Here is a 142,239-nt window from a genome sequence, read left to right on the forward strand (position 1 = left end):
CACTACAAACAAACCCAGAATCCAGAATGTACTACGGGCAAAAAATGTTTGGAATGGACTTTACGGAGAGTGAAATCTGCACACATTGCACCCCAAACACTCCAGACAACTCCATACATGACATATGGTTCTCCACCCATTTAGCATTTTTGCCAACCAGTCACTATTCAATTATCCCTCCTGCTGGACCACAGCATCCTGCAATCCACATCACCTCGCCATGTTTGCTTGTAGATGCAGAAATGAATCCAGGAGACACAGCAGATTATTTCTTACATCCAAAACAACTAGTGGGAGAAATTGAGGATATGATTATTATTATAGGTAATAATTGACTATATGTCAATTAAAACCTCAATTGCCACTGAATTTGATTCAGTCTGGGAATCTACTTAAATAAGTGACCAACTAATTTTTTACTGCAATGACAAGAACATCAACAACACCATTACAGCCAAAAATAAAATAAAATAAAATAAAATAATTAATTATAATTAATTATTATAATTAAAATAATAATAAAATTAACTAACTAACTAACTAATAATAATAATAATAATCAAAATAAGTCAAATTATTATTATTATTATTATTATTATTATTATTATTATTATTACTGTTGTTGTTGTTGATGTTCAGAGGACATGAGCTATCCTGAAGATCATCATCCAACATGTACTAGTTCTCCAAGAACTCCAGTCATTATTGTATTCGTGTCACACATTCAGCAGATCTCTATTTCCTGGTCTTTGTACTCACAGAGTTTCTCAGTGACTTTGCTAGGGGTGATGTTCTCAGGTCCAAATGATATGATGATGTCAGATCTCTTGGCTTTGATGTTCTCTTGTTGGTGTTTGTTCTTGATGTTGCTGCTACTGCAGACGTTTCAGTGCATGAACCCCACAGGCTGGGTGTGCCTAGTAGTAGTATGATCATCATCATCATCATCATCATCATCATCATTATGCTTATTGTCATCTTTGTCTTTTTCTTCTTAGTTCTTAGTAGTAGAATGCTATTATTATTATTATTATTATTATTATTATTATTATTATTATTATTAGTAGTAGTAGTAGTAGTAGTAGTAGTAGTAATGGTGGTGGTAATATCATCATCATCGTCATCATCATCATCATCATTATCATATTTCTTCTTCTTCTTTGAAGTAGATTGTTATTATTATTATTATTATTAGTAGTAGTAGTAGCAGTAGTAGTAGTAGTAATAGTGGTGGTAATATCATCATCATCATCATCATCATATTTCTTCTTCTTCTTCTTTGAAGTAGATTGTTATTATTATTATTATTAGTAGTAGTAGTAGTAGTAGTAGTAGTAGTAGTAATGGTGGTGGTAATATCATCATCATCATCATCATCATATTTCTTCTTCTTCTTCTTTGAAGTAGATTGTTATTATTATTATTATTATTATTATTATTAGTAGTAGTAGTAGTAGTAGTAGTAGTAATAGTGGTGGTAATATCATTATCATCATCATCATCATATTTCTTCTTCTTCTTCTTTGAAGTAGATTGTTATTATTATTATTATTATTATTTGTTTTTTTTATTAATTATTATTATTATTATTTTTTTTCTTGTCATATGAAGCTACACTCCTTCTGTTTGTTTTCTTCCTGTTGGTTTTCTATTGGTCTTTATTTTATTATTAATATCTGTAAGGCCGCATCACTTTGTGAAGTAAATTAGTAGTGAAGTGAAATTGCAGTTAAATTCCCATTAAAAAAATGAATGGCATCATTTATGTATCTTACCCAATTTGTAAACAAAGACCTTAGCAGGGGGAATTAAAGACCACATGTAGAGAGAAAAGCATCTTCATCCAGAGCTTCTTAAATCTGAAGGAAACTGGAGGTTATTGCTCTGCTCCTGCCTGCATGCTCCTGCACTGTAGTGGGCTGCTCATTGCTGTACTGTAGGTGTGTGTTGAACCCGAAGGTTTATGCGGCTCTGGGGAGACTTTTATCAGAGGAACACAACATCAGCTGCAGCACCAGAGGCAAACGACCTCAACAGTGAAACACAGTTGCTGGCATATGGGGAAGAGTTCCACAGTAATTATTTCCAGGTCCATGCTAATAAATGCTTATGCTTTATGGTATTATGCACATTATTTTAGGCATAGTACATCTTCAAAACAGAGTGTGCCTGTGTCTGAACTGCCATCTGGTTTTTAATCAGGAAAATGACTTGTGATCAGGGCGTGAAACCATCCTGACACATGATGTCTACTGGTGGATTACTTAGAATCTACCACGTCAGATCGTCCCAAATTGGGAAATTAGCTTCCGGTGATATTTACATGCAGAAAAGTCATATTTATTTTATGTATAAATATAAAAAAAAACCTTTAGTGGAACCGTAAATGTTGAGGATGAAATTATCATCGTTTTCAGTCTGACAGGATGAAACAGGGAGCATCATTTGCCCCTGATACCTGATGACTACTCAGCAGTGTTGTATTGGGTGTAGAGTGAGCTGCAAAATAAACACCTCCATGCAATATTCGGTATAAAGATCAAAACATGTCTACCCTCCAGCTCTTATTGGAAAAAGCATGGAAGTCGAGCTGTAGCCACCGGCCCTTGGCTGTTATAAATGGTCATCCTTTGACATCAGGCTGACATATGGGTATTGTTTCACGCTCTACCTTCTCCTTGCAGACCCCCCTGGCCTTTGCTTTCAATCAGAGAGATCACTGAATAAGGCTCCATTGTGGCCAAATGATATGTCGCTCAAGTGGGATGAGTTCTTTTACTGCTTCTGATTGAGTCCACACCGCAATCCGACGCTGTCTCCTGTCTTTGTATAGCTCAAAGGTGGCAAAAGAAAACAGCAAACAGGGTTGAAAAGACACTGACCTTTATCTCGCAGCCAGGGCTGTAACCAGAGTCTGGGTTTTAGTGAAGTCCACATTGCAGAGATGATCATAAACCAGGCACTAATATTTTTTAATTCTTTCATAAATTGCTTTGACCCAAGACTGTTTTATTTTATTGAGTTAAATATTTTGATCTACAGGTATCTCTCTCTCTCTCTGTCTAGCTCTCTTACTCTCTCTTTCTGTATCTCTCTTTTTCTCTCTATCTCTCTATCTGTCTGTCTGTCTGCCTCTCTCTCTCTCTGTCTGTCTGCCTCTCTCTCTCTCTCTCTCTTTCTTTGCGCATGTTAATCCTCCTTTTCTCTCTTTGTTCCTTAACAAGTTTTAAAAACGTTTGACCTTTGCAATGAACTAATGTTACTGAGAACCAATATTGCATAAGAAAAATCTATTAAAGTTCAACATATCTATGTTTACCAGCAAACTCCACCCACACGCCCATCTCCCCCACAAATATATGAAAATATTATTTGCTGTAGTTACACTAAATGACCGAAGATATATGGACACCGGACATTCACACCCATATGTGCTTCTTGAACATCTCATTCCACATTTATTCATCTTTTACTTTTATAAGACTTCTAGGAAGTCTTTCCACAAGAAGGAAACCATAACTCAAAAGTTAAGGGTGGAGGAGAGCTGAAGGTAAGTGAATGTTTTTTGCAAATGCAAGTTAACCATCTTCAAAACTGTATAATAAGGTCTGCTGAGTTCAGTAGTTGCCCCATGGACCAGTTCAGCTTTGATCATTTTCAATAAAGTCTACTTTTGGCATCAAACCCCCGGGGGATTCTTCAGTAGACAAATTTTCCACAACAAGGTCAGACACTGATGATATAAGAATGAGGAGGTCTGGGGTTCAGTCGGTGTTCCAGTTTCTCCCAAAGGTGTTCAGTGGAGTAGAGTCAGAGTCAGGGCTCAGTGCAGGACACTCCAGTTCTTCCACTCCAACCTTAACACACCATGTCTTCATGGAGCTCTGTGATTTGTGTACAGGGGCATTGTCATGCTGGAACAGGGTTTGGCATCTTACTTCCAGTGAAGGGATATTGTAATGTTACAGCACATAAAGACATTTTAGACAACTGTGTGCTTCTAAGTTTGGGCAAGAACCACATACGGGCGTGATGGTCAGGGGTGCACATACTTTTGGCCATTCAGTATCATTACCATTACCATGTGCAATATTATATCATGTGGAATATGGTCCTAGTTTCCTATCAGCTTTTTGTACTTTTGTATACATTTTGTATATCTAGAATATTTTATTTCTATTTCATTTATATTTATTTCTCTTGTGTAATCTGATGTCTCCTTGAATTTCCTTGGGATTAATAAAGTTCCATTTTATCTTATTAAAGTTTGCTTGAAATTGTAGCTCTTGAATTTTATTGAATAAACAGTATAACAGAGGGAAATGCAGGGACAGACATGCAGAGTGATAGAGGGACATAAACCCAGTAGTGACAAACTGATGAAGAGACGAACAGCAAGAAAGATTTTAACAAACTATTAAGACTGAAGCATCCACATGATGCAGGCTTTGTTCAGAAAGTAAACAGCAAAACACTGGCCTGCTGACTGGCTGATGTACAACTTTTCAGTTATTGGCTATTGATGTTTTAAATAGTAACAAGGCTGTCTATGGCAACTAATTACCACTGACAGAAAAACGATGCAGTGCACTATTAAGACACGGGCATTATACGGAGTGTATAACAGAGTCCTTTAGATGCCCTTTTCACCTGAGAACCTTCCCAATGAAGACTTTTATCAGTGCGGTCACTCTACTAACCTCAGGTAAAAGAAAGCAATAAACAAATCCATTACTTACTGCATAGCTGATCGATACTTCTTGTCTCACTCTTCCCTGACTGACACCGGCACTGACACTGATAATGACACTGATTCTGACTTTCAGCTTTGCATAAGTGGTGATAAATACTGTGATAAAACCCAAGCTGGGTAATTTGAGCTGACATGTGGCACTCTGCTCCCATTCGCCATGGTATCGATCTCATAGATACAATTTTTGCAATTTCTAGGGTTCTTGTCTATAAATATTTATGCACAAATGTAATTAGTCATGAAATCTATAAAAAGCAGTTCAGCAGCATCTCTGGACACAGATTCAGTTTTGTGTGTTTACTGTAAGCCGAAGCATCGACATGTTCCCATTGTATCCCCTGGGTGTCTTCCACCACATATTGGTAGCTTTGTCTTCAACTCATGTGGGTATAACACCTCGGAAATGTATACAGCTACCACACAACTGTACAAAAATAACATTTGGTGAAGTTATACTATATGATCAAAAGGACATGGACACCTGACCATCCCAGGCTTATGTACATGTTGAATATCCCATTCCAGATTTCCCGCTCTCCATTCTGTTCTGTGAAGGTTTTCCACTAGATGTTGGAGCGTGTCTGTGGAGATTAGTGATCATTCAGCTCCAAGAGCATTAGTGAGATCAGACACTGATGCTGTAAGAGTGAGGAGGTCTGAGGTTCTGTCGGTGTTCCAGTTCATCCCAAAGGTGTTCAGTGGTGATGGGGACACTCCAGGTCTTTCACTCCAAGCTTAACACACCATGTCTTCATGGAGGTCTGTGCTTTGGGCTCAGGTGCATTGTCATGCTGGAACAGGGTTCGAGTCTCTTAGTTCCAGTGAAGGGAAATTGTTATACTACAGCACACAGAGACATTCTAAACAATCGTGTGCTTCCAGAACTGACGTGTTGTCTGTACACCTTGAAATGTTTTAGAAAGAAGTGTGAAGTTGTGAATGCTGGTGATGATCAAAAGATGTCATCCTTGAGAACAAGCTTGAGGTCAACCTCAGTCATGTGTCAGTCTGGTATTTCATTTGATATACACCCTAAAAAAAACCCTTCAAGTCAGATCAGAACCTCCAACGTCATGCATTTTTTCTCTAACAAGCTAAATATTTTGTGCATTTTCCACTACATATCTTTATGTTTTAATTGGTGAAAAGCATGGTTTGACCCTGTACCTCTGACAGAATCCTCTTGATAGATTCTGTTACATATCCAGCCCACTTAATTTTTTTCCCCCTGTACTGTGAGTCATCGTCTGCAGTATTATTTTCCAGAGTGAGACACAGACTGTTTTTGTGTTGAATGCCAGAGCCAGGCATGGCCAAATTTCATACAGCTGGATGATGATGGTTTGTAATAAAACCCATGACAAATAAACCTCATTACAATGTTATACCTATAACGCAACCTGCTTCCTATGTAAATGAGAATACCTTCTCGGTACATATTTTCTGGTGAGATACCCTCCGCCCCTCCCTTTCATGTTAATCAGCAGCATTGTCTCATGATGCAAATGTTAGTTGAAGGCCAGAGCATGTCTGTAGCAGCACACCAGAGGTGACTGTGTCAAAGCATGGGGCTACATTACTGTGCAAATGAAATGCAGAGAAATTAAAGATACAATCATGTTCACGGGCGAGACAAAAGCGCTGCCTCAACATGGCGTGACATTAGACAGCCATGCCTGGCAGTGGAGTTTGTCCCATACAATTAAAACGAGTGCATCTCCAAGTGGTAGTGTGCTTCCGAGGCTTTCTCTCAAAGGCCAGATCGTTCTGAGAGATGACATAAAACCCGGCCTGATACACATCTAATTAGCAAATGGCTGCAGTTTTGCTTGTTCAACGCCTGTCTCTAGGAATCTTGACATACACTGCTGGGAGAATCACATGAACATCACACTTGATTATGTCAATAGCTTTAAAGTTTGCAAACTAAATGCCACATATCCGAGTGGCAGAGGCTAGATATCAGAGGCTAGAGCATCAAAAGTTTCTCAGTATTCTGTTGCCTCGTTATGTTATTAGACTTCAGGGCTTGATAATTAACTTCTCCCTGATCTAACTTCGCTGTAAAACACTTGGAGGTCAAATAGCAGGAGCACTTGCATCATCTATAGACCAGAGGATGTTGCTTGCCTGTGCTGTTACTGGTGCCAGGATTATTTTGTAGGAATTGGTTTGGGATCTGTCTACAGTAATGCTTATAAAGTGGACATGAAAAAGTCTACACTGCTAAAATGGTAGGTTTTTGTGAATGAAATCAAGATAAATCATGTTGTTGTTTTTTTAATGTGATCCAGCAACGAGCACAATCGAGTGGAAAACAAATAGTAACCTTTCAAGGCCAAATAAAAGAAAAAACATTGAATTGATTCAGATTAACATCCCAAAGGATCAGCTGCTTCTGTGCAAGTATTTATCTATTTAATTATTTCTCATTTATGTATTTATTTTATTTATTTTTACATATTCTTGATATTTTAAGAACTAATTCCTGGTCTACCAAGAGCTTACGAGGCATGTATGGGTTCTCATTGTTGAGGTCAAGTATCAGTCAGGACAGGGGTATAAAAGAAATAAGAAAAAAAAACATGTTTCATGAAACACCATTAAGACCATCATCCCAAGTGGACTTAATGGAGCACCAGAGTGACTGCACCAACAAACTTGGCAGAAGGACAAGACAACAATTATCAGCTTGGCTGCCAAGAGACCTACAGCAACAGTAAAGGAGCTGCAGGAATATGTGCTGGCCACTCCCTGAATGTCACAACAATCTCTTATATTCTTCACATGTCTGGGCTGTGGGTTAAGGTTTCTATGCAGCAGTGCTTTCTAATTGAAAAAACAAGTTCACCAAAATCACCACAAACCATGAGGCAAATATGTTCTGGTCTCTGATCAATCCAAGTTAAAACTTTTTGAAAATACCTCTAAAAGGTATGTTTGGCGCAAAAACAAGATTGTTTATCGCCCAAAGAGCACCATACCCACAGTGAAGCATGGTGGCGGCGGCATCATCTCTTCAGCTGAACTGAGGCTCTAGACAGAATAACGGGAATGATAGATGGCTCCAAATCCCAATCTATATTGGCAGAAAGACAGCTGAAGAAAGTTGAAGAAAACTTCCAGCATGATAACAACCCAAAGCAGGAAGAACTACCAGAAACAACTAGAGAAGGAAACGCCCACTCAGAGTCCAAATTTACATCCTATAGAAAAACATGAAGTGCGCTGTGTACAAAAGATCCTCTCACAAATTAATATAATTTTTATAAAGAAGAGTGGAATAAATTTTGCAAATCAAGATGTGCCAATGTGGTAGAAACCCAAAGCACTGAGTGCTGCATTACAAGGAAAAGATACTTTAACAAATTATTAGTTAAGTCTTTAGTTTTTTACTTTAATTTTGTTGGTTGTTAAATCAAAGGAAAGGTGATCTGACATGATTTACCTTGGTTTCCTTTTAACAAAAATCTACAATTTGAACAGGGTTGTGTAAACTGTATTACTTTAATAATGTGAACCACATTTAGAATTATGATGACCTGAATGGTAGCTTATTAATGCTAAATTACAACAAATGCCTATTCCATATTCTGCTTGATCTGATATGCTGCTGGGATTCTGGTACTAATCATTTTTTATAACAGCAGAAAAACATTCATTAATGTATTTCTTGGATAACTTTAAAAAACCTCTATATTTTATCCTAAATAATAACTTTATATTTGATTTTGTGTAGGTTCTCCTTGTGCTACAACAACAGCTCTGAACCATTAAGGCATGGATTCCTCAAGACCTCTGAAGGTGTGCTTAGGTATCTGGGACCAAGGCATTAGCAGAAGATCCTTTAAGTCCTTGAAGTGCCTTCAGGGATCAGACTTGTTTATCCAGCACATCCCACAGATGCTTCATGGAATTGAGATCTTGGGAATTTGGAGGCCAAGTCAAAACCTTGAACTTGTTATCATGTTCCTGTCCACTGTGTTCTTACTCCTTTCTCTCAAATGTAGCATCCATATTTCCATCAATTTGTGCTTCAGGAGGTCTGGGGGATCGGATCAGATGGGCTAGCCGTGTCTCCTCATGCACATTTGGGTGTCCATGACCCTGTCGCCAGTTCATGATTGTTCTTCATTGGAGCTCTTTTGGTAGGTTCTAATCACTGTATACCTGGAACACACCACAAGACCTGCTGTTTTGGAGATGCTCTCACACAGTGAGAAATCTAGAAATCACAATTTGTACTCTCAGATCCTCACACTTTCCCATTTTCTTGCTTATATTATATTATATTACATTAAAATCCAAACTGTGATTGACTATTGTCTGTATAACTTGTCTAATTACATTGCTTATTGCCTCACGCTAGAAACACTCTACACTCTTGATTCTGGGATGAGATTACTGTGTGTAAATTAAATCTGTTCTTTAATCCAATTCTTGCCAAATATAGAAGAAAAAACAAAACAGCAGCCTTGAACTATGCACACCATGTCCAGGTTCTTCCGCCCAACAGCTCTCCTCTGCTTGTATTCTTATTCCATTTCCTGTTCTGGCTGAAACCCTCTTAGTGTATCAGCCCATTTTGTTCAAGTGACGGAGCGCTACATGACAGAGGCACTCAGGTCTGACTGCATGCTAAAAGAATCATAAAAGGGAACACAGAAGCCAACACATGTATCTGCAGTGTATTTATTTTTAACCAGACTATTCTTGTATACTGACATCACATGAATTTAGTTACAGTATCTCAGAATGGACTACACTACTGAGAACAAAACAAAACGAAACACTACCTTACACTACAGAGTCAATATACCTACTGTATGAATATACAGAATATACAGTATGGAATAGTATATAAACTTAAGATTCACAGTATACATTATATATTATATGGAATAGTATATAAATATAACCTTTACATTAAGATCTTTACACTTAAATTTCTGGCAGATGCCATTATCCAGAGCAACTTATATCTTTCTTCATTTTATACAAATGAGAGTTAAGGGCCTTGCTCAGGAGCCCAGCAGTAGCAGCTCTGGGGAAGCTGGGATTGAAACTCACAACAGCCTCCTCATTAGACCATTGCCTTAACCCCTAAGCAACCACATCCCACATTGTAAAGCTTTATATACTGTTCCATATATTATCTGTTTATATATATTGTATATTATTTGGGTGCTATTAAATATACAGTGTATATATTACACTACATACATTTTTTAACTTGAACCAGAAAAAAAGCTTGTTGAATTTCCATAATTAAAATGCATACATCAGTTCCATGTGATTGATTTTATTCAGGGCTTTGAAAATCCACACTTAAATCATGTTGGATGTACAAAAACTCATTGTCTTAATGTTACTCAAATCAAACACCTGAGCTGAGAATCAAACCCACTGTGCTGTTCTACATCGCGGATTTTAAGCACCAAAATGTAGTTAGTATAAATACTCATCAGCACCAACCTCTTTGTGTAATTGGTTTACGTGAATACTACGTTAAACGCCCATTCTACTTCATTCAATCTGGTAATTAAGAAACTTGTTTAGAATAATGATGAAATCACGGCTTTTATGTAAATGATACAATATTACATATATTTTTTAAAAATCTCACTGACGACATTTTTCTTTTTGTGTATATTTAGATTTATTTACATACAGTATATATGTATATATATATATTAGGGCTGTCAGTTTAACGCGTTAACTTAATTAATTAGTAATGAAAAAATTACATCATTAAAATACTTTAACGCAGTTAACGCACCCTGTCCCGCCCCGCCCCGCGCCAGACCTGTACATTATCTTAGCACTGTAAGCTGTAGTGATGATGCAAAACCACGACAAAGATCTACCCTCTGAAGGGACAACGTAAATTTAAAACTCATCCAGATGGACCCACTGATCAAACCAAAGTCGTCTGCATTGTCTGCAGTAAAGAAATTTGCATACCATCGAAGCAGTTCTAGCCTGAAATACCACATGAACTCAAAGCATGTTTTAGCGAGCTCTACAGTTAGCACAACCCCGGCTGCTACAATCAACACGCTCCACCAAACCACACTGCCTGAGGCTAGTCGCAACAAAATTAGCAAGTCTATATCGGAAAAACTTGCAAATACGATAGCTAAATGGATTTCTGTGGACTGTAGGCCTGTTAATGTAGTGGAAGACAAGGTTAATGGATGCATTTCGAATAGTCAAGAACTACAGTACTTTCGAAAATAAATCAGCTGTTTGACACTGAAAAAAATCAAAAGAGGAAAGATTAGCTCAAGATAAATATGTTGTAGTCTAAGTGATAGGCTGTTGTTCATTAATAAATAATATAAAAAGTATTTGTTGTAATGTCTATTTAATGCTCATCTAACACAGTAATGACTTTAAATGATCATTTTTGGGGGTAATTTCTCAGCCAATGTTCATGTTTGATTAAATGCGATTAATTAGATTAATTAAGGAGTGTTTAAGGAGTCCTTTATGGTTTAGGAGTGTGTTTATGGGAATTTTTGACCATTCTTCCAGAAGCGCATTTGTGAGGTCACACACTGATGTTGGACGAGAAGGCCTGGCTCTCAGTCTCCGCTCTAATTCATCCCAAAGGTGTTCTATCGGGTTGAGGTCAGGACTCTGTGCAGGCCAGTCAAGTTCATCCACACCAGACTCTGTCATCCATGTCTTTATGGACCTTGCTTTGTGCACTGGTGCACAGTCATGTTGGAAGAGGAAGGGGCCAGCTCCAAACTGTTCCCACAAAGTTGGGAGCATGGAATTGTCCAAAATGTCTTGGTATGCTGAAGCATTCAGAGTTCCTTTCACTGGAACTAAGGGGCCAAGCCCAGCTCCTGAAAAACAACCCCACACCATAATCCCCCCTCCACCAAACTTTACACTTGGCACAATGCAGTCAGACAAGTACCGTTCTCCTGGCAACCGCCAAACCCAGACTCGTCCATCAGATTGCCAGATGGAGAAGCGCGATTCGTCACTCCAGAGAACGCGTCTCCACTGCTCTAGAGTCCAGTGGCGGCGTGCTTTACACCACTGCATCCGACGCTTTGCATTGCACTTGGTGATATATGGCTTGGATGCAGCTGCTCGGCCATGGAAACCCATTCCATGAAGCTCTCTGCACACTGTTCTTGAGCTAATCTGAAGGCCACATGAAGTTTGGAGGTCTGTAGCGATTGACTCTGCAGAAAGTTGGTGACCTCTTCGCACTATGCGCCTCAGCATCCGCTGACCCCGCTCCGTCAGTTTACGTGGCCTACCACTTCGTGGCTGAGTTGCTGTCGTTCCCAAACACTTCCACGTTCTTATAATACAGCTGACAGTTGACTGTGGAATATTTAGGAGCGAGGAAATTTCACGACTGGATTTGTTGCACAGGTGGCATCCTATCACAGTTCCACGCTGGAATTCACTGAGCTCCTGAGAGCGACCCATTCTTTCACAAATGTTTGTAAAACAGTCTGCATGCCTAGGTGCTTGATTTTATACACCTGTGGCCATGGAAGTGATTGGAACACCTGATTCTGATTATTTGGATGGGTGAGCGAATACTTTTGGCAATATAGTGTATATATATATATATATATATTTACTTATCTAGCACATTTATCTTATTTAACACATCTTTTATGAAGCTATCTTTTCACACATATTCTCGTTCTCATATAGAACTCCTTTTTATTTATTTACTGCATATATTGTAGATGGACTGTTGAGAAGGGAACAAACTTGTTTTCGTGGCTTTATAATGGATTATTTCAAATGACCACAACCAGACTGACAGGGAGAAAATTACGCCTCTTATTCATGCATATACAGGGACAAATAAGTCCTGCTCCATCTTGTTTGCAAGTGATAATGGAATTGTACTGATTTCCATGAGATTTGGGATTTTGAGGTTTCCTTTATGCCCTGAGAAAATGTGTGGTATGTGTGTGATGCCGTGTTTTTTTTATAGAATCATGTAGTGCACACACATGCGCGACGAAAGACATGTAATCTGGTGCATTGCTGAAATGAGATGCTTCTAATAGCTTATTAAAACATTACTGTGAACGAATTACACACAGATGAATGGTTCACTTGTGTCACAGTGAACTGCAGAAATACTCGGAAGGATATGATGTAAAACATCCAATAAATGAAACCGATCCCATAACCAAACCTTTATAGATGCATTATAACTGAGTGTGACAATAAATATCTTGTACTTTTTTTAGTACAGGTTCCAGTATTATGTCAATTTCAACAACTTTAACATCACCATTTTAGTGGAGAAGCTGCAGTGCGGTCTACTTCCCTTTTAGCAGCACCAGTTATCGAAATGTGCTCTCTGAGCAGAAATTGATGGGTCGCCTGACTGAACCAATCACGATAATTTCTGCTCTGAGAGACATTTCAATAAGTAAAACTCCTGTGCGCCTGCCAGTGTATTGTGCTGCTGGAGAAAATGGAGTCAAATCAGAAATAACTATAATCATGAAAAAGATCTGCTTTGCCAATTGATGTCACACTTTGTGAAGGGTAACTGGATTTTTTTATTTATTTTTTTGTCCATTTCAATGAACGCTGAAAAGTATTATTTTCCCAGTCTGTCCTGGAAGTGGGGATCCCAGCCAATCCTTCAGGTTATTTTATTATTTTAATTACGTATATTTAAATATATTTAATTACATATATATTTTAATAGAGGTGTGTATAGTAATTATCTTCGGAAAAATTGTACAAATTTATCGAAATGTGCTTAAACAAGGCATACTGGGGTTTTTTTTCCACCTGCATTTTCTTACAGGAGATTTTCCAGTCACATAGAGGCCATTTCATTGAGAAAGTATTAACAGTCATTTAAAGTACAGCCATCCTTGAATTTATCAAATAACCCTGTCAAAATCTTCCATTGTGGAATATAAATGGTTGGATTTCCGCTGTGGTATAAACCCTGGTGATCAAAACACCACAGCATTTATATTATGTATTCAAAGTTACTTAAGAAAAATAGTGGCCTTTGAATCATTACATCTTATAGTTTAATGCAAATATCCAGTATTACCAGTATTATACACAGTTTAATTAATTATTAATTAACAGTTATTTATCATATGTGATTGAAAACATCGGTATTTATGTGTAGATAGAGTAAATAAATGCAAAAATACACATATGTTCACAGACATTTATATAAATACAGACATGTATACATAGACACAATTATCTGATTTGTTTTTAGCAGTACTGTTAGAAAATGTTAAGGAGATTATACTTGGAAAACTGCCAGTGTGTTTCAGCTGTGTGGGTTATAGCTGATTTACGGCTCATATGGTCAACGTCTCATATGAAAGTCGACACTCAGGGCTTTTAAGAATTTACTTTTAAGTAAATGTTGATATCAAACCCATTTCTGCTCTCTGAGATGCCCCAGTTGCGTGTTCATGCTTGTTTATTTAAAATCCTCATTCACAAAAATTCTGTGTAAGGTTAAAACACACGTCTCACACACAATTTATATCAGACTCACAGCCATAAAGTCATTCATTTGTTTCTACTGATTCAAGTCGAGTTCCATTCCATCAGTGTAAACAAACACCGATGCACTGGTAAAAAGGGTTGAAAGCACTTTAGTGCTTAGGCTACCAGGAACTGATCACTGAAATTAAATGTTACATTAGAGACTCCATACTTATCCACTGCAATGAAGAAACCGAGTGGCGTCGGAGATTTACGGTGATTTCATTGTTTGCGAGTGTTTGTGTGTGATTACACTCTTCAATGCCTTTGAAAAGATGGAGTTCAGGCAGAAAAGTGGCCGTGACACAAGCATGTAATCATGCCAGCCTTTGTGCTGCTAAGGACGATGATACAGAGAGAGCTGAAGCATGACGGAGGAGATCTTTACAGACTATTAAGCACACGTAATCGCCTGGTGGTTAAACTATGCCAAAGACGTTGCATCTCTATAAAATGTACATATGTTCTATCAAAAGCATGATGAATCTGAAAGTCCCTGGGCTCTCACCTCATCCATAATGATGCCCTCTTTATCCCAAGTAGTGTCAATGATGAATATACCACAGTATATAAAGCAAAAATAAAATTAGCAGCAAGTTGTCAAACACTGTTGCATGTAGCACCTTCAGCTGGGAGATTTTGCCAATTTACACAGAAGACTAAAGAGACCACAGATCAACATAATGTGCAGGTTTCATGATGACAGCACAATTACGGGTATATATACGAATCCATCTTTAGAAATCATGCACTTACTAGATTAGGAAAAAGATGCAGAATATCAAATGTACCAAATCAGGAGGGAAAAAAAAGGAAAAATTGGCACAGTATTAGAGTTTCGTGATAAATTATAGCGTCTGTGTGTGTGTGTGTGGGTGTGTGGGTGTGTGTCTTCCCTGGCATCCCATTCCTAAATTGTGCACAGTGTTTCTCAGAATATGTTTCAGAATAATCTAGAGACCCTGAACAGGATAAAGAGGTAGAACTTATTAGTAAAGATAAATGAATGAAAAATTAGTGCAAAGATAAAGCAGTATTCCAGATTTCTTTATTACAGTTTGCATTGTGTGAATCCATACAACAGGTTTCAGATAATGATTACAGTCCCAGTCGCTGACTCTTACCCTTACATGCTATGGTATAATCTGACACTAGATTTTAATTCACAATTGTTTCCTTATTATGCTAATTAACACAACATCTAGTTATCATTTTTGACTTGCACCATGGGAGTATTGAATTTGTATTTGATGGGCTGATTAAAAGATTAATCTCTGATTGAGATTAAAAGAAAAGAACACGTCTCTGTTTATTCATCTTTAGACCTTCTGTATTTGTTGGTGGTTAAAACACCAGCAGTGCCAAGCTGCCACTGTTGGGCCCCTGAGCAAGACCCTTAACCCTCTCTTCTCCAGGGAACTGTATCTTGACTGATCATGCACTCTGACCTCACTTCCTAAACAAGGATATGTGAAGAAAAGCTGTTCACTGTAATGTGTATGTAAAGACTTATTCTACTTGCTTTGTGAACTAGTAAAATGTTCATTAGCACAAAATCTAAGAAATTCAATGGTCTAAATTGGGTTTTGTTTTAAAATTAGCACTCACAAAACTGTTTTTTTTTTCCTTGTAGGCCTCACAGTTCATGGGTTATAGGTTAAATTCGATCTGAAACATTTAGCTTGCATGAAAAACAGGACACAACTATTGATTAAGTTTCATGTCTGTACACAAAAGTCCTAATGAAAACAAGATGCAACGGGAAAATACACTAGACCCAGACCTCTAATGTGTACCAAAGAAGATTAAGGACAAAAAGAACTCGTTGTTATTTTCTCAGCTAATTTAAAGCCAAGAGCTAAACATTGCATTGACATCCAAGTGATATTCGATTGTAGATAAGCACCAGAGTTCTTTCTTTCAGCCATGACTGAACAGATTTTTCCTTCCTATAATGCATGAATTCCTTTATATGGTGGACGTCACACTGGCTTACAATTCTGAGCTCAGCTGCAACTTCCTTTGGTGCTTTTATAAAACGTTAAAAGATTTGTCTTGTCCAAAGACGTCCATCCATTAGTAAGCTTTTTGCTTATTTTTAGCTCTGTATATAAAGACTGGCAAGAATGTCCCCTTTTCTCTGAGTCATACCTGACCCCAGGTAAACTCTGTCACAGAATATAGATTATTTTTGTCTGTTCATCAAAGCTGTTTGTTTGGATCAAGCGCATCATGACACAATAATAACTGTTGCCACTAAATAAGTAGAGACTCTTACTAATAAGAATCGTTTCTATCCAAGGATGCTGTACATAGACACATTAAACACACACAGTGTACAAAAATACAAAAGCAGCATGCAAATGAACGCGTACTGTATATTTCAACGTTCATCACTAATAAGTCCTGACTATTTTGAACGGTCTTTGAGCATGACATACAACCAAAAGACATTTGTATTACCTACAGACCGTGTGACGGTTTATTGTGGATTTAATTGTGTGTATAATCACTGGAGCTAGAGGCGAGACAAGTCAGACCTACAACTAGCAGAGGAAACAAATTGCTGTCTGTCTGTGGCATAAGATATGAACCAAATGAGTATAATGACTGTAAATACTCATTTTTTGAGTAGTATTTAGTGCCACACTGTCTAATAGGCTGCATTAAGTTCCAGCAGAATGAATAAGGGGTCAGGAAAATCTGGGTGAAGTTTTGGTATTAAGGATGATTTTATCACATTACAATAACAGTCCATGAATAATCCTGTACTAATACCCGAATTAAACATAATCCTTTCTCAAATATAAACTAATCATGTGTTAAAGCATGTACTAATCACAAACTAATGAACCTTAACTATGACAGGAGTCTGATGCATTCATGTGTGAATGAATAACAAGTATTTTAAGTACATTTTGTTTGTTAGTTAATGTATTAATTTAAATGTAGGAGTAAACTACATCAAACATACTTTATCTACTTTATATCCTTATAGAGCTCTGGTTTTTAATGTTAATAGATAATAGCCTCTGTTTAATGAAGAAATGTTACTGTATTAACTTCACCCTTTGTGTAAAGCAGCAGTGCATCTTTCTATGTTCGATAAGGAGGATCAATGTAAATCAGGAAATTATTCCAGTACCATCCAATCATTTTTGTGTGCGCAGCTGTGTATGATAAATTACTGCCTAGAAACAATTGAATGATGCATGTTTCATTTATATTCTTTCTTAGTACATCAACTATCAAGCATACTTAAGGAGGTCTTTATTTATTCACGCACGAACTCACCAGACTCACGTCACGAAGTTCTCTTCATTAGTTCCTGATTATATATACCTTAACTCATCACTAGTTCATATATTAAGTAAATATTATATTTATATACTGTTACGGTCAAGAAATTTCTGTAAACTTTCTTTCCCAAGTCACTGGAGATAATGTGTTCTATTATCTGGGTGGCTAGGGCACACTCAAATCATTTGCTAAGTAAGTTTAAGATATAGAAAAGAAATATAAAAAAATATTAAATATCAAATATTTCTTTTATGTTTTAGGTCATTACGGTGAAGCCCAGACTAAAGAAGGAGGCAAGGACTGAGGTAATGGGTTGTAGCTCTGAAGTTTGGTATGCTAGTTTGCTATTCACATATTAACATTTCTAATAATTGTTTTCTTTCCAAGGTCTGCATAAGCAGCAAACTTGAATGAATAGAGAAGAGAGCTACTTTCTGATGCTCAGCCATTGATGAACAGGTTATAGTGGGTATGTTTTGTTTTGCTTCAAGTTACCTCTGTTGACTTGGATTTGAATTAGTATTTGATGGGCGGAGAATAAATACCTAAATCTCTGTCATTTGGCTGTAGACAACAAAAACAAGCCATGGTCTATTTGCAAAGCAGAGAGGGTAAATAAAATAAAAAAATCAGTGAAGACTCGCCCCCTTCTGAACTAATGTGTCTGGCTCTGAGACTAGTCTCTGGTCCGATGATCTGCCTTCCGCTAAATCTTTGACATAAAAGTATGTAGACAAACCTCAGCAGAGTATCTGCTCTAGAGGCAACGCTGGGTCATGTTTACAAAACTGGAATCACTGAGATATAGACAGCTTGTTATCATATGTTTATCTGAGTTCGTGTTCAGAATGCAGTCTGGCAGATGATGACCCTTTCACTGAACAAACCCTTAAAAGTTCTTTTAACAAAACAGTTCAGATGCCTAAGAACCCATCAGTTTCCAAAGAACCCCTAAGGAACCTTTTTTTTTTCCCTGATAGCATTCAAGCGTACTTTCTTTGGCATTTTAAGCGGAGATAAATGTCTGTTGATGGGATGTGGCAGCATTCTGAAAAAACAGTTAGAGGAAAGCTGTTCGCAGATCTTAACAATTTATCGACAACAGAGAAAAGAGCCCTAGGGTCTCCCTGACATCACTAATCACAGTGGTTTTGCCCTTTATATGTGGTGTAGGACATCTTGGCCCTCTTACAAGGAGTAGGGCATAATCTCTCTAGGCGGGTGCATGCCGTGTCAGACCGGTTTTCTCACTGAAATGCTCTTGCAGATGGCTGGCAGCTTTCATACGGTGCAGCTTAAACCAAAGGACACAGCCAGAGAACGTCAAGTCATGTGGTCTATGAGGAATGAGTTGATTTACGGTAAAATGTTATGACAGTGGCAAAGTTGCTCCTTTGGAGAACATTATATCTTCAGACATCCTCAGAAACTGATCAAGCATGGAGAACATATACACTCAGTGGACACATTCATGAGTACTATACTAACACTATGTACAGACTCCTTTTGCTCTCAGAAGAGCCTTAATTCAAATGAAGTCAAAATGCTTTTATTGTCATTTCAACCATAGCTGACAAAGTACACAGTGCAATGAAGCAACGTTTCTCCAGGAGCCTGGTGCTACATAAAAACAACACAGAGCTACATAAAACAACACAGAACTAAGGATTTAAAATAAATTGTCCTAGCCACATAAAGTGCATCGTGTGCAACCTAGTGCAAACAGCGCAAGACAAAAGACAGTGCAAACAGACAAAACAAAACAGTACAGGACAGATACACAAAATAGCGCAGACCAGTATACATTCTGTATATTATACAGTACATACGGTGCAAAAATAAGTGGATTGTACAAAAATAAACAAAGAGGGTTCTTGTAAGCTTGTAATTCTTTGTAACATGGATTCTTCAAGATGTTGGAAATGGTCCTGTGAAATGCTGGTTCATGAGGATATGATTGCATCACACCACTTTTATGTTTCAAATCTCCTGTTCTACCACATCGCAAAGATCTGGTGACTGGTGAAGTCCACTGAAGAACATTGAGATGACCTCTGCTTTGTCACATGCTGCATTATCATGCTGAAGTGGTCATTAGAAGATGGTAAATTGTGGTCATGAAGGGATGCACATAATGAACAGCAATACTTAAATATCAAAGTCTGTGGCATTCAAGCCAATGATTTGTATCAATGTTCCCAAGGAAAACATTCCTCACATCATTACACCACCTCCACCAGCATGAACTGTTGACACAAGGCAGGTTGGTCCATGGATTCATGACTTTGGTGCCAAATTCTGACCCTCTACCATTTTTGAGCATCAGTAGAAACCCAGATTTATCAGACCAGGCTGTGTTCCAGTCTTCACCTGTCAGTATTTCTGAGTCTGTGCCCACTGTAGCCTCAGCTTTCTGTTCTTAGCTAACATAAATGGAACCTGATGTGATTTTCTGCTGTTATAGCTCATCCATTTCAAGGTTTATGCATTCTGAGATGCTTTTCTACTCACCACCAGTTGTTATTTCCACATAATTGTTGCTCACTGGATGTTTTTTCTTTATTGCACCATCCGGAAGATCAGTGAACATTACCCCACGCTGCTGGCTCACATCTGCATGATTTTATGATTTTATACTCTGCAGTGCTGCCATGGGATTTGGTGATTAGATAATTGCATGAATGAGTAGGTTTCCTTTTTTAAAGAAAAATTCAGAAATTCAGAAATACCGGAATAAAAAACAGGAGAGCAAATCGTTCTCGCTAATGAGTCTGAGTTAGCATTGTTCTTGTTTACATTTCACTCATGCACATCTTGCTTTGGAAATTCTTAAATATCATCACTTTCTTAACTCTATCAAGGAACGCTGCGAGTGAGTCTGCGAGTCTAAGCATTTACTGACTGTAGTATTATTAAGTGAGTTCATGTTTCCATGCATGAAGATTGAGTAAGAAATGCGGAGAGATGCACTCGTGTGACGAAGCGTGTTCGCAGCACACGAGTCCCTCAGGCAATGGCACCAACATCTGTTATGCTAAATATATCATTTGATCTCACAGCAGGTACATTCTCAACAACATCTTCCTTTTGTGTCGCACCAGCGACTCTTTTCTGCAAATCGGCTATGGGATGTTGAGCACTCAAAAAAGGTGATCAAATCAGAATATCAGTACTGTGACAAAAGCAGGAAAGGAAAGTCGATTTGCAGAAAAGACGACAGCGGACCAGGGACATAGTGAAGTAACACGCTGTGGAAAAATAGGGAAAATATCTTGAATGTTGTCGACTGTATCTGGTATTTCTTTTTACACGATAACACCAAACAAAATCTATGATTAGAATATATATTTCAAACTTCTTTAAGCAGATCATTTTTCTAATTTTAAGCATTTATTCCAAACAAAACGATCTGTTTTGTAGGATAGAAATGTCTAGAAATATGTATATATTTAATATTTGGTATAGTATTATTATAATACGAAATACTAGATCCGTTCTATCACATTTGAGATCATTTAATTTAATAAGATATGAGGTCATTTATTATAATTCAAAGGTTAAAAATATTACCGTAAGAAATGACATTATTATTTCATTTGTCACATATACAACATTACATAGTACTACATGCACTGTCTGTGTCTGTGTCACAAAAATAGAACAAAAATAGTTAAAAAATATAGATATATAGATTAAAAATAGACTGAAATAGATTTTTTTATACATCCCTCTATCTTTTATCTAATTTTTTTTGTCTATTATAATTATTATTAAAATTTTTATTTTTTTTATTTCTTTTCTATTTGATTATATATATTTATATATTTTTTTATAAAACAGTCATAAAAACATTTCACTGCATGTTGTACTGTGTATGATTGTATATGTGACCAATAAAATTGAAATCTAATAGAATTTGTGAACAGAACTAAAATAACCTTAATCTTAAAATCGTATTTCAAACTCATGACTAATCCTTCTCCGTCTCCTCTCTGAACATGTCCAAACATTTCTGTACTAAAAATAGCTGAAGGCGAATAAACTCTGAATATTCCACCCTGATAGTGCTTCAGCTTCGGCAGTGTATACAGTGTAGAATTTTGCACGTGGATAAAGACTCGAGCTTGCCACGCTTCCTCGTCTCAGTCTGGCCGTAAGAGACGTAAAAAACGTTCCTGCCAGGAACAAAGAACATCACCACCACCTGCTAAGGAATCCCTGTGGAGACTGGATATATGTTTTAAGATGTGAAAATCCCAGCTGGGGATAAGCTCCTGCACGACTTGGTGTGTGACTACTGAAGTGCTTGTTCTGCTTCGTATCTCTTTAGACGGATGTGGTTCAAGACCAGAGAAATGCCAGTTTCAGCGGTAATGATGTGCCTCGGTGCTATCTAGCCACCATGGCAGAGGAAAAGAAAAAAAAAGTTTGATAGAAGTTTGACTCCTTTTCTGGAGATCAGATAGTTTAGGGAAGAGGAGACAAAGATCAGAGAGTGAGAGCGAGAGAGAGAGAGAGAGAGAGAGAGAGCTGGTAGCTAGAAGTTGACCAAGCTCCACTTCATCTGCTCTGTAATCTGACAGGCCAGATGTGATAGGAGAAAGCCTGTCATGAAACACCTTCCATCCCTTCAAGTCAGCGTCAGTCATTTTTTCGCTACAGTTCCTCATTAATGGGGCGGATGTCAAAAAAAAATCTTGTTCCTTTTTGCAAGGCTGCTAATAAGACGCCGTCTCGATAGCCGTTCCTGAGAAAACGCTCTATTTTCACTTACAGTGCAGATATGTGATTTGTATAAGATCCTGGCTTCCCAGTAGAACCTTTTGCATTATGCTGGAATAATTTATGATAGGAGGTGTGCTTTACGCCTGGCTATAATTCATAAGACAATGCGACTTTGCGCCCTTATTAAGGAAAAGTGTTAAATTAATTCATTCATTCATTCTAATTCATTCAGGCTTTTAGCACCAAACAAATCTGCAGAGAGGGAATTCACAGAGGAGAGTTTTAATTTCAACACATACATAATGGCACTGACCTATTAGCATGCTGACAGTTTCCAAATGAGTGCAAACAATTATTTTTAAAACCCAGCACCCAACAGGCCCCCATGAATCAATTTGTTCTTTAATGAAGCTTGGTTAGCGTGTCAGGCTAATCTGCTTAGGAGGAGGTTAATGGACACATCCAATCTTGATTAAACTCCCGCCTCAGTCAGCATAACACCGTGTGTTAATTAACCACCCCGAAAACAAAAGTACATCACTTTTCTGGGATTTCAAACACTGTGTGCATGGGTGAAGGGAAAGGGGATGGTGCAGGTAGCTTGGCTGGAGAGCTGTCATTATGCTGCCAGCGGTCACACAGCCACCTCCATAGGTGTAGACGAGAGAAGCCGACGATCTCAGCAAATTGAGAGCATAAGCCAGCTGCTCAGCGTGAGCCTCGGTTCTGAAACTAAACCTGTCATTTCAGTCTCCACTGAACTGCCAAAGTTACTCGGCTGCGCAGTTCTGCAATTTAAAGCGCTGAGCGTTCAAGGTCCGCAGAACGCAATTTTGGTGTCATCAAGCCAGCACGAATCAATCCAGCCCAAGTCCAGTGCAAAGCCTTCTGCCCAAAACAATTATTGCACAGTAAATCTGGGATTTAAATTAAGACACTTCATCATTCAGAAGGATTAACAGTACTTTAAACATTCACCTCCTGCAGCAGGATAAAATAAAAATACCCAGTCTGAAACAGGACAAAATCCAAAAGTAGCTGCTTCGAGTGTCCTCCTTTGGCTCTATTTCGAGCGGAGCTAATTGGCAGGAAAGGAAACACGCAGATGAGCTTTTAGATACCTGGGATTTTTTTTTTTTTGTTCGCTCCCGAACGAACACTTTTCAATCTGTTGTTTGGGCTCTGCATCGTGAGCTAGGAATCACTTTGACGCTGATGTGTGGGCGGTTTGTGCCTCTGTTTGCTCTCATCAAGCTTGTGCCGTCTCATATACTGTTCTGGAGCTGTTCTGTTTCATGGCTGAGGATGGAGAATGAGAAGCAGGGGATGGTGGAGTTGGTGGGTGGATGATTTTGGGGGAAAATAAAGTGAAAGGGAAGGAGGGGGGTAGGTTGATGGGGGTGGGATGCTGGCAGGTTGTATATAGACAGCTGCAAACTAGCGGGCATCCTGATGGGAAGGGGCTTAAAATCATCCCAGCACAGAGGAGATACCACTGAGCTGGAGCTGGAGTGGAACTTAAAACTGTCCTCCTCCTCCACCTCCTCCTCCTTCTTCTTCTGCTCTCTCTCTCTCTCTCTCTCTCTCTCTGTCGCTCTCATTCTTTCTCCCTACCTACCTGCAGGCATTACAGAATAACATACATAATAACATAAAAGTGTACATTAACGTTCAAGATCAAAGCTAGCATGCAGTTGAGATACATTTATTGCTCCTGTGCTTTGTTACTTGGATCACATCATATACCCAAACCACCCACCCACACACACACACACACACACACACACACACAACCACCCACCCACACACTCATACACACAGTGCCTGCAGTTTGGGGTACCTTACTCTCCCTCATGTTTCTTTGCTGAACAAAGTGAATATCTCATGAACAACTAAAGATATTATGCTACCCAGAGCACAATAACATGATGTTAATGCAGGGCATCGAACCTGCTCAAATGTTTCCCTTCGGTGCTCTTTAGCTGCAGCTTGCCAACTCCTCTGTGTCTCTTCCTGAGCTAAAACACAGGTGAGAAGAATGTTTACTGTATAAATGAAGGCAGGATGTCTGTCAGATGGTTTAGCAGATCTTCTTGCCAGTCAGCCTGGCAAAATGAATGCTTTATACTATCGTAGCATGATTCACATGCATTCTGTCTTCACAATTGTGTGATCAGAATTCCCCCTGCCTCCTCCCTTCTTTCATACACGTCTTTCCTCCTTTTTTGAAGCCCCTGATTCGCCATTGTCCCGTGCACAATAGCACCGAGCGCTGACCAGACAGCGGGAGCGATCACAAGCACACCATCGGTCTCTCTATACGGCGTTAGAGTGAAAGGAGACAGCCGGCAGATCGTTGACAAGGCTGACAGAAGGCTCAAAAGCAGCAGTGCAAGCAGCCAGCATCACGCACTCAATCAAGACCGAACCTTTCCTTGTTCTTGGGGCGGCTCCCGTTTCCTCGGCGTACGGTTACGACTTTAAAAATGAATGCGCTGTGGGGTTGAAGCACAAGAGAAAGAGCCATGTGAGCATTTTCGGTACCTTCTCAATTCTTGATGCTTGATGGAGAGAGAAACAAGCGAACAACAGACGCAAACTCGGCCCTTGTGCACTTAGCGAGGTTAAATTATGCATGTTCAACTTCTGCTGTGAAAATAACTACCTTGCTTCTGCCCCGAGTAAGTGTATCAGTCTGAGGTCAAGTAACATGTTCTTACAAGTGCACATCTGGAAGAATTTGCTCTTTGCATCTTGTGTAGAAATGTAGAAACGACGAACACTCAGAGATCTGTATCTGTATTTCTGCCCATTTTTAAAATCTAGTAAATGTACAAATATCAGAGTTTAATTTTATTTCTATAACACTTTGAATAATGGACAGGGTCACAAAGCAGCTTTGCAGGAATGAAAAAAATAAATAAATAAAAATGACAAAGTTATAAATTTAATTAGCAAGTCAGAGGTGACTCCCTGAGACGATACCAGGAAGAAATCTTGAGAGGAACCAAACCCAATATGGAACCCCATACTCAACTAGGTAACACTGGAGCTTGTGATTATAAATCACTTCCTTTATCTAACTATATATAGTCAAGTGCAGTTGTGTAACCAGGAGCTTATAATTAAGAACATCTGTGTAATTTCTGAAATCATTATAGTGTTAATTTAAATTTCTTTATGCTGAAGCCATCAAATGGTTACTTCCAGTTATGGCATTTGGCAAACCCCCTTATCCAGAGTAACTCACAATTTATCTCAATTGAGGATTAAGGACCTTGCTCAAGGGCCCAGCTGTGGCGGCTTGATGGACCTGGGATTCAAACTCACAGCCTTCCTCTCAGTAGTCTAGCACCTTCACCACCAAGCTACCACACCCCAGATTCACTGAGACCTGAGAGTAAAACCGACCCCAGCAACAGCAGAAGACTATTGAGCACTACTGAGAAGGAAATTTGACCAAACGGCGCTGAAAATGGACACAAACCAGCTTCTGGACTTCTGACTGATGTAGGATAATAAAACACAATTCTGGACTAAAAGTGTTGTTTCCCAACTGTGGGCTGTTTATACATAGTATAACTCACATTTTGCTTTGAAAACTGAAGAAATAAAAATCAGAACAAAATAACCATTACAAAATAATCTTTCACTGCTAACTGCCAACTGTGAAGCTATGAGTTAATTTTACAGTCAGAAATGTTTTTCAATCTATTGAAATCCAAAAGCTTAAAATAAATGTTTACACCAAACTCTCGAGCAACATCGTAGTCAGGATCTTTGCACAGAACTCAGTCGGTTAATGGTGCTGCTTTTGTCTGATTTATTCCTAATTAATCCATCACAAAAGCTCACGCTTCTCTATTTATTTTGCCAGGTGCAAGGCAGCACGTCCTGGGAGAGTCCATTTTAGGTCTGGCCTACAGACGAGTGAAAGGGGCACCTGCTGTTGAAAGCCTGCATGTCATGGCTTTTCACTCAGGTTCATTGTGGATGGGGATAAAGGGGCTTCGTTCAGTAGCCAGGGCTAAGCTTGGGGCACATCGTCCCTGCTGGAGTTCTTTTGTAGATATTTTTAGTAGCAGTGGTGTGTTTATCCAGACAGCCAGGACAGAGTATGTGTGCTCCAGCACCTGCACCCATGAGTGGCAGTTGTCTTTCATTCCTGCTGAGCTGGAACTCTTACAGCTAGCTCTCTGAAGTAAAGACGCTAAAATCTACCACTCAGGTACTGAGGGGTTTTTTTTGACACAGTGATGCAAAACACACAAAAAAGCCATTCTTAAAATATCAGAAGAATAAGAGTCTAAACGCATTTCAATATCGACGCCACAGAAAGCTGCATATTGTAGTGTTGAATTTCACTTCAGCATGGAGATGGATGCGGATCAGCCTCTGAGCGGAAACACAGTCTCCGCCCACTCCAGACAGTGTCCCTGCATATTCAAATCTATGCAAATGAAACGCCTACGTAATGAACTGCTGCCTCTCAGATGGTGAACCCAGTCCGGCGTTGCTCACAACCAAACATGTGTTTATGTAAATTATTGAATCACTCAAACCTCAAAAGACCACTTTGGAAAGTTTGCTTCGCCCGTGTTTTGTGAAAAATGTGCTCATTTAGAGTGCAAACGCTTTGTCTGTTCTGTCGTTTGCTTGAGGCAGATTTGTTACTCAAGCTTTTGCTTTGCATCTGCATTTCTGACAGGCCAGTGCAGTGGCTCTGACTGCCAACTCTCTGCACAAGCCTGATAGTAAAAGCCTTAACTCTTTCAATTACTTTCAATTTCTTTTTTTAAGGTCACTAAATTTTTTGCCTATGTAATGAAATCGTGCAATGCGTAAATGTCTTCAGAGAATTATTTATACTCACCCTTAACACTTACTGCTGTTATGCTTGTTGCCCTAATGCTGACCTATTTCCATACATCCAAAGGGATGCTTATGAAATATTTATGACAATCCATAAATATATATATATATATATATATATATGTATGTATGTATATGTATGTATTAATAGAGAGAGAGAGAGACTCTCAGGAAATATTTACTGCTTTCTTCTATAACATACAGTACAATCCCAGCCATACACACCCAAAGCCATTTTCACACCCAGGCACAAGCAGAATATTCTGTTATTTACAACATGAAACCATTTCAAAGAAATTTCTATTCCTAGAATATAATTTGGATGTCGGGGCTTAGCAACAATCCTCTAAACATGGATTTCTATAATCCAATTCTGGTCAAAATACCATGGAAAAAGTAATAAATAATAATTAAATTAATAATAAAGTAATAAAATAATAATAATAATAATAATAATAATAATAATAATAATAATGATAGATAGATATTTCAGCTATATTTAGTTTATTATATACAGAGTCATAGAATTACAAGAAGGAGCAACACTAATCGCTAACACAGAATTCAGTAAATAAACCCAAACATTATTGAAGTTAAACAAGTGCCTGTTTTACCCAATAAACACTGAGGTAGTGCCATTTCACGCTCCTGAATTGCCCTGTTCATGTGTCAGCCAACAGCCGTGTACATGATTGAGTGTCCTCCTGATATGGATTCATCACAAAAGCAAGCGGGCAGCAGAGCAGTGCCGAGATGTAAATAAAAGACTGTAAATGAGGCAAAAAGAATCCCCCTGAACAATAATAACAGAAATATTCTACGTCTCTGATACCTTGACATGCTGCATGCTACTTAATTTATGTCTGAGTGTCACTGTTAAATAACCCCATTTGCCAGTATAAGAAAACTATCTCACAGTGTTCTGCAACAGAGTCAGTGAAAAATAGAAAATCAATGAAGTAGCCATTTTAATTTACCAAATGGTGGCGTTTTTGAAGCACTCTCATATTTCAGACTTGGCCATGACCAGGATAAGGACGCATGGCTTAATTGAACAACATCCTCCTAAATATCCTGAGAGCATCCTGTGATAAATGTATGAACTTAGTGAAGAATCAATCCAAAAAAAGAAATAAACAATGCACACCACCAACAAAAAATCAGCCACAGTTTAAATCAGTGTGTGGATGATTGCCATTTATTACACTCATGGCAAGTTTTTAACCCGGCTACTTCACATCAGCCTGCCAACTATAATTAGGAAATTTGCTGCACTTAGGCCCAGTGCGCCCTGAGTATGCCTCCTGCCATACATCATCAAGAAGAAAGTGCTGCCTGTGGCTAATGCTCCAGAACCCCTGTCCTGTTCTCTGGGCCAGTGCCCACTCTGTGCCCACACACTCTACTGTGGGCTGGGTGGTAGGGTGGCACTGTGGCATGGTGGCACAGACTCCATCGCATGTATCCTCCTTGTCAGAAATGGCTGCTGCACCTCGCCGCTGGCTCTCAGCCGCAGCCGGCATTACAGGGGGAACGACAGCGACCATAAATCAGGCCCAGGAGAAGAGAAGTGTATTGTGTATGAGGACAGCACAGGGATGACTGCCAAAGCAACCCCAACCCCCTATAAAAGTATACCAACCTGTAACTGTGATGGAGTACAGGTGGAAGATGCTTGAAGCGTGCAGTTGTGCAAACAGAAAGCGATGCTCAGAGCACTCTCAGGATACTCTCAATGCTGATGTATCTAGTTCATTTCGTGCTTCTTTTCACACCAGTGTGTTATCATAGAGTATTTAGCGCATGCAGTATGAGCAGAGTTTTTTTTTTTTTTAAATATACAAATACAGTGAGGTCCAAAAATCTGAAGCCACAACTGATTTTGTCGTTCATTTAATCTAGAAAATAAACAGAATGTTTAAAGAAAATGAATATTTAATATATTTACGCACTATTTCCAGGTTCCTCTTTAAATGTAAGCAAATGTAAATGCTTTGTACAAAGATCACATTGTCCTCATGTCTAATCTCTTCTGTTAAAGCATGTGTTCGGACAACACTCTGATGGATTTGATTAAAAAAATGGATGATCAGGTTTCGTAAACTTGTGGAGTCCATGCAGCTCCAATCACAATGACATTAAAGCACAAAAAAGGGGATAACCCAAATACTAAGAAACTGGAATTTGTGGCCATGAATCTTAGATTCTACCTTTTAATTAAGTTATTGTCTTTTATATAATCTATAATGAAAATTCACTAGTCAAAAAAAAAGAGAAGGAACTTTACTGTTTACAAATCACTGACCTAACCTCAAGTCATGGAAAACAAACAAACTAAACAATATGATTGCAATAAACAATATTAATAAAAACAGAATATATCACCAAATTTCATTTTCAAAGCACTTGAATATAAACCTACAGTAGGCACCCAAATGCAAACAGGATATATGGGAATCTTTAAGAAGCCTCATATCACATGTTTAATATATATAGTTATTGTTTCTGTGTTTGTCAGGGGAATAACCTGAGATATCTCAGGACTTAAACCGGAATCCTTTTCTTGTTACAGAAGACCACACCACTCCAAGAGTAAGATGCCGCTTGTGATATGTGAGGTAGAGTGCTAAGCCACTCTGAGTGCACTCCTGTGCTATAATCTTGTTTACACCTAGAGTCTTGTTCATAATAAGGTTAGATTGCAAGTTTCATCGCTTTCATTTTCTGCTTCTAGACATTTCAATGGCCTGTGTGAGGGAAAACCTTCATAACACCTAATGTGTTTAGGGTTCCCCCCCCTCTCTCTTCGGGATGGACAGAGAGATCTAACCACGCAGCGAACGAGGGATTTTCAATTACCCTCTGATGAATCCGCAGCATTTATAGCCCCGCGGCCACGCGCAATCTTCTTATGAGCTTTACTTCGGCCCCAAGTGGACCTGTGGCTCAGTGAAAGAGTACTCCGAAGTCAATAAGAAAGCGCTGGGAATGGTTAACCCGTGCTATATTGTGGCACACAGAAACGCGCGCGGTGACGGACAAACCCTGCCTCGCGCTCGCCTCGCCTCATCTCAGGAATACATAAAGGTGCGCAGTGAGAGCGCGCGACACCAGCGACTCAAGCCTGCAAACCCTCGCGCGGTCTTTTAACGGAGCTCAGACAGACACACATACACACATACACACACACACACACACACACAGAGAGAGAGAGAGAGAGAGAGAGAGAGAGAGAGAGAGAGTTGCATAGACTGTGGAGCCCGCCGCCTCCACATCGGGGTTCATGGTGACCTAGCGAGCTTCTCAGAGACTTAACGGGTTCTCCGCTCACCACCGCTCCGGTAAGTCGCCTATTTGCAAGCACAGATGTTCCCGAACACGGCGCCTCGATCGGCACGCGCAACAACGAAAGCATTCGTGATGCTAGAGCTTAATGACCTGTTCATCCCGTGCATCATCGTATTGGCAACAAATAACAAGTCTCGCCTCTCCAGGACATGATTGTTTTTTTTTTGGGAGAACGAGGTTGGGAGGTGATAACCAAAATGCTGAAAAAACTTGTGGTGACTATAGTACAATTGTAATATAATTGTGGTGTTCAAATGAAAAACAACTTAGCAACAATTTTCATGCACTTGTGCGTAATTTGGTTTTTGGATTTTGGCTGCGAACGCGCATCGGTGGGGATGTGGGGTTATGGGGATGGGGTCGTCACGGTATTGCATTGAGGTGTGTTACTTTTTTTGGGGGGGGGGGCGCGAGAGAGAGAGAGAGAGAGAGAGAGAGAGAGAGAGAGAGAGAAAACGTTTCAGTACGTCGGTCAGCAGACTGTTAACCGCTAGAGTTCGCCTTCAACCATTAAAAGCCGGCGCAGTGCGACTGATCCTTTCCTTCGCCTGTCTCTGGGATTTCGGTGAGCTGAGCTGCGTGAGTATGCTGTGTGTCTCCTTTGTAGGCATGGTAATGCAATGCTGATCAGATAGCTTAAAGAGCGGAATCGGGCTGTGTGCTATACTGTACTGTGATCCGTAAGTTTGTGACTCCACTTCTGTCCTTATGTTATGCACTTCTGTGTGATCGCACTGCCATGATCGCGGCTGTGCTCTGTATGCTGCTCATCTATCTCTGATCTGCAGACGTCTGATGGATTTAGACAGATAAGATGGAAACAGACAGAACATTTTAGCTCTACACTCAAGCCAGCCAGGTTCGTCGGAAGAGAGAGAGACAGAGAGAGAGAGAGAGAGAGAGAGAGAGAGAGAGAGAGAGAAATGTATAACTAAACCGGAGCTGGGAGTTTAAAATGAAGCCTCTCCATCAATTTTAGACTGTCACAACCGAAAATGACTAGCTCACATATCAACCAGTATAGTGTTACCCTATTAACTCATTCAAATGTGAGCTCCGCTTCACTGTATAGATATTATATCACGCATAAATCGGGTCCTGTGCGCGTGGAGACTTTAACATCATATGCAATGAAATCAAGGGTATGTTGTATTACCGAAATCCTAGTCTGACATCTGAGAATATGAAAAGCATTTGATATGTGTGTTGCTGAAAAAGAACAAAAACAAAAAAAACTTTACCTCAGTGTCCATGGCTGAGGTTCGGACTGAAGAGCTTACAGTAGTTGAGAGAGATAGTGCTTAGGGGAGACTGGGGATTGAGTTGTTGTTCGCAGGATTTTCTCTTGTTCTCTCGCTAAGTGTGAAAACGAAAAGAGCTGTACACACCAGCTGCTAAAAAGGTGCCTGTGTGTCTCCTTAGATTTAGCAATTTATTAAGGCATGGTGTTACCCATGCAGTTCTTAGCGCTGTAATGATATGTTAAGAGTGCCCCTGAATGTTAATCAGCAGCACATATTAAGATCCAAGAGACTGCAATCCTAGCCACGGTGTCACTCACGGCTTGTCAGTCTTCCCATACAGGCTATTTTGCTGACAGGCCTTTATTTTTTTCTCCGCTGCTAAATGCCATCTTATGTGCTCACTGCCTCTCCTACTCTATTGATATTCATTTTGCGTGGTGGCTCATCTGTGCAAATCCACAGAGACAGAAATACAAGGAAACTATACCCAGATATAACCTGCTTTCACCTGTTCATCCAGTGAAAAATAAAGCATGCATTTGAATTAACTACAAGGCAAAGTGTGAGAATGCTGCTCGATGATTTTCCGGAGGGTTTCGCACTCTAATTTTAATAGCTAGGAAATGAACAATAATATTTAACTTGTACATTCATAAGTTGTTGTTTTTTTTCTTAAAAAAAATAACATAACAGCTATGTGCTTTTACTTTTGGCAACGGATCCAAACGATGCTCAAGCTCAGGTGCATCTGCTTGCGCTCTCGTGTTGGCATTCAGACAGGGGCTTCTGGCCAAACAGTGCTTTACACGTTAAAAGGAGAGACGATTGGTTTGTAAATCTCACAGCATTTGTTATGTGCATTTTAGTGTCCTCGTCTTTTTTCTGTCCATCTCTAATCGTGATTATGCAGGTTTTATGATTTACCAAGCTAGTTTGAATGCACTCTGCCTGAACCGGGCTCTTTGTTGCGGTGACATGGAAAGAGAGAGAGAGAGAGAGCTCTAGACTTTCAAGATGAGTGAGACGGTATGAGGTAGACGGTATCAGGAGAGCGCTGTATATTAAAATATTGTCATATCATTATTAATGTGTAGTAAGAGTAACACTAAATGTATAGTGAAGTAAATAACTACAACCAGCGGCTAGTTTTCCAGGGTGTGACTCCCTCTGAAAATTTTACAAAACAAATAATTTACTATGAGGCTACTATGATGATAAGAAGGTGCTACCTTGACATATACTACATAAAAAATATAAAAAAATGAGTGTATTACAGTGCAGTGGGGGTAACAGCCACTCGTCCCTGCACACTGTATATACACAAGCCGGTGAATTAAAAAAAAAAACATCTATTGACCAGTCTTATAGTCCAAGACTTAGGCAAGCCTCCACTGATTCGAGATTCATTACATTTCTATCTTAAAATCTATTCAGTCTTTTAATTTATTAATAAAATTTGACACTATTTCTTCTTATAGCACACATTTTCAAACTTCATATTCTTAGCTAGGTTCATATTCCTTTTACCCTCCTAATTCAAGCACAATGACAGTTATTGCCCCTTAATAAATAAAGCCCCTTAATAGCTCCTTTAATACTAATGGTTTCACAACTCTCCAACTGATCAATAAATTATCAGGGTTACTTCAGTACCACAGTTTTAATTAGCAGTAATTATTGATTAGCAGGATTATAATTCACACCCGGAAAAAGAAATTTCCCAATTATTTTGGTTTAATATTTTCATACAGCATCTTTGGGGGTGTATGCAATATTGAAAATGTTTAAAAAATGTTAGAAATTAGCGTGCGATTGTCCATGTGTTTTTATTTTAGATTGCTCAAGACTACAGTAGTCGAGAGATAAGATTTCTGATTGTGTCAGATTCATTTTTTATAGCCAAAAAATATTAACGATTTAAACACTGTGCCCACTGAACAGATTTATAGATTTAATAGACGGGCATAAACTGGCAAAAAAAGATGCAGCTTAACCGTTTTCTACACACCTTCATCTTCAGTAAGCGCTTTATTCTGGTGTGGGTTGTGGTGGATCTGAAATCAAACCCCGAAACACTGGGCACAAAGGAGGAATTCAGCCCAGATGAAACACCAGTCCATCACAGTGCACCATAGACACACACATTCACACACGCTTTAACACCATGGAGCAATTTAGTGTAACCAATATGACTATATGCATGAGTTTGGACAGTGGGTGATGGTGATACCTGAGGGAAACCCACATGAACTGGGGGAGAAGATGGAAAACTTAGAACAGACAGAACCCCAAGCTCCAGGACCCTGGTGCTAAGAGGCAGCAATGTTACTGCTCTAACACTACGCAGCTCTGCTGGAGAACATTAAGGGAAAAATAACATCACATTTTATTTAATGGGGTATTTTGGGGTGTGTGGCACATTGGAAAAACATTCATTGTTTTTTTTTTTTGTCACTGGTGAAGCAGAGGTAGACATTTCATTTGCACAGTGTCTTTAAAACTCCTTACAACAACATGTGTTGCACTTTTCTTTGCTTAAGCTGAATTTTCCTCTTACAAACTGGTCGAACTTTCTTTTAAAAAAACCCCTCCGTTTCACTAAGATAAGAGTTATCTTCATTAGAGGTACAATTATCTATTTCATGTAAGCACATAATTGCTGCAACTAAAATCCAAATACTGTGAAAAGTAGAATAAGACTTCTTTAAACGCTTCAAAAAAAAAAAAATCAGATAAATGGCATCAACGTGGCAACAGTCAGTACATCAGAACTGAACGTCGTTCATGAACTTTAACGCTTTTATCAAACAGCAACTCCAGTTGGATATGTGCGCTTCATCATGATCTTATCATGGCACGTCGCTTATATGGGGAGCTTTTAAGTTTCTAGTTCATTTTCAGAGCGTAAGAGCTTTGTGGATCTGCAGAACCATCATTTACCATCGTGTAGTCATCACTTACAGCACCTGCTGATATAGCACTTATACCAAGAAATGCTCATTACACAGTAACAAAAACATTGTTTTGTCTGAAATTACAGTAAACACCTGAGACCTGTACTTAATAACCAAAACTAGCACAGTCGGATCGTTACACATTGTTCTGCTCTGAACGCCACTGATGACTGCAAAGAGCCGAACAATTCCTTTTCTTTTTTTTCCAGTTACAGAGCAACAGGTTCAATCTGATACTCCATTAAATAAAATTTAATGGAGTTTAATCACTATTGCGGCACACATTTTTACAAAAGTACTTTAAAATCTGGGCAGAGGGCAGGCTCCTGAAAGAATTATTATTTTTTTTCATCCAAAAATAGAATCAAAGCATTCAATTCTGGTGATTTTACTAGTATTTATTTATTTATTTATTTCTTTCAACAAACATTAATGCGAGTACATGCTGCTGATCATTTCATTAGCTCAATTTTACATTTGGTAAAGATCTTTTTTTTAGGTATAAATACTGCTTACTGTTTGGTTGATAACAGTGAAAACTCCATATTTGTACACATTGTTATGCAATTAGATAAATAAAAGTCGTATTTAGTAGCAAAAGAATCTAAAATAATTCACTTCAGCTGGGGTTACAGTGAGCTTTCATGTTTTAAATAATTCAGATGATGTAAATTATAAAATTTAATGAATAGGAAAGCTTAATTTTTTTTTTTTTTAGAGAGATATCTACTGTCATCTACCTCATCAGATAATGATTTATCAGGAAAGGTTTTCTGGGGCACAAAGCATCTAGAGACGCCTCTGTTTGTGACATTTGCTTGGCCACAGCAACAGTAAAATGACACCAAGGTGCCGAATATAGTCTATCATTTGCTTGCAGTGTGGTAAAGTAGGCTATACATATTCCATTATAGTGTATAACATTTCATAAAAGAAGATATAAATTGAACTGAAAAAATGCTGGTACATTGGATTTAATTTTGGTTTGTGTTCCTGAAATTTCGCCCAAATTTTAATTTCAGCGTAAAGAGCTTCTTTCTAATCTTTCTAATTTTCACTCAAAGTCATGTAATACTTTCAGATGTCTAACTGATCATCCCAAATATTGTTATGAGAAAAAGATCAGTGATTTTGGAGTAACTTAACAGGAAGAGATGCGTCAGTGTTTAGTTGGCGAAGGCTGACTAAGCCTGGAAAGCGTGGAAAGTGTCCGAATTCTCTGACATTTAAATGTCTATTTATTTGTAAATGTATTATGCATTTCCAGAAGCTTTTATCCAAAGGGACTTAATGTAGCAGAATAGAGCCCAAGCATGGAGCAATTAAAGGAGCTGACAGCATAGTGCAAGTGCCACAAGACACAGTTTCCACCAATTGACATTTGGTGGTTCAGTAGATAATTAACCTTGGTGGACGTTTTATCCAAGCTTTTCACAAAAGGGCCAAAACAGAACACAAAGATTGTGACTACTAATATATTTTAAAATTCTCTCTGGCTTTTCTCAGTGACCGTACGTCCTGTGATAGTAGAAGAAATATATTTCTGCTTCTAGAAACCGTTTAATTCACTTGGAATTTACATGCGCGATCGCTTAATTGAATTAACATGCTTGTCATGTAGGACTATTTATTTATCGGTTTAGTCAGTAATTGATTATATTATGTATATTGTATTTGGTGTCATATATCTGTGCACACTAATCAATCATAAACTGTCCAACGTGCGTCTGCATTGTTCACATGGTTTATATGTAGTCAGTATTTCACAGTTATGACAGTGCATGACAGAAATGAACCGCACTGAGTACGTCTTTCAGTTGAGAGATCAGAGATGGTCAGCCTCTGATTTATAGATAATAGGACACATTATACAAAAATGAAAGATGAATAAAGACATGTCATATTGAATTATATGGTAGATAGAATTAATAAAAGGGTCTTTCTATAGTGCTGAAAAAACCAGCCTTAAAGCAGCTGTTGAAGTGGCATACAGGATTTGATTGCCTTTCTCTGTAGAAAGCATGCTATGCCATGATACACGTTTCTTATTCGCAATTTAACACGCCGTCTTTCAGGTTCAGAATTATAGAAAACATGCCAGAACGCTGACGTGAATTGAGTTGTCGACCGCTGAAACGTGTTGCCTTAATCACAGCGTCACAGCGTTGCTTCTATAGTCGCATCAAATTAAAACAGCTCAAACACAACCTTCAAAAACAGATTCCCAAGACTTGTCTTTGATGCTCCCAGAGTATAGTACTGTTCAGGAGAAGTGCCAGTCCTGAGAATGTACGCCTACCTCCAGAGATGGAGGGCACAATCATTATTCATTCTACACTGAGTGCCGAGCCTCGGGACAGCTTGCAAATGGGTAGATGAGCCATTGACAGTCACAGAAAGCACTTGGAGAAAAAGAATAAAATAAGGCTGTCGTGCTTTCAGAGAGCCATCGTTCTGCATTTAGAAATGCACTAGCACTTCTAGATAATGTGGAAATTATAAAGCCTTTACCACTGAGTGATATTTTATTTCAATTTAGCAAAGTAAAGATTGTACAAATTCTGAGATCTTATCTCTTCACAAGCATACCAATGGCATTAGAAAGGTTGAATAATCTGCTCAGGTGAGTGATTTAAGTGGATGGCTTGAGATTTGGAGCTATTGTCTACGCCGACCTAGCAACTGGTGCAGCAGTGTTTACTTTGGAGATTTCAGCACCAAACCCCTGATGAGTGTCAGTGAAGGTTAAAGTGGATTTCAAGCAACTGTCCAAGCCTTTCATTGAATGGTCACTACAGTTCATGCAGTCATTCTTACTAGATAAATGCTTTTTCCTGCTCAGTGTCAGGATGGATCTAAAGCATGTCCTTGGAACAACGGCCATGAGGTTGGAACACATCCTGGATGGGACGCAGGTCACCATGATTAAATCATTCAAAATGACATGGACTAAGCGTGGAAACAATGAAGACGTGTCTCTGAAATTTGTTAATGGATTAATCTGTCCTTTGCAAGACCGAACATTTTAATCAGCTTCCAGTTCGTTATTATTGTTCTGGGGTTCAACAAGTCATGTAGGCCATTCAGCTGGAGAAAGGACAAAAACTTTCCATAAATAAATGATATACTGATGACGTTGTGTATGTGAAACACCTGCTATCCTTCACATAAATTAATTAGCGGTTCTGATGACTTGGCGTTGTACCTGCAGGACTCAGGTCTTGTTTGATGAATACACTTTTCTCATATCTAAGCTGGCGACACATAATAGGTCCGACATTGCTGAATTCAGAGCCTCTTATATTGATTGGGCTTTTGTGTGAGCATATGGCACACGCAAGTTCACTCCCTAAATATGTATTCAGAGCTCAGAGTCTTTAAGCATTAGAATATTAGCTCCCTGTATGGATTACTAAACTACTTTATCCATCATCTAGGAAAGAGATGATATAAAATAACATTACATAATAATACAAAATTTCATAATTAAGAAATTATACTTACTCATAATGTTGTAATACTCAAAGTGGTATTCACTGGTAGCGTCTTACTGTAACTATACCTTTTGTTTTTTTGTGTTTGTTTGTTTGTTTTTAATATTATTCATATTATTCATAATGGAAAATATAGTAGATACAGGATATATGATGATAAAACATCACTTATAACAAGTTGCTGTTGGCAACATACTGGTATCAGTGAGACAGCAGTATACATTTGGAACATTTACTTATTAATTAATTAACTAAAGCAACTAGTCATTGATTTAAACTGCACTTGATGTTATATATATTTAAGGTATAGAACATGACAGAACATGCAGCTATAAGAAAATAATCAATGACATCTATAACATCTTATCCTGAAGTGTACAGAATATTCCTCTTGTTCCTCTGAATTAAGTTGTGAATGTCATACTTTTTTGTTGTTTATAGTTATGTATGTTGTTGTATATGTATGTTGATCTTCATAACTCTGTGGTGGTACATGATGAAGCCCAAATCTCCTTAAGTCACATATTTCTCATTATTTCTCAACTCCTTATGGAAAGCCTCATCACAGCAGGGTAGAGCTTTTAGCCCAATTGTAGGCTGTAATGACCCATCACCCAGTGGACCAAGCTCTGCTTGAAGCATCTCATGTCTTGAGAGATGAATAACTGACACTATGACCAAATAGCAATTATGAGAGTACCATAAGGCTTGCACTGGACCTGGTACTGCTTTAAAATTTTAAGATACATAACCTTGGGCAAGAACCATGGGTTGGGAAATAGTGTCACCCTGGAACCATTTGGTCATTGGAGAATGCATTGTGATTGACAGTACAAAGGGCTGTCAAGATAAGAATGATGAGCTTGTGACAAGAGCCTGTGCTTCTCTCACTGAAATTGGATGAAACAAGGATGAATCCCTACCTGTGGTAATTGGGGTTTATTTGAAGGATAAAAGTCACTCGCTTTAATTCCGGCAGCCCCTAGGGAGTGCAGTCGTTGTGGCTCTGGTTAACAGTCCAAGTCCTGGAACTGCCCGTAGCGGCCTACCTCACAGGTAAGTGCGATAACATCTCCCACACATGGGACAACAGGGTGGCTAGTATTCCCAGCAAATGTAATTTTGCTGTATTGAATGGTATTGTCTGCTTCAGCACAAGGGATCTTTCCCAGTTTTTTGCAAGTCAGGGCACTGTAATTCACACAAAGAGGGTGGAAATGCCTCAGATAGCCTGCTCCCCAGTGGAAGACTGTCAGAACAATTGTCCAAGTATGGTATTACCCTTATGCCTCTGGTCATCACAGTTGACAGAAATGTTTGTATGTATTCCCTGAACACCCTCAGTTCTAGAGAGATGCCGGAGGGTAAGACAATGGATTGGAATGCTTGCCATTGATTGGAAGGCAAGCCACCACAGAAATCTGTGATCCTAAGTGAAGAGGGCATGAAAGATGCACAACACAGGCTTACTGATGACCCAGTCTGTAGCTGGTGTTTTGTCATCAGAATATAAAAAAAATCGCTTAAAGCTTTAAGCTTAAACCATAAAGCTTCCCTTTGGCAGCCCTTGTTCTTCATGACTAGCTCCAGCTTTCTTGTTGGTTAACTCATAGAGAGGTTAGGGTTAATTTTAAGAGCATGACTTTTGTCCACTTAGGACCCATACCAGCTCAAGGGTGCCTTTGTGGATACCTTACCAATGAGCCAGTTTTGTAGCAACTTCAGAGTGCCACCTGGTCTATCCATTTGTCTGTTCTGGCATTTGATTCTGAAATCTTTAGCTGCAAGCCTAAAGAGTGGCTGTGGTACATAAGGAAGATTTTGCAGAGTTGATTACATGTCTCCAGCAGCCCAGACTGTGTCAACCAAGCCTGGTGTCATTTATAAACCAAATTGGTGGAGATCCATCCTGCATCCTGTTCTATGTGACTCATTGCCAAGATGTTACAGAGGGACCAGCAGCTACAGAGCCACTGCTGCAGTGCAAAAAGCAAAATTGTAGACTGCTTGTATGCACCATGTACGAGTTCATTTTGTAGGATGTCACCTGGATATCACCATTGGGCATTAGGTGCCAGAACCTACAGTAATCTTTTGTCCAGTGAAGACACCAGTGATACAGTGCAAGTGGCTAAGTTGCAAGCTTTGGCACAGTCCAGTAGAGAGTTTCAGAACCTGCTTCCAATGTCCTCCATATAGTTCTTATGTTGAGGCGCGGTGAAATTCCATTTGGTCAGTGGTCACATTATTGGTTTTTATTCCCAGCTACCAAAGAGCTTAGGCATTGGCTGCACAAGTGCTGATTCTTTAGCAATCACTTAAAGCCAAAGCTATGCATACTATATAGTGGAAACCAGCAAATTCTGTGGTTAACTATGTGTCATGCTGGGAAAACTCACCACTCTAGTAGAAAGGAGTCAAGCTGCTAGTCCTCAGATGCCTGGGGATGTGAAAGCTGAGTAACTCACCAAGGGAGCAAACATTGCTCAGCAGAGAGAAAAAATGGATGAGAAGAGGGAGGGGGAATCAGCTCCTGCTATACTGAACACTGCAGTTCTCACTGTACATGGCTTTATCTATTTAAACCAAGCCACTGATGATGGAAGGACATCCATACGTATACACAAACCATTGCATGCTTTGGGGGGTTTCCTCCAGATACTTCAGCTTCCTCCTGTCCAAAGACATGTGTTGTAGGCTGACTGACATCTCTAAATTGTCTGTAGTGTGTGTGTGTGTGTTTGGCACACCATCCAGGGTGTCCCCTGCCTCCAGCCCTGAGTATATTCCCTGGTATAGGCTCCAGGCTCCGCAACCCTGTGTAGGATAAGTGCTACAGATAATGGATGGATGGATGGATGAAGGTTCTACAGACAGTGATGCCTCTAACTTGGATTCATTTAACTTCTTAATAGATAAAATAGTCCATATTAATAAGCTACTAATGCTTTGTTGAATTTGTACACAGCATTTTGCGTATTGCCACGGTTATATTAGATCTAATAAAATAGATTAGATAAATTATGTCATCAGATTTGATCTTATTATATCTGATGGCATTGATGTCTTTGTTGCACACACACACACACACACATGCATGCACGTGCACACACACACACACACACACCGGCACATGCTGCTCAGTGAAACATGCATGTCACAGCCACTATAATTAGTCCCAGAGGGACATACAGAACCTTAGGAGCGAGGACCAAAAGGGCCCTAGAGTTACTGCAATCTAAATTAATTTCATGAATTTATTCATATTAATATAGCCAAGACTGAATTCATTTAGAAACTTTATTCGACATATTCAGATTTTCTTTTGTTACCAGTTTGGCTGTTAACCTGTGCATTAAGATTTTCAGGTATGATTTAAGATGGAGCTGACTGACCATGGATCAGAATTGTTCCGGAAACCTCTGCTTTAAGATGCATGGGAACTGATCCTGTAGATTACGATGCATTGTGTTGGGTGTGAGAAGAAGACAAAGAACATATCAGTAGTGTGCTGATAGGTATGATCAAAAAGCAAAACATAACAATGGGAAACTTGTCTCTACTGAATTCTGTGTGTTATGCTTTTATTTATTTTTTTTCATGACAAGTAACAATATGTTCTTCTAACCCAGGTCCTTTACACCTGTGCCTTTGCAGAAACTAAATTCTGCTTTGCAAAAGGCTCATGTTTTTCTTATCTTCCACCTTTTTCTTGCTATCACTAGGAGAGAGTGTATGTTTTTTAAACCAATGAATATTTGTTTGGACTGTGCTGGCCACTGGAGCTGAAGTGCTGAGAGGCTATGTGAGAAGAAACGTGCCGAACTGAAGTGTGAGGACAGGTGCTGCTTGATGGAAGCAGCCAAACAGCCATCTGCTCTAGAATACTTCTAGCCCCTGGAAAGAAGCTGTCTCGTACTTGCAGAACTGATTAATGTCTCTGTCTGCTCACTAAAAGACATATCTGACAGATGTGAGTTACTTAGATTCTGAAAACCTGACACAAATCAAACTGTTTTACCAAATGAAATGAAGCCGGAATTAAAGAAGGAAAAAATGTTTGTTGTGCTTTATGGTGCATAAAGCAAAACGATAGAAAAAAAGTGTATATTGTCTGTAGGTGTGGCACACGTGAAGTGTAAGCTTCAGAAAGTTAGAAAAAAGTACAGTATTTTATTGGGAGGTTAATTTAGTGCGTCGATGAATGACCCATCACTGTGGTACACCCTTTCTGTTTCCCTCTGTGTCTTCCCAGTGAGTCTGTGGACATTTCTGGGTGAATGCTCACTCCTGGATATCTTGACAGATTTATCTTGTTCACAGGTGCAGGTATAAATGTATAATGTGTTTCTCAGACAGGGCCACAATGTAAGGATCGGGTGGGTTCAGTGGCCCTTTCCGTCAACTACCCTGACATGGGTCAAGGGTGTCTCCTGAAACTGGGACATTTAATAGTAGATGTCAGATCATCCATGACTCTTAGAGACAGGCAGCACATGTCCTGGACATTAATTTTGCCAGAGCCACACAGATCAGAGTAGAAAGTGAGATGGTTAGGTTTCTGTCTGTGGGAGGACAGTGAGTCAAACATTAATGATAGAAAAATGACTGCTTTCATAAAGCAGCGCTGTGCTCTACAGTTGTACACAATTTTCTCTCTAATGGGGAATTGCAACTGAACCACAAAGAATCTGTTAAAATGGCAGACCCCAGTTGTTCCTCATATGCCATATCACTGTTACCTGCATCATGAGGGTTAACTACACCATCTGCTGAGACAACAGCGGTCCTGAGTTTCCAGGTTTTGATGAATAACACTTAATCCAGAAAATATAGATAAACTCTACAAACAGACCTTTGAAAAACATCTCAGATTAATGTATACACTAAAATTAAAAGTGGTTCTTCAAGCAGTGATTTGAAATTGTAAAGGTACCGGGCCTTCTATAGGCAATATGTTTGTTCTGCTCTGCTAATGTGCAATATTGATCGCTGTTTCCAGGGTACCATTAAGAACCCCAAGCATCTCTTAAAGTTCAGTGGGTAATTAAGTAAAATGTCTTTTAAATTCTATTGACTGAGGATTGCACCAGCTGCCAAGATAGGTTTAATGCATCTCAAGATTTTAAAGGCCTCTAAGCATTTCTGTCACGATGGGGCGTAAATTTTTCTTTGTGGCAGGCAGAGGCATTGCACTTACGTAAGCAAACACATCAGGCCATAATTAAAGGTCGGGAATTGTTTTAAATAATTTAGCCCATGACTATTTAAGTTATTCTATAATGACAAAGCATTAGAAGTACCCATACTGTGAATCAGAGTGCAGAGAATAGTATTGTTACCATAGAAACTGCCTCCAAATATTGAGAAAATACATTATTACTTTTTTTGAGACAATGTTCATTGTAAAAGGCGCTATACAAAATAAATTGAATTGAATTGAATTGAATTATACTAGCATCTATTTATTGAAAATGTGCCAATAAAGTCCTGTCTGAAACTACTGGAACGTTCATTTGTTTGTCGTCATTGGTGTTTGAGATCAAAAGATGAAGGAGACATGAGTTAGGATTTAGGATTTCAGCTGTTATTTCCTGTTATTTCTGGTATCTGATGTGTTCAACAACATAAACTACAGGACCTTCTGGATCAGACAAAACTTTAGATGAGCAAAAGTATAGGAACAGATATGTCTATAACTGTATCAAACATACAACCCACTTCCCATGTCAGGCTTGTAGCACAGATATTTTCAGTTGTTTGTCTCAGAGGGTTTCTTCCCCCAGTCTCCTCTTCAGCAGGTGAAATGCTGCTAAATTGTGTTAAGGTCTGGTGATTGACTTGGGTCAATGTGTGTGTTTTGGGTCATTGTCTTGCTGCATGATGAAGTTCCACACAATAAGATTGGATGGATTTCTCAGTGAATTGGCAGACAGGATGTTTCTGTAGAATTCTAAATTCATTGTGCTGCTAGCATCATGAGGTACATCATCAATGAACCATGCTAGCCCAAGCCATGACACTATCACCACCATGCTTCACAGATGAACTCGAATGTTTTGGATCATGAGCAGATCCTGTCATTCTCCACACTTTCCATCACTTTTGTAAAGAGAATTTTTCTTGGTTCCAGGACTTTTCTGGGTCATCTCTGTATTCCTTTGTGAATCCCAGTCTGGTCTTCTTACGGCTGATGAGTAGTTCGCATCTTCAGGTATAGCCTCTATACTTCTGATCTAAAAAATACTTCTTCAAACAGTGGATTGTGAGACTTTCACTCCTTCCCCGTGGAGGTTGATAGTGCCTGTTGTTTTGGGGTTTTGCTTCTCAGCTCTCACAATGATTCTGTCATCTGCTGTTGTTGTTTTCTGCAGCTGACCTGTTTGCTGTTGGTTGCTCAGTACACCAGTGGTTTCTTTCTTTTTCAGGATAAACTGTTGTATTGGCTATACCCAATATTTGTGGAATGTCTTTGATTGATTTTCCTTCCTTTCTCAGCTTTATTCCCATAGACAGCTCTCTCTGGACTTTATGTTGGCTTATCCTTTTCAACAACAATTTCACAGGGGTCTTCACAGGGGAAACCCAAAGGCTTGGGTGGTCTGATATTTAATACATCTACATATAAATAGCAGAAAATAAAATCTGAAATTCCAAACTCTTCACTAAATAACCTTTGATCTCAAACCCAAATGTCTCCCATCTCCAGCAAAAACAACTGGATTGGTTTTGCTGTTTCAATAGTTTTGGAGTATTCACATGGTTTGTTGGCTAAGTTGTTTACTAGCAATAAGAGTAGAAAGCATCTTCATGTTTTATACAGCATTTTTTCCAATAATTCAGGTATTTTTTCCTTATATGTGACAGACAGCTACTTTAAACGGTAGTCATTAACAGTCGTTAAGGCCATTAAATCCGTATTACTTTCCCATTTGTAGGAAAGGCAATGAAACATCATGACCATTAGCAGTAGCAGTAGCTAGCAGATATAGGCCCTATACATGCATAATGTAGACTGTTCACATAATTATTAATATAAACAAAGCCCATATGGGATTTGGGGAAATATTTTGATGGCAAAAAAAGGAAAATTGGAATGATTAAAGAGACAACAGTGACTGGTGTTCATTTTAAATGATTATGTGACTTCATTTTGACACTGCTTACATGTTGATTGAGCACTGGTGAATTTTTCAGTAGTTGTTGATTGAAAAAGAATAGAGAAGTAGTGAAGAAAAGGAAATATATTTTTTTACTTTGTACCAAAAGTTATCTGAAGATGTACCATTTTATTTTTAGGACTGTCAAGTCTGGATTATTGGATAAACTTGATCATCCACTCATCTGTATCTTCTGTGAGATCGATTCACATTTTTTTTAGTGAGAAAGACTCTTAACCTATTTAGTGCATTTACTTGGTCTCTCTCTCGCCTTCTACTTTCTTTCTTTCCCATAAACTGTTGGTGTGTTGAACAAGATCCACCTTGCCCTATGCACTGTGACAGAATTGTCTATTCTGCATCCATAGTAACATATGATTTCTTTGTTCATTCATTTTGGCCTTGGGATGATTGTATGAAGACTGGAAAGGAATCTTCTCTTGCACCTGGGCTTTATCCGTTCAATCTTTCTTGTCATTATCTGTCTTCAGTCAGTTAATAAACGATTTTTCGCTTCTTTGAACAATGGCAACCTTGTACAGTGGTCTCGTGCCCTTCTTATACTGTTTACACTGTACAGCCACTCCCACACATATGTGCTTGTTGAACATCCCTTTCCAGATTTAGTCCTTGTTATAATAAGCTCCACTATTCTGGGAAGGCTTTCCACTAGATGTTGGAGCGTGGCTGTGGGGATTTGTGTTCATTCAGCTACAAGAGCATTAGTGAGATCAGACACTGATGTTGGATAAGGAGGTCTGGCACACAGTCAGCATTCCAATTCATCCCAAAGGTGTTCAGTGGGGTTAAGGTCAGGCCTCTGAATTCTTCCGCTCCATCCGACTTGATAACCCTTGCTTTGTGCACAGGGGCATTGTCATGCTAGCACAGGTTTGGGCATCTTAAATCGAGTGAAGGCAAAATTCTACAGCATGCAAAAACATTCTAGAGAATTCCATGGTTCTAATTTGTGGCAGCACAAACATTTGGCCGTATAATGTATACTGTATAAGAGAAACTGCAATTCAGGTGACTGAGAATGCTTGTGTATGACTTGATCAGACTCCCATCAAGAACAAACATCAGTGATTACAAACAACACGAAAGAGAAAGAAATCTTAAAGCAGAGTTACAGCACATAAACTGCAAATGTGAGAGCTTGACGCAAAAATCATATGTCTATACTGTCTATAGAGATCTGCAAAAAAGATGAGATCATTCTTTAGTATTTCTTCAAGATGTACAAATTTATGGCAGAAAATCATATTTTTTATACAACGAAGCAGTTGAGGGTTAAGGGCCTTGTTCTAGTGCCCAGAAGTAGCAGCTTGACAGTGCTGGGATTTGAACTCACGACCTTCTGATCAGAAGTTAACTTCTCCACTGAGCTTCCACTGCCTACACACACGTGTGTGTTGAGCCAGCAGAATGGTACAGGCCTGAATGCTTGACCTCTGTAGTACATGGGTCTGATGCCTCTGTTTTGATGTGGGTGGCATTAATATGGTGTCAACAACAGCTCCAATGCACCTTGGTGTAGTTTCTACAAGTGTCCAGAACTATACAGTATTGATGGAACACTATATATATATATCAATGATATGTCCTGCATGGTCAGCGTGATATAGCAGTCTGTCTAGTCTTCCTAGTCATTTCCAGCAAACAGGTCTCTCTGATCATGATTGATTGCGGTGTAATGAAGGCGGACGTGACGTCGAGACTTGCGTGGCAGCAGCTTCAGAGAGCACTGCAGACTGAATTAAATAAATTTACCTCACTACATTTGTGTGCCCTTAGTAATAAAGCTCATCTCACTCAGTCCCCAGTTCGGTGATAGCTTTTCTCTGAGTACCGCATCACAATGCAGACTGCATCCCAGCTTCCCTTTGCCTGCTTTACTTGTTTACTCTTCTCACTCTCAAAAACAGGTGCCTTGTGGATCTTAATGCATTGCAGCTGTGATTGTACACACGTTTTTTCCCGAAATAAAAGAATCCTTCCTTTACATAGACTGCCATTGTGGGGAAATGGAGCGTGGAAATAGTTCTTAGTGAATGCCGCTGGATGGAGAGTGATATTCAGGGGCATTTTAATGAATAGGCAGGGTTGGCAGATGGTGGGAACAGAGGTGCTTCACCAGCCTCCACCTGTTGTCTCAATGTTCACAGACCCTTTGCTGCTAGATATACCAGGCTGGCTTTCAGCCCCAATCAGAGCAGCCAGCTGATCGCCAAGTGAGAGACAGAGGCATGAGGAGGAGAGCCAACGAGGGAGCAGGAGAGAGAATTTTTTGAAATTGTGAGCACTGTAAGGTGTTATCCTGCAGACAAATATGGATGTCCTTGTAAACAGTGTGTCAATTACACCATCTCAAGTTAATGCTGGATGACAGACTAATGTTTATTAGAGACTCATGGGTGAATATTTGTGCCTGGCTCCAGTCTCCAGTCTCCTGGGAGATGCACAGTGTTTGATGAGACTCTTCTCAACTCACTGGCTTTACTGTACTCAGCTGAGGCCACTGCAGAATTTAACTTGTCATTCGGTGGACTTGAACATGGGTGGAAAGGTCCACTCTAATGATGTGGGTTTTTATGAGATTGTAGACTGAAGTGAAGCTGACAGCCTGTTCCTTGCTGACTTCATGCCATTAATTTGCTGAGAGAAGTGCTCAAGAGAAGTGCTTTACATTCAGTTTGTCATTTAAAATAAATCAAAAGGCTTCAGCTAGCTGTCACTCTCTCGCTTTCTCCACAGAAGACTTGACATGTTAATCTTGTGTTTTTCTTAACGTTTCCAAATCTGCAGGCTTATTATCCAGTAACTACATGGACACGATATATAATAATTTACCGCCAATATAATGTTGAAAGCATGACTGGATCTTAGAAGTAGAATAAACGCTTGGAACCTTATATCTATTCAAACCATTTGAGTAGCAAGAGAACATCCGCTTGATAAATTGTAATTGATATCCAAAAGATTTTTAACTATGGACAGACACCATTCCATCTGACATCCAGAAAAAAAATTCCATGAGTGTATCCTAATGTGATTTGTCTAACATACCATCGCCGAAAGATAGTGGACTCCTGAAACCTGAGATGTTGGAGCGTGGCTGGGGGTTTTGTGTTCATTCAGCTACAAGAGCATTAGTGAGATGTTGTAAGAGTTAGGAGGTCTGGGGTTCAGTCAGTATTTGAGTTCATCCTAAAGGTGTCCAGTGGGGTTGAGTTAGAGTCAGGGCTCAGTGCAGCACACTCCAGTTCTTCTACTCCATCTCAAACCATGTCTTCATGGAGCTCTGTGCTTTGTGTACAAGGGCATTGTCATGCTGGAACATGGTTTAAGTTCTAGTGGAGGGAAATTTTAACTCTACTGCAGACAAAGACAATTGTGTGCTTCCTGCATTTTCCAGCAAGAGTTTGGGGAAGAACCAAAAATGGGTGTGGTATTCAGGTGTCCATATACTTTTGGCTGTATAATGTATATATAACACCAGGGAGAGAGTGTGCACTCACAACTGGCATGGTCCGTTTCATCATCAGAGTACTCTCATACTTAAATATGTAGGAGAATCTGTTCTAAGACATTCCCCAGAGAACTCGAGCCCTGATTCATCATTGAGGTCCCTTCTCTTCCTTTCTCTCTATCCTTGTGTCTCTCCTTCGTTTGTGAGACGCCCACTGGTCTTGCCCATCTCGTTTCTCATCATGGGTCATGCCACCTGTGTTTACAGGAAACCGACGGACACAAATTAGAAGCCATGTAATGTGGCACATGAAAATTTGATGACACCTCTTGCTGTGTGATGCACTCAAGTGCTCTCTTTCTCCCTCCCATCAGACTGTCATAATTTCAGCGAGTAATCATAAATTCATCTGAAGGAGATATTCTTTTTTACCATTATTCGGATGCCTGCTTTATTTCAAACTGTAATATTCTTACAGAAAATTGCTAAGTAAATTTATTCCTCTTGGCTTAGATGGAAATTCAATCATTTAGATGGAAAGGCCTATAAAACTTTGACCTATCAATCACTGCCTATTATAATTTTTTTTACAAAGCACATGTAGTCACCCAGGCCATTCTGGCATTTGGAAATGATCAGTGACTATAATTTAGGGTCTGTATACAATCTACAGACATTTTTTTTACCTGATACCACTTATAGTTCTGAATGAATCTGACAGCTTGTCCATTAACTCTTTGTACCAGAGGGCAAAAAAAAGGAATTTTCTCCTGTTTTGTTGTGTCCATGTGGAGCATTGAATGTCTTTGTCATGTCCCACTCCACAGTGCTGCTTAATATGAAGCTCATATGAAAGTAGACGCTCAGAGATTTAAGAATTTTTTCGTTTTTTGTAAGTATTTCTGTTTTTACCTTGCCTACTAGCGGCAATATATTCACAGAAAAGTTCCAAAAAACAAAAATGGTTAGCTTTTTCACACAGACTTTCAAAGTAAATGTTGATAAACCTATTTCAAACCTATTTCAGCTCTCTGAGATGCCCCGTGTGCTTGTTTTAAAGAAAAAGTGTCTAAAATCCGAAGGTTTTTATCTTGTCCTGACTCATTTTATATCAGATAAAATTACTTCATTTGTCCATACTAATTTAAAATCTCTGTTAAGAGATGAGATATGAGTGTGACAGTAATGCACTGCACTGACAGGTCACCTAGTGTACAGCTGAATAGTGTTTCTGTCAAATTAATGCTTGTCTCGATCACAGTAATAAACAAGCAAGTCTGGTATTTAATCAGATTTATTAGACATTTTATCAATTCTTTTAATTATATACACCAACTGGTTGATTCCCATGTAACAGCCACCACTCCACTGTGGCTAAATTCAGCCCGACTCCATAAGTCACGAACTGGGTTGGATTTTTGTTTATTTTTTTGTTTTCGTGATACCGTAATTGCCTCTACAATAAGCTGGCGTCTTGATAGGCGGTAAGGAAGAGTATTTTAAGCCCAAAATACCAGTGTGCTGGTGGATTTTGAATGTCACAATCCTTGTTGTGTCAGTCCACCCACATCAGTACAGCCACTTTCATTTCTGGCTACAAAAATAGCAAGCGGCAAAAAGAGGAAAAAAAAAAAAAATTGGGATATGATTAAATGATAGAAATGAAATGTTGTGCATGCGTGAGAATAGAGGCTGGTGATTCGTGGCTGTGGTTTGATATTTTCATGTCCTGTTGTTACCGTACACTTGATGTTTTCATGTTTTAGCACATCATTTCTGTTTTTTTTTCCTAATTATCACAGTGAAAACTACATGGATTGGATGGATCGGATTTACACTCGGAAGAAAAACAAACAAAAAACCAAGTGAAATATCTTGAACATATTCTAATTCATCTATTACAAGATGACACTAAACCATCATTCCTAAAGTTATTTCTAGACACTTTTACTCAATTTAAGCTTTGAAATGTCTTTTTTTTTTTTATTGGCAGATAAATTTTGCTTTTTATTAATAAATACTTAAAATGAGCATCTGGCAATAGCATAAGAAATTGATTTATTTGATGATTTTTCGCAGCGAAGGACTGAGACTAAAAACGTTTTGCGCTGTTTGTGAGCTTTATTCTTATTCTGTGTTACAAACACGGCTTCACAATTGATCTACATGTGCAATTCCCTCAGTGTACATGGGTAAACACTGTAGGTAGGTGTTTACTTATTCACTAATAGCAGCAGGGAGGTGCTGCTTTATTTACGGTACTAATTTCTGTGTTTAGGTGTTTACTTATTGATTTTACTAATAGCTGTTTGGTAGGTGTTTAATTATTTACTTTACATTAAGTCTTATACATCAATTTCAGTAAATTTTCAGCTTGATTTTTGTGCTAAAGCAACAGGTTTAGTGCAGGGATGTCAGGTAGCGGCAGAATCATCACTGTGCTGTTTGTAGGTGTTGTTGTTTTGGTGTGTGTGTGTGTGTGTGTGTGTGCAGAGGACATGTTGGCAGCATGTCTGGCTTTGGTGAGGAGTTCTGCCTGTCCTCCCTCAGGCTGAAGCACTCTTGAATTAACTGGGATGAATCTGCCTCGCAGTTCATTTTCTGCAGTTCCCTGCTCCCTCAGAGCACCGCTTTCTCTCTCTAGTTGATTGATTATAGGTAATGTTAACCTCAGCCCACTGTGTTGAAAGCGTACGTGCTTTGCTATGTAGCCGGTCTAGTTCCTTTTATTTAGCTCATGTGGGCCAGAGAAACATCCGTGTATTTCTGCATCATCTGAAAGCAATCTGTTTGGACCCAGTCCTTCCACAGAGCTGAGATATAAAAGATATGTGATATGATGTGATGTCCATGCCCCATATTTTCTGTGGAAATAAGCCTACATAAACAATTGCGACCTTTCAGTGGGAGACAAATTTGTTTGTTTTTTTGTTTGTTCTGGCTAACTGCATTGTCTGATTCCTGCATTTTGTGTCTAAAATCTCAATCATGTATTGAACACTCTCGTTGAATAATATGAAATGTGTTTACAGCCTTAAACATAACAAATCTGCATTATTACATTTCTATAACAATATCTAATATTTTTATATTTGGCGAGACATGGATATGAGAAAGCCCCATATAATTCCCTTGCAAAATTTTATAATGTTAATTAAAGTTTATGTGACAGATGGTGCTTTAATTTAACTATAGCTATTGTAATTTACATTATATAAATAATTCTCTTTAGCAATATATACCAACCTGTAGACACATCCATTAACGAATCTACCGGAATTGATGCCATACATTAGGAATACAAGTGAATGATCAGGAAAACAGCCCTTACCTCAATTAAGTATGTTTACATACGAACCAGTAATCCGTAATCAGACTGACAGCTCAATCAAAAGATCGAAAAAGGCTTAATGTAAATACACTTCAGTCGATCTGAACTGAGCTCAATCTGAATAAACTTTGTAAACGCTTGAATCCAGATTTTGCTCAGTTCAGTGGTATGTATGTTTATTACATTTTTTCTGAATAAACATAATGTCCATATAAACATATATTTGAATTGGATTGCAATGTTTAAGGCAAAATATCTACATATTCTAACCTTTAAATTGAATGACTATAACCTGGAAAGTTGTCCTCTTCCCAGACTCTGGACTGTCCAGTGCTGGAGAACTCGTGTAGTTGTTGCCACTAGAACATCCAAACCAAACTTGTCTTTGCTTTCATTCAACTGAGAAAGCCCAGGGTTTGTTGTCTGCCATTGATGTTCTGCTTTGTGTTTCACGCCAAGTGACCAAAACAGTCAGGCGACAGTAGAATTATATAAGAGAGTGTCTCAGTGGAGGCTGAAAACAAGCCAGCAGCAGACGGACGGAGCCGAGCGTCTCATGTATTTCCTGGAATGCTCCACGCTGTGATCTACCACCCGCTTTCCCACTACTGATGACCATTATTGTACTAATAACTTAAAGTGTCTGATCTAATTAAGTCATAGGCTCCTGGTTTTTGCTACTCTGAGCCAAAAATCATTTGTTTTAAGGCAGGAAGTAATGATTATTCAAACCTAATTATTCTCATCGGTTACTCTGGTAATACTTCTCCCTGAAATGATGAGCTTATGCATTTGGGCGTTGCCATGGATTTTTTTTTTTCCTACTGTACGGGTAGATTGATTTGAGAGTAAATAAGAGGCATTTTAAAATGCAGTCCTGCTCATCACTTCATATTATTAGTAATCTCAGCATTGGCTCTTATGGGTCATTATCTGTTACATAATACCTGTTGTTATTGCAAGCTCTGAGTGCCTTTGATTAAATTGCTGCAGGAGCAGTTGAATGGAATGTCTGTGTGTTGTGTGTGTTGTGTGTGTGTGTGTGTGTTCTGCTTGCTCATGCCGGAACTCTGGGCTGTAGGTGGTAAGCTCTCCCTTGCTCTTGTCTGAATTACCTGTCCACACTGATTAGTAGAAGGCAGTGTGGATAGGATCTCGCATTTTCCTGCCTTTATAATTAAGATAAGCTCCCATCAGGCTCCCACCCTCTTCACCCTCGTTGTGTGTCTGTGATGGGAGAGGAAGAGGCTTGCTAACTACCGCCACCTCTGCATTCCTGAATACTTTATCTACATCAAACCCAGTAGACTGTTTTTTTTTCCATTACACCTTCTTCTTACCCTTTGGCCTCTCCTGTCCTGCTACCAGCTGTGTCCTGAACTGCTCTGGCAGGGGGAAAAAAAGAAAAAGAAAAGCTTTCCTAATTCAGTAAGGAAAATGGTCTGAAGAGGGAAAGAAAAAGGTCAGATGGAATTGAAAATGGTCAATTAGCATTTAAGTGTAATAATTGAATTTGCCACTAAGCCAAAAACATAATCCAGTTTTACAGTCCCTAGGCCAGAGAGAGAGAGAGAGAGAGAGAGAGAGAGAGAGAGAGAGAGAGAGAGAGAGAGAACATATTAAATACATTATTAATGTGTGCTGACACATTCCAGTTCCATTATACAGGTTTTTCCATAGCTTCCTTAATCGGGGTAATCCCTATTCACTAGCCACTAGCTGAGTGACACATCTACATTGTGAGAGAAAGCAGAAAGCATCAGATGAGCCAGATTCATCTGACTCCTGTCTGACCTGCATTTAAAGCTCGTTCTGTGCAGGTTCCAGGAAACACCGGGCCATTGTAATTCACAAGCGAGTAGAAGATGAACAGACAGAAGGGCTACTGTCCTTCACCTCCCTCGCTACCTAATCAGTGCAGCAGCTCGCGCCTGCCTGAAGTGACTTGTTCCCAGGGGCTCGATCAGACACCCTTTATTGGACCACCTTCAAGAGTGTGGCATAGTAAACCTCCATCAAGTGATTTTTTCCCCTACTTTTCTTAATCCTCAAGTAATCCTGCTGTCTGCACCTTGCCTCAGATAGACGAACACCGCTGAGCCCTGCTCTGTTTCCCACACCCCATTACAATGCCCCATGATGCACTTTTGTGCTCTGTTAGCTCCGGGAGAGCCAGTCAACAAGTCTTAGTACTTTAATTCTGGATGACAAACCAAACCAGAGGAATCCATGGGGTCAGAGAAACAACAGAGCCCTAATTGGATTTATTTGGAGACAATCCTCTTTTTTACGGTTATTAATGCGGCATGGTTTGGAGGAAAGCAAATGCTCTATATTTACATTGTGATATTTTAGGATTGAAGACGTAAGTAATATGTTTCTGGATTTCAAAAGGACTGTGACGCATGCATGAAGACTCAGGTGACACGTTCCTTTATTCTTATTAGACACACACACACACACACACACAAACAAACACTAGGGATGTACTGCAGTATATGTATCTGTTTAGTGCTCCAAATCCTGGACTGCTAAAACAAAAGGATTTTCTTAAAAATGATCTTAGGCACGGTGGAAAATACTAGCACTGGTAACATGTTTGGGTCTTTTCCTGCTTGCTCAGTTATCATTTTTTCGTGTCTGTCTGCAATATTTTCTAACAAATTTCTATACTTCTTATAGCCAGGCAGCTAGCTAACAATTAAAAATTGTTGTTATGTTAAAGTATGTGCCGTGTCCCTGGAGGTCTAGTGTTTAGGCTTCATCGCTCTCGCCTCCACAGGCCAGGGTTTGATTCCTGGCTTGGGAACTGACCCTAGTCACTGGTTTCACAAGACTCCCAGTGCTGGTCCCAATCCTGGAGAGATTGTGGAGGGTTGCATCAGGAGGAGCATCTGGCATAAAACCTGTGCCAAATCAAATCTGTGTACCAGTGATCTGCTGTGGAAACACCTAACAGGAGCAGCTGAAAGAAGATGATGTTAGGGAATGTGCTGTTTCTTTGTCTCAGAAGCTTCAAATCTAACTGCATACTTGTACCAATCTATTTGTATCTGTTTAAAACTTCCCAGTAATGAATTCTAATTGGCTTTCATCCCAAATACACACAAACACACTCCTTAAAAACACATTTTTTCACATGCATCATACAACATACAGGCATCTAGTTCAAGGAAACATTTCTTTTCCTGTTTGCCTGCCTCTAATCCACGCAATCTATTTTTTTTTTTGTTCGAGTCTGATGTAAGTATTTGCGGTTTAGACAGGAAAAGAGGATCAGTGATAGTCTGAGCACCAGACTACAGAGCTCTGCAGATGTCATTACTAGATCGCAGAAGTTGAGATAATTGCCCAGAGGGTATTATTGATTTGCTAGGTTGTCCATGCTTGACATTTGTTTAGCTAGACCTGAGGGCTGATCAGATAAGGCTGATGTCCATGTCAGGTCTTGATTTGTATGATATTATGAGGTGTAAAGGCACGTTACACAGTTTTAACTCGAAATGTCAGAGCTAGGACAGCTTTCCTGGAGGGCAATCAGACCGCAAAGCATTTTAATGGTAAACAGAAGTGAACGGCCAGTAAATTAGTCGAGCTCCTGCTTTAGTCCTTTTAAATTAGATATTGATTTGAGCATTTAAAATACATCAGTGAAAGGGTTTTTTTTTTATATGTTTCAAATGATTACCTTAGGGTATGTCCTGGTGATATGTGAAGTTGGATAAATTTACAAGGGAATATAAGATACTTTATATATCCAGGTACATATTCAGTTGTCACCAGTTTATACAACAAAACAACACAAAGAGGCTGAACTGAATATATGGGGTTCAGTAAACTATTAGAGTTTCAGCTCATGGTGGTAGGATTCAGAAATATTGAACCAGCTTCACAAATAAGTCCATAATTCAGGTTTCAGTTCAGGAGCAAGAACCTCGACTCCGATCTCAGAACCTAGCACAGGATTCCTCTCACAAGCGAAACAGCTGTCAATCATAATTCGGTTTACGCGTCGTCTCTGGTTGCTTTATTTTAATCCTTCTCTTTGGGCACTGTGGGAATGTGCGTCTGTAATGCCGATTGGCGCTGTGACATATGAGGCTAATTTGCAGTCTTGAATCTCAGCTGCTTAATGGATTTGAGGGGGAAGGCTGTGCCTCGAGCTTCCTGCAGTAAGACCGAATGTAAAGCCTATTCCAGCATAAACGTGTTATTTTGCATGTTATCCTGTATTGAGTTTTCTGTAGCACAGTACTGGATTTGTCAACAGCAGCATTTTGGCACGATTCCCAATTCTGTAGTGTTTTTACATACTAATGTCCAGGCAGTGGATATTTTTCATACTCTGAATGAGAATGAATGTCTTGGTTACACAATTGCACTTTTTGACCATATAGTACACCGTTATAGAAAGGAAATGATTTATAATAGCACTTTCCCATGCCACCCAGCTGAGGATGAGGATCCCTTTTGAGTCTAGATATTAAATTTCTAAATCCTAAACACTTAAATCACAAATTGGATCATGATGAATAAAATATTCAAGTTGAAAATCTTTACTTATATACATTGTGTAATTCATTGAGAGATTAATGTGACAATGGTCAATGGAAACCAAAATGATCAATCACCTGAAGGCTGGATTTAAAATCACACAGAAAGTCAAAGTAAAACATTTAAATTACAGGCTGCTCCAACTTGCTTGCATGAATTTCATCACAGAAACTCATATGTTTTATGTAGGACCCCCATGTGCCTGTGTACACTCACAATATCTTGACATGTTCCTGATGAGATGATGAATAGTGTCCTGTGGATCTCCTCCCAGACCTGGATCAGGGCATTATTGAACTCCTGGACAGTCTGTGGTGCCAGCTTCAGACGCTCAGATACATAACGTCCCAGAGGTTCAAATTAGACTCAGGTCTGAAGATCGTGAGGGTCAGTCAATGGCATCAATGTCTTTGTCATCCAGAAACTGCCTACACACTCTGACTGCATGATGCCGGGCATTATCATGCACCAGGAGCAACCCAGGGCCCACAGCACCAGCGTAAGGTCTGACAATGGCTCTGAGGATTTCATCCTGGTACTGAACAGCAATAAGGGCAAGGATGGTACACACATGGAGGTCTGTGCGAACCTCCAAGGATATTCCTCCACAGACCATGACATTGAGGATGGATGACGTTGCCAGCAGCATAATGTTCCCTATGGCATCTCCAGACTCTTTCACATTTGTCACAGGTGCTCACTGTGAACCTGCTCTCATCCATGAAGAGGATAAGGCACCAGATGCAGCTCCACAAGGTGGACCGTCAAATTCTGGTCTTCTGTGGCAAATGCCAATCAAGCCGCATGGTACTGGGCTGTGAGCACAGGTCCCATTAGAGAATGTTCTGACAGTTTGGTCAGAAACATGCACACTAGCAGCCCGCTGAAGGTCATTTTGTATCTCTCTGGCAGTGCTGCTCTTGTTCCTCCTCACATAAAGTATCAGATATCGGTCCTCCTGCTGGGTTGATGCCCTTCTGTGGCACTATCCAGCTCTCCTCATGTAATCTCCTGGGAGCTCCTCACAGATCTCCAGATCTCCTTGCAATGGCACGTGTGGAGGAGCTGGACTACCTTCACAACCTGATTGGCTTGCAGTTGCTGCCTCATGCTGTAAGAAGTGAGAAGAACCACAACAATCCACAAAAGTAGAGACAAATCACTCAGGAAGGATGAGGACAGAGCAATTGTCTGAGGCACCTCCTGGGTATTTGTCTCCAGTGCGACTGTTGTCACTTTCTTTTGCACCAAAGCAGGTGAAACTCACTTCTGTTTCCTAAATGTAACTGACTTGGTGTGATACTGTGATGATTAAGAGTTCCTTTAATTTTTTGAGCAGTATATTTCTATAAAACTGCTTGGTGATATAATGTCCAATATTAAAAGTGAATACAATTAAAATGCAATTGAATTTAATTATTTGGAACAGACCATAATTAGGAATAAAGCGGGTATAGACAATGGATGGATGGATGGATGGATATTTGGAACAGACACATCATACAGCCCTACTGTACATGTTGATAAAAGCCTGGAAGTGGAAAAAAGTTTGCCCTCTTATATCCATCTGCAAACTGCTACTATCAACATAAATCGTTCCGAAGATGCTCTCCCAATTGCTATAAACCTGGCAAGCCTTCCTTTTCATACTAATGCGTCACCTCTGTACGTGAGTAGGAGTAAATGTTCTCAGGAATGTTCACAACAGATGTATCAATGGTCCAATTTAGATTTTTGCCAGAAGGTCTCTTCAAGCCTTTCTTAAGCCTAAAATGAATGGCGTCCCGTCATCCTGAGATATTTCAAATATGTTAGAGACAGTGTGCCTTTTTGCTTGGGATGGTTGTAGGATGATAAAAAGAAAAAAGCAATTAATAACAATGACTTTTGGTAGCAGCTGTCCAACATCTGTCTTCCCAGATGTTGCTGTAGTTGGTGACTGAAGGCCTTTGTGCACAGGCGGTGCAATTTGTGGATAGAAAAATTTCTAGCATGGAAGTTCTAACAGGCGCTACCTTGGGACAGCTTACACAAGTCCTGAAAATAGACTCTATATATACACCGTGTATTTTTAGAATCAGGTGTATAATCATCTGTGTGCAAATCAAAAATCGTTCAATTCAGCTAAATAAGCGACTTATTACATGGTTCAAAGTAGTGAAACACGAGGCAAGCTGTAAAATTTGTTACAGTGAAAGCCACCAAAGTGAAAGCCATACATCTCATAATACAAGTTGTTGTCCTTCAGCTGTTCGAGGTCGCTCCAGTGGATCATTTGTTCCGCATATGTGATTTGGCACAGGTTTTACACTGGATACAATTCCTGATGCAACCCTCCCATTTTTATAGTTTTGAGTTAACTCCTCAGTGTCTAGGTTGGTTTCCTCATGGGAATCAAACCCTGGCTGCGGGAGGTGAGGGGGCGGGATCCTGCCTCTGGACTGCCAAGGAATAATATCTGATGATATGAATAAGAAAGAGAAAAAACATTGTGTCAGAATCTAAATAAAAGTTAGATTGTATTGTAATAATACCATCTACTGGCTAGCTAGTCTATTATGAATGACCACAAATAATATAAATATATATAATAATATAAAGTCCAGACACAGACTCACAGTCGAGACAGTCTCTTATTCTGCTCTTATTTAGCCATCCAGAAAAAAATAAAATGCATAATGTGCACACACACACACACACACACACAAATATGTATGTATATATGGTCATGTCCATAAGTATTTGGACATACAATTTTTATTTTGGCTCTGTACACCTGAAATGAAGCTATAAAGTCTAGACTTTCAGCTTTAAATCAAGGGGTTTAACAAAAATGTTGCATAAACCGTTCAAGAACTACTGCCATTTTCTGCACAGTCCCTCACTGGACAAAGTAAAGTACATTAATTAGAAAAACTAACAATTATTAATTCACTGATACTGTATTAGGATATAGGGATATAATATAAGGATTGTTTTTAATACATGGAAGCAAAAATCAGCGACTGTCCTGTCAGTTTTTCAGCATGTGACTGAATCTGAGCAGGAAGTGTAGCTCTATACTGTATGTTTCAGAATTCATCCCCTACTTCTATCAGCAGTCTATCATTATTAAACCCCAGTGACCCAGTTCCACTGGCAGTCATACATGCCCATGCCATAACACTGCCTCCACCGTGTCTGACAGATGATGTCATCCCTTCCTTTCCTCCTCCATACTCTTCTCTTCCCATCATTCTGCTACGAGGTAATCAGCTTCTTGCTCCAAAACTGGTCAGAAGACATTTTTTTTAAGATGTTTGCTAGCAAAGTCAAACCTGACCTTTCTGTTCCTGTGTGTTGCCAGGGGTAACCCTTTGTATTTACATTCATGATGGTGTGTCTTGATTGTTGACTTTGACAATAACATGCCATCCTCCTCGAGTGTATTCTTGACTTGGCTAGATGATGTGAAGGGGCTTTTTTTTGTTGTTCACCAAGGAAAGAAATCCACTTCAGGTGTCTTCTTTGGTCTTCCAAGCCTTTTGGTGTTGCTGAGCTCGTGAGTGCATTCCGTTTTTTTTTGTTTTTTTTAAGAATTATTGATTTGGCTGCTCCTAAAGCTTCTGCGATCTCTCTGATCAATACAGATTTCCCATGAACAGCTGCAAACTAAATGCAAATTCAACACTTGGAATCAACTCCAGAATTTGTCATGAAATAACAAGGAAACAGGCCACACCTGGGCATTCAAGTGTGTATCAGCCAAATATTTTTGATCCTGTGAAAATGGAAGAATTATAGTAAATGGCTTTAATGTAATATATATATATATATATATATATATATATATATATATATATATATATATATTTTTTTTTTTTTTTTTTTTTTTTTTAAAAACTCCTTAAATTTAGGCTGAAATTCTACATTTTATTGACAAATCAGGAGTGAAGTGGCAGAGAAATTAGGGGAAAAAAAAAAAAAAAACTGCATCACTGTCCAATTACTTATGAACCCGAATCTATTTCTTTATCTGAACACATTGTATGCTTTATACATTTTTTTTTCCAGAAGGCTAAGAGCAGAATAAGAGACTGTGAGTGTCTGGAAGCGTGAGTCCCACGGCCATCCATCTCACAAAAGACAAGCACAAGACAATGTTATAGAAAAACAGAGCAGTGGGAAAATGTTCTCTACCTTGGTAGAAGTACGATGTTAGCATTGTTAGCGTTACAGTCTCTCAGCTCTGTGAGCAGGGTGAATGTAAAAGTTCAATTCACACACAGGTAAATACAGTCTCTGTCGTGACTTTCAAAGGGTTTTTTTTATTGTTTTTTATAAATAATGCAATTGTTGCAAAGGCAAACATTATGGGCTACTGAAGAGCAACGAAAAATACCTTTTAAGTCCTGTTCCATATTACTTTGTTCAATTATTCATACTCTGAAGAGAAGCTTTCGTGCCTGTTGTGGTAACTGTTAGGCTTTCGTGGTTGGCATGGCTGGCATGGAGTACATCCACTTTCTGGAAAAATAGCATGAAAAGAAAAAAAGAAGAAGAAGGAAAATTACAGAACACAGAAACCGAGGTTAACCGAGCATGTGTTCCATAACAGTCTGTAGAGGAACAGCAGGATTTGTGTCACGCGGCTTCGTGCCACTGTCCTGCATCACACCCTAAGAGTGTGATATAGAAGGCACAAAGTGAGATGATTTGTGTATGTATACGACGTGTGAAGTGAGAAGGAGAGAGAGAGATGTGTAGAAATTGTGTGAGAAGATGTGAAGAAACACTTCGTCTCAAGTGAGTAATAGGAGAAAGGAGATAAGAATGGCTAATGAGATGTAAATAAAGAAATGCCTTTATGATAAATGGGAGGTTTGCAAGAGTATAACGCATATGTCTTTAAACAACAACAACAAAACTTGCTTTTAAGTGGAATACTGTCACTGAGAAATGCCTCTGATGTTCACAGTGTGCAGTGGGCTCGGCTTATTGGCACCACTACATTACACGACAAGTGTGCAGATTTACAGAGATATTCCATTTTTCATTTCAGATTTCAAGTGCTCTCTCTGGTTCATGACCGTTCATTCGAGCAGGGTCATTCTTGTGCATTAGACAAGTGAAATGATTCACCAGGATAACACCAGCGCAGAGTGACTAGGCATTACATGAAGCTTATTTAGCGAATAGATCTGGGTTACTTCTTTTCAGGCACATACAGTCGTTTACTCTATAACCACCGCCGGTCTGAAAGATCGCCACTGCATGTGCCACGGGTTCTTCAATCTCTTGTAGGCCATTGATTGGCTTTTCATCCGGCTAAGGCAGTGGAGCACTAGTCCTGATTGACGCGGTAGGGGACTCTGTCTGGGCGCCGCCTCTGCCGACACTGTGGCCGCCTGGCTAATGAGGAGGCCCGGTGCACGAGCACGCAAACAATCGAACGAGAGGAGACAGCCGGGGCCTGGGCCCCTGAGAACCGCGCTTGTCAACACCAAAACAAAGAACTGAGCAATTTGTAGGATGACATGTGATGCTGCTTTCTTGCATCTGTGAAACAGGGGTAGATTCGCATCGATGTCTGTAGCTGCACCTTGTTCCTACACTCCAAAGGGAATGCATGAATTTTTTTATTTATTTTCCAAAAATGAACAGAGCTTTCACTATTCCTGTCAGTTTAAATGTGCCTCTACAGGGCTCCAATTTTCCACTTAGGAAAATTGAACTGATTTGTCTTAATGATGTCAGGTTATTAGTGAAATGCATTACCTCCAAAGACATACTTTCATATCATTCCAGCATGGTTTGATATGTATTTAGCAAGGCATAGACTTAATTGACGGCTGCTAATTGCTCATCGTCTGTTTGAATAGCTGAAAAATATTCATCGTGGTTTAATCCATTTCGAGTGATTTGAAAGAGAGGAAGTAGCTTAATGGACTGACCTCTGTAGGCAATTAAGATCTATCAAGGCAGAATGCACTGGAATGTATGGTAAGGAATCTGCGAGCGATGATGGTTGTAATGTCTCACGTGCCCGATTATACGACGCTTTTAAAATCTGTAATGGACAAAACTATTAAATGAGGATTTCCCTTTCTGATATGAATTGTGGTTGCTGTAAGGACACTCCAGTCAATGTCAATCAGTGACCTCACCAGACATCTAAAGTGGAGCAGCAGCATGAATACAAAGCTTTTCTCTTGATAATACAAGTCAGCTCTTTATCCATTTTGTTAGCAGCTGTGTACGTCCCTGATGACCTTTCTCGGCTGGATCTTTGCCCTCATCAATGCCGAGGCTCTATCTGATCCTCATATTCCGTACTAGTTCCTCTAAATCCCCTTAATGAATCAACCATGACACGCCCCATCAATACAGAGACGTTGACTAATGCGACGAGCGCAAACAAGCAGCTAGTGAATCTTTCCATTATTGAGTGCTCTCCAAGTAAACAAGTGGAACGGACAGCATGAGAGCTACATGCAATCACTCCGTTAATGATTTGTAAATTTCATCATGCATTTTCAGCTTTTCAAAGAGAAACTACTGTTTCGTTCAGGGAGATACAGTAGCTTTGCATTATTGCTCATTTGCTCCTGAGAGTACCAAAAAACAATCTTTGGCTTGGATTTGATGATTAAACACACACATAATTGCCAGTATATTTCATAATCCCAGTCCGATTTGAAGCACTCAGCTGCACCTCTGCTTATCATGCTAATGTTCTAGTCGTGTCTGTGATCTCGAAAACGTTCACCCTGAAAGATTTTAGACTGACCATGACACTAAAAGGGTGTAATTATTATTTCCTCAGCACCTTTCATAGGTCCTCAGACTCCTAGGAACATGCCTTGTGAATAAAAATAGTTGTTTGAAGCATGTACTGCTTAAAAGAAGGCCCTAGAGGAATGCAGAGAGAGCGAGAACGAGAGAGAGAGAGAGAGAGAGAGAGAGAGATTTGCTAAAGGAAGCAGAACTGAATGACTTCTCCTTGCAACACAGGTGTGTGGCCGTGTGCGATTACCAGCGCTCCAGTCAGCCATTTAGCTGCCTAGACCTGACGTGCTTTGACTGATGCACACTCGCAGGAGGCTTAATGAGCACACACTGGATGAGAATCAGCACCGGGAAATTGATTTTCCACCTTTATTAATGAGGGAATATTTAAATGGTCAAGAGTGGAATCATGGAGAGGAGCTCGGCTTTACTCTTTCACACTCCACTCTCACGGAGGCAGGGGCATGCTGCTGCATTTTGATAGGCTGTACTGTGTGTGTGTGTGTAAAGGTGAACAGAGGGCTTGTTAAAAACATGGTATAACACTGTGTAACGACGTGCTCTGAAGTTTTTTGTTCTACTGTGTCCCATAGTAATACAGAAGGAAGCACTGGTATGCTTGAAAACCAGCTCATGGACATTTAAAGTAACCAGATTCTTGCTTCTGTCTATGAGATGTTCAGGTCGCGCATAACACTCGTCTTTTGGTGGGTGGTTTCACACTGGGCACATTTGCTGAGGTCCGAATCCGGGTGTGATTGATCTGAGCTCACGCTGTAGGTTTGTTTCAGACTCACTCGAGTCGTTTGAACCCCAGTGGATTTGCATGTATCTTACACCATTACAAACACACATGGATAACACAACCATATCAACTCACTATATATTATTTTTTATTATTATGCGCAGTAAGGCTCTGCATCCCACATCGTTCCTCTGACACTCATGCTCTTGTTGTGGAATCTAATGATGTCATCATTGGCTAAAATACACACACACACACACACACAAACAGGTTACTTTACTTCCTGAACACATTTGGACCCGAGTACAAGCTGTGCTCATGTTTACAGGAATCACGGCACAGTTCCAGTACAAACAAAACAACTCACATGACCTCCAACAGCTAGACTGGGGTTCAGTACCACGCTGCACTTCCTGGTTCACATTACACATTACAGTTTCAGACTAAACTCTATTTCTCTTATACATAATGAAATGATCTTTATTTAGGAAATTCAAAGCAGCATTCACTTCCAGTCAGTGTGACAGGCTGAGCTGTGAACCTCGCTGTCGTGCCAGACATGCCGCCATTAATGCACTTAATTTGCACTCTACATTTGTTTGGTTTACTGATTTGAACAGTGCCCCGTTGTTTGCACGGGACTCTGTCTGTCTGATGGCCGTGGAAGACATTTTGAGGCCATCGATATGCAAACTGCTCGAGCTCGGCACCCTCTCGACGCCTCTAATGGAAGCACTGCATATGAGCTGAACAGCAGGAACGCTTGTTAGGAGTCTGTCACACAAATTTGTTGAGTTGTTGATTTTTATAAAAATCTCTTTCCATTAGAAATACAGTTCTTGCTTAAATGAACTTGTAACATGATTACCACTGAGAATCTGATCATAAAAGTATTAGTGAATAACGGTGTCTTACAAAAGAATAATAAACATCTTCTTAAATCCTATTAACAAAGCTTCTGAATTTAATTTGATTAAAGAATTGTAAAAAATTAAATTGCAAATGACATTATCATAATCTGGATAACAGAAAAGGATGCAGATTTGATAAATTAAAAATAATGCTTATTACACATTAAATCTGCTTTTTTTTCCCCGAGGAGTGAGAATTCAATAGCATTTAAGCTTCTCTTGCTGATTTAATGAAGCAGTAGAGGTAATCCTGAGCAATTTGCTTACCTGAGGCAGATTTACCTCAAGACGCTTGACTCGAGTTGTAATGAACACCAGCATACTGACCGTTCAAAATCCTGATTAAAAGCATCATTTAATTTGGTCTATTCCTAGTTCACCATTAAATATACTGTCTATGATTTGTAGTAATTCTGTAAAATAGGAGTGCAGTTTAAATAAAATGTATAATAATAATAATAATAATAGTAATAATAATAATAATAATAATAATAATAATTCTTATTAATATTATTATTAAAAATAATAATAATGTTAATGTTATTATTAATTTTGTTTTTATTTATATTTATTTGTTTTTTATTTATTATTATTATGATTATTATTATTATTATATTAAAATACAACAAAACAACAACAACAACAACAACAATAATAATAATAATAATAATAATAATAATAATAATTATTATTATTATTATTATTATTATTATTATTATTGATTAGTGTATTTTGTATTTTATTTTTATGTGTTTATTTATTATTATTATTATTATTATTATTATTATTATTATTATTATTATTGATTAGTGTATTTTGTATTTTATTTTTATGTGTTTATTTATTATTATTATTATTATTATTATTATTATTATAACCTTGGTATATGGTCATGTTGCCTCTCAGACAAACTCTGTTTTTATCCTCAGTCTGCTTAGGAGCTGTTTTTATTTTTATTTTTTTCCGTGAATGTGGTCTCTGTTAATCATGAATTGGACAGAAACAGGAACATTTAGCCGCTCCTGTGTTCATTTTGCTCAAGATAGCTTTCATAAAAAAAAAAAGCTGCTCATATGAAATCCCCCTAACCGCAAAAGTCATTAATGTTATCTAATGATTCAAAAAAAAAAATTAACACTGAATTAAAAACAATCTCTGACGGCTGATCATTCCTTTTGTATGAACCAACAACTTCCAGAATTTCATGGCATTTTACTCAGCAGCAGAATGTTATTCAACAGAGCTCCAGTGGCCGAGGCTGATTTTCTGCTGAATTCCCTGAACTGAATTAGAGCCCAGCTTTGCTAATGGCTATGATGACAACACTTATCCCCATCTATTCCTGGCTCAGCTCACCATGCATTCATGCCATTCCCAGCTAAAGATTATGAAGGCGAGCAATCAGAGACGACGCATTTAGCTACACATCCCCCTTTCCCTCGGTCGGATGAGGGAGGAAGTCGATGCCGGAGTTAATGCTAATTGCTGTCCGGTGATGCTGAGGCACGAACACCTTCATTCGCTCGCTTTAAGAAGAAGCACACGTTCCTCTGGAATCTGCAGCATCCATATTTATTCAACACTGTAGCGAATAAAAACCTTGCTTTCAGAATACTGAGAACGGACTTACCATTAAAAAAAAATCGATATTAAAAGCATAACACTGTTAGAGAATTTAAAGTTAACGTTACACCTTGTCGGCATTCTTCTTCAATCACAGTAGATATCCCCTCCGTTCCTGCCTTCTTCATTAGCTCAATTTTGTAAGTCTTCATCTCAAAAACAAACTTTCAGAGCAAAGTAAATGCTGTATCTCAACCCAGGATGATGTAACTCCTCGTTTCCTGCGTTCACTCGTATGTATCTTGTTAGGGAGCTGCTTCTGTTGCGTTCTGTTATTGAGCTATAAAGAATGTAAGCTCTCTAAGGGGACCCACGAAGATGGGGGGATAATTAGCTTTACTTTTGTTTTCTGTTTCCTGATTAGGCTCCAAAGTGCCTCGCTTTCTCACTTTAGCGACTGTAGGCGAAACTCGAGAGGAAATCTACATTACATCGCACGGCAAACACAGATACATAATTTGAATCCGTGTTTAATTAGTAGCAAATGAGACACGGAGGGTCGTTCCACAGTAAAAAGAAAAAAAAAAAATCAGTTTGCAATTAATCATTAATTACTATCTTTGGACCGTTTTTTTCCGTTTCACACTAGTTAAAGCAAACTAATGCGACAGTACAGTGAAAAATGCTTGATATATTTTTGAGACCTAAGAGGTTTGCTGTGCGACGGGGTCAAGAAGCATCGAGCTTTAAAAAAAATCCTGCTTTGATATCTGAGCTCAAAGGTTAATCAATTTACAAGCGAACACTTTCTTTTTATCTAGCGATGCCGACGGCTGTTCTGTCGCAATTTACGACAGCATAATACCATTATATCTTCTGTAATACCTGTTCCGCCTCTTTTTCAGGATTGCCAGTGTCTGACAGCTTGCTCAGCCTCGATCTGTTGAAAGTCCACATGGATGTGCTGACCTAAGCCTCTCCGTTTTTTTTTTTAAAAGAAGGCCGCTGTCCATTAAGCCTCAGAGAGACAGACTCTCGTTTCTGAGCTCCAGACAAACAATCCTAGTTTACCTATTTGCCACGAATACAGCACATCATTCTGCAGCTCTGAGTGCCCTAGAGAGAAGGTCAGAGTACTGTAGCAACAGCATCCGAACACACACACACACACATACACACGGCCTACGGTATACGGTTCGCCTGTTCGTCTTTCCACCCTACATGTTCGGTACAATAACTAATTATGGTCCTTGTCACTCAAGGGATCCCATGTTGATTAGGGCCAAAAGTCATTACAGCCCTTCAGAAAGCTTCAGAACAGCTCTGTTGTGACAACGGTCCTGGGGAGTAGGATGAAATAGATCGGTAGTACATTAATCTCATTGTCATGTTAGGATTTAAGCACTTTCCTTGGAATCCATTACCATTCAAAGACGGAAGTCACCCACAAAGCGGCGCAGAGCAGCTGATAAATGAAAGACTCCCCCAAGCAAAATACGCCACAAAACCCTGAGAGTCACATAATAGCTTTTCCTTGTGTTCTGTAACACCATGCTTTCTTCAACCGCCTCTGGTCTCTACCTGCCTCGAGCTCTGTTAGAGTGCCAGTAACAAAAGGATGTAGCTGCTTCGGCGTAAAGATGGTGCGCAGCGTAAGCTTTTACAGGTTAAAAAGTTAAGTGCGCTGCTTTTAGACGCTGTAACATGTATTGTAATGGCGAGGTGAAGGGAAGGAAGGGAAGCTTTAACTCCACATAACAGAGTAATGTATTCAAACTGCCGATGTCATACAAGGTAAAAAAACGAAGTCAAAATGAGTATTACCAGGCATCACATGCATGGAAATGCGGTTTGCTCCTGGCAAGATAACGTGGGTCCGTGAAAGCCGAGAGAAAAAAAGGCTTGAAGCTAAAGTTCTTCTGAAATATTAAAGGAGACTCTAAACGCAGTGATAAACAATCATCGGCAACATTTAGGCTATTTAAAAGAACATTAAGATCTCAATTTTAAAAGCTATAAATCATCGGAAATCATAGAAAATCTGTTTTGTCTGCTAAAAAAAAACCCAATCCAGTTAATGTGACTCACAATGGGTTATGAGATGCTTTTTTGAGATGTTTGAGAAGTTTAACCACTGAGCCATGTGCAAAAGATAACAGCATATAATCAATAGGGTTATAAACATTTTTTATTGTGTTTCATATAAAGCCTGAGTGTGGCTTTAGGTTTAATTAATGAAATGAAGGGCAGAAAACTATTGAGGGAATGTGATTAGGGGCAGGTTTGTCTTGCTGTTTAGTGTATAGAAGCAATTTCATCCTGAATTTATCATTCTGTTTATTCATATATTGAATTACAGGAAGACTAGAGGGATTTATTTTTATTACAAATAAGTAGCTGGATATCCACAGCAATCATGCAAGTCTTTTTTGTGTGCACTTCAAGGCTATTTGATCTCCTCTCAATAAATCGCTTGACTTGACTTACAGTGGCATTTTCCAGCTCTTTACAGTTTAAGGAATAATGACCCGAACCCATGGCTTGTGGTGTGTGTGACTTAACCTGGACATTATCTCTATTAGACAAAAAGCACTTCACATTGCGAAAGCAGCAAATTGCAGACAGAGGCATCAAGCTGAACATATGGGGATGAAGCCTAGATAATGCATCACCGTTGCTCTGATGTGACATCAAAACCCCGAAGACCAATTAAGGTGTACAGAGCCGACTGCCAAATGCTATTGGCTTATGTGAAGCAGATGAAACATTCCTCAATGGATCTGCTATTAGACGAATTGTCTATCGTGCACAGGTGATTTAGTTCTCAATTTCAATAACGATTACTCACCTCTAACAGCTGATCACTAACCATTCAAAGCCAGAGCGTGATCCTTAATGAACAGAGAATATAATGTAGTGAATATCATTTTTAATGATTTTCTCTTGCCTTTCTTTGCTAAAATAACTGGCAGGTATATACACCTTTATATATACAATATTACAACAGAACAGCCAGTGATTGGATGTTGTTGTAAAGCAGCATTTGATTGACAGAATATTGATTATTTTGCTATTTTTAGCCTGTTTGGAGCTTTTTTTTCTTGAGTTTTGTCTGTTTGCAAGACCAGTAGCGTGAACTTTCTCTCTCTGTTTCTCGGCCCCTCCAGGGGAGAATCTAGCGGTGTGACTTCTCACTCCTCGCTTCTCTACCTCCAGGTTGAATGGAGCGACTGACTCATTCAGTTGTGAAATCAAGTTTACGGAGATCTTCCCACTGTTTTTACCCCTCCTGCTCCCATCGCCGCTAGTTCACAACAGTCAAAAAATAAATAAATAAAAATTAAAAAAAAGTGACAGCACTGAAATCAAGTCTGCCTTCTGCCGTAATCTTCTTCCCATCTTCCGCTAAGATGATCCCCACGGAGGATGCATTATCTTTTCCGGAGACGCCACTATGTCACTGTCACTTTCCTGTCCCGTAGCTAAAGGCAGGGTGATTATGTCATCTAAACACTTTTTGAGATGTTTCACTACTGAGTCAGATATAAAATGTTTCCCGCTATCGTAAACAGAGAGGCATGTTTTCTGGGCTAGGATTTTCCCCCCTGTGGATTTGTGTGAAAGTGAAAGGGGTTGTAACATGATCTGAGCTTGTGCTTGAATGTAACTTGATATTCATATATGCAAGAATGCAGCTGCCACTGTAACAACATGTATCTTGGGTCTTCATGTCTTCTTTAAAGCCAGCTTTTCTTCTTCATATATCAGTGTTCTGCATACTCATGCCATACTGGGCCACTTCTACAGCATATGTTCACTGGATCTCAGTAGACACTTCATCCTGGTCAAGGTCGTGGTGAATCCGAAGCCTATCTCGGGGGCACTGGGCGTGTGGCGGGAATACACCCTGGAGGACACCATGTACACACACACACACATTCACACCTAGGTGCAATTTGCCACTTGTTTTAGAGGAAAACTAGAGAACCTGAAGGAAGAACATAGAACGGAGAACGTGCCCAGAAAGCGTCCGCTCAGATAGTAACCACAGTTCAGGAGTTGCACAGTTGAGCTTCTAGGCAACAACTTTACCACTGCACAACCCAGAAATATAAATAGATAATAACACATCCAAATATATAAACCACATAGTAGCTATGTTGCATGTCCATCTTGTCAAACATCTCGCTCGTTAGAGCAGTCAATACAGCCTTACTGACATTGTTTTCCCTCTTAATTGTTGAATCTTGTCAAGTTGTTCGAGCTTCACAAATAGACTGACGGAGAGTGGCAGCTGCAAGCTCTTATTTGCTAATTCTGAACTGTCTATTTCACATCCTCTTCATCTGGCAAAGGCTGGCGTTATTCAGAGGATAAGATAAGAAACGTACATAAGGCTGAGCAGAAGAACCGGATTTTCTTCTTACATGCTGCTAAGATTGGATTGAGTAGCGCAGCGCAATAAGGTGAAGGAGATGCTAATTTCATCGGTAATTTCACTCTCGCTTAATCTTCTGAACTCCAATTGACTTTTTTTTTATGTTCTGCTGGTTTCTAATTTTTTAAGGTTATAAACTGAAAAATCTAGACGTCTTTATTTTAATGGAGATAATTCCTAAGCGCTTCAAAGCTCCATGATACAGAGCTAGGAAGATGTGTATACTCTTGTGCGTTATAGCGAATATTTACACTGTTTCTTACTACAAAAAGATTCAATCAGCCTCCTTAACTTTACTGTAATTAATTATTTAGCACTGTAGCGTACTTAGGGGAGATTTGTTGTTTGTCTATAGTACAGATCTCACCATCAGTTAGCATTTCTTTATCGTTATTGACGAACAGGATTAAAGGAAAGTGTCTCATGATGACAGAGTTGCTGTAACAAAATCGATTCAAATATCCTATCCGTGAGCTGTCAAACGTGTTCTTTTACTGGTATCAAAATAATGGCAGCAATGTTCAGTATTCAGCTATTTTTGTGCTTGTTGTCACGTGTACATCTCTGCAAGTGTTAGATCTGAGTGAAGGCAAGTCACTCAGCGCAGGAAACCGAGGCAGAGCTCATGGTCAGTGCACTTTCCATGCACTCATCCCTCAGAAACATATGGGGCTCCTTCTGAGCCATCGCATGTTTATCAAAGCTAAGCCCATGGGAAGAAATCGCACATACATAGTAAGGCTTAATTGTTTTTTATTTCCAACCCACAGGGGCTGTTCCTTAATTAATTAAACTCAGATGCGCAAAATGTTTTACTCCCTGTGATGAGAAGAAGCACTACTTTGAATCCTCGTTTAGCTTCAGCATACATGTTCACAGGACACAGTCAGAGGGCTTCTCTCGCCCCTCAGGTCTGGTGCAAGAGAGGGGGGTTAGAGGTAGTAAAGGCCAGGGCAGCTGCGTGCTTGAACCTGCCAAGGACTGTGCTTCCCAGGCTTGCTCAGTGCCATTAAATGGGTCATTGAACAGCTAAATGGAGTCATTATAACGAGTAATTAAAAGAATAGCACCCAAGACTCCGAAACTCTCCTCTGCCTGCCTCTGGGTTCCGCCGCCTTTGGGGTTTCGTAGACTCTTGCTGCATAGCAGCTGCTGTAGGCACTTTCACTGGAATGCAAATCACATCTTTCCCAGCTAATTAAACCGCATTATCAAGGCTTTTGCATTATTGAAATTCTGACTAGGCATTAGATTTTTCCATGGGAAACAAATTTGTTTTGCAAGTCGGACCTTTGAAAGCACTTGTTGGTTTTGTTATCTGCTGCAGCTTCCAAGATCAATTTGGTCACAATCATTTCATTTTGGTAACAAATCAGGTTTAGCCCAGGCTGGCATGTAGTAAAGGAATGGAAGATTATTTATAATCGGAGCTCGACCGTTTTCACGATCCTGTGTATCTGCTTTCAAAATGCAAAAAAAAGTCTTTCTAAATACGTCCAGTTCCCAGTCGAGCAAGGCATATCTTTAGATTTTCTGTTGTTTTTACACAAATCCCTTGCTGCCTGAAAGTGATCTGAATGCAGATTATAATTGACGTTTGCATAAAATTACTGAGATGCCAATCAGTGTGAAACACATAAAAATATACAAGGAGACAACAAAAAGAGTACACAGTGGAACAACAGCCTCATCTGCATATCTATACAATTACATTTCCAAAAGAGCTTTGAAATGTTTATCTGTTTCACGTCATATAATAAGGCCAAAAGAATTATACAATGTTTATATATACTGAATGTCAAACATGATGTTTTTCACTGAAAGGTCAGAGTTGATGTTGTAGCATTTATAGTTTTTAATTAGGATTTGGGGTTATTCGTTGATTTTTGGGTTGGTGATGTATTCTCATGGAACATTACTTAACCCTTTTTACCACTACACTGGTGTTCCAGTCGACCGGCAGAATGGAAATCAGCTAATGGGACATTTTCAATCAATATTAACAAATGGATCATTTAATTGCCTCAAGTCTGATATAAAATGAATCAGGACTCTGTTAGCTTTCAGTGTGTTTTTCCCTCTGTTGGATAACCTTACAAAGAATTTTAGTGGCTGAAGACAAATTTTAGATGTTTATGAACAAGCACTTGGGGCGTCTCAGAGAGCAGAAATGGGTTTGATATCAACATTTACTTTAAAAATTTGTATGAAAAATCCTTTTTAGGGACGTTTCTATAAATGTATCGCCCCAAGTAGGCTATGAAAAACAGAAATACTTACAAAAAACTACAAATTCTTAAAACCCTGAGTGCCTACTTTCACAGGAGCCATTAATCACCACTGTGCAGTGTGACATGGCAAAAACATTCAAAGCAGAACACAGACACAGCAAAACAAGCACAAATTAAAGATGAGGGTTATAAGGAGAGAATATTCATCTTGTTTTTTTTTGTTTACAACAAACATGCTTTGCAAATCCTGGTTGAAAGACGAGTGTCACTGAGATACATTATCCGGAGTATGTTACATATGTTTCGCTTGTTCTCTCTGTGACAGGTCCAGGTTTTTCCTCCAGGTTTTACTATATGCTAGTATGTAGATATGCTAAATTGTCCCAGATATGAATGTGTGTGTGAATGTGTGTGTGAATGTGTGTGTGAATGAGTGTATGTATGATTGTGTGAATGTGTGTGTGAATGTGTTCATAGTTCATAGTTACTACATTCTGTTACTATTGGTTGCTGTTGCCATGCATAAGTTATTGTATCACCGTCTCACACACGGGACAGATGTAACGATCAACCACCAGAAAAAAAGAAAAGTTAAAAATTGAGAAAAAGTATTGGAACTCACTTGATAGTTCCCCCCCCTCAGCTATGCAGTTCAGAGGAACGAAAAGAAATAATATGTGCAATATGGGCGGTGCAGCAAATTGTGTAGGGCTTAATTAGTTGGTCTTGCTTGCCGATCACAGCCAGAGCTTACTCTGGTTAATTGGAGTACGTGATTCATTAGCATTAGATCAATGTCTGGGGGTAAAATAAATAAATAAATAAATAAAAGAATAGCTCATGTGCCAGAGAGGTTGTGTCATGACAGGAAACATTCGCAGAGGCAACCGTCTCGAATCGGCCTTCATCGATCCTCTGTCTCACACACCGAGCTAGAGATGTTCAGGGTCAGCATGCAGACAGACGGCATTAACGTGAGGATCGGCGTGTGCGAGTGTATCTAAAAGTGTAATCTAAAAGGAATCAAGGCAATGTTTTAGAAATCTTTTAGAAAACAGGCAAGAATCAATAGGCAAAGAGCCAGTTTAAACCACATTTACTGAATTGTAATGTTTTGTTCATGGGATCTGTGGCCTATTTTATTTAGCCCTGCTGCTAATTTTCTTTATAATCAGTGGCGCTAATTGTAACACATTGAAAAAAGTTGCATTGTGTGTGTGTGTGTGAAAAAAAAAGCTAGCTTGTAAATATGGACTTCTTGCATAGCATTTGCATATTTATTTTAAAGGAAACTGCAAGAGAAAGAAATATATAAATCTACTCGTGGATAAATTATGCATTCGTTTGTATACAATATCAGCTTTCTTGTTATTGTTATTTATGGCTGGGGTTTTATTGTAGCTTGCATTCCCAGTAAAAACCCCAATTAAACCAGGAAGGATTAAAAAAAAAATTCACTATGAAAGCATTTTTTTCTCATCAATTAACTTTTTTTTCTGCAGTTCTTGCTTTAATTTAAGAATTTAAAGAGCACCGAATAGGTCAAGGGCAAATGAATAGCCACACTGAAAGACCGTTCTCTGTCTTCTCTTTTCAAATCGGTGATCAAGATAAACAAATCTAACCCACTGGGTCTTTGTGTTTTTTTTTTTTCATAGAGAAAGAAAGAAAAAGAGAGAGAGAGAGAAGGGAGAGAGAGTGCTGCTGATGAAGGGGTGAGAGATGCATGTTCTCAACGGAGTGTTTAACCTGAGCAGCAGGGGTAAGTCCGGTTTGGCACGGCTCCATACCCCTATCTGTAGTGCACTGAGAAACTGGCCAGCCTTTTACTGGCTCAGCTCATTAATGCATACGGGAATAGATCAAAAAATTTTTTACATAACTGCAGTAATGGCTGTATGCATAGTGTACATGTTTCTGATAAGAATGTCTTCATTGAGCAGTCTCGGAGAAATGTAGCCTAAAAACTGACAGAACAAATCAAATCAAATTTCTCAAAACCAGTTTCTTTTCCCAGTCTGCCCTTTCTTTGCTTTTCTGTAAAGTAAATAGAAGTAAATACAATTAATAATCTAATCATATCTATAAACTTCATTAAGTTAAAGAACAGGAATTATCAATAGTTGATCATTAGTACTACTGATAATAAATACAACAAAAAATGCTCAATGAATTGATTGAGTTACATTGACAACATTTCTTTTGTACACCCAACACATGATCTGCTCATTTATTTTCAACACCCTGAATCAAACTAACTAGCCCTCTCCCCCAAATTGAAGATCGAACCCAGGTCACTGGAGCAACAGCCACATTATCGCTCTACTCTTCTCCCGCTCATGACTTAATTGTGTTCATTTGCGTTAATTCTATAGCCGCGGTTCCCATCAGTACTGACGTCCTCGTGAGATTTCAGAAAGTAATCCGTTAATGCTACACTCACTCCACATCAGTCTAGCAGGTAATTAGAAACTTGTTTCAGTTGCGTTTAGTTTAAGCAGTGAAATCATGTTCTGATAAGAAAATTAATATTTTTATGTAAACTATGTGTTAGATTTTCTCTTCAGTTTGCCCGGACTGACAGAATTTAATGAAAACCCAACACAATGTGTCAGAAAGGTGCTTAGAGAGATTGTACAACATTTCAGGAGCGGCATTCTTACAAATTATCTTCCCTGAATGGCTGCTGTAATGCGTAAGAAAGTCAGCCTGAGGATAGTAACACTGACATACTGAAAGGGATCTCTCACTCTCTCTGTCTGTCTCTCTCTCTCTCTGTCTGTCTGTCTGTCTCTCTCTCTTTCTCTCTCTCGCTGTTTCTCTCTTTCTCGCTTTCTGTCTGTCTGTCTGTCTGTCTGTCTCTCTCTCTCTCTCTGTTTGTTTGTCTCTCTCTCTCCCTTGCTGTCTCTCTCTCTCTCTCTCTCACTGACTGACTGTTTTTCTCTCTCTCTTTCTGTCTGTCTGTCTGTCACTCTCTCTCTCTCTCTCATCAGAAGAGTCAGTCAGTATAACTCGGTATTGATTTAAAATGACCCTTGACTCTAAGCGGACAAGTGGTCCAGGGAGTGCCGGTAAATTAGCATTCAACATAACAGAGCTACGTGTTTATTTTCCTTTAATACGTCAACTGTCTATAGGGAAAAGTTTTAATATGTAATGAGGTAAAATAGAACGGATTTGGTTAGTTATAGGCATCTCGCAAGTTCCTACCTGCTGGCAGTTTTTTGCCTTTAAGGCCTCTTCTGTGCCGGCTGCTTGCCCACATCTGTCTTCAAGTCTCGGTGCCTGCATTCTGTCTCAAACTAGCTGATGCAACGTGGGGCAACTGCATACAGATGAGACTCAGCTTTTGGTTTGAACAGAAAGAAGCTTAGAGGAGATCACATCTAAAAGTTTTAATTACCTCAGCGATGAAGGCATAACAGTTATACCGTGTCAGTGGTGTCGATGTCAATCATCGCATAGCGTTTTCTCATCTAATTAAATAAAATAAATAAAATGTAAAAAGTGTCAGATTTCATTTTCTAAATTTCAGGTGGAATTGAATTTGGCTTGACAATCTGAATTGGTTTATTTACGTGTTTTAGACAAACTAATGAATGACAAATGAACAGTGAATATTTTATCTGCGCTTAAATTTAACAGTAATAACTAAATGAATAAACTGTTAAAAATAAATGTTTGTGTGTGTTGGTGTGTCTGTCTATATTTCTTCTCTTTTTTTGGCATAAAAGGACAGAATCTATACACCCAAACACACTGTTTATGAAAATAATATTTTTTAAATAATATTTTTTGAATCCATAACAGCTAGACTGAGCCGAAACTCCAGAGATGCAAAAGCACAAAATTGCAAACGAATATAAACTCTAAAGAACCCATGGCCAGGTTCAGACTTAAACCTCTCTGTTTTAAACTATAAGCGAGCCAGATAAGATAAGATAAGATAAGATAAGATAAGATAAGATAAGATAAGATAAGATAAGATAAGATAAGATAAGATAAGATAAGATAAAAATAATAATAATAATAATAATAATAATAATAATAGTTCCTAGTAGGCTTTAAGATAATGTCTCGTGATAATTAACTGCCTTATACAAAGCACTGAATGGCTATATTTGTTTGTTTGTTGTGTCTGTTTTGTTTGATTCTTGTCTCGCGGCGTCTCACATCCCTGATAAACAAATGATAAATGAGAAGAACGCTGTTGCAGCAGAACAGCGTTCCGCCGTACCGAGATTAGAGCACGCTTAGAGCCTGGCATCAGGTAACTAGGTTACTAGGCTAATATTATATGTAAGCCTAGGAACAGAAAATCAGAGATAGACTCATAACTCTTTATCTGCACAGCTTTCAGGCTGTGAAGAACTGCAATATGAATTCCCACATAGACATTAGAGGAAACTGGACTTGTTTAGAAATATGTAGAATTGTTCATGAGTTCATGCATTCTTAATCTCAGGCCTTAATCGTACTGGGTTTAAGTCTAATATTTTTCATTTATTTTATTTTAATATTGTTAAAAATCTCTTTTCAAACACATGGTCCATGTATAATACCTTTTAAAACCATTTAACGTATTTAATAAAGGAGGTTCTAAGCATCTGATGACCCTTGCTAAATCTTTTATTTTTTTATTTTTTTATAGGATTATCACTGATTAATATAAGCGATCCTCCTCCTCCTTCTATGAAACTCATTATTTTTTAATACGATCAGTGTGAAAGAGATTTGACAAACATAATGCAAATTTCTTTCCACATCCGCTTATTAGGAAAGTATTGAGCCATGAGTGAAAAGATGGCCAGTCTTATTCTTTGTGTTAATGACATTAATGTAAGTTTGGCTCATAGAATCGGGACCATTTTATGTCAAATCTGATGAACCGGTACAGGATTCCTGGCTGACTGACAGAAATGGCTTCACTCCTACTTACTGTTTATACAATATGTGCAGTGCCTCCAGAAAGTATTCACCCCCTACTGATTATTTCACTTTTTGCCGCGTTGCAATGACACACCGTTATATGAGAGAATATTAGAATGGGATTTTCTTTCGAAGTGACTCTCTGCAGAAATAAAACACAATAAATAATTTAGATTTCCTTAGAATTAGCTCACAATAAATCTAAACACTGCAACAACAACTAATAACTCTTCACCCCCCCGGAGTCGATGTTGGACTGTGTGTTGGCTGTTTGCAGCATTTCTAGCTTTGAGTTTTCTTGGATGTGACTGTACGAGCTTTGCACATTTTGATTTTGCCATTTTATTAAATTCCTCCATGCAGATTTTCTCGTAAATTAGATGGAGAACACTAGCAGACAGCAATTTTCAGCTCATTTTCATTTGGATGAATGATGGCTTTCCCCAAACACAAATCTTCTGTCTAAAACAGGTTCCTCTCAACAGATTGCTTGTATTTGGCTTTATCCATGTTGTCATTGCTGGCAACAAGTTTTCCAGTTCCTCCCGCTGAACAGCAGCCTCAGAGCACAATGCTACCACCACCACCACGCTTGATGTTTGAGCTTGTGTTTGGTCTGGGGCATACTGAATGCTTTGCTTTTGGACCAAACAGCTCAAAAACATTATTTGAAAAGCTCTTGGATTTTTTTCACATGCCTTCTAGCTAACTCCAGGCATGCTTATATATGAGTTTTATTGAGAAGTTTCTTCCTCCTGGACACTCTCCCTCAGAGACTAGATCTGTGTTAGATCTGTGTAGAGCTTGGGATATTGTTGAGGTCTGGACAGGTTCTCCTATTTTTTTAGCCAGTGAGCTCTGTAACCCCTCCAGTGTGTAGCTTGGGCATTTCTCTGCCATTTGATCTTGGGTTGCGCTCCTACAGTGCTCCTAGGACGGTTTGAAGCTTTGCTGATCTTTCTGATAAACTTTTCCACCTTTGTTCCTACACACAATTTACACTAGAAGCTTCACAAGAAGTTCTTCGGTCCTTATGACACAGCAGGTCTGATCTAATCTGACACTGAAACTGTGACACCTCCCAAAGTTTGATATATGTTGTGGAACCATACAATACTGAAGTTCTTGAAATGAACAAAGGTGGATATTGTTTAAAATTTTTAGTGTCAGTGCTCAAAGAAATGAAATACTAGTCCGAATTTAGACTAGTATAAAAGAAAGAGGGGCAAATATTTTAACAATAGACATTGTCACAAAGCAGCTTGCGAAATACAAGAATTCAGAATAAAATTTATAAAGTTCATTTACATTTATATATATTTTTATGAGGGCATCAGCAACACATCCTCATATACTTCGACTGTATTTCACAATACACACACAAACAAAGGGGGAACACTTCGTCCTACACAATTGTCCACAAAACAGTTTTATTTATTAATACATGCTGCACAATTCTACAGAAAGTTGACAACTCGGGGCATGTTGATATCATCCATCCATAAAGACAGTGCATGGGTGTGTCGCATGACCCAAACTCTTAGAATAGCAATGCAATAATGCAAATCAGACACTCAGCCTTGCATGCCTCTTTAGTTAGGAAATGATGATGTATAACGGCACTTATAACATGATCAAGTATCTTTTTTCTGTTTATTACTAGTTTAAATAGGAGTTAGGATTCAGCTACTGTAACACAGAATATTACACCATATGATTAAAGCACTTATATGTGCATCATATAAAATGTGTGAAAACTTCCTCCTCATAAGCACTTAGCTGTAGGTGAAGGATAAAATTTATGGTGTGTGAAGGCTCTTACTGCTCTTTTTCCTGTAGAGTACCTCAATCTGTGTTTCCTGTCCCTAGTTCCTGTCAAACATATGAGCTACAGCTCTTGCACACTAAGGGTTCGTAGAACATTATTACACCTTAGGTGTCTCTAATATGAAGCTCCATGAAACAGAAAAAAACATCATGGCTACATGCTGGGAAACTTTTTCAAGGTTTGGAAAGTCTTACTTTCTTCACAAACAGGTAAATGTATTTCCACTGAGGGGCTAATGTTTTTTCTTACGTCTGGAAATCTCATCGTTTTAATGGCATCATTGCCATCAATGTCCAGGAGTGAGGAGTGTTGTCCCTCATGCCGCCAGGGCTATTAGCACCCCTGTACAATCATCTTATCGACACGGGGCATGAAAAAGAAGCACGGCATGCCGTATCTGCCTAAAGTAATTGTTCATTTCTAATGACTTATATTTAGAGAGTGAGCTGCTGCATTCAGTGAAAGCGAAGAGGATTAATAAAAGCCAATTGGCGGGAGCCGCGGTGGCTTATCAGCCCTCATGTAATTTCCACTTTCCGGAATGTATCAGGGACACGTCTGCTCGGTGTTGCACTGCAATTTGTGCACGGACCGTACACAAACCAGATACCATCAACAGTTTAAAGATATATTTTTATCCCTTTACATATTTGTTAAGCTTCATCCATCATTTCTCACGGCTGGCAGACGTACACCTCGTCTTGTAAATTCAGACATCTCTGAGGCAGTCTTATTACTGGTGAGGTGGTGTGTATTTACAGAGGTCACACAGGCACATCGGTGACCTTATGATTTATTTGAAGTACCTTCATCACCAGCGGTAAAGCAAACATCGCTACCCTTTATATAGTGCACTCCTTTTTACCTAGCACTGACTGGAAAGGGAATGAAAGATCCGGGTTCATCAACAAGCTTAGGTTAGTGTCAAATTTTGAGAAACATTGCTTTTTATCTTTTATCGAGAAAAATCACCTTTTGTAACAGCCGTATATCAGCCAATGCGTCTGGCCAAGGTTTGGAGTTTTAATTAAAAGCATATATTCTTCTACTTTATATACTGTAAGTTATTAGAAGCTTACACTTAAAACCTCTGCTTTGCATTTAATATACACAGCATTCAGAACTAGCTTTATGCACCGTATATATAGGACAGACCTGTAGTCCAGAAGTGTTTCTAAGACTCCAGGTTTTTTTAGACTCCTAATTGAATGAATTTAATTATTTGAGTTGCTTAAGCAAATGGAAAAAAAATACCTCTTCCCTGAGCTTGTTAAGCTGCACGATACGATCATTTGAACCACCGAGGTGTCTTTACATCTCTGTATGTCATTCAGCTTTTATTCAACCTACACTCAAGAGTTAATAACATATTTGTCCAAAGGTGGGAGTTGCCTCCAGAATCCCCTGCATTCGTGTCTTCTCAGTTCCCCAGCAACAGCCATTTTTCAAATAGTGTGTACAGCGTGTCACGATGAGTGCTGGAGGCATGGCTGAGCACACACTCCAATGCTCTGTGACCAGAGTTAATGATAATGTTGGTGAACTATCACCATGCTAATGGTCTGAATGCACTGTGACAACATTTACCCACAGCCACTTATTGTTGCTCCCTTTCTCCTTCCTGACAAGATGGATGAAGGCCTCTTTTGTAACCTTGTGTGAGGACCAACCATTAAAAAAAGGGCTAGGTTTGTACTATATGATTAACGATGGGAACAACTGAGTCGTTCTAAGCTCCATGATGAGCCGTTCATGCATGTGGAAGAATTTACAGCGAGAAAGGCAAAAATGAAGAAAAAGATTGTATGATGAATATGAATTTTATAGACACTCACCAGAAAATTGGGCAAAGCAGATGTGGCTTGCCCTCTGTCATGACCCGGCATAAACAGCATCCTTTCATATTGAACTAACATTTGCCATTATCTCTTTTCCCACATTAAGCTCTCTCCTGCTAACCCAGTCCGTGCATGTGCAATGAAGTAAAAATCGTTATTGGCTCTGCTTTAAATGATTACTTTACTCCAGAGTGCTAAATTAGATAACAGCACATGGCTGCAGGTACTTCTTAGAATGATCTGATTTGTATAATGGTAACACGCCTCTATTTTTCTTTTCTGATAAGCAACAGTATGACGGCTTTATAGCCTCTGCATCAAAATGTGAACACGAATCAGGTAGAAACATAGGTAACGTATCTCTAATGGCCACCAAAACAAGCATATCCTGACTTGCTATTTTTTTTTTAAGTCTGCACTATTAAACCAACACCTAATGTTCCCTTTTGTTTAAGCCGACAAAGACTGAAACAAAACAAAGGCTTTTTCTTTCACCTTGGATTTTAAATGGCAGTTACTGTTATAATTAGGGGGATGCACTGATAGCAGAGCTCTCCAAAACTCTCCCAAAAAAACTGAGATCTTGTGATACTTTTTGAGTGTGCACTGTCACGCAGATGAAACATGTGACACAAAATGACAGCAATCTGGGCGTATTTCAAGATTAACGATCAAAGACTGCCAACTGTTCTGTTCTGGGAAAATATCAAGAAAAGGAACTGCAGCATCACTGTAAAATACAACTAACCTGAGAAAAGAGCTTAAATCTAAGCTTCAGCACCAGGAGTTTGTTATTAGAGGAACACAGCAGCAGTGATACAAAGCAAGAAAAAACACATTAGGTGAGTCGAGACAACAGCATCTACCCTGCATGTTGTTCTTGATGATGATGATGATGACCAGCCATTACAGGTTGATGACAAGGGATTCAAATGTAATGAAGACAAAGAAGCTTACTTTAGTTTCAACTTAAGAAACATGCACAGAGCTTCATAAATTATTTATTTATTTTTATTTAAAATCAGAATCTAAAACAATTTGTCATGAATGTGCAACCATTTGTTCATTATGATACTCATTTAAACCATCATTATTCAGTGACCCACTGTCCCGTGGCATGTTTTTAGGTAAATGGTTTTGTAATTACAGCTGGCCGATTGCTAAAGCACAAAACAATGATGTAACGTCTTACTGGTTTAAAAAAAAAAAAAACTGGAGCAAACGAAAGCAAAGTGTTTTGGTGACTGTGCATCCAGTCTATGGTCTCAGAGGTTCTCATTGGGGGAATTAGGCTTATTTCATTTATTATTAAACAAAACAAAACTCATAATTGCTCGTTGAATGCCGGAGTTTCTAAACCAGATTAAACCAGATTTCTCTTGTCTGTGGCTTTCACATGGAAATGCAGCACAGAATCGTCTGGTGTCAGTATCAGTATCAGTATTGGTATTGGTAAGTACCAAAAATAACCCAGACTTGTTCTGAAAAACACAATGGTGTTTGATGCAATTGATGCATCCCTAGATATAATTAATGCTACATAAATTATATGGCAATTTTTTTTTGGAGTCACATGAGCCTCATGCTATGGAGATTTCCTCCAAGTTCTCCGGATTCCTCCCCCAGTCCAGAGACACGTGTTGAGGCTGATAGACTGGCACCCCATCCATGGTGAATATACCCCACCCCACCCCCCTGTCTGCTTTGTGCACCGTGTCCCCTGGTATAGTCTCCAGTCTCCATGCAACCATGTATAGGATAAGCTCTACAGAAGAAGGATGTATGGAAAAACTTCATCATAAATCATTAAAGTAGCAACTAAAGTTAGCAGAGCGTACCCTGAGGTCTGAAAACAGTCAGTATTCATTTTCAAAGTGATAAGATGTTTTTGTTGGTTAAACAGGTACAAGATTGTGCCACAGCCAGGAACATGAATAACATTCACCCATAGACTGTTGAGGTCATGATGATGCATCCCGCTCCGTCAAACAGTTGCTTATTCATTCCTGTCTCTTTTATTCACTCTTGAAAAAAAGATGAGATTGAGCCTCAGACCCTGATCTGACTGACTGATTCTGTAATAGTGTCAGTCCTATCTGTGGTTTAGTTGCATGGCTATTGATTGCAGAGATTTTTTTTTTTTTTAAATCTGTCTCAGGAGTATTTTCTTCCAGACAGAAGCCATAATGGTAATAGCTGTATGATGCACGCTGTGATGTCAGAGCCGAAATGAAAGAGAGGTGTTGTGTGAAGTGGGGAAAGTGCCATCTAGTGGCGCTGTGGCTTTGCTCTTCCAGGAAGTTGGACAATCATGTATGTTTTTTGGTGTTCTTCCGGTGTTAATGGCACCGTGAATGGAATCATATGGTGGCAAAGGAGGGGACGATTTTATGTTCTTTTACATTTTTCATATTTTACAAGAAAAGTCAGACTGTTTAATAGGATGAGCACACATTAAACATTCAAACATTATTCGTTTGGCTGCGCAGTGGTAACTGTGTGCATGTGGTATAGTGATACTTCCTTCTGGTGCATGAAGGAGCCAGAATTTATCTTCAATGAGCCAAATGAGAGCAAAATTCATTTATAGGGTCTGCTTGAGGCCATGATTTGGAAGCATGCCACATCTGCTTGGAAAGGTTTGAGGAAGCAAAGCTGATAGCCTGTGGTTGAGCTAATGTAGTGCACTGCTTCAGAAAGGGAGTGGTGCCAAGTGTGATCAGGTGATGCCATCTGATATATGAGAGTTCCTTACTATCCCTGGAAGAGGCACTAACTTTTTTTTTCATATTGTAGTGATCTACAGACTTCTCTTCCTCCTGGGGACTGAAAAGAATAACCGAACAAAACAAAACAAAACAAAACAAAGCAGAGAGAGATACTTTAACACCAGATCACACTCGCTCACAATCCCAGAACGGTGTGCATATAGTGTCAATATCAACATTGCCCACAGGATTTTCAACTCTGCTGCTCATCAAAAAAAAAGCAAAGCTGTATGTTTAAAAGTCACGATTCCACCGAAAGGTTAAAATTCTGACATTTAAAACGTTATCCATCAAATATGTACAGCTAGACCTTTTCTCTGGATATCAAACCAAAACCCCTTAGGTAACTGATCAAGGCAGATATCTAGCTTCCCTTCTGACCACTACTTGTATTCATGTTCCTTCATTCAAATATAACAGCAGCATTTCTAAAGACCAACAGATGACTCTAAGTTGAACTCTCTCATGAGGTATGGTAAATAGAGGTGGCTCGGTGTAGCGGTGGTTCATTAGTTTGTTTGAGCAGGCAAAGTGCCTGTGGATGTAATAGTGTGAGTTTGGCTGAGGAGGAATGTGGGCTGTGGTCTCCTGGGGACGAACGGAGGCAGTAGAACAGCTGCACCCTTTGAAGGAGGTGATGGGGATAGAGTGGTTGTTTGGCTGACTCATTTCTCTGTTGGAGGATGGAACCTCAGGATGTCTGTAGGGGTATGAAACGGGTCCCGCTAGTCAAACCTAACGAGGGTAATGTTGGCAGGTGTTCCAGGACAGGGAAACACAATGGCAACGGTAATAATACAGGAATGTTTTCTGCACAATAAAATAGACAAGTCAATCCCAGTTTTAGTTCTTTTGTCGTATCTCAGCAGCGCACCAGATGCACCAGATATCCGATGTGTCATCCGAGTTTTAAAGACGCTTTTCCTTGTGATAGCAAGCCGACAATTTTGAACATCAGCAATAAAGAGACAAATGCTGTTTTGAATGTGGCTGATGTTGAAATGTTGAAATGCACTCTACTGTATGTCAAACTGTTTTCTTTATTAAACAACTGATTGCCAAAAAGCAGACCAGTATAATAGGCAGACAGACAGATGCTATTATTTTTCACTTGTTCTCTAGCTGATTCTCCTCGACCATATATTAGAATAAACAAATGGTACTTCTTGTGCTGTTCTCTTCTCTTCTCCCCCAGCCACCTCTGCTCATACCCTTCAGTACTCACACCTTGCTTTCGTCTACTCTGTGCCCTCGGGAATATGCCATGTCAAATGATTTCATCTCGGAAAAAAAGGGAGGGAAAAACAATCTTATTTCCCAAACCGTCCATCTGGCAAGACAGCCCGCAATGTTTATATTCACATTCAACCAATTCGCTGCTTCTGTCTGCTCTCTGCAGTTTTCATCAGCATGGATAGATCACATGTGGGCTGTGGAGGTGGGGGGTTTGGAAATTTTCTTGCAGGCCCAATGTCCTCGCTGCCACGGCGTTCTCTGCATGATTGATTCCGTTTCTCCTTCCAACATCCACTCACCAAGCGTTTCTTCTCTCCTTCCCTCTCAGCTACCATTTGCTATTCATACTGTATTTCCCATGCATGGAGGAAATGAATTTAAGTGGAACAGATCACACACATAACACAGAAGAGGTTGATGTCTACAAGCACTTGCTCAGCTCCTGTCTTCCTGCTGGATCCGTCTGTCTGCCGCTCAGGAAATGGGAATACAGAACAAACAATGGGTAGAAAAGCGAAGCTTTTTGCAGGCTGGCAGCTAAAAGATGACGATGCGGAGCTGAGATTATCAAACGGCCATTTTTTAAAACGATGTTGTTGTTGATCTTTCGGGTGCGCCCAGCAGATCTTGACCGCACATTTGATTTGGCACAGGTTTTATGCATGATGCCCATCCAGACACAACCCTCCCATTTTATCCAGGCTTGGGGCCGGCATTGAGAGTTAACTCTTCGGTGGCTGGGTTAGCTCCCTGCACAGGAATCAAACCCAAGCCACGGCAATGAGAGCACAGGATCCTGATACTGGACCACCAGGAGGCTTTTTAAAATGATGTCGGCAAAATGGCAAAGTATTCAGTACTGTGCTACTTTTTAAGACCTAGTGATACAATAAACTCCATAGCAGTTTTATTATGTAATATTGAAAAAACAGTGAGGAGTGAGAAACGAGAAGGAATTGGCAATGAAAGGTGCATTTTTTAACTGGATCTCCTCTGGAACAACTGAAAATCTCTCCTGAGTGAAAAGATCAGAGAGGGTGTAATAGGTTTCAACACAAACAATTGCCCGTAGCTAATCCTAAGGAAAACCTACATCTAAATAAACATTAAAAAATATGTTTGGTAGTGCTTCATTATAAAATCGTCATATGAAGAAAATACGACATATTCCTGATTGTGAGCACAGATGTGTGCTGAATGCTAATCAGAAAGCGAGGTTTGTTTTTACAGTCTATTAGTAAATGCTAACACGCAAAATGATACAGTATCACAAGCACCAGAGTGATGGACAGAGCTAGAAAATTAGACTGATAGAATTTCAACCCATCACTCAAATAGTGACTAGCTATAGCTATGGGTATAAGTGACTAGGAACTGAAAATCTAGCTGAGGATAAGGTGACTTGAGTCAGTTCTTTTCTTTTATAGCTAAATACCATAAAAACACTTTTCAACCAAGTAAAATGGTGTCTGCACTGATAAGACTAGTTTAATGGGTATTACCTTTTAATTGTACTTAATTAAACATGTAAAGACAAATCTCCTGCATTACTGCCTCTTTTTAATGTCAGATGCTTTGTAATTATGTGTAGTATACTACATATGGCAATTATGCCATTCCCAAGCGACAGCACAGCACAAAAAAAGCTCTTATATTGTTTTTAAAATGAAAGCGTGCTAAATAGAAAGTGAGATTGTCCACCAGTCCTAAGTAGAAATGAGGGAATGTGTATGTTAATGTGCATGAGGTGTTGAGATGTTTAGTTTGGTTTGGTGTGGAGTTTTGGCCCAAACGGTATTTGCTCTACAGGGAATTTGGCCCCAAGTCAAATCAAACTGATGACCCGTGGTGTAGAGTGAATTATTTCTGTGAAAAATAGCTTGGAGCTCAAAGTATCATTTTGGTTGTGGATGGAATATAAAGCTGCAATATTCTGCACACAAGTTATGAACAAATTTCACTCTAGGCTGTTATGTTAATGTGAAATTAATTTTTCTGATCATCTTTCTTTATCCTGTGGCTGCTGATGGGGGAAATACACACCAAACAATGCAGCATGCTAATAACCACCACACTGGATTCATTTGAGGGGAGAATAATGGCAATAGCTTGATAGAGCACTTAATAAAGCGTTCAACCCAAACATTTAACCATCAAGTAATAACACGGTGTCTATCACTTCTGGATGATGTTTCATTGCTAAGAAGCAAAGATTTATCAGTTATGAAGGATCTGTTAAAATATCAATGACCAACTAGTTGCATTTTGTTAAAGACCATTTCTCACATACATTACTCATTTCACTATGAATTTCCCAGCCACATAATCATAATCTTGCACACCTCCTCAAAAAATGAAGTGTTCAAATGACTAGTTTAATTGAATACTTAGCAAGATTACAAGAACAGTCTAGAAAACAGGATGAAACTTTTTAATATGAGTTTTTAATGTTTCAGTGACAGAAATCAGTTTCTAATGTTTCAGTGAGAGAAAAGAAATCGTTACTAAAAGTCGTCTCGAATGTTTTAAAACAGCAGCTTTTGGTCTTATACTAAATAGAATAAGCCAATGCAAAATAAGACAATCTGTTCTGAATTTCATCTTTATTTCTGTTCATTGTTCATCTACAGATGATATCGAATTATTATAAAAAATGAAACTATTGATCCTTATAATTATTTATCCCTACAATATTTGTGCCTATTACAATCCCAGTGGCATAACAAGACATTTTTTAGAGTTAATCTAGCCCTGCCATTACTCACATAATTACATTGTTTATGGAATTGAACTGATTTTGATTTTAGACTAATCCCTGTTCTGCCCAGGAGCCTTATATGCAGGCTTTGTGTCTGTAGTCTATTGAAGGATCGCTTACGCATATGCTGAGGTTTTGTAAGAGGTTTCCATGGTGGCTGCACAATGCCCTTGCGTTATTTTCTGCTGTGTCATGTTTGCGTAACTAGGAATCATTACGCAGGTGATTCAGGCAATGTCCTTTACTGTACATTTAAGGTGAATGTGTTGTGCATGTTGCTTTCTATTATATATATATATATAATAGAAAGCAACAAGCAACATATATATATATATATATATATATATATATATATATATATATATATATATATATATATATATATATATATATATACACACACACACATCTCATTAGATGGATCACATGGGTTAGGAAGTTGGAAGATGTGTGTGTGTGTGTGTGTGTGTGTATGGGCTATAACCTGAGTCAGCAGAGGAAGAGGCACTCACTTCCTCCACCCCACCCAGGCTGCTCCTAAGAACTGACTGCTGGGTTGATGGACTGGAAAATTGCATTAAAGTCTGCAGGTTTCTTTTGTGCCATTTTCATGCTTACAAGTGCTGAATTGAATTAACGCAGAGTTACAGACTGACACCATTTTGGTCACAAACCAGGTGCACTGCAGACTGACTGTTGTTCAGTTTATTGGTAATTACTTGAAGGGAGGAGTATGATGCCAGGAAGTTTGCAGGATTCCAAAGACAGTGTGGGGCAGATGATTATTCATAAATTTATGAGTTTGAATTGTTTTACCTGTAGCACACACACACGCACATATATATATATATATATATATATATATATATATATATATATATATATATATATATATATATATATATTTATATATATATATATATATATATAAATATATATATATATTCCTTAATACACCTATATTATTTTATTGCTTTGTAATTAAAATGATATGCAAGACAGGGTTATGTCTCGAACAGTTTATGTTTGCTGTAGGACAGGGTGTGTACCAAGCTTTTTGTGGTCTTTTTAATGAGCATAATCCTCTCTAAGTGCTCTTAATCTCCTGAATAATTAATTGTCTGACATTTAACTTTTTGCTCCGTTAAATTGTTCTGCCTCTGCAGCAAGACATTTTGAACCCATTTGGAAACACTGTGGCAAGGGAGAACAATAATGCCTAATGAGATAGTGATGAAGACCTCTGGTTTTTTATAGAAACGAATTTAGCAAAATTAAATAACTCTAGTTTCACAGACATGGAGATTATGACACATTCCACAGAAACTGTTGAACTTTATATTTGTAATTGGATTTAGATTTTTAAAAATGACCAAAATAAGTGTATATAAGAATAAAGATGGTTCCCAGGGCATCAAAAAATATTCAATCAATAAATCAATCAACCAACCTACCAATCAGTCAGTCAATTAATCAATCAGTCAGTTATTCAGTCAGTCCTTTACTTTAATTAAGCAGATGTATCTCATCCACCACCAACATTTCTGTTCTGTATACAATGATTCAATAAATTAAATCTACAATCATTCAACCTATCGTTCTTGAGGTCTCTCCCTACTGAGTATCTCAGACAGACACACAGATGGACGGATGAAAGGACGAATGACGGACAAACAAAAATTAATAGACATTCCTGTAATCGCCCCATCTTACTTTCCTTCTGTTCCTGAACAGCACTAGGATTTATTTGAATCCCATCATCACTCAGCAATTTATGTTTGACTTCAAAACATAAAAACACCCTGTCCTCACCTTATTTTAAACCGATCAGATCAGTGCACTCTCTGGTGTCTCTAGGTTTCATTCCTGAACCTATCCTCTTGTGGGCTAATGCATGACATCATCACTGACCACATCACTGAATTAATATGACTTCCACAAGGTCACACTGAAAAGTGCCACAGGGAACGAGGTGAATGCTCCAGCCTCCATTTATATGTGGAGGTACTGGCAGTCCGTGAGGATATAAAAGGCTTTGTCTGATAAACAAATGAGTTTAAAGCACACTGAGGCAAGCACAATACTTTTCACTTATCGGAGTGCTAAAGTTAGATAAAGATAATTAGCGCGCTATGCCCTGTGGCTGTCCGTGCTCTTGACTGAAAAGTCAAAGTAAAAACCCAGCCAGGGTGGAAAAAGTGTTTCTGATGTCATAAGCGAATGAGCCACTTCTCCGTGAAGAGATCCGACTTTCGGCCTTGCGCCTATCTTATAATTAACCTAACTTTCCAAAAAATGAAACACATTTCCCACTGCTTTCTAATTCTCTCACTCCAGGTGAATTCAGGGAGCTTCTGATTCAACTTGCCCCATTTTCCCAGGAGTGCTCGCTTCATTACAACTCAATTGTTCTAACACCTGTGGATTCTTCATCTCTGAAGGATAGAATCAGAGACAATCATTTCTGGCGCCACATGCCACAGTCGCACATATGATTTAGAATGGGTTCTGATGGATGAAGAAGACATCAATACGGAAGGGAATGGATCGGCTTCTAGGCTAGGCTAAAGGGGAATGATGGGGGATTAGAGTAAGAGTCGAGGCAGCTGAGGGAGGCAATTTGGTACAGTGTACTATATTTTTGTAATTGGTGGGACGGAGAGAGAGAGAGAGATGCCCAAAATAAAAAAATATCTAAGCATATAGATGGAGGGAGATAAAGGATGCGACTCATCCTATATATTTATATAAAAATATTTGAATATGAGTACAATATATTATCAATTTCTTGCAGTCGGTATTTAGAGAAACTGTTTTGAGAACAGGTTTTCATTAGAGAGTGCACAGCCCCAGAGGCTTAGACAGCATGGAAATGTTTGGCTTGCTCCTGTTTCAGTACAAGCTGCAATAGAGTGGCTGCTGTCAAAAGTGTTTTGTCCTAGCAAGGCCTGCGGGACACAGCCACAGCGCAGCAGGACTATCCTTCAGAAACAGCGGTTCACCTTCATCGGCATTCTGCTGGATCACCTCGTGTAGTATCAAAGCCAGGCTGAAACGCAATATTTAAGATACCTTCCCACTCACACTCTTCATTTGATGGCTCTATTTGCAGATACGTTTATGACTGTTCCCTATCCTACTGCGAACCCGTTCACACTTGCACAGAACGTAGGCAGAGAACACGGTGGAATGTGACATCGCACCTACCTAGATGGAGCGAGGAGGTCATGCTGTTGTATGGAGAACTTGTTGTTATGACAACGATTCTTCAGCAGACAGTATTCCAGCGACATGTGCATGCTCGTGTTTGCTAGAGTCTGTGCTGGCATTAAGTAGAAATGCAAGATGCAAGATGTTCTCAACAAGTCACTCAAACAATCGTACTTATGTCATCCATCACAGTACAGTAATAACTGTCTGGTATATCCCTCTGTGTCTGTGATGTACGGTACACATCTTTCTGCTATTAGAAATGAACACATTGTCAATCCCAATACCTCAGACACAGAGATACATTCCTCAGAATGAATAGTTATAAATAAATTGTAATAACAATTTATATAACAGTAATAAATAACAGCACTAAATTGAAATTCAAAAAGACTGAAGCGAGTGATTAGAATAATATACTGTATATAGTACAAGTATCCATAGAGTCCTAGATATTAATAACACTTCCTGAGCTCACTACAGGTGGGTATTGTAAAGCCATCAATTAGACTCTAACAACCTATAGCCAAGTTCAAAACACATCATCATGTTATTTTTAGCTTGTCAGATTCTCTTCACAGCTTCTTTCTGTTTAATTCATGAACCAGTTGTCTTGTGGGTTGGGAGTCCAGACAAGTAAATATCTCTCCTATTAATTACGCTGTAGTTAGTAAATAAATCATTACAGAGAGAATAGCTGCATAATACATTTGACGTTACATGGTTAATGAATATATAGATTTAAATTTAAGTGGACAGTCCTGCAAAGTTTTATTAAACTCACCACTGGTATAAATATAAAGAAATGTATGAATGAATCAGTTACCATAGACAGCTGAATTAATTACCATAGACAACTGAATCAGTTACCATGGACACCTGAATTAACTACCATGTACATCTGAATCAATTACCATAGACATCTGAATCAATTTTTACAGACACCTGAATCAAATTCAAATTCAAAATTCTAATTTTATCGGTCACATACGAAATCATACACAGTACGACACAGTATGTAGTGAAATGCTTTTACGACTGTCTTACATAAAAAAGAAATAGTAAAAAATTTAAAGTGTGGACATGAAAAATAGGGGATATAGTTAAGAATATATAGGGAAAAGTAGGAAAAATTAAATGGTAGAAATCACAAACGAAAATAACTTGAAAGTCAAGTGTCAGATATGCATATGCAAATATATGTCTATGTATGTATATATATATATATATATATATATATATATATATATATATATATATATATATATATATATATATATATATGTAGTATCAATATAGCAGTAAATATTATAAATAATGAAAAATAAAATAAAAATAATCATAATAAAAACTAAATATAAAAAAACAAATATAAAAACAAAAATATAATACACTGATATAATACAGTACAATATAGTATATATATAGTATATGTGAAAAGTAGAACAATATGAATAAATATATGTGTAGACTCTATAATATATAGAAGATGCAGTCATCAGTTATCATAGACACCTTAATCAGTTACCATAGACACCTGAATTAAATAACATAGACAACTGAATCAATTATTACAGACACCTGAATCAGTTATCATAGACACATGAATCAGCTACCATGAACACCTGAATCAGTTACCATAGACACCTTAATCAGTTACCATAGACACCTGACTCAGTTATCATAGACACCTTAATCGGTTACCATAGACACCTGAATCAGTTATCATAGACACCTTAATCAGTTACCATAGACACCTGAATCAGTTATCATAGACACCTTAATCGGTTACCATAGACACCTGAATCAGTTATCATAGACACCTTAATCAGTTACCATAGACACCTGAATCAGTTATCATAGACACCTTAATCAGTTACCATAGACACCTGAATCAGTTATCATAGACACCTTAATCGGTTACCATAGACACCTGAATCAGTTATCATAGACACCTTAATCAGTTACCATAGACACCTGAATCAGTTATCATAGACACCTTAATCGGTTACCATAGACACCTGAATCAGTTACCATAGACACCTGAATCAGTTATCATAGACACCTTAATCAGTTACCATAGACACCTGACTCAGTTATCATAGACACCTTAATCGGTTACCATAGACACCTGAATCAGTTATCATAGACACCTTAATCAGTTACCATAGACACCTGACTCAGTTATCATAGACACCTTAATCGGTTACCATAGACACCTGAATCAGTTATCATAGACACCTTAATCAGTTACCATAGACACCTGACTCAGTTATCATAGACACCTTAATCGGTTACCATAGACACCTGAATCAGTTATCATAGACACCTTAATCAGTTACCATAGACACCTGAATCAGTTATCATAGACACCTTAATCAGTTACCATAGACACCTGAATCAGTTACCATAGACACCTTAATCGGTTACCATAGACACCTGAATCAGTTATCATAGACACCTTAATCAGTTACCATAGACACCTGAATCAGTTATCATAGACACCTTAATCGGTTACCATAGACACCTGAATCAGTTATCATAGACACCTTAATCAGTTACCATAGACACCTGACTCAGTTATCATAGACACCTTAATCGGTTACCATAGACACCTGAATCAGTTATCATAGACACCTTAATCAGTTACCATAGACACCTGAATCAGTTATCATAGACACCTTAATCAGTTACCATAGACACCTTAATCAGTTATCATAGACACCTTAATCAGTTACCATAGACACCTGAATCAGTTATCATAGACACCTTAATCGGTTACCATAGACACCTGAATCAGTTATCATAGACACCTTAATCGGTTACCATAGACACCTGAATTAATTACCATAGACACCTGAATCAGTTATCATAGACACCTTAATCGGTTACCATAGACACCTGACTCAGTTATCATAGACACCTTAATCAGTTACCATAGACACCTGAATTAATTACCATAGACACCTTAATCAGTTACCATAGACACCTTAATCAGTTACCATAGACACCTTAATCAGTTACCATAGACACCTGAATCAGTTATCATAGACACCTTAATCAGTTACCATAGACACCTGAATCAGTTATCATAGACACCTTAATCGGTTACCATAGACACCTGAATCAGTTATCATAGACACCTTAATCGGTTACCATAGACACCTGAATTAATTACCATAGACACCTGAATCAGTTATCATAGACACCTTAATCGGTTACCATAGACACCTGACTCAGTTATCATAGACACCTTAATCGGTTACCATAGACACCTTAATCAGTTACCATAGACACCTGAATCAGTTATCATAGACACCTTAATCAGTTACCATAGACACCTGAATCAGTTACCATAGACACCTGAATTAATTACCATAGACACCTGAATCAGTTACCATAGACACCTGAATCAGTTATCATAGACACCTTAATCGGTTACCATAGACACCTGAATCAGTTATCATAGACACCTTAATCGGTTACCATAGACACCTGAATTAATTACCATAGACACCTGAATCAGTTATCATAGACACCTTAATCGGTTACCATAGACACCTGACTCAGTTATCATAGACACCTTAATCGGTTACCATAGACACCTTAATCAGTTACCATAGACACCTGAATCAGTTATCATAGACACCTTAATCAGTTACCATAGACACCTGAATCAGTTACCATAGACACCTGAATTAATTACCATAGACACCTGAATCAGTTACCATAGACACCTGAATCAGTTATCATAGACACCTTAATCAGTTACCATAGACACCTGAATCAGTTATCATAGACACCTTAATCAGTTACCATAGACACCTGAATTAATTACCATAGACACCTGAATCAGTTATCATAGACACCTTAATCAGTTACCATAGACACCTGAATCAGTTATCATAGACACCTTAATCGGTTATCATAGACACCTGAATCAGTTACCATAGACACCTTAATCGGTTATCATAGACACCTGAATCAGTTACCATAGACACCTGAATCAGTTATCATAGACACCTTAATCAGTTACCATAGACACCTGAATCAGTTATCATAGACACCTTAATCGGTTACCATAGACACCTGAATTAATTACCATAGACACCTGAATCAGTTATCATAGACACCTTAATCGGTTACCATAGACACCTTAATCAGTTACCATAGACACCTGAATCAGTTATCATAGACACCTTAATCAGTTACCATAGACACCTGAATCAGTTATCATAGACACCTTAATCGGTTACCATAGACACCTGAATCAGTTATCATAGACACCTTAATCGGTTACCATAGACACCTGAATCAGTTATCATAGACACCTTAATCGGTTACCATAGACACCTGAATTAATTACCATAGACACCTGAATCAGTTATCATAGACACCTTAATCGGTTACCATAGACACCTGACTCAGTTATCATAGACACCTTAATCGGTTACCATAGACACCTGAATCAGTTATCATAGACACCTTAATCAGTTACCATAGACACCTGAATCAGTTATCATAGACACCTTAATCGGTTACCATAGACACCTGAATCAGTTACCATAGACACCTTAATCAGTTACCATAGACACCTGACTCAGTTATCATAGACACCTTAATCGGTTACCATAGACACCTGAATTAATTACCATAGACACCTGAATCAGTTACCATGAACACCTGAATCAGTTACCATGGACACCTGAATCAGTTACCATGAACACCTGAATCAGTTACCATGGACAACTGAATCAGTTACCATGAACACCTGAATCAGTTACCATGAACACCTGAATCAGTTACCAGGGACACCTGTATCAGTTACCATGGACACCAAAATCAGTTACCATAGACACCTGAATCAGTTACCATGGACACCTGTATCAGTTACCATAAACACCTGAATCAATTACCATGGACAAGCCTATTCATTCTCCATATCTATACAGCTTATTAGTCAGCATTAACCCGGACCATTTAGTGCAATTCTAAGGTGTTTATTCAGTGTTTTTGCCGTTTACCTTGCTCATTTCCGGTTTCTTTGAGCAGTTTGGCTATCTACATTTCTGTATTTTTTTATCTGCCCTTCCTTCAGCACTGTTACACCTGCAAATGTCTCAAATCACTCAAGCAACTGATGATGGCTTCCCGTTTGATCCCCCTCTTTCATTTTTGAACAATTTTATTTTTTTAATACAATCTTCATATTCCGATGTTGTTTTGTAGTGTGACATTGTAGTGATAGGGATCATTGCTGATAACTTGTCAACTTTCATATCATTCATTTAAAAATGAATTACAATTACTGCCTTATTGTATTACTTATTACAAAAAATCTAGAATTTGTTTGCCATTTTATTCTACATGTTAATTGTTTATAAAAACCACACTTGCCCTTCACTTTCAGGGCACTGCAAATTCAACAAAGTGGAGCTTGAGATTATATAGAGCTGAAGACGGAGCTACAATTGATTATAAATAACGACTTCTACGGTTCAGTTAAGGTTTGGCTATGGTTATGGCTCTGGCATTAAGACTGCAGATCAAGGGGAATAGAGTGTGTCTTTTTTTTTTTACACCTTTATTCATCTGATAATTCGGTGCACCTTTTCCTGTCTTCATTTCATGGACATTTGAGCCAAGTATAGATTAGAGCAAGGTGCCACGAATCATCCTTCTTTTTTCCTCCTGAGTGCTCTTTGTTTAATGTTCTCCTGCAGTCTCAAGGTGAACATTTTTTAACCAGGTAGCTGTTTAGATTATACTCATACGGCTATAAAGGAAATAATCTATTAATAATAGTGCCTTAGCGCTAAGTGATGCAGTTTGTTGGTAATTAGCCCCAGAGGATTGAAGACTGAAGTCTATTGCAGTTGAGTTGAGTTTAGTAAATGTCATCCTCACTAAGGCTACTGCATGGACATCAGATGGCATCAGAAACAGAGAGTCTGACATTTAAGCCTCTTGTGATATTGGCCTGCTATGGTGCAATTCAGAGCTGTTGCTTGTAATGCCTTTATTATTTCCCAACAATACAATAATAAAAAACACATTCGAAATACAAACAAGTCTTGCACAGTGATACAATATGGATCCTCTAATATGCCTAAAATGAATGATTTAAAAGACAAAGGAGTAAACCAAAGTGCTTAGTTGCTGCAGCTTTGTGCTACTTGCTGGAGATCAATGCTCCAGAGATCCAGACTTGAAAGCCATGGGCCAGGCCCAGAGCACTGGGATTTCTGATCTTAGAGCCACACAAACCCATGGGCCTGAGCCATTCAGCATACACGCTCTGCCAAGCATATGGCTGCTTGTACTCCTCCTCAGGCACTGTGGAAATGAAGTTCATTTTCGTTAGCTTGCCCAGTGCCTGCCACAGACAGTCCACTTCAACCGCTATGAATATGGATTGGTTGAAATCCTGGAAGATGCACAAATGGAATGTGGTGTCAGGCATGACAACCTGAATTGGCACCAGTTTTGTAGTTTAGTACAGATACGTCTTTCTCATTTATGTTTAATGCAAGATTAAGATTAAGTCGGAAAGGCAGTTCTGGTTATCTTTCCCTTAGGCCTTGTTCCCTTCCTTGCAAAAGAGATTTTACAAAATGTTGCTCTGTAACTGTACTCTCAATGCTCTGATAGATTGTGCTGTTTGCACACTCTTAATGTTCATAGAATTATGACTAAATCTGTCTTATTCATGAGCTGTGAAAATGTGCCAATTTAAGTCGCTGAACAAATTAATTCTACCACTGGATTTTTTCGAAATGTCAAGGAAAAGTCTGTGAAATGAGCATCTGGTAACCCTGACTATAGCATGATGATTAATTTAGAAAATAAGCATAGCCAGCTACAATTTAGCATGGCATTGCCACACACAAACACTTTAATGTAGTGAATACTCATCCAAAGCTGCACTCTGGTGTGTAAACTTTATTATTATGCCACATTTTTTCATTGCACCTTCTCACAGACATCTTTAGAAATGTTAAAAATTCTAGGAACTCATGTACATGGACAGTAAAATATAAAGATGTCTATACTTATACAGTGACTCATTAGCTCACTGACATGCATTTACAGAAGTGTATACAGATTTAAATACACCAATCAGCCATTATATTAAATCCCCTGACAGGTGACATGAATAACATTGATTATCTCGTTACAGTGAAACCTGTCAAGGGGTGGGATAAATTAGGCAGTGAGGGAACAGTCAGACATGTTGGAAGCAGGAATAATGGGCAAGCGTAAGGATCTGAGAGACTTTGACAAGGGCCAAATGGTGATGGCTTAATGAGTGGGTCAGAGCAGGTCTTGTAGGGTGTTTTAGAAGAAGCAGAAGAAGTCTTTATTTGACATTTCAGCCCAGTGCATCAAAGCTTGCTGGTAACTAGTCTGAGTGACCATGCTGACCCCTGTACACCACAGAAGGCACCTAGAACTGGGCCATGGAGCAATGGAAGAAAGTGGCCTGGTCTGATGAATTTTTTTAATTCATGTGGATGGAGGATGTGTGACACACTAGGCAATGTTCTTCTGGGAAGCACTGAGTCCTGGCATATATGTGGAAGATACTTTGACATGTAAACATTGTTACAGACCAAGTACACCCCTTCATGACAACAGTCTTCCCTAATGTAAGTGTCCTCTTTCAGCAGAATAATGCTCCCTGCCATGCTGCAAAAAAAATTGCTCTTGGCCTCCAAATTCCCCAGATCTCACTCCAATCAAGCATCTGTTGGATGTGCTAGACAAACAAGTCCCATCCATGGAGGCCCCAGCTCACAATTTATAAGACTTAAAGGATCTGCTGCTAACATCTTGGTGCCAGATACCACAGCACACCTTCAGAGGTCGTGTGGAGTTCATAGCTCGACAAGTCAGAGCTGTTTTGGTGGCACAAGGTGATCTATACAGTATTAGGCAGGTGGTTTTAATGTTATGGCTGATCAATGTGTATTTAACGTACAGTTCTGATGAATAAAAAAAATAGATAAATGGCTGACTTGGAGAAGTTACATGTCAAAGCTAATTATTATGTTTTCATTTAAACCTTTAAACTCTGTACACTTTTACAGTTTTGTCATATATAACATTATTAGAGCATAAACCTTATTTTTTGTTCTTGTTCTATTATTAAGGAAATGTTGGCATATGCTGTTTATAAAATAATAAATAAAATACAAATAAACACCATGTGATGTTTATCTTTGAAACTTCGACTGTATAGGGAATTTTTAGTAGTCAATAGATACAAAGGATCTCAGTCAGGCTAGTGACAAGGCTTTTTTCCCCCTACTTCAGAATCAGAAAAAGTTTTATTGCCAGGTACAGCAAAGGGTCAGCAAAGAGCACTTTACAGTACTAGGCATTTGTCTTGGTGTCAGGTGCGAACATATACACAGGTATGAAATGTCTGTACAAATGTACACAATTTTAGAAAAGAGCTAGAATAAGTTAAATAAATACTGTATAAAGTGACTTGCATGAGAAGTAGTGCAATAGAATGTAAAAAGTGAAAGTGACTGTCCAAACATATACAGATGTGAGGTATGTACACAATCTAGAATGAGATAAATATTGTGTACAAAAGTGTGAGTTTGAATGAACAGTAGTGCAATTTAGAATGTGGAAGTGAGTGTCCGGGTTGGGGGGGGGGGTGTCATCTGGGGGTAAGTGAGGCACTGTTCAGCAGGCTGACTGCAGTGGGGAAGAAACTGTTCTTGTGGCGTGAGGTCCTGGTCCTGATGGACCGGAGCCTACTTCTTATAAATTCCCTCATCTCGTTACCTCATCCCTTTATCTTTATCACCTTTATCTCAATCTATTTCCTCTAAAAAGTCCAAAAATGAAAAAAGCTCATATTATGTTCAAGAGTCTCCATTAGATAAGCCAAGGTCAGAAAAAGAGATGACCCCCGATCCCTGCAGTATATTACTCCAGTTGAAGCTGTAATTCCCTTGACCATATATTTCATCCCAGTCATCAGTTTTGTTATAGTGCTGATCAAGGTCCTACACAGACCTGTCCCCTGCTTCTGCTCTAGAGACCTCCCTCTGTCCATGTCCTGTAAGATACCTATCTGTGACCCATCAGGAGATCGATGGGAAAAAAAAGATTCAATTATTCAAATCACATTGGATGGTATCATTTATTTACAGTGTAGTTGATTAACCAAGACATTTACTTCCAACAAATGTTGGGTATGTTAATAGCTACCAGTTTAGCATTGTGCATGTCTTAATGTTTTAACTATGATATAGCTGCTTTAAAAGCTTATTAAGAATATCTGTAAATGGTTTTTATAAAATAGCAGAATATAGATATAGCAGATATAGCATTTTTAAATCTTTAAACCTTTTTCTGAACCATTTTTATTATACACTTTTTCTTACTACTTGAATGCGATGCTAGAACTACGTCCTGAGGGAAAATTGTGGCTTAAAGTTGACTGTCACTGTCGTTTTAGTTCACTTCAGTGCATAATTTGTCACATGTCAACAACCACAGAAGGAAATTGATTTATAGTTAGCTTACAACTTGCCACCTTTACTTTGCCAAGTTACCTTACAACTTTCCACCTTTTCTGATGATGATTTATGTTTAGTGGATTAACTTTGGGGTGAGGTGAAGACTGGAAATTTCATTTTGTCAAACAATCACAGCCCAATCTCTGTTTCTTTGCCACCAATCAGACGAAACTAATAGCCAGGTCCAGGTGTTATGAGTATTAGGCTTGTTTTCTTGCTTTTATAGCACAAACCTGGAGCTCTGTAGACATAAAAAAATGATGAAAAGCAATATAAAACAGAGCAACATTCCCTTTCCTTTAACCAATCCCAGAGTTTTCCACACCAGGCAAAATGGCAGAGTATCTCATATTCAGGAAAGCAAATGTAGAAACAGAGCTGTAATATAAAGAGAAAATTCACAAATTTTCTTGCTAATGGAATTGCTGAGAGAAAATCTAATATGTTCTATATTTAGCCCACATTCTTTCTTCTGCTTATGTGACTCCTCTGTGTCTGTGTCACTGCTCTGGTATTTTGCAGGTTATTGAAATGTAAGAGGAAATGAATGAGCTGGGGATTCCAATCTGATTCTAAAAGGGGATTGCTGCAAGGTTTGGAAATAGGGACAAAGATAATAGGGGGTGTCTGAGAAGCTCAGCCCTTGGGTTGTAGACATATGCAGAATTACATACCCATGTATATGATGACAGGAAATCTTTCCCAGTCTGGTAGAAACAAATCAGGTTTTCAGTATCAAACACTGAGGAAATTACAACAGTTTTTATAACATGTATAGTATTAGCTCAACTCCTTTTACTTTTCTAGTTATTACAGCCAGAGCAAAAAAGATCAGTAAAATATATATTTTCAGGCTGGGTGTGCCTCAGTGTGATTTTTTGACTCGACCGTATTGTTTTTGTCCAAATCTGAGAGTAAGCACTTTAATCTCTCCATTTTTCAGATCTCAGCCCAGCAAGAGAGAATCTAATCCGTGTAGCAGAGTAAATATAACACTTGTCTAACATATAAATCTGTCAGTGCATGGGAAGCAGGAACCCAGTCTTGAACCAGTCTTGTCTGCCTTATAGAGATTTAAGAACTGCAGGTATCGGTAGACTTATAAAATCATGCCATGCTGTATAATTCACTTCAAGTTGACTCGTGTGAAATGTAAATCAACCTCACAACGATAGCAAAGAGCTCTCTCTCTCTCTCTCTCTCTGTCTCTCTCTCTCTCTTTCTCTCTCGCTTTCGCTCCCTCTGATTTCTAGACTAGATATAGCAGCTAGATTATATGAGACACTCATGGTAGGTCATTTGAAGTCCAATTAGAGTGGGCACTTAGCCTTATCGAAATCACACTTATCAATGCTGGGAAAATTAATTCTTCATAAATCCAAATTTGAGTATTTCAAGGTTCTCACCAATTTAAATTAAGGCTGCAAAATTGTCTTTGTTCAAACTATTGAAAAGTCAATAGAGCGAAAACACATGATACGTGGAGTTCCTGCGGTACTAAACAGTCATTTAAAACAGAGCTATAACTAATTTGAGATGGTTGAAAACATGGTTTGCCAAGGTTGGCTGTTCATAACATCAGGATGTGTTATGAACCTTAATAATGACTTTGATACACAAAGTTGTGAAGAGAAACACTAGTTATGTGTAACCAAATGGGTTGTGTGTCAGTCAGAACAAGCACCTTCCTGGTGAGAACTTGGCAAGAAGGTGCGTTGGAAAGACGGCTGTATGACAGCAGTATTTATTGCAAATACTACTTCACACTTCCCTTCCTGACATTGTGGGAGGTTTGGCATTCATGTGTACATGCACACGCTGGTTGATTCTCACCACCCCTGGCATTTATCCAGCATTTATAGAAACAGTTACATACATAACTTGAGTTTTGCTGCCAGTTTGTTAGCAAACCTATATATTCTGATGCATTATGTGTGATAGAAATGCCTTTTCATATCAACCACTCCTTTTCTTACAGTTTTCCTACATTGTTTTAGGCTCATCACACTGAACATTAGAAATAAATCCTTTCTTCTAAGATCCAACAACCTGTTACAAATATGCTGTTCATATCTGTATTTTCTGTGTGAACAAGAAATTGATTAACTAGTTTTAGAATCCATTGGCTGTTTCCAGGGTGCCATTTAACAAGGCATGGTGTAATTGATCTGATGAAGCACCTAAGCACTGGTTTGTCTCAGTCTGACAAACAACTCAGTCTCACAGTTAATGGGGTAAAAAACGGCGACACTTTATTTTCCCCAACCTGTCAAGTGGTAATTGGCCAATGGTGTGCTATAATAGCAATATGCCACTGGGACTGCACCTCTTAAATTGTGCATCACATAATTGGAAGGCTGAGCAATGGAAACAAAGCTATTTGTGTATTTCATTTAAAACAATAAACATTGTAAAGAGAATAAATAAAAATCTGAAATTTTAATAAATTAACCAGCATCTTCTGTATCTTTTTCATTTTCGCAGGCTGTACCTTTGGGTCCATAAATGAGACTAAAGCAATGGAAAAAAGGAAAATACAAGGGGATGAGAGCCATCGTTTTTTTTCCGGGAGAAAATAAGCACAAACAAGCCTGAGGCAGTGACAGACCACAACCCCAACACTTCTCTCTAAGGGAACACGTACATGTACACGTATGTATAAGTGCAAATACTGTGGCCACAAAAGATAATAAAAGCTAAAAACTGAAGCTGATGTGAAAACTCCTATTCTCGACTAGACACTGGACACCTATTGCACCTTGTCTACATAAACAGATACAGCTGACTACCCTGCCAGAATACTGTGAGGCTCTGTCCAGCCTAGTAGAAACTAAAAGTGACATCACTACCTAATTGTTACCATTGTTCATGATTTCCAGAAAGGCATCCATGGCTTGTAGTGGTGGTGTCGTGATGAGTGCCTTCATCTGGTCTATGGCCATAATCTATCTGACTCACATAGGTGGAGTGAGAGGGGACTGCTGGCTTATTGAAGGGGAAAAGGGCTTTGTGTGGTTGGCCATCTGCAGCCAAAACCAGCCACCTTATGAGGCCATCCCTCAGCATATCAACAGCACCATTGTGGACCTTCGCTTAAATGAAAATAAGATTAAAAGTATCCATTACTCTGCCCTCAGCCGCTTTGCCAACCTAACATACCTGAACCTAACAAAGAATGACATTAGCTATATAGAGGATGGGGCTTTTTCAGCTCAATTCAACTTACAGGTACTCCAGCTAGGTTTCAATAAACTGCGTAACCTAACAGAAGGGATTCTCAGGGGGTTGGGAAAGCTGCAGTACCTCTACCTCCAGGCCAACCTGATTGAGACTGTGACACCCAATGCCTTTTGGGAGTGCCCAAACATTGAAAACATAGACCTCTCTATGAATCGCATTCAGGTGCTAGATGGGAACACCTTCACCAGCCTCACCAAGTTGACCACCTGTGAGCTTTACACCAACCCCTTCAACTGCTCTTGTGAGCTTCTGGGGTTTGTTAAGTGGCTGTCAGTCTTCCCCAACAGAACGAATGAACGGATGGTATGTGATTCTCCTGCAGGCGTTTCTGGTTACAGTCTACTAAGCCAGAATCCGAACAATCCTACTCAGCGCAATGCACTGCATATGCTGTCCACTGTGTGCACGGAGGACTATGTGACTCCGTATATCCCTGTGCCTCCTGAGACCACAACTTTCTCTCCAGATGTTACCCCTTGTGAGCTGGAGGACTGTCCCTCTGGTAGTGAGCCAGAGGAAATAAGCATTAGTCCCACTTACCCAGACCTTGATGTGAAACCAATCATGAAGCTGAAACAAGTCTCCCACACAAATGCAATCATTAATGTTCAGATCCCCCATCCCTTTAAGAAAATGTACATCCTTGTTTTATATAACAACAGCTTCTTCACAGACATTCAAAATCTGAAACGGCAAAAGGAAGATATCGAGTTAAAGAACCTGAAACCTCACACTGAATATACCTACTGTGTGGCTTCCATACGCAATTCTTTGCGTTATAACCATACCTGTCTCAAATTGTCTACAGGCCCCAGAACTGGGAGAGTGAGAGAGGCTAATGATTCAACAGCCACTCACTACATAATGACCATTCTAGGATGCCTTTTCAGCATGGTCATTGTTTTAGGAATGGTCTACTATTGCTTAAGAAAGAAAAGGTACCAAGATGAAAAGCACAAAAAGGCAGGTAGTATGAAGAAGAACATAATAGAGCTCAAATATGGAGGTGAACTGGAGGGAGGGACTATATCCAGGATGTCTCAAAAGCAAATGATGGCTGGGGAGAGTATGTCTCGCATGCCGTATTTGCCTTCTGGGAGTGAGATGGATCAGTACAAAATTCAGGACTTAAGTGATACCCCAAAAATGGCTAAGGGCAACTATATGGATGTGAGAACTGGGGAGCACCAAGACCGAAGAGAGTGTGAGATGCCTATGCCAAGCAATAGTCAGGGCTCTGTTGCTGAGATCTCCACAATTGCAAAAGAGGTGGACAAAGTCAACCAGATTATTAACAACTGCATAGATGCTCTGAAGTCAGAATCAACTTCTTTCCAAGGAGTCAAATCTGGAGCTGTTTCAACAGCAGAGCCCCAGTTAGTTTTGATCTCAGAGCAGCCCCAGAGCAAGTCTGGCTTTCTGTCCCCTGTTTACAAGGATAGTTACCACCACTCTTTACAGAGACACCACTCCTCAAACACCTCCCCAAAGCGCCCCAGCACGGCAACCGGTGGTCCCATGCGTAGTCCGAGGCCTTACCGCTCTGAGGGAGCATACAAGTCAGAGTCTAAATACATAGAGAAGACTTCACCTACAGGTGAGACCATCATGACCATTACTCCAGCTGCCGCTATACTGAGAGCAGAGGCAGAGAAGATACGTCAATACAGTGAACACAGACACTCCTACCCTGATGCCCAAATTGAGGAGCTTGAGGGACCGGAGAATCGCAAAGCATCCATCCTGGAGCCTCTGACACGGCCTCGGCCCAGAGACTTGGCTTATTCTCAGCTCTCTCCCCAGTACCATAACCTCAGCTACTCCTCCAGCCCTGAGTATTACTGCAAACCAACTCACAGCATCTGGGAGCGCTTCAAGCTCCACCGCAAACGTCACAAAGATGAGGAATACATGGCAGCGGGCCATGCTCTGCGTAAAAAAGTGCAGTTTGCAAAGGATGAGGACCTGCATGACATTCTAGATTACTGGAAAGGTGTGTCAGCCCAGCATAAATCTTAAACTTCTCAAGTGTTTCTTCAAGTGTTTTTGTTGGACTGTGAAAACAGAATGAGTTTTGAATTGCATTTTAATGGAGGACATAGCCAACTTTGACTAATGGGGAATGGGGAAAATTGGGAATATACGCTTAGTTTTGTAAATTTACCAAAAGGATATATACCAGAAGAGAACAAAGTGCAAATTTAAAAATATATATGTTCAAGTGGATTATAAGTATTTGGTTCCGCATGGCCAAGTCCTGTGACAATGGATTTTCTACTGTGTACAGTGAGAAAAAAAAAAAGTATCATACACTGACAGCTGTCTTCTGGAAACATATTTCTTCTCACTGTACATTGATTAATGAACAGTTCTCCATATATATTGAGTTATAAATACAAGGGGACTAATGTACTATATAGTGTTTTTATACTTGCAAAGATCAGTGGTTATGAGAAAAGATATAGGAAACGTTCGATTCAGGTTTAGATTATGGGTTTTAAAATCAGCTCCTTTGACTTTTGTCTCTAATGAATGTTTGGAGTTCAGATGGATAAACATTGCACTCGTCACTGGAATGGTGTACGTCCATTGAAAACACCATTCGCTCTAGTCTGCTTTGCCATTTTTCATTCATGTCACTTAACAAAATGCACAATATTATAAAGATATTAACGGCTCATAAATTTGGATAGATTGTTACTTCAATACAGATCAGTCAGAGGTATATCTGAAGCATCTGCATAAGTGGAATCAAGGAAAATGTACAGGACTGAGGAAGATATATATATATATATATATATATATATATATATATATATATATATATATATATATATATATATATATACATAAAACCAAATGATGACATCAGTGAAAACCCATCTCAGTGAAATCAATTTTTGTACATTGGAGATTTGTTTACTGATAAGTTACTTTTATTTCCGACCTTTTGTTTCGATTGTACAATGCTTGCTGTGGAAAGGATTTACAGTATCTGATGGTCAGCTCAAGTGCTTGGGTGACAGCTCATCAACTCATATCGTGCATATGTCTCCTCTATTCTTCAGCCCTGAGGATGAATGTATTACATACAGTACCTGATAGAAAATGCAGTCCTTTTCAGCTGCATGTTTTGTTATTCATTTATACACATTATTCATACACTTTTTTTTTTTCTTATCAGTTCTCTTTCAACAGTACCAAACCAACTAAAAAAAAAGACATTTACAAAACTGTGTTAGTTGTTTTCTACTGTTTGACAAACACAAATGCTTTTGTAAATGTTGAATTGAAAACCAATTAATGGAAAGGAGCTGTGGCTTTGGCACTGATCAGGAACATGAGACATGCAAGAAGAGAGACATTGATTTACGCTGACCCTGACCTGTTGCCACTGGATTACATCACCAGAACAATGTTACAGGAAGTGACTGGGGCATCCAATTTCTTATTTGAATCGCCTTAAACTTCTAAAATATATGTGTAACTGCTTTTTTTTTTCTTTCTCTTCAAGTGTTGATGTTTTTGAAAGGTCTTTATTTCTTGTCTTTTTTAAAAGAGCATTTCAATAGATTTCAAGAACTGACCAATTTATAGGCAATCTAGCAAGTAATCTGTGTGTTTTTATATTGCATACTGTAGCACTCCTATATCATAAATGTTAGAAATGTTTGGACAATGTGAACTGAAGCAGCTGTTGCTGAAATACATCAAGAAACAACCAAGAGCACAATAAAGTGTTATTTTTATTTCTTATTACTATGTTACCTGCTTTCAGACTACTGTGACGCTAAGGGGAATATCCATGCATTCAAGATGATTTTTTCTTTCTTACTTTCTTTCTTTTCTTTTTTTTTTTTGGTGTCCAATGATATACCTTTCTAAAAAGTATGAACTGTGATGATCGTGAACTAAATGAACTAATCTAAAGAAAAAAAAAAAACAAACTAAATGAGCTCTGTGTTTGCTGCTCTTTTTCCAATACTGTTTTTATATTTAGTTATCAATTCATTCGGTTTGAACAGACCCGAAACAACATATACATACATAACATAACATATAGATACATTCACAATGTAATATAGATAATATGTTACAGCTTGGGCACATTACCAATTATGAGAAGAATGAACGTCAGTGATGTTGCATGTGTTCAGTTTCCTGATGCATCATGATGCGGAGAACATGTCAATGCCAGCAAGCTTTCTTGTTCCAGTAACCACTCCAGAAACTGTGAATGCAATCTGAGTCATGCTACAAACCTCATATTTGCCCAATAACTCACAGTTTGATGTTAGACATCATGAAAATATGCCTTTAGTAATGCTCAAAACACAGTAAGAATCCTATTAATACTAAAGAAAATTGAACTATATTAAAGATTCGTAATATAAAAAGTCAACCTTTTTGTCCTATATCAAAGAACAAACAAGAATTAGACCATTTATAAATATTTTAAAGTTAGCAGACTGCCAGTCAGGAGATTATAATAAGATTTTAATATGTGCATATGATATTGGTGGAAAAAGAAGAATTAAAAAGCACAATATGTGTTGCGTAACATTTTTATTTAAAAAAATCTGTCTGAAATTACAAAATTAAGTAAATATAACAGAGAAAGTCTGTTATCAGATGTTATATTATTACGGTGGGATGTTAATTTTGTAACTGTGAAGTGCGTATAAGTAAATAAGTGGTTTCACAAATATAAATAATATTCAGTATATATCTTTGGTTATTGTTGTTTTAGTCTAGAATCAGTTACAGAAAAAAATACAGCAATTGTTGTCAACTTAAACGGAATTGTCTCTGTATACAAACACTAAACATATTCATTTCTTCTTCTCTTAAATTATATTCCAGTTCATTCCTATAAAATGATCATTGCCATTATTGGATAGCTTAGACACTTCTTCTTTTTCCATTTGCACTAAATGATAGTGGTTTGGAGTGGCTAAAACGATCCCACCTACAACAGGAGTCCCTAACCTACCACAGCTCCATCATACTCTGATGGGTGCGTTTCCTTTTAAGTGGGCACATTTATTACACTGGATACACCCGATTACTTTTAGCAACTTTAATGATGTGTCATCAGGTATACTAGTTCTATATCACCCTCCAAACTGCCGAGTCTAGTCTAGTAACACTTGGATATTTCATTTTGTACATGCCGAGACCGTTACCATTGTCATATTATGACAGTGATGTAGTACTTACTACAAGTACCCAAAATACTGTCACCATGGTTCCTTTTTTCCTATTTGCCTCCTGTGCTGGGACCATTTGTAGAATTCAGATTTATCCTTTGCAGCCTGTAAGTATCACATGAAGGAGCTACTATTTTCCTTTCCTCTTAAATTGTGATAGTCTTTTTCTCTATTATTGCTCTTCTGCTTCTTCTCCCATTGTGGTAAGTGTAGTCTTTCCTTTCTCTCTCTCAAAGAGCTCTGAATTCCTAGCTAGAATTGCTATTGCTAGCTTAGCTTGTTAGCTTACACTTCACATTGTCTGTAACTGCATCCTACAGTATGAGTTGCCAATTCAGCGTCTCTGGTGCTGATGGGATTGGAGTGCTGCTCCACTGTTTTTTACTCACACAACACAAGTATTAATAGGCAATAAGGTAACTTCTCCACTGCCAGCTGTGATTTTTCAAACTGCCAGAAACTGCTTGCACACATGTTTCAGCTAGTGAACTATAGTCCCCACTGACTGAAGTTTGCAAAATGGCCCTGTATAGTTTTGTCTGTATTCCCGGACTGCTCTTCGGAAAGCCAGAAAGACCATAGAGAGCTATGTTCACATGGCCCAAACAAGCAACCAAGCACCCCTGATGTCCTCTCATTGAAGAAAAAAACAAAAAAACAAACAGAGCCCACTTGTGAAAAGCAATATGCTTCACAGCCAACACATCTTGCATATCTAATCTTGTGTATTGGACAGTGACTAGATCAGATCACTGGGTCTATTACCCCAAAAACATCATTGCACAAAGTTCATTCTGTCCTGGACAGAGGCATAACTGAGAAAGCAGACTCTGCTGTTAAGAACAATGTAGTCTATTCATAGTGAAAACAAGGGGGTTTTCTCAAAGTAAAAAAGAATAATGATTCCCATCCCATTCTGGATTTGCGAGGACTGAATTAGTTTATGAAAAACCTAGTGTTTTGTTGTCTAAGGCTCTCTAATGCTGTTCATGCTGTGCAGTCTCACATTCATGGAATTACATGGTGCATCCATCGATGCTCCTACTGACTCTAAAGACGGGTGAATTTTGCCCTACTGGGACAGCAGTACCAGTTTGAAGTTCTACAGTTTGGGTTTTCTCTAATTCCTCAAGTGTTCTCAGAATGTAGGCAAGCTGCCAGAGTTGTCAAGATTCTCCAGTATATGGATGACTTGCTCTTCTATGCCTCCACCAGAGAGCAGACCACACAGGATATATATGATCTACTCACACACATTTCAATGCTCAATCTCTGAGTGAACTGAGTAAAAAAGATCTCCCCTACATTGAGGCATGTCACTCGCATTATTAGTTGGATTCAGCAAGGATGATAGCTTCCCTCGCACACTGATGCATGAAAGATCACGTTTACAACATTTAAGCAGGTCAATATATCTGATTCCAACTTCTTCCAACTGGGAATGCTAAGCCTGCTGGCCATCACCAAAGCTGTGGTGTTACAGTAGATCTGGGCAAAGTTAGGCACAGATGACTAGGCACAGATGAACCAATAATCAGAGCACAGAGTTCTGCTTGAGGCCCTGAAGTGGCCAGCAAAACCTTGGTTCCTGCTGTTACTCGCACTAGTGAGGGGAATACCCAAGAAATTTCCTCATCAAGCAGACTTACTGTCACAGATAAACAGAGAGGTGTGGCATCAGAGCAGTGAACTATTAGACTGTCACATATCAAGCCAAGAAATAATCATGAACACTAGAGCCAATAGAGTACATGCTCTTTACATGCTATCACTTGGAAGCAATTCTGGAAGTGGTGTGAACCTTGCCAATTAGACCTGGTCTGATGGCCAGTGGCTAAAATGTTAACCTTTTAAAAGGGGCTATTAAGGATACCAATGAAACCATTTACAAATTTCAGACTCTCATAACACAGGAGATGACACCCGGGTTTAAGCTCATAAGCTCATATAGGCATTTCTGAAGGGAGCTAGATGCCTCCACCTGCCAGGTGCTTTATGTCATCTCACTATAATACCAGAACAAATGTGTATGAAATGGGTTTCATCATTGATGATCAGTTGATTTTGGAGTAATCTTATGGTTGAACCCTGGGTTTCCACCACAAAAGATTGTTAGCCGGGTAATTAACCTTGCAACATAACTTTCATGTAAATACTTTATGATCTTCTTTGAACATCAAGACAGCTGGACATCATTCTTAACGGTCATTATTGTTTCCCCAACGATCACTAAACTTTTGTACTTTATGCTAACATTAACACATTATCAAGCCCCTATGTTTCATGAATGCTTTATCACCATTACAAGCACATCATTAATTTTGACAAACAACAAGAAAAACCTGGCTTGTGACTGGCATTGCTGGTATTAATCTCTAACAAATTCCAGATTTTCACAGTTCATGTACAGATGACTATTATGTACCGCTTATCCTTAGGTCTGTTTTTCCCCACATCTGTTTAATCTGAATAAACTTGCACTGGGGGAGTGCAGCCATCTTACGAGTGCACAAGTGAGCATGAAATTAATGCTATGAATGCTAAGATTTATGGTTTTCCTCTTTCTACCCAGAGAGATAAGCAAACATCCATCAGTCTTGTCACAAGCCTCAGGAATATTTGACTTAGGATGAGCAGTTTTGCATCTGGTTTAGCAGACAAATCAAATGACTCCTAATGTCTTCTTTTCTCTGAAGAGATTTAAAAAAAAAAAAAGTTTATCTATACAAATATAATAATATTTATTTCCCATAAAAAATTGATTACTAACAAGATCAATTGTTTTGCTATATTCGATGCTAGATTTGATATATGTCCAAATGTATTCTGTTCAAATATTGTGTATTGTGTAATGCCATGTACCATTAAACATGCAAACGTTTTTCTATTATTTGTTCCATTTAGTGACCCAGCTGCCCAGAACAAGTTGTTCATATTCTCATGATTCATAGACACTTGAAGGGAAAACATTCTAACAATGTAAAGGACTCTTCAAATGAGAAGAAAACATGCAAAAGTCTCTCTATATATTCTTCTTATTTTATACAGTAATTTAAAACAGAAGCCTTTATTATTGCTACAGATACATTACAGCACATTGAAGTTCTTTCTTTACATGTCCTAACTTTGAGAATTTGGGACCAGAGCACAGGGTCAGCCATGAGTGGAGAGAGTTAAGGTCCTTGCTCAAGGGCCCAAAAGTGGCAGCTTGGTGGAGCTGGGGCTTGAACGCCAAACAATTGGATCAACAACCCAGAGCCTTAACCACTTAAGGCACTATTACATAAATCTTTTTTCCTATTACGGTATTCCTATTGCCTAGAGTATGACATCGCTGGTTAGTTGTTTAATCTTCACTTAACAGCAACAGCTAAGTATACCAGCGAAAACCTACACCTTCACAGTTTCATAAAATGGAATAAGAACATAAAACTTAAACATGTTTTAGATTTATGACTTATGACATATTTCAATAAACTCTACTCTACTTTAGCCAGTTTTGTTGTCAAAGTACTTTAAACTAAAATTAAAAGCCCCCCAAACCAATACAAAATAATACAAAATAGTGCTTTTTGAAAAGCAGCCACTCTTGGAGGTTGAACCTGTTAAGCTTATTGATAAAAGACTCACAGACAGTGTAAGTATGTATACCTTTACAATATGTCATGTGCTTAACTGGATTGGTAAAGATTTTGGCATTTCCCAATTAGATTAGATTAGATTTGATTAGATTCTGTAGGTCGGATACAATTAGGTCATTCAGAATGCTAAAAGATGTGAAAATATAGCTAAAGAACTTGTCATACTTTTTCTGCTAGACAGAAATTATATTTAGAAATTTTTAATTTTTACTGACAAACTAACACAGGAGACCTAAAATGAACATGTCAGTAAAAAAAATGCATACTAGTATAGATTTTTGTCTACTTTTATACATTCTTGTACAATGTATTTTGTCTTAAATTTTACTGTATAATATAGGGGACTGTGATGAATGCTACACAGCTTTGAATCAGACTCATTTCTTCTGTCCAAGGAAATGTTTTCCCTTTTTCTTTATTTTCTTCTTGCATCCTGTTTCTTCCCATGAACGTATCTCATGCATTCTCTGATGCCCATAGTAATGAATCTGCTAACAAACAGCTGCTTTTCATCACAACTGGAAGCAATCCTCTCATCTGCAGGGAGGTATATGAAATTTACAAACCGCATCACACCTGCTGATATCAGACTAATGAAACCAATAATGCAGATGTATTGTAAATATTACCCGATATTAATTACCATGATCATGAAATGAGCGGCTTGATCAGGAGCATGAAAACATGGTATTCATTTTTGCTCCTTCAACCCGCATCTAGCACTCGCAATTAGCTCATCTAATTAGAAACAAATTGTATTGCAAATAGGGAAACAACAGAATGATGGGTTATGATGGTTCAATCAAGGGATAATTATTTTTGAGCTAATAAACAAAGTGTAGCCAGAATCACAAGTGCAGGTGAAAATAGATTTAACATGGCCAAAGGGTCTAAATCTCAGGAATAGTACATGGTGTTCAGTTCATATCTGACAGTTCAGTCAATCACTAAATCTTTAAGAGATGCTGACATCAGCCCTATGACTCTGTATATTCCTTTTGAAGTCATAGAAATAAAAGAGTGGCACTGTAGATTATTCAGGAAAGAACTGATAAGAGGGAAAAAGTATGCTATGGGGCTTTATGGAAAATAAGATAAGCCAGAGCCTCCCGCTCTGTGCACCCGAGCACACTTTTACACTGTCTTTATGTGGTCGTGCTCTAGGGTGTCTGAAACAATAATAAGTCAAGAGAGACAAGGCGAGGCAAAGGGTTAGAGAGACCAGGAACAGCTCTGTGTTTTTATGACAGGAAAGTTCAGCTACACGCTGGCACCATGCAGAGAAGAATATTGGTGAAGAAAGTGCTGAAATGATATGATACTTTCATCAGGCAGATGTTCGACGGTTAGAAACCTTTTGCAAAAGCTCTGAAAAAAGTCATAAGGTGTTGAAGTTAAAATCATCAGAGGGACATGAAAGCTGTAGTAAAAAAACTTCTACAAATTTACCACATATATTAATCTGAGATCCAGTCAAATATCATGCCTGTATCAATGATGTCCAACTTTATGCCTGACTAACATTACCCAATACAAATAATACACAATATTTGAGTAAATGTTGCTTTTATCATGCAGGTTATCTGTACCATTCATCCATCCATACCCTACACAGGGTTGAAAGGGCTCTAGTGTCTACCCCTTGGAACTAGAGGCACCCAGTCAGGGGACACCCCGGACCAGTGCTAACCCATCACAGGGCACATTCACATACACACTACAGGCAATTTAGAAATGGCAATCAGACTACAATGCATGTCTCTGGACTGATGAAGGAAACTGGAGAACCCAGAGGAAACCACCAAAGCACAGGAAAAACATGCAAACTCCACACACACCGGGTGATGGCAGGAATCACACTGGAAACACACCAACCCAGAAGAGAACATCTGGTCATATAGCTGCTGGACACTTACATGAGGAATGAAAATAATTACACTTTAGGACCCAGAAAAGGGCAATAAGTTTGAAGGAAGAGCGACATTGTTCTCTGGTGTGCTTGAAACGACACATTAAACCAAATAATGAAATTTATTAATAATTCGCCTCACCTTCATCAGCTGGTACCTCCCTATCATAGAGGTCAACCAAAAAGGACAATTGCTGGTCAGTGTTATATGGCCCTATGTGTGGTTTATAATAGCAGTCTATCATCTGAAATGGCTACACACATAGTTATCTTTGCTCTCCTCTGGCCCAAAACATCAACTATCCCTCTTTCTCCAATTAAATTCTTACTCCTGCTGTGACTTTTGGCCAGGTTAAAACCAGATTCATCTACAAAGATGAGCTTATGGAGTATTTCCCTGCCTCCATGACCCTCCAAAGTGTTAAAAAGCCATGACACGAAACAACAGTTACATTACAGCAATGCAAACATTCACACAATGACAACAGCACTGTATATACATTATGATGTTTGGATTTGAGTTAATGGAACCTCAGTAGACACTAGATATATTGATATCTGAGCTCCTCTGAGTGTGTAATTATTTCATCCAAATCTGAAGTTTGTTTAAAATTTGATGAATGAAGTTTGTTTTGCAGCTGAAGTTACACAAAGTCATTACTTTACATCTGCAAATGTCGTATTATCTGCTGAATCATTTCTCCGAGCTTTATGCCATTTTTGGCGATTACCATATTCACAGTGGAACGTTCTTCATCATCTTCTTCTTCTTCTTCTACTCTGTCTCTCCCTCCTGTCAAGGGCATCTCCTGGATCCTACAGTAGAAATAAAAAAATGCAGCTCAGGTTCTTGTTACAGTATTTTACAACAGCACAGGAAAATTCTCTTCAGTCAGACATCCTCACAGAACATGCTTCTTACCTGCTGCTTCGATGAAAAATTCTTAGAATAGAGTTGACTGTAGAGAGTGGTAGGTTTGACTGCACTCTGAGGCCAAACTGTCCCATGGATAGATCACGATATACATGATCAGTCTGTAGCCTTTATTAATACTCAAACTGTGGTCTTGATTTCCCTCTAATTCTCCCTCTCCTTCTCTCTCTCTCCATCTCTTTCTCCTTCTCCTTGCCAATTGTCCATGGTTTCTTTCCATGTTCAAGGAAGTTCCAAAAATATCTCCATTTTTAATGAAGGCACATTTGTGAGTGTTAGATAAAATTAGTATGATCTATAGTTGACATAAAATCCTAAGATGTTTACTTTTTAAAGAGTTTGTTTTTCCAATATCCAATGTGGTGGAGATATGTGGTGTAGAAAAGCGGGAAATTATTATAGCATTCAATAGAGTGTGAATATTTAATAGAGTTTAAACTGTGTGTAAAGTTCAAGTAAATAAAAAGAATTATATATATATAGCTGCCTCCTCTGGCTTGCCTTCTACCCATACTGGATCCTGGTGGCATGTGTTCCCCAGGTAAGCGATGCACATGCACCCGGCCATCCACGTGATGTAAAAGAAAATGTGATTCATCAGACCAGGCCACCTTCTTCCATTGCTCCGTGGTCCAGTTCTGATGCTCATGTGCCCATTGTTGCCGCTTTCGGCAGTGCACAGGGGTCAGCATGCAGCCCCATATGCAACAAACTGTGATGCACTGTGTATTCTGAACACTTTCTATAAAAGGTAGCATTAACTTCTTCAGCAATTTCATCAACAGTAGCTCGTCTGTTGGATCGGATCACATGGGCCAGCCTTCACTCCCCACGTGCATCAATGAGCCTTGACCGCCCATGACCCTGTCACCGGTTCACCACTGTTCCTTCCTTGGACCACTTTTGATAGATACTGACCACTGCATCCATCTATCTATCTATCTATCTATCTATCTATCTATCTATCTATCTATCTATCTATCTATCTATCTATCTATCTATCTATCTATCTATCTATCTGTCTGTCTGTCTGTCTGTCTGTCTGTCTGTCTGTCTGTCTGTATTTGTTATACAGGCTTCCATCTCAGAGTTCATCACAATCCACCAATTTCTCATGTGCAGTGAATATAAAATGCAATTGGAAAATGTTCTAATCATTTTATTAAATAAATGTCATCTCCATCAATCTTTTCACATCAGTGATGTGGCTAGGAACATGGTCAATGATAATTAATAAATAATTTTTTGGGTGAAAATTTACAAAGGTCAGTGCAATCATATGAAGCAAGTCCATGAGTAATTATAAGTCACATCAATTAACTAACGATAACAACTGCAGCCAGTTAGGCTGAAAGAGTAGAACGTGCTCGGTATGCACAAAGTGTGTGTGTGTGTGTGTGTCTGTGTGTGTGTGTGTGTGTGTCTGTGTGTGTGCTACAAATGAGACAGTAAGTCAAGCTGACATTTAAAAGAGAGCTTTAACAAGTTATAGATGACGAGCTTAAAAATAAATAAATAAATAAATAAATGAATGAATAAATAAATAAATAATAAATCATGATGAATGAGTCATGTCATTCCAGATGTCTGAATGCATGTGTATTATCTACACTTTGGCAGTAAGTAGACGACCACTGCCCACATACTGTACACCTACGGTGTTATGCAACAGCAACACATCTTTGCAGTTACATCAAATACAATCCGTTTTAGGGTTGGTACAAATGATTCACTTTCAACATAAAAACATATCTGCACTACATTCAAAGTAAATCTACATCATTGAAATGATTGTGAAACTGATGAATCTCAGTATTTTTATGACCAAAATCTGACCCGAGGTACCAAGACGTGTGGATAGGTGATCAAATCGAATCAGCGTGTTGATATTTCAGTGGAACAAATAACAATCCCAGTAATGTATTCATGTTTGTGGAGGAGGTTCTATGTGAGCACTCTAGGATATAGCATTATTATTTAGTTCTGTTAAGTAACTGATGATCAGCCAAGTGTTTGATTCATACTGAGTAAAGACTGAATACTGAACTGGTTTTATCTGGTGGTTGGAGTAAACCTCTTGACTCTGGGTCTGTAACATCAGTGCTTGGACTGTCTAAATAAATTGAGTAATCATAATTCAATCGTGTTTAAATGTGTTTTCTGAATTAACTTATAAGAACTCAGTAACTGTCTTCAAAATACTTGTGTGTGTAATTTTAAGTAAGTGCACCTCATGTGACTCAAATATTTCTCTCTCTCTGTGTATCTCTGTCTGTCTGTCTGCCTGTCTCAAACTATGTCTGTCTTTTTCTCCCTCTCTCTCTGTCTCTCTCACTGTGTCTGTCTGTCTGTCTGTCTCTAACTTTCTCTGTATTCATTTTCTCCCCCTCTCTCTCTCTCTCTCTCTCTCTCTCCTCTGTCTGCCTCTATCTCTTTCTCTGTCTGTCTGTCTGTCTGTCTGTCTGTCTCTCTTCGTCCTTATCTTCATCTCTCTCCCTGTCTCTGTCTGTCTATATGTCTCTCTCTGTCTCTATCTTTCTCTGAATTAACTTATAAGAACTCAGTAACTGTGTAATTTTAAGTAAGTGCACCTCATGTGACTCAAACATTTCTCTCTTTGTGTATCTCTGTCTGTCTGTCTCAATCTTTGTCTGTCTTTTTCTGCCTCTCTCTGTCTCTCTCACTCTCTGTCTGTCTGTCTGTCTCTTTCTCACTCTTTCTTGGTCTCTATCTTTGTGCCTGTATCTATCTCTTTGTCTATCTCTTTCTCTCTCAGTCTCTCTCTCTCAGTCCCTCTCTCAGTCTCAGTCTCTCTCTCTCTCTCTCTCTCTCTCCAGTGTCCACTATGTGGGAGGAAAATTGATGTATTACAAAGGCGTATCAAATGGGCTTTGAATAAATGCAGGCATATGTGGTGGGACTTTAACTAATGTACAAATCGATAAATTCTAATTTCAGATAGAAATAAGAAGCAGTGCTTGACTGAACATGGCATGCGTTGGAGTTCAGTGCCTCCGTGGTGTTTTACTTGTGTATATTGCAGCTAGAGTAAATGTCTTCAGTCTGGCCGTGTCTAGCCCTACAGTCGCTCTGCTCTTCTCCCTCGCACTTTTTTAAGCCTCTTTCGTCTCTGCGCACCACTGTTTGGAGGTGGAGTCCAATGAGCTTTGCTCTGCACATGGTGTAGAGAGCATTAATCAGCTGTCTACAGAGCGTGACTACAGCTTAGAGAAGCAGGCTGACAAAGTGCAAGAGAGGGAGAGAGACTGTAGGCGAAAAGTTTGCTGGACGTTTTGCCGAGACCTATCGTTTAATTGGATACGGATGACTGGGTTTGGTTGGTAGCTAAGTCTGTTGTACAGGGCAAATCCAAACCGGCCTGGTCAAAAAAATTTAAATCAGCCTGATGTCATTTTTCAATTTTAATAATTAGATTCTTTTTAACTTTGTTGATATTGAACCGACTGATAGCATCACTGCCTGGGTTTCCTCAGGAAATGCTATTAATATGTGTACAGGCATGGACTCAAGCAATGGATAGATCATCCTTTGAACCCTAACGTTTGAATACATTTCTCAAACGAGTTCATCAAATAAAATGCCGATTTTAACCTCTTTTTTTTTTTACCAGGACACCAAGTTTCATCCAGCCAGCAGATTGGAAATCGACTTATCAGATTTTTCAATCAGTATAAACAAATGAATTATTTTGTTGCTGCAAGTCTGATATAAAATGAGTCAGGATTCGATTGGCTTTCAGCGTGAGAGGTGTTTTTACACTGTTGGATAACCTTACACAGAATTTTAGTGGTTGAAGATCTCAGAGAGCAGAAATGGCTTTGATATCAACAATTCTATGAATATATTGCCCCTAGTAAGCTAGATAAAACAGAAATGCTTGTGAAAAACGGCAAATTCTTGAAGCTCTGAGTGTCTACTTTCTTAGGAGCTTCATATTAACCAACACTGTCGAGTGTGACATGACAGACTGAACAAATATACTGAAGATACAGACAAAAAGCTCATTATCAGTCTCTACCTTATGCATGTTTGTCCTTTAAAGATACATTAGCCATAGTTATGGCTGCAGCTGTTTAGAAGTACGTCATGGGGGTAATTATTTACTCATTGGTTTCGCCTCTATTCCCTCCCATGTACACAGTGCAACATCAGCATTACCAAGGATTGTCATGACATCACCTTCAAGCAGTGAGGTTGCTTTTAAGGACAAAGCTTTACTTTGTTATTTAGATAAATGATAAAAGTGCTTATTGTTTGTTTTTATGCATTAGGGGATGTAACTTTACCTTTACCTGTAACTTTTCCTGGGTTGTGGTAGCTCAGTGATAAAGTTGTACTACTGATTGGAAAGTTGCACTTTTCAAATCCCGGGTCCACCAAGCTTGAGTAGAGCAAGGCCCTTAATTCTCGGTTGGATAAAAAATATGAGATAAATGTAAGTTGCTCTGGATAAGATTTTCTGCCAAATATATAATGCAAGACGATAAACACCTTATAATATATTTTGAATATATCTCGGCACGCTCTGTCCTGGGCTAACTGCAGCCCTTAGCTGAGTGTGACACCATTTGTTTATGACTTCATCTTATTACTGTCATATCCTTTATATCCGTGATAGAATTTTTTTCTGTTCTGTTTTGGGACAGACACAGACACTCCATGACAGTCCCGTCTTCTGTATCTTAGATAATCCTTTTTGTAATAAACTCGCAGAAATGCCAGTAAACACGTCAACCACCAAGTCTGTTTCTGCTGACATCTTTTGTTTATCAATAGATAACACTGAATATTACCCCTTTCTTCTGTATAAAAACTCTCTGTTCATCTCAGTAAATTTTGAAGAGTTTTGCTATTCAATCACTGCCTCTGTGCGCTTCTTTACCCTCTCTCTTCTGAATTCAGCCCTAGAGGTAGCGGCAGGAGTGCGACTCAGACTTCTTCTCTGAGTGAACCCGAAATTCTAACACCTAGCTGATTTTATGCTAACATGGGTTGATATGAGACCTAAATACTCTATAAATATTTATTTAAATCTCATTAGAGGAAGTAACATTTTATAACTAAAACAACAATTAGCAAGTTGTTAATCAAAGTGCCCCATGTCCCCCTGGGATAGACTTCAGCTTTTCCCTGACTCTGTGTAGGATAAGAGATACAGAAAATGGATGGATGGAGGGATGGATGGATGGAGGGGTGGATGTGTGGATGGAGGGGTGGATGGTTGGATGGATGGAGAGATGGAGAGCTGGGTGGGTGGATGGATGGATGGATGGATGGGTGGGTGGATGGTCACAATGTTAAAAAGAAAAATATAATTCTCCAAAGCAGTCTAGATTTATTTCAAACCCGACATTAACTTTGTTTACTTGATACACTCATAAAGGTTGGTACTAAAATGTGACCTTTTGAAACAGATTCTATTAAGGTATAAGCCTTCCAGTTTCCCTGAACAGAGAGAAAAATTAACTATTTTGAACAAATTAGCATTTTTGAAACGCACTAATATCTTTATTTAATAGATGCAATTTTGTTATGTTCAGAGAGAAATACCACTGGCATGTGAAGTTAAAAAAAAATGAATCAAAGAACAGCAGTGAATCCACAGTGATATAATTTATCAAAAGTTAAAAAGCTTCCATTTTTTTTTAAAAAAAAAAAGAAAAAAAGGAGGATGTAGTGGATCAGTTACAGTTATGTGGGTGGTTTCTTATCCGAAAAAAAAAGCTCATTTTTAAGACCTCTTCTGAAAGAGATGCCACTGACTTCTGAATGCAGTGTGTTTAAAAATAGGCACACAGCATAGCATAGATGGTTACACAAAACCACTAGATAATTGAAGTGTCAGAATGATAAATCAGTGATGTGTTAAGAGGAACGCAGTTCAACAAAGACAAACGCAAATACTAGCAGGGGTGCAGGTAAATGAGTAAACATCTTGTATCAGTCATGAGCGATGAAGTGCTTGCTCTACACAAAGGAGTGGATCTATGAATTATTCTATTATTAACATGGATGGAGTTGGGGTGTGTGATGCATTAGGTGGGGTAGCGTTCATTTGGAACCCTCCATCACAGTTAGAGAGGACGGGGATTGATGAATGGCTCTGAGATGCTAAAGCAGCTGACGCCTGGTTGTTAAACCCAGGATCTGGAAAATGAGGAAGGTCCCACTGAGGAGAAGCAAAAGCGATATATCAGAGCATGCATATCAAAGAACCTCCACACAGGAAAAAAAAAGACAAATCCGTGCCCACACAGGTCATATGTAACGTTCTGTTCCAGGAACTTCTGCAGATAATGAGTTTGCCTGTTGCTGTTCCTCATCGGGGCTTCCTTTCTATTCTCCCGTTCCAAACAAAGGCTTTTCTGTTCGTAGTGAAGCAGAATAAAATATGAGAGAGACAAAGTCAATTGTAGCATTCTTCTGAAAGATAAAAAGCTTTTTTACACTTTAATTATGTCCTCCTTGTAGCTCTATGCGTTTGCTTACTGCTGAATGCAGAGGTGAGAGCTTCCTGCTGCTTCGGGAAGATAAAATGCTGTCCCTTGTAACGTTTGTGAAATAAAGTGTTAATTTGCAAAGGCACAATAGTGTGAGCGTGCGAGTTCTTGCTATTGAAGTGCACCTTTTCCGTGCCATTCACACTTTAAAGACTTGTGTGACAAAGTTAGAGAAAAGCCATGAGTCATCGTCACTAATGTGTTTTTTGTAATGCAAAAACATGAAAGTTTGTTCCAGCCAGTGATAATGCGTCAAAGTCACATCTAGCCATGTTGGAAAATATCAGTTAAGTGAGCTGACAGTTCAGAGACGATTATAAGCCTTATTAGACCAAATCCTGCAGCATACCACACACAATCCTCACCATTATGAGCAGTCATGGACATCCTTTTCTTCTGCTGTTTGTGTCAATATATCAACCTGTGCAATCTACATCTTGACTCAACCCGATGAGCCACTTGATGATTGTTGTAGAGTCTAATTTTCCCTCAGTTAGGTGACGTTTTGATGTGCTGCTAAGAGGCCCCACTTCACAATCACGCTGTTTCCCAAACGTCCATGCGGATTGATCGTCACTACCTATGATTAAGGGATGTTACATGCAATCTAGGTGAGAGATGTTTTCATTTACTGAAAAGACGCTTAGTATGAGGCAAATGCTGTGTTTTCCGATACCATGCAATCATGAAGGAACCTGCCCGAGTACTTAACGGTTATTGTTTGCCGACATCACGTGTCATGTGTCTTCCTTGATTTTTTCTGTCCTACTTCTTATTAGCCATGTATTCATTATTTTGCACCACAGAGCAATTCATCAGGTTAAAAAACAAAAAAACAAAAAATGTAACGCTGATAATATTGTACGCAGCATGCACAATAAAACCTTACACCTGTATCTGAATGTGCACAAGGTATAATTTTACTAATCCAGTTAAGGCTTTGTACTAGATCCTCCAAGACGCTCTTCCTGTGTGAATGCAGTACTAAGCTCTTATAAAGGTGCAATTACCATATCTTCCGCGCGTCATCAGGAAGGCTGCTTTATCATGTAAATTATACGCTTCTTTAGTAAATCTACCCGAGCAACCCATCTACTGTACAGCTGCGCAAACTCACATGCAAATGAAGTATTTTAGACAAAAAGTGTGTTTGTAAAGACCTCCAGTATCTGGCTAAATAGACTCCAGTTCTGCAGAAGTTCTGCAGTCTTCACAGAACGTTCACACAGGTTGTGAATAAAAGGTAATAACTGCGATTCATCATGAATAGGCCTCGATTTCCAGAGCACTGTATAGTATATAATAAAAGCCTGAGTGAATCTGCATCTAAAGCCATGTCAAAACCGAATAGATAGAGAAGCTATTTACATAGCAAATAGCCTCCTTCTTCCCTGCCAGGCACATTCACATACGGTGGCTAGAGCTTAGGGTTTCTAGCTGATTGCAATCGACTCCTCTGAAGTGGCAAGAACAATAAACTCTAATGATAGGGCCATCTCCAAAATATTGTGCATAGTCGAGGAATACAGATTCACTCTACATATTCAAGGCCTCCGTGTGTGCCAGATGCCTTTCCCCATGTCGTCATGTCAACCGTGTTGTCTGCTCATCAGTGCAGCATATCTTCCTCAGCATTAAAGCAGATAAGAGCTCATACTTCTCATACTTGAGCCTGGAAGTGGGAGGAGAAATTAATTCACATCGCTCCATCTCTGCCCTTCTGTACCTAATACCAGAACACACAAACTATGATTGAGGGACTGACAAGTTACTCTAGACTGATATAAATAGAAGGAAAGCACGGACCCAATGTGGATTGAGTCAGGGTCAATAAAATTGATGCTGACTCAGGGACTGACATAATTACGCATTCCTGTTTGGTTAGCAAGGCAGATAGAGATCCAGATGATCATTCGCTGCGCGCTGTGAAGTGTGTTAAAACGAGAATGTTGTTAATCAAGCTTGTACGATACTCTGCTGTACTGTATTAGGTAGTAATGGGTCTGGTTTAAAAAACAACTTCCGTTGAGAAATCTGACCGTCACGAACACTGACATGGCATTGGTGCGGAAGCTTTCCAACTGCTATCAAAGATGATAAGGTAATAGCAAAGTATGGCTACAAATCATCGCTTCCTCCAGAAGTGAACTAATAAAGGTGTCATTTGATGTTCAGTTGAAGCACACTGGCTCTTGAGCTTCAGCCAGCCATAAATAGGAGAGTTCTGTAGGAGAGGGGAGGAGACTAAATCCTCTTACAGCATTGCAAGCAGTGCGTGCTCTGCATTTAAAAAAGACCCTGCTTTGCTTTCTGCTTTCATCCCTCAACTCCTCCATCCATCTTCCAGACCTTTCTTAAAGATCCAGCTCATGTCAAACCTTCACAGATCTCGATCACTTTTAATGGTCAATTCTTAACCCAGCAAACAGTAAGTTTAATATTTTGGAGGAGATGATTTTCCATTTTGAGAATGCAAATAATTTAATTTCAAATGTATTCTTTGGTGTTTAAGCATGTGAAAAATATAATATATGGTAGAAAAGTGTTCGAATTTCAAATCCTGACAATGCCACAGACATCCATGGCTGGGAGTCTGGGAGAGCGAAACTGGCCGTAGTCCCAGGGATGTAGGAGTGGCATACTCTATCTCTGCCTGTCAATCACAGCGACACTAGTCAATCACGAGCGTCTATGAGCTCATGAATGTGGAAACGGGAACATAGCACTTTCCTCTGACTGTGTCTTAGAGGAAGCATGTGATAATCTCCAGCCTCACTGGTTGGTATCTGTTGTGTGATGGGAGAGACCTGACTAAGGGTGGGATTCGGCCATTACTAAAATCAATGAGAAATCCTGAGCAAATATACAAAATGGAAAAAAATATATCTAAATAGATATATATATATGGTGTTATTACCTTTGGATTTTTGCTTTATTAATCATTATGCTGATCTTTCTGAATATTATTATTATGTAATATCAACCAGCTGACGGTAAAAATCTGTAATTCTGTGTAAAATTAGAAAAATTTTGGGGGTGGATTATTTTGGGTAGAAACACTAATTTTGGGGTGAATGGTAAATCTCTGGAATAAAGTAACTCTGAGTAAAAATAGTAAGTCTGGTGTAAAAGAAATATATATTATATATATATATATATATATATATATATATATATATATATATATATATATATATATATATATATATATATATATATATATATATATATATATATATATATACATATATATATATATATATATATATATATATATATATATATATATATATATATATATAATACTGGGTTTAAAAAAATGCTAATTCTTTAGGAAATTCTGAGTAAAAAAATTTTTTTTTGGTTAAAAATAGCAATTCTGGGTCAAAAAATAAAAATAGTACCTCCTGGTAAAAATGGTAAGTTCGGTATAAAAGGTAATTCTGAGGTAGTAAATGGTAATACTGGTGTAAAATATGATAACTGTGGGTTTAAAAAAACCTAATTTTGGGTAAAAATTGTGTATTCTGTGGTAAACAAAATGTGACTTTGGAATTCTGGTGTAAAAGAAAATGTAATTCTGGGTAACAATGGTAATTCTGATGTAAAAAAAAAAAAATTTTGGGAAAGAATAGCAATTCTGGGGTAAAAGAAAATGTCATTTTGGGTAACGATGGTAATTCTGGGGTACAAATGGTAATTCTGGGGTAAAAAAAAAAAATTAAGTAATTTGGGGTAAGAATTGTAATTCTGTGGTAAAATGGAACATTGGGTAAAATGGTCATTCTGCAGTGGCCAGTATTAAGGACATGATGCATTCCTGTAAAGATTGAGCTAATGACTACATAACCCACGTCTGTATTCATGCAACTATTAAAGAGGAATAAAAACTCAAGCAGTTAAAATCCATAAGACCAGACTGTGAAAAAGCAAATCACTTGATCTCTGTAATCACCCTGTGACTCAGGGGTTGTGGTTTATTTTGTACTTGCTTTGCTATCTGATGTGACAAGCACCTTAACAGCCCTCCCCATAATCCACCTGTGATCTAAAAATGCAGGCTCCTTTGAACTTTCTGCTTTGCAGAATTGCTATGAATACACTGCAAAAAAATGACACAGCAGGAACTGAAAATGCCTTCAGAATAGTCGGATCAGTCTAGTATTTCCTATTATATGATTAGAATATACCAAATATAAAATTATTCGACTATTTCTGACCATTTCTCAGTCTTGTTCCACTGGCAGATCATTTAAGTGTTTCTAGAAAACATAAAACATATCTGTCAATACAATAAGAAAAATGGAAGCTTGAAATGTCTCATAATAGGATTCATAACCTTTTATGTGGTTCTTATTATAGGAGATACAAGATCAGTCAATATTCCACATCTTTTTTCTTTTTTTTCGTTATTATGTCATTTGCAGAGTGACAACCTGACTTACTTGTGTATGCACACTGACCAGTTTAGGTACACCTGCCTTATAGCTACACTCTTTATTTAAACCATGAAGATGTGCTTAGTGGTAATAATATGACAGCTGCTACTGTGCACAATTTATTCAACACCCTTTTACAGTTTCCAGTGCAAAAAATAACATCTTTGCAATGAATGATATCTTGAATCGAGTCAAATTTCTCTATTTCTTATTATGAGATTAAAATAAACCAGCTAGAAGATTCTTAATGCTGTTTCTAGGCATATTTTATTACTTTGAATAAAATCTTTTTGTGTTATCAGCTGATTATACTTCCCTGTAGAAATGAATGCTTAAAATTAGAAAAGTAATCTGTCTGTCAGAATAAAGGCATTGGGATGGTTCTAAGTTCAGGTTACTAACAAATTAGGCAAACAATCGAAATCACAAGGTAGTCTCAGAAACAGGTAAACAGGTAATAGTCATGTGATCAGCAAATAGACATTCAGAGGCTAAGGAAGGGCACAAAAACAACACGAAGAAGTAGCATGGTGCTACTTTGAACCTAGGAGTGCTGGTGCGTTATGGGAAATAGCGTATGAAAAGCAAGAGAAAAAAAAACCTGACAGATTTAAAGCTTAATAATAGTAACATTTTTTTAGTAATAGGTTTAATAATATTAGATTTGGTTTCCTGTAGTCTTCTAATAAGAAAGGCTAAATCATTCTGATTAAAATCAAGATATTTTAACTTGATGTCATTTTCTGAAGTGTGCCGCCATCACTATTTGCATGATTAGTCATTCTTAACACAGCAGAGACACTAAATCAGAAGTGTCATAGTGTTGTATGTGGGGTTGATATCATTTTTTAGGTATTTTTATGATGTAATGATTTCAATTCATTGGTTTTTACATTGACAGAGACAAAAAAATAAACAACGTCTGTATCAAAAGTTTGGAGTAGTTGGTGATAAATCCTGCATGGCTCATTTCCAGGCCTTGTTTGACTGATTGTTGGCTGACATGGATGCTCTGTTCTATTTTTAGTCCAAGCTTGGTGGCACGACTTCCTGTGAGGAGCCTTGACATGGAATGCTTGGCTTGGGTCAGTTCTTTGTAAGCAGCCGTACAGTTTACATACGCTTCGTATTGGTCATATTGGTAATATTTTTGGATGGCTGGAACGGATTATCTGCATTTACATTATTTCTTATGGGAGAATTTGTTTCGCAATACAAATTTTCGCCTGAAGAACTCGCTTCCAGAAGGAATTCAGTTCGTATACTGAGGTTCCACTGTATCTTGGTGTCTTGTACCATGGTCTCATCAGATCCTTATGATGCTTTTGCGTCATTTTCTTTACTTGTTGATGATGACATTTCTGGTGTTCCTTGGTGCATCGTAATGTACAGATATTTCTTCTGATTGTGTTATTTGGATCAGCTATTTGTGGTCCATGGCTTCAGCAGTTAGTCGAAACCAACAAATTTCCGCCATAAGAACTCCCCTCCAGAAGGAATTAAATTTATATGCCGACGTTCCACTGTATACTCTGCAAGACAATCTGTGTTGCTGCATCCTGAGCTCCTGAGTTTTTCCCACTCTTTGGACTCAGCACTTTTTGGGCTGTTTATCGCATTACCTGATTCTGTATTTTTGATCTTTTAGACCTTTTAACCCATATGACTCCCAGCTACACACAAAACACTCACTGGATACCTTACAAGTCTGAGCCTTCACCTTATCTCTTGGGGACCTTTCAACCATGAAGGATTTATTTCCCCTGACTAATTTGTTGTTACATGTTACTTTGGGGTCGTTAACTAGCATCTTTGACTGTTGACTGCTGTGAAATTGACAGTAAGCTGCTTATAGACCGTCCTCTGTGCACACAGGTCAGTATGGTGTCATGAACTCTCAGAGCTCAGGGAAATCCAAGTCCCAGAATCCCAGAATAATTTGATGTTGAAGCACACATAGAGAAGATAATAGTAATTGTGTTTCTTTTGTTTTTTTTTTTCCTTAAAGCCACTGAACACTAAAGTTATACTGTTGTTTATTTATGATCTGTCATGACCTGAAAATTAAAATGAGGCTTCAGCTAAATTATTAATAGCATGTTATTTCCTGGATAATGATACCTAGCTTTAATTCCTTCTAATGAGGATATTTATATAACAGTCACTAAATTTTTACCCTTGTGATTCAGGAAATGCCTTGATTTCTGACGCATAATCATCCAGACTTTATTCCTTCTATCAAATCCTAACCTGAGTGCACTGAACTCCTCTCATCTCTCATGCATCTCAAGCAAACTGGACTTACTGTTCACTCTCAAGCCTACTCAGCCCACATGCTTTCAAATACAGCTGCCATGAATGCTGCCCGTGCCTTTCCTCTAGCAATAAATGGAACTGATCACAGACCCAAAAGTCCTTCAGCCATACTTGGCTGCAATTTCTAGTTCCACCGATTATTGTAATGAGCATTACAATAATCAGCGGAACTAGAATCCGCAGCCAAGTGAGGCTGAAGGAGTTCTTAGCTTCTTTGAAGATAAAGATCTGCAAACTATATCAGCACTTCCCAACTGCCTCCCCTTCACTCAATTACAGTGATACCCTCTATAAATCCCCTGACAAACTCCTGACAGCTTTCTCTCTTTCTGAGCCAAGCGTTATCTCTGATCTCATTTCGAAATCGAATGCATCGTCCTGCCTGCCCAATCCTGCCCCTAGTCCCCTCCACGGTAATTGTCTCTCTGTCATCTCCACACCCATCTGTCATCTCATTAACACGTCACTTGCTTCTGATAATGTTCCTTCTGTTCCCAAAACTGCTGCTGTTACCGCCATTCTTACGAATCCTGGTCATGACCCTACCTAATGGGCGAATTACTGCACCATTTCTAATACAGCTCTCTTTGATGCAGTGTTCGAAAATACTGTATCTAGACAGTTATACATAGGGTATAAAAAGCCTACACACCCCAGGTTGTAATTAATTGTGTATGTGTGTGTTTTTGTGACTTAAAATAAATGAAACCAGGATAATTAAATGTCAGAGCCTTTTCCACCTTTAATGAGGTATAGCAACCAACAAAATGTGTGAGAAAAACTAATAGCAATGTTTAAATAAAAGAAAAGAAAACAAAAGAAAAGAAATCGAACATATATGTTGCATAAATGTGCACCTTTTTTATAGAAAGAAGCATGTGACTGTTCTCACTTGAAACTAATGTTAATAAAGTGGTTGTTATTAACACCATATAAATATCAAATGAATCTGTAGGAAATTCTTGTCATCGTCTTGGTTTTGACTAACTGCTGAAGCCATGGACCACAAATAGCTGATCCAAATAACATAATCAGAAGAAATATCCATACATTATGATGCACCAAGGAACACCACAAAGGCCATCATCAACAAGTAGAGAAAATGAGGCAAAAGCATCATAAGGATCTGATGAGACCATGGTACAATGTTTTACTCCAAACAAGACACCAAGATACAGTGGAACCTCAGTATACGAATTGAATTCCTTCTGGAGGCGAGTTCTTCAGGCGAAAATTTGTATTGCAAAACAAATTTTCTAACAAGAAATAATGTAAATGCAGATAGTCCGTTCCAACCACCCAGAAATATGACCAATACGAAGCGTACGTAAAATGTAGGGCTGCTTACAAAGAACTGACCCAAGCCAAGCATTCCATGTCACAGGAAGTCGTGCCACCAAGCTTGGGCTAAAAATAGAACAGACCACCCACGCCACCAATCTGTCAACAAAAAAAAACGCCACAAAAATCACCTCGCTTTTGAACGCATGCCGAAGGCAACATGGGTATCGTGGGTCACTATTTCGAAACAGCTTTTGCTGACTGAAAAAAATTTTGTGAACTCGCTTTGGTTAGCTTCGTTGGCTTTCCGCTGACGCGGAAGTTTCGAACGGCTCCTGGGCGTACGTGCGTACGTGCAACTTAGCCGGCGTTCAGTTTGATTCGGTTCATTCATATGCCGAAAATGCTTCATATGCCGGTGCAAATTTCTTGCAAAGTATCAATTCTTAGGGCGAAAAATTGTAAGGAAGAGCATTCTTATGCCAAGGTTCCGCTGTACCACAATATAACCAGAATGAAGTATGGTGGTGGTGGCATCGTGCACTGAAAAGGCAGCTTTTCACTTGCAACTGGGTCTCTAATCAAGAGGGAATAGAGGACAGCTCCAAATGTCAAGCTATTTTGGCAGAAAGCCTGCAGGTCTCTTTCACCTTCCAGCACGATTACGACCCAAAGCACAAAAAGCACTTCATAAGAAGATCAACATTTTGTTAAGGCCCAGTCACTGCCCAGATCTAAATTCTGTTTAAAATCTGTGGAGTGACATGAAGAGACCTGAGCACAGGAGAGTCCCTTGCAATTTGATAGCTATGGAGCTTTTTTTTCATATAAATGTGGAATAAAATTGCCAAATCAATATGTGCCTTGTTGGTGGACACTCTTCCAAAAAGTCTGAGGAGATTGTGTGCTGCATTACAAGCAAAAGGTGCTTTAACAGAGTACAAAGTTTTTTTTTTTTTTTTCATTTTCTTTGTTTATTTTCAAAAATGTCATTTTAAGAGAGATGGGTTGACTTTTTACATCCACTGTAATTATAGCAATTTTCACCTGTCTTTGGTATAATCCCCTTACAGAGAAATCATATAAACATCACACACATTCTCATACGTAGTGAACTTTTCATATGTCCTCCATGTGTTCTTATTTTCACATAGAATTTTTCTTTTTTTTTTTTTTTACATACAATTTATTTATTTTTCACATGCAGGGCAAGCGTTATCATTAAGATGAGATTTTCTCCAGTGGTTATTTATTTTATTTTATTTTTTTTCTTCACGAGATCTCATACCGTTCACTGTCATGGTACAACATTTCCCATCAGCCCCAGCATGTCACATGTACTAATCACTAATCACCTGTGCTTCATTTTCACCCTGATTAGGACCATTATATAAGTTCCTGTGTTTCAGTGTCTAACTGTCAAGCGATTGTTGTTGTGTGTTGCCTTGTGTACCATAGTCTTCACAGTTTCAGTTGCTGTTTTACGTTTTATATATTATATAAAAAATTTGCTTCTCGACTGGATTCTGATGTGATGTCTTGAATTAATGCACAATATTTATTTATTTCTTAATGTGTATTCCTTATGATCGCATGTGAAATGTATGTAATGTTCCCCTAAGTGTTTTTTTTTTTTAGTATTGAACGCTCAAGATTGTGCACTTTAGACACTCAGTCACTATTTACTAAATGTCACCCGCTGAAGTGTGATAGATTGTTGATTAACTGCTGACTTGCTGAATACAGAATTTCTAAAACTGGTTCACTGGCTTTCTCCAACCATCCAAAACATAGTAGTAGCTGGACTGGCTAAATAAAACGGTTTCTTGGTGTGTGTGTGTGTGTGTGTGTTCCTGCCTCATGCCTAGCATTAAGGCTCAGATTCCAGCTACACAACGACCAAGAGATTACTAAAGAAGAATGAATGATATTCTGAAACAAAATACTTTATAACTTCTTGTCAGGTCAACTACCACGTCTTCAGAACTCCAGAACACACCTCGGCCTACAAACATGGCTGTTCACATTAACCAAAACAAAACACTTACCAAAACACAAGAACTCATGGTCACCTGTCTTCAATCACACCAACCACTGTATAAACAACACACACACACACACACACACACTCAATGTGAAGTAAATGCTCAGGGTGTTGTACCTGAATTTGCCAAGCTCAGTTCTTTTTCTGGAGTGCACCCATTTTGAGCCTGCCTGTTTTTATGAATGAATTTCTTTAATTGTAAATTGTTAAAATAATCTTTCTCTGCATCTGAATCCATTTCCACCGACCCTTTCCTGCACTACTCACCCTGGTGTATATATATATATATATATATATATATTTATATATATTTTTATTTTTTTTAATCTGCAATATCTACAAACCGTTTAAGGCTTATACAATATGTAAAGCTTTTGGATCAGGCCCCTTCAGTCTGGTATGCAAGGAATCCCCGCACTGATGAGGCGCATTATCTAGTCTCCTACAATCAAGTCATCCTTTTTTAAATCATTTTAGCATTATCACTTTTTTTCCACCCCATTAAAGCATCACAAGTAACAACAAAATGCTCTTTTTTCCCCCTGGCAGGCACAAAGGTACCATACCATAACATCAAATTTTTATACCTCCTAACCCCTGTAGGGTTTTCAGTGTCAGGAGCTTTCCTTTCACCTTTCCTCTCCTGTCACCTCTGCGCTCTGGGACTTTCATAAGAACACATCTGCCTTGTGTAAATATTAATGCAATATCAGCTCCGCTTTACTGTGACTGCATCCAGGACTAACCACCAGCAGTGGTGGCCTCCTGCAGCTCCAGGCGCTCTGTGGTTTTCTCCCTTGTGTTTAATGTAACTTGTTCAGCTCAAACCAGTTGATTATGCATGACTTATTCAGCCGTATTGATTGTCCAGGGCAGTATGTGCGTCGAAGGGACATAATTTTGATCCCTGCGGTCTTGTTATGAACAAATCAGATGTTGCTGTCACACTTGTGTTGCTCAAATCACTGCAAATGAGCTTAAATTATTCAGTATAACAAACAGAAGTTTAAGCAATATCTGAAAAAAAAAAACCAAGAGATTTTGCTGTCAGTACTAACAATACCACAATAACAAAAGGACACAAAGCGACAAAAGGGGGCATTAGATTTAAAGTGTGTTTTCTCCTGAGAAATGTTATACAGTATCACAGTAAGGAATAAACACACTTGAGTGTCATCTTATTATTCAGATTCTCATTTTAAAGCATTTTATTATACGGAAATAGTATGATAAAATGGTATAGTATGATAAATAGGAACAGCATGTAGGTACAAGTGTCTGTTGTCATGGTTATGCTGAAATCAGTTCTGAACTGTTATTACCCATCAGCCCCTGCACTCCACATGGTCACGACATTCATATCGCTCTCGTCACATGCCCCAGTCACCCTCACCCGTGTCTCATTTCACCCTGATAAACTCCGCTATTTAAGTGTTTCAGTGTTGATTGGCTTGTGTTTTGGTTTGTTATGCTTCATCCACATCCTCACCATTTAGGTTTGTGCTTCTCTGTTTGTTCGTCTCCTTTGCGTCTATCTTTGTCTCCAGTCCTGACATGAGTCGTGAACTTGCTGAACGTTTAAGGGGTTTGGATATATTTATCATTTTATATGGAAATTGTTCAAATAAATACAACCCCAATAATTCATATTAACTGATTAAAATGCTTTTAGTCGCTTTTACCTAAGGATGGAATAAATCAACCTTTTGGTAACTAGCCATGACTTATTTAAAAACCCAAAGCACGGTTTATGAAACAAAATGCTCAATTAAATTACATTTTATTTGTACAGCACTTTTTAGAATCTCAAAGCAGCTATACAGGTGAATAAAACTTCAGAATAAAAATATATTTTTAATTTAATTATTATGATTATTTTTTCAGAAAATTTCAGAATAAAATTATTAAATAATTAAAAAGTTTTTATTTATTTCTTTTTATTCCTATTATTTTTTATGCCCATTTTTATAGAGATGATGGTGGTGAGGAAAAACCTTGAGAGGAACCAGACTCAAAAAAGGATCCATCCTTTTTTTCCCATCTGGATGACACCGGATAATCATTTTCCTTTCGATAACAGTACATAGTCTGTATAACTGTATAACTGAATATAATCAAGTGCAATTGTAAAATCAGGAGCCTCAGCAACCGAACCTCAACATCAGGATAGTTTTAACATAAATTTCTTCCTGCTGATGCTATAAAATATTCAGTGACAGAGGTCAAAACATGTTGAACCATGAGTTGGATAACCTACAACAGCAAAAGACCACACGAAGACCTTTTGAAGAAAAGTGGCCGGTGAGTTTGTATTACCGTTTAATCTAACCTTTGAGCAAAAAAGTGTCAGGACGTATTCGTACATATACATAAATGGCCATCACTATTTGCTCAGAGCTCTAGTGGGATGGTTGACATATGCTGAACAGCAAGGCGAATGTCGAGTAGCGCTGAATTGTCAAGAGGAATTAGTCTCAAAGCCAGTCTGTTTCCCTCAGACTGACACGAATGGAAGATGTAACAGCAATATAAGAGATAAACCTATCCGTACTGCCACGTATCCTCCGTTTATTGTGTAATAGCTGGGATTTGTCTGCAAAGATCATGAGTCTTTTTCTTTCTTTCTTTTTTTTCTTCTTTGTAATACCACCAACTGCCTATTTTGGCTTCATTGAGGTTTTCTTATCACCAACACCTCCTGACTGATACACAATGATTCTTCACATTGCTCTTTTACTGATGGGGACCTCGGTGTGTGAGATGTTGCAGTCAATTATTCCACCTGGCCACACAACTTTTCAGATTGTGTGTGTGTGTGTGTGTCAAACACATAAGGAAAAAGAGCTACTGAAAAGGATGTAAACACACAAACACACACAGACCACAGCAAAAATATATACTGTGAACAATTTTCTCGTCCCTTGACTGGTGTAGCAGTGTGGTTACAAGCATAGGGGAGTGTGATGAGAGTTCGGTTTAACTCTGCTGGAGAGCACTACCTGGGGAGCAGGTAGACTTCGTTTCTGTTTGGCAGTAACTGCTCAGCAACAACTCCCCTACCAACTGGAGAAAGTTCCCAATCACGGCATGTAGCCGCAGTCCCTGCTGGGTGAAAACAAGCTGCCTAGGCTACACAGAAATCTGTTCTTATTCCAGCGAGACCTCAACTCTGGTGAGACTGTAGATCCGCTTATAGTGTTAGGTTGTTTGTAGCTTCTCTGTCATTATGTGTGAAAAAACCCTTAGGTACCCAATTGAGCACAAAAAACAGCTTTCTATACTATATATTTACCAAAAGTGCTCCACAACAAGTGTGTTAGCCTTACTGTAGCCGACCAAAGTAAAACACACCTGGATATCTTGTTATAAGCTCCTGTATTATCATGAAGAAAAAAAAGCCATCAGTCTATATGACAACACATTTCAAGATGAAGAGTGTCGCTGTTTCTGTCTGGACATCACCATGCATTCACATCCAGTTAGATTGGGAAGTGACTGGCAATCTCCCAAAGAGCCCTGAAGAAATCATCTGTGAAATGGAAATACTCGAGTCTATGACAGTCCCTGGAGCTACTATGCCTGGGTTCATTTGTCCAGCAAACATTCAGGATATGTCCAGAATAACCTTACAAACTGGAGATGAAGACCACGTCATGATCATGTCCCTTAATATAATTGGATTTCATCAGACGTTTATACATAACGTGTTATTATCTGAATTTAAAAGATCCAGAATTAGAATCCAGAGAAATCATGAACCAGATTGAACCCAGTGTCACAGAAGAAAAAGGTTGCATGTAATGTATTTAATTAAATTCAATTAATTTCATATCTATCTATCTATCTATCTATCTATCTATCTATCTATCTATCTATCTATCTATCTATCTATCTATCTATCTATCTATCTATCTACCATAGATACTGTGTGATTCTAAATGATTCCCCTTCTATAACTGTGTGCTCCAAAGTTGCAATTACTTAACCAGGAAATTCATTCTAGTTTCAACATGAAGTCTATCTTGTTGACTTGCTGTTCACTGACGGAGACTTGAGAGCAAATTCATCTGTAACACTTTCTATACAGTATGCTGAATATGACAGTATGCTGAACATACAGTCACAAGCGACATTATATTACACACGTAACAATGGATCTAACTTTCTGCAGCAACACAATAAAAATTACTGACTGTACATTGAGCCACTGTGACTAACTCACCTAGATAGCATTGACTAAATCCAGTCTTTTAGTGTGATATATAGTAATTCTATACTGGTAGAAGTGTCTGTATCAGCACACACTCGGATTAGATCGATATACAGTATGTCATACATTATTTGACCTTTTTTTTTTTAGCATATTGAGCCTCACCCTTCAGGTATAAGGGTCAAGCATTTCATCAAGAAACATCTCCAAAAAGATCCAATCAAGCTTGCAAGTCAGCTGGTAAAGCAGGTATTTTCAACAGTCTCTTAAAGAAGCTTAAAGAATTCACATTCTAAAAACTCCAAATGTTTTAAATGATCTGTGTTACTATGTGCAGAGAAGTTTCATGAGCCTGCTATGTCTAATCATATGTCTTGGAAAGCACAAACATTGCACCTGAAAATTTAAAAAATGTATTAAAAAGATATTAAAAAGATAGACGTAATATCATTTATATCAGTATTGCTCAAATAACACGGTAAAGATGTGCGTGGTTAAGATACCTAGCTGTAGAAAGAGCATTCAAATCACTCAAATGATCATAATATACAGCATGCTGAAATATCTCCCTCTGAGTTTTCTCCCTCCGAGACTGGATTGTCCAAATCATTGCTGTTCAATGTATCGTAGCACAATCAGACCAGAGGGCAATCCAAAAGAGTAAACAAGAGATCAGACACCTCACAGACCACCAGTGGAATAACAAGGATCAGAAATTTCACAAGCACTATGTGTGGAACGACTTTTGAATGTTCAGGGTGGATTTTTAAATACTAAGGAGTCAGGATGTGAAGCAGAACCGATCGTCAGAACCCTGGGGAGCACACACTTTGTGAGTCGGGGATTCTGATATGTTGAACCTGTGAATCTGCTCTTCTCTGCTCTCAAAATGCAAAGTCACACTTTATAATTGCTCATTATACCACTATATATTGTGTGTAGACAATTCAAAACTATGATGCTAGTGTTTGCTCGATAGATCAAGAGGAGTTTGTTAATAAATTAGCTGAATATGATTGGAAGTATGCAGGGAAATGGATCAGGGTCATGTCTGGGAACCACTTGGCTGTTTCACTGGCTGCTAATAATAAATAAATGCCTTATTCCAACATTTAATAGCGCACCCATTTCAATCCGTCTTAATATTCTTCTAATCAGTTCCCCTTAGTTTGGAGGACCACTGCGGAGAGCCACAATATGTTATAAGGCTCTCATTACCACATCTCTAATACATTTTCTGTTCTGCCATAAGACCTCAGCGCTACATTATTGTTCAGTTATTTTGCTGTTCGATGGAACAGATTAATCCTCCACAAAGGTTTGAGTACAGAAAGGGTTAAGGGTTTTTCATGTAAATTAGAATGCAGTGGCTTGACAGATAGAGCTGACAAGATCTAATTTAAAGTGATCTTATTGTAGAGATGGCAACGCTCTGGCCTTGAGGAGAGACTAGAAGAAATTGTGAATTATTGTCCTAGATAGCAAAACATAACCGTATAACCATGACTGTCACCGAGGGGGATGTATACTGCCAATAAACAAAATACCCAAGTCAATAAACTTTCAATCACTACAGCAAAACAGCAGAGCTAACTTTCACAGAGGTGATTGGATAAAAGGTTGTTTTTATGATGGCTTATACAATGATGGACACGTTTGCCTAGGGGATGAACCATGGAAGCAATCGTGTATGTCTGTACAAGCGACAAAATCGAAGCTTTTTCTGTGGCAAATTTTGACACAGTATGTAGGTAAATGCTTGTCTGAGACATTGGTTGAGATATCTATACGAGTTACACATATTAGCTAGCAGTTTGCTTTTGTAGTGCTTCAAATTCGTTTCATATTCGAAATGTGGCACAACAGTACGCACGGCAAATACTGCTCAGTATTGCACAATTGCATGGCCAGAATCGTACACTGAAGAGTCCAATCCCATCCAATTAAATTCGACAGCTCATCCCCTAGACACTAGGGAAACAAAACCAGTAAATCTCAAGAGCAAGCTGGGTAATTTCAAGGCATATTACAGTATGCAGTAATCTTCCTCCCCAGAGCTCATATAGTCAGTAAAAGATGTTCTCTACTTGAGGCATGGAAAGGTGAAGTTACAAACCCCCAAACCCATATCCTTTTAGATTGAGACTCGATGTAGATTTCTCTTTGACCTAGAGTATGTGTGGTCCAGGAAAACTCTTTCTGAAAGTGGTAGTCTGTTTGCATATAAAAGAAATTCATAATGAGGGAGAAAGAAATGTTTTTTCAATAAATCAAGCAAACAATTAAATAATACTGCAAATGAGAGAAATGTAATCATTTCTAAATAAGGTACGTATGAGCGTCTTCAGTAGAAAGGCTTCATCTAAATTGTGTCCAAAAAAAAAAAAAAAACCCACACAAGCATACCCATAATTAAATATCCTTTTTTAATCTACATGAGAAATTCTTCAATTAATTTATTAAAACAGCAGCACACACACATAAAATCCCACACATTCATGCAAGTTAATCAGAAAGGCAAGCATATACTCGATATATATTTATTTATTTATTATATATTTACATTCTGCTTTCTCACCTACCTTCAGTATGTCAAAAAAGCCTTACTTATACTGCCCAAGATCTGAAATGAGATACAGCTCTAACCTTGTAAACAATTTGTGGGAGCTTGGGGAATAAAGGATTTCAATTTTGCTTTGTCTATATCTGTCAACTGTCTCTTGGCATGCAATTAAAAAAGATAAAACAAAAAGATCAAAAGTCAGCAAGGCACCAGCGCATTAATTCAGCCAGCTAATAAGTAACCGGCACAATCAATATCACACTGTTCGGTCCTGCCTAACCTGCTGCATACAGAGGAAGTGATTGCTTCCTCTAATTACACATGCAGAATTTAACATCAAAACATCATCCCCTTTTTACACTGCTATTAATTATTTTAAGATAGTTTTGAGGTTTGAAAATACCTCATGCATATCCCTCTATATTTTATTTCAATTAGAAAATAATTACCCAAACTTACTGGGGGGATTTTCCTGAAGCGAAGACGTAAGCAACTAAGCTGAAACCTAAAAGCTTTTACACGATCGTTTACTAGCATCTAATTTACATTTTCTTTTTTAAAGCATGAAAATTTAAATGCATAATGTATGCTAACATATATGACAACATAATCAATATGTAATTGCATTTCTGGAGTGGCTCTAAAGCTCAGTACCCAGGAGTAGCATAGAGAGTAACCTTTTTATTTATTAGTACACTGGAGTTTACGTTCCACTGGCAGAACGGAAATCGACTTATCAGAGAATCAGTATAAACAAAGGAATTATTTTTTATATCGTCTTTTAGAAGAGTTTGAAATGTTTCGCTAGCACAGTACTTTATAAAATCAAGGAGCCACCCAAACATATCCTGTTACGGACAACCTTTCACCTTTTCTCAGCTCCAAAAACAATCTGTTACCATTATCTGTTGGCTTTTGTTGCTTTTGTTGTTAGAACACAGAGATAATTTTGTATTGCTATTAAATCAAAGTGCAGATCAGATAAACAATATATGGCTAAAAGTATGTGGACACCTAACCATCACCCACATGTGGTTCTTCCCTAAAGAATTAACCAAGCTTTATGATTCTCAAACCCTGTTCCATCATGACAATGCCCCTGTACACAAAGCACAGAGCTCCATGAAGACATGGTGTGAGAAGGTTGGAGTGGAAGAACTGGAGTGTCCTGCACTGAGCCCTGACTCTGACTCAACCCCACTGAACACCTTTGTTATAAACTGGAATCCGCCAGATGAATCTGTCCTCGCCACCTGAATCTGTCCTCGCCACCTGAATCTGTCCTCACCACCTGAATCTATCCTCGCCACCTGAATCTGTCCTCGCCACATGAATCTATCCTCGCCACCTGAATCTGTCCTCGCCACATGAATCTATCCTCGCCACATGAATCTGTCCTCACCACCTCAATCTGTCCTCGCCACATGAATCTATCCTCGCCACCTGAATCTGTCCTCACCACCTGAATCTGTCCTCGCCACCTGAATCTGTCCTCGCCACATGAATCTGTCCTCGCCACCTGAATCTGTCCTCGCCACATGAATCTGTCCTCGCCACATGAATCTGTCCTCACCACCTCAATCTGTCTTCTCCACATGAATCTATCCTCGCCACCTGAATCTGTCCTCGCCACATGAATCTGTCCTCGCCACATGAATCTCTCCTCGCCACCTAAATCTATCCTCACTACTGAATCTGCCCTCACCACCTGAATCTGTCCTCGCCACATGAATCTGTCCTCGCCACATGAATCTGTCCTCGCCACCTAAATCTATCCTCACTACTGAATCTGTCCTCGCCACATGAATCTGTCCTCGCCACCTAAATCTATCCTCACCACCTGAATCTGTCCTCACCACCTCAATCTGCCCTCACCACTGAATCTGCCCTCACCACTGAATCTGTCCTCACTACTGAATCTGCCCTCACCACCTGAATCTGTCCTCACCACCTGAATCTGTCCTCGCCACCTGAATCTGTCCTCACCACCTGAATCCGTCCTCACCACTGAGTCTGTCTTGACCACCTGAGTCTGTCCTCACCACTGAGTCTGTCCTTACCACTAAGTTTGTCCTCATCACCACCTCAGCCTGTCCTCACCACCAGTGACTTTGTCCTCACCGTCTCAATGACTTTTACGCAGTAACCATTTATGTAAATAACAAATGTTGGTTGTAGTGCCATGGGTGTTATGACCTTGTCTTTACTTGTCTTTGTCAACTTATTGTAATTTGTGTAAGCACGGTGACAGCTCAACAACAATGACAATAATGATTTAGCATTACATTAGCAAAGGATTAGCATGCTTTGCCTGTGCCCTTCCTGATTCACTCTGTTTCCGGGTACATTGAGTTAACACAGTGTTACAAACAGATGCAGGCTGAAGCCCAGTCAAATACACTGTAGACAGTGCAGAGCAACAGTACTAGAG

At 38.7% G+C, this 142,239-nt stretch overlaps 1 protein-coding gene across 4 annotated transcripts; it reads left to right on the forward strand.

Moving 5' to 3' along the window:
• The first annotated feature begins 30,124 nt into the window (after positions 1 to 30,124).
• Positions 30,125 to 108,489, forward strand: elfn1a (extracellular leucine-rich repeat and fibronectin type III domain containing 1a). Of its 4 annotated transcripts, none has more exons than XM_058377251.1 (3): positions 30,125 to 30,519; positions 75,050 to 75,153; positions 103,985 to 108,489. In XM_058377251.1, exon 3 carries the CDS (start codon positions 104,369 to 104,371, stop codon positions 106,757 to 106,759), a length of 2,391 nt encoding a protein of 796 aa, XP_058233234.1. In that variant the 5' UTR covers positions 30,125 to 30,519; positions 75,050 to 75,153; positions 103,985 to 104,368; the 3' UTR covers positions 106,760 to 108,489. The 4 variants fall into 4 exon arrangements, with proteins under 4 accessions (XP_058233234.1, XP_058233236.1, XP_058233233.1 ...); XM_058377250.1 differs by lacking the exon at positions 30,125 to 30,519 and adding an exon at positions 30,966 to 31,105; XM_058377253.1 differs by lacking the exon at positions 75,050 to 75,153.
• The last annotated feature ends 33,750 nt before the right edge of the window (positions 108,490 to 142,239 follow it).

The sequence above is a fragment of the Hemibagrus wyckioides genome, linkage group LG24 (assembly GCF_019097595.1).
Source record: "Hemibagrus wyckioides isolate EC202008001 linkage group LG24, SWU_Hwy_1.0, whole genome shotgun sequence".
In the NCBI taxonomy this organism is placed as follows: domain Eukaryota; kingdom Metazoa; phylum Chordata; class Actinopteri; order Siluriformes; family Bagridae; genus Hemibagrus; species Hemibagrus wyckioides.

Coding starts and splice junctions, on each gene's coding strand:
- elfn1a (XM_058377251.1), top strand. CDS start 104,369: ATGATTTCCAGAAAGGCATCCATGGCTTGTAGTGGTGGTGTCGTGATG.